The sequence below is a fragment of the Nelumbo nucifera genome, chromosome 1, assembly GCF_055504915.1.
Source record: "Nelumbo nucifera cultivar China Antique chromosome 1, China Antique-T2T, whole genome shotgun sequence".
NCBI lineage: Eukaryota > Viridiplantae > Streptophyta > Magnoliopsida > Proteales > Nelumbonaceae > Nelumbo > Nelumbo nucifera.
The window spans coordinates 168144541-168264272 of record NC_142649.1 but is presented as its reverse complement, the minus strand read 5'-3'; the positions used below and the strand labels follow the sequence as shown (position 1 = coordinate 168264272).

The 119732-nt window shown below is 36.9% G+C and overlaps 5 protein-coding genes across 7 annotated transcripts; all 5 read right to left on the bottom strand.

The window, feature by feature from the left end:
• Positions 1 to 10886: 10886 nt before the first annotated feature.
• On the bottom strand, positions 10887 to 14183 carry LOC104596595 (small ribosomal subunit protein eS1z-like). Its single transcript, XM_010257840.3, has 7 exons — positions 14001 to 14183; positions 13860 to 13907; positions 13681 to 13786; positions 12646 to 12783; positions 12366 to 12551; positions 11941 to 12141; positions 10887 to 11180 (listed from the first exon to the last, which is right to left on the bottom strand). The coding sequence occupies exons 1-7, from the start codon at positions 14009 to 14011 to the stop codon at positions 11085 to 11087; spliced, it is 786 nt and encodes a 261-aa protein (XP_010256142.1). The 5' UTR covers positions 14012 to 14183; the 3' UTR covers positions 10887 to 11084.
• Positions 14184 to 18225: 4042 nt separating this feature from the next.
• On the bottom strand, positions 18226 to 45417 carry LOC104596596 (Protein prenylyltransferase superfamily protein). Of its 2 annotated transcripts, XM_010257842.3 has the most exons (9): positions 44707 to 45417; positions 41774 to 41838; positions 20274 to 20322; positions 20068 to 20162; positions 19827 to 19912; positions 19656 to 19715; positions 19295 to 19376; positions 18774 to 18887; positions 18226 to 18620 (listed from the first exon to the last, which is right to left on the bottom strand). In XM_010257842.3, exons 1-9 carry the CDS (start codon positions 44891 to 44893, stop codon positions 18450 to 18452), a joined length of 909 nt encoding a protein of 302 aa, XP_010256144.1. In that variant the 5' UTR covers positions 44894 to 45417; the 3' UTR covers positions 18226 to 18449. The 2 variants fall into 2 exon arrangements, with proteins under 2 accessions (XP_010256144.1, XP_088751261.1); XM_088895135.1 differs by lacking the exon at positions 18774 to 18887 and having other exon boundaries at positions 44707 to 45170.
• On the bottom strand, positions 20269 to 38195 carry LOC148804137 (uncharacterized). The gene is made up of 2 exons (XM_088895136.1): positions 37602 to 38195; positions 20269 to 37278 (listed from the first exon to the last, which is right to left on the bottom strand). Exons 1-2 carry the CDS (start codon positions 38193 to 38195, stop codon positions 37066 to 37068), a joined length of 807 nt encoding a protein of 268 aa, XP_088751262.1. The 3' UTR covers positions 20269 to 37065.
• A 4170-nt stretch (positions 45418 to 49587) lies between the features above and the next one.
• On the bottom strand, positions 49588 to 82564 carry LOC104596597 (Pseudouridine synthase family protein). 2 transcript variants are annotated; one of them, XM_088895133.1, is made up of 20 exons: positions 82359 to 82564; positions 82186 to 82264; positions 81861 to 82074; positions 81567 to 81777; positions 66667 to 66739; positions 66093 to 66164; positions 60789 to 60868; positions 60636 to 60698; positions 60422 to 60509; positions 59841 to 59943; positions 59621 to 59724; positions 56970 to 57043; positions 54428 to 54492; positions 53221 to 53399; positions 52447 to 52514; positions 52284 to 52344; positions 51602 to 51639; positions 51441 to 51509; positions 51000 to 51351; positions 49588 to 49843 (listed from the first exon to the last, which is right to left on the bottom strand). In XM_088895133.1, exons 1-20 carry the CDS (start codon positions 82439 to 82441, stop codon positions 49814 to 49816), a joined length of 2106 nt encoding a protein of 701 aa, XP_088751259.1. In that variant the 5' UTR covers positions 82442 to 82564; the 3' UTR covers positions 49588 to 49813. The 2 variants fall into 2 exon arrangements, with proteins under 2 accessions (XP_088751259.1, XP_088751260.1); XM_088895134.1 differs by having other exon boundaries at positions 66093 to 66149; positions 82359 to 82563.
• A 32241-nt stretch (positions 82565 to 114805) lies between these two features.
• Positions 114806 to 115603, bottom strand: LOC148804136 (zinc finger BED domain-containing protein RICESLEEPER 1-like). The gene is made up of 2 exons (XM_088899561.1): positions 114944 to 115603; positions 114806 to 114850 (listed from the first exon to the last, which is right to left on the bottom strand). The coding sequence occupies exons 1-2, from the start codon at positions 115601 to 115603 to the stop codon at positions 114806 to 114808; spliced, it is 705 nt and encodes a 234-aa protein (XP_088755687.1).
• Positions 115604 to 119732: the final 4129 nt, after the last annotated feature.

Genomic DNA, 119732 nt, shown 5'->3' with positions numbered 1-119732 from the left:
TTCCAATGACCTAAATAATCTAATATCCTAAAATTTCTCCTAAACAAACTCCCCCCACTATCCCAAACTTTCTCTTAAGTTATCTCTAATTTAATAGATAGTTTCTCTTCTAAATTATCTCTAATTCTTATTTATCTTCTCCCCACTTTTTATCTACATCTATCTAAAGAAAGATTGAATTAAAAAATTTAAGAATTATTTAAATATCTTAACAAAATTATATAATAACTTTAAAATATTTATTAAAAAGACAAAAATAATTATAACCGATTTAATAATATTCATATTATTAATAATTATATATTTTTACAAAATTCATCACGAAATTATGTACAAACAATATAAATTATGCTTTTTTGGATTATTCAATATAAATGTTATTCAAACAATAAAAATATCACACTAAAAATGAAATATTATTTAAATATTTTAATAACTAAATATATTAAATAAGAAAATATTAAAAGTAATATTTTAAATCAATTAATAATATATTTTAAATATTTACTGAATAACTTTCAATTATAATACCTAGATTAAGATTTTGAATATTTAGTTAAAAAAACTAAATATTATCCCAAGAACCGAAGATAATTGGGTCCAACCTAATGGAGCCGATTATAATAAGTATTTTTGAAAAAAAAAGATAATAATATCCCTATTACTGAACTAACAAAGAAATTAAAAGCAACCAACTTTTTTCCCCAATTTCAAGCGTGCATATATATATATATATATAAGTGGTCAAGAAATTTTCTCCTTTTTTCTCCATTTTTACTTTTTTTATTCCATGTTATTTACTTTTTTAGTAGAGAGTTTCTCTCCTAAATTATCTCTAATTCCTATTTATCATCTCCCCTACTTTTTATCTATATCTATCTAAAGAAAGCTTATATTAAAAAAAAATTAAGAATTATTTAAATATCCTAACAAAATTATATAATAATTTTAAAATATTTATTACAAACACAAAAATTAATTTTATATTTTTACAAAATATATCACGAAATTATGTACTAACAATTTAAATTATGTTTTTTCGGACTATCAACTTAAATGTTTTTTAATTATTTAATAAAATGTAATAGATTTAAATAAATAAAATTCAAATAACAAAATATTTTAAATATTTTGTATATTATTTAAATATTTAAATAACCAAATATTTATCATAACTAGATTTTAAATAGTTAAATTAACGAAATTATGTAACAAATTTAAAAAATTTGTTCAAAGTAGAAAAATATTTAATACTGAAATTAATAATAATTTAATATATTACAAAATTAATAATGAAATTATGTAATAAAAGTATAAATTATGATTTTATGGATAATTAAATTCAATAAATAATTCATATTTTAAAGTTTAAATATTTTACATATTATTTAACTATTTAAATAAATAAATTTTTTAAATACAAAAATATTTAACATAACTAGATTTTAAATAGTTAAAATAATGAAGTTATGTAATGAATTTAAAAAAAAATCCTAAAAATTAGAAAAATAATATTGAAATTAATAATAATTTAATATTTTTACATAATATTGTAAATAACTAGTTTAAATTATATCAAGTAATAATTCAAGAAAATAACTTTCAAAAAATAATATTAATTTATAATAATTTTAAGCTCTTAATCTGTATTTATTATATAATTATATATACTCAAGTTAATATTTATTGTATTTCAGTAATTATTTTTTGTTTTTTTGTGATAAATGTATTTTCAATGATTATGTATAAATTTATTTTGTTTTGCTATTTAACAAAAAACTTTTAATAATTATTGGAGATTAAACTACTATTATTGAAAATTTTAAATTTAATTTATTGTACTTATTGTATTTATTATGTTTTTGTTATAACTTATTGAATAATTTTTATTAGAGATTATACTATTTATTGAATAAGTTAATATATTTTTAGTACTTATTGTATTTTTGTAATTATTGTATTTTTTCATTATTAATATATTTTGAATAATTATGTATTTTCACTATAGATTTTCAATAACTATTGGAGATTAAACTTTTCCTATTTATCAGAGATGAGACTATTAATTTAGCTGAAATTATGAGTACTCGTGAGTTGGTTCGCTTTGGTCGTAGGCTATTTGGCCAACCAAATTGACTTGGTTAGGTTGGGGAGTTGGTCAGTTGAAACCGATTGGCCTTTTGTGAAATCCAACCCACTCAAGTTGTATCGGTTTGGGTCGATTTTTTGGTTTAGTCAGTTAGTTCAAAAGATTTAAACTTAAAAATTTTATTTAATTTTAAAAATTATAGTATAATTATTAAAAATAAATTAAAAAATTAAGTTTATGATATAAAACATTTTAGACTAAGAAATATGGGAAAATTCTCACTTTTACATATTAAAAATTATATTTAAAATATAAAATATTAATATGTATCCATGGTTAGATCATTTGACTTTAGTCGGTTTACAAATGGCCAAAGTGAAATTGATCCAACTTGGTCGAATTGAGAAATTTTTGAACCAAATCCGACTTAAAATACTAGAAAATCGAACAACTCAAGTTGAGTTGATTGGGTTGGCCGGTTTCATTAGTTTGATGAATAAACCTAACTAAAATTAATTATTGTTATTTTTGTATTATAAAAAATTATTAAATGTAGTATATAAAATATGAATAATTATTAATTATTTAAAAAGTTGAAAATATAAAACAATTGTATACTCTTATGTGTTTCTATACACACCTTTAGGGATGGCAATTTTCCCCATCCCCAATGGTTACCCAACTTCTTCGACCTAATGGGGCCGGGGATGGGGATTAATAGGAATCCCAGTCGGGATCGGGGATGGGGATTGAGGTCCCCACCCCACCCCGACCCCGATTATACATATATTAAATGCTAATCATATTAAATATACTATTATATTATTTATATTATATTATATATATATATATATATCAAAATATATTTAAAACATTATTTATAATTTAAAATTTTTATTTATTTTAAATAAATTTATTTTAAAAAATACTAATATCTAAAAACATTTTAGGGATTCGGGTCCCCATAGGGAATCCATCCCTGTCAGGGATTGGAGATGGGTGTTAATTTTAGAATTGGGGTCGGGGATGGGGAACATAATCCCCGCCCCATTGCCATTCCTACACACCTTATAGTTTTACATATTTACTTAAACCTACCTTATAGTTTTCATTTTACTAAAACATCCTATATATTTTACAACTTATTTACTTAATCAACCTTTCACTAAGGAATGTTTGTTTTGCCATTAGACCCATGATTTTTTATTCCAAAAATACCCTTAACACATTTTTTGTATAGAAAACAAAATTAACCAAATATAGCCAATAGAGTGGTTGCTTGTGTCTTATTAAGGGCAAAAATGGTATTTTCATTTTTATTTTCTTTTAATTAAATTTATTTAAATGAACATTAGGGTCAACACCGCCATTTTCCACTATTATATCATAGAAGATTGATTAAATCCATTGCAAATTATAAGTGGTGTTTTAGTAAAATGCTAACTATAGGGTAGATTTTAGTAAATCCATGAAATTATAAGAGGTACTTTAATAAATGACCATTTCTATTTTTTAACTTTCGATTAATAAATCTCATGCATTGCATGGGTTCCCGCTAGTATATATATTAAAACAAAGCGGTCAAAAAATTTTCTCCTTTTTTTTTCAATTTTTTATTTTTTTATTCCATGTCATTTTTGAATTAACTAGATGCACTTTCCCAATAACCTAAATACTCTCTTCTCCTAAAGTTTCTCCTAAACTACCTCTCCCACTATCCTCCACTTTCTCCAAAGTTATCTCTAATTTCTACTTATATTCTAAATTATCTCTAATTCCTATTTATCCTCTCCCCTACTTTTTATCTATACTTATCTAAAGAAAAGTTTGGATTTAAAAATTTAAGAATTATTTAAATATTCTAACAAAATTATATAATAACTTTAAAATATTTGTTAAAAACATAAAAATAATTTTATATTTTTACAAAATATATCATGAAATTATGTACTAACAATTTAAATTATGTTTTTTCCAGATTATCAATTTAAATGTTTTTCAAATATTTAATAATATGTAATAGCTTTAAATAAATAACATTCAAATAACGAAAAAACTTAAATATTTTATAGATTATTTAAATATTTAAATAACTAAATATTTATCATAACTAAATTTTAAATAGTAAAACAACAAAATTATATAATAAATTTAAAACAAAATTCTTCAAAGTAGAAAAATAATTATAACATAATATTGAAGTTAATAATAGTTTAATATATTAAAAATTAATAATGAAATTATGTAATAATAGTATAAATTATGATTTTATGGATAATTAAATTGAATAAATAATTAATATTTTACATATTATTTAAGTATTTAAATAACTAATATTTTAAATAGCAAAATATTTAACATAACTAGGTTTTAAATAGTTAAAATAAAGAAATTATGTGATAAATTTAAAGAAATCTGAAACATAGAAAAATAATTATAACATAACATTGAAATTAATAATAATTTAATATTTTTACATAATATTGTAAATAACTAATTTCAATTAATATCAAGTAATAATTCGAGAAAATAACTTTCAAAAAAATAATATTTATTAATAATAATTTTAAACTCTTAATCTGTATTTGTTATATAATTATATATACTAAAATCAATATTTATTGTAATTCAGTAATTATTTTTTTGTTTTTTGTGATAAATGTATTTTCAATGATTATGTATAAATTTATTTTGTTTTTTTATTTAATAGAAAACTTTCAATAATTATTGGAGATTTAACTATTATTATTTATCAGAGATGGCATTATTAATTTAACTGAAATTATGAGTGTTCATGAGTTGGTTTAGTTCGGTCATAGGCTATTTGGCCAACCAAATTGACCTGGTCAGGTTAGGGAGTTGGTCAGTTGAAACTAGCTGACCTTTTGTGAAAATCGACCCACTCAAGTTGTATCGGCTTGGGTCAATTTTTTGGTTTGATTAGTCGGTTCAAAAGATTTAAACTTAAAATTTAAATTTAATTTTAAAAATTGCAGTGCAATTAATAAAAATAAATTTAAAAATTAAATTTATGATATAAAACATTTTAGACTAAGAAATATTGGAAATTTTCCACTTTTTATATTAAAAATTATATTAAAAATATAAAATATTAATATATATCCATGGTTAGGTCATTCGATTTTGGTCAATTTACAAGTGGCCAAAGTGAAACTGATCCAACTTGGTCGAATTGGGAAACTTTTGAACAAAAAACCTAAAATACTAGTAAACAACCAACTCAGGTCGAGTTGATTGTTTGGTGAATAAACCTAATTGAAATTAATTATTGTTATTTTTGTATTATAAAGAATTATTAAAAATAGCATATAAAATATGAATTATTATTAATTGTTTATAAAGTTGAAAAAATAAAACAATTGTATTAATCTTATGTGTTTCTATTAGGGTCATTTACTAGAACACACGTTATAATTTTACATATTTACTTAAACCTACCTCATAGTTTCCATTTTACTAAAATATCCCATATATTTTACAACTTATTTACTTAATCAACCTTTCATTAATGAGTGTTTGTTTTACCATTAGGCCCATGATTTTTTATTCCAAATATCCTTAACACTTTTTTTGTACAGAAAACAAAATTGACCAAATATAGCGAATAAAGTGGTTACCTGTGTTTTATTAAGGGCAAAAATGGTATTTAATTTTATAATTTTTTTTTATTAAATTTATTTAAATGAACATTAGGGTCAACATTGTCATTTTCCACTATCATCTAACGGAAGATTGATTAAATCCATTGCAAATTATAAGTAGTGTTTTAGTAATATGCTAACTATATTGTATTTTAGTAAATCCATGAAACTATAAGGGCATTTTAGTAAGTGACCCTTTCTATTATTAAAATAAGGCAGTGAAGAAATTTTCTCTTTTTTTTGAATTTTTTATTTTTTTTATTCCATGTCATTTTTGAAGCAACCGAATATGCACTTTCCCAGAACCTAAATAATCTCTTCTCCTAAAATTTATCCTAAACTACCTCCCCCACTTTCTCCAAATTATCTCTAATTTAGTAGAGAGTTTCTCTCCTAAATTATTTCTAATTCCTATTTATCCTCTCCCCTACTTTTTATCTATATCCATATAAAGAAAGTTTAGATTTAAAATTTTAAGAATTATTTAAATATTATAACAAAATTATATAATAACTTTAAAATATTTATTAAAAACACAAAAAATAATTTTATATTTTTACAAAATATATCATGAAATTATGTACTAACAATTTAAATTATGTTTTTTTGGATTATCAATTTAAATGTTTTTCAAATATTGAATAATATGTAATAGCTTTAAAGAAATAAAATTCAAATAACAAAAAAAATAAACATTTTATAGATTATTTAAATATTTATCATAACTAGATTATAAATAGTTAAAATAACAGAATTATGTAATAAATTTAAAAAATTTCTTCAAAGTAGAAAAATAATTATAACATAATATTGAAATTAATAATAATTTAATATATTACACAATCTATATATATATATATATTAAAACAAGGAAGTGTAGAAATATTTTAGCCTAGGAAATATTGGAAATTTCCCACTTTCCCGAAAAATATATTTAAAATATAAAATATTAATATACATTTATGGTTAGGTCATTCAATTTTAGTTAGTTTACAAATAGTCAAAGAGTTGCAAAACTAATCCAACTCATTTGGGTTAGAAAACTGTTGAACCAAATTTAGCTGAAAATACTAGAAATCGGGTTGGCCAATTTCATTAGTTTGATTAGAAATGGCAACAGGGCGGGGTGGGGACGAGGAGCCTCTCCCAATCCCTATCTCCACGGGGATCTCCACTCCCCATGATTCTTTATAATGTCAACCATTATGTTTTTGTTTTCTATTTTATTTAAAAAATAAAAATAAAATAATTAAAATTTATAATCCTATTATAAAAGATTCAAACATATTATACCATATTTTTAAAAATATTATAAGTGGGAATCACATGGGACGGGGATCAGGGTCCCCGTGGGGCAGGGAGTTCTCTCATTGTCCCCGTGTCGTCCCCACCAATGGGATGAAAATTTCCCCATCTCCATCCCCGCAGGGGAAAATAGTCCCCATCTCCGCCCCATTCGAGGCATATCCCCATGGGGATTGGGGAAATGGGGAAAATTGACATCCCTAAATTTGATAAACAACCCTATTTAAAATTAATTATTGTTATTTTTGTATTGTAAAAATTTATTAAAAGTAGTATATAAATTATAAATGATTATTAATTATTATATAAAACAATTGTATACTCTTACATATTTCTATTATTTATTTTTAACTTAACAAATCTCGAGCATCACACGGTCCCTGCTAGTTTTAAATAGTAAATTATTAATTATCAACTTTCTATTTACATTTTGCAGATTAATGAGCTAAAATGGTGATGGAATCATAAATTTAAATATGTAAAAATGTGGGGATGACCAAGAGAAAGAGGGCAAAGCCCCACTGTTTTTCTTGAAATAAAATAAGAATGGGAGGATGATCAAAATGGGATAGGGTCCCTGTTTTTCTCAGAAGAAATCGAAGGAGAAAAGGGTACTATTGGTACTGTATGAAACTATGAGCAATGGTGGAGAGAGAATGAGGATACATACCTGTGCTATGACTCAGTGACTTTGTGTTTCTTTGAGGAGAAAACAACGGTGAGGCCTTGACTAGGGGTGGCAACGAGGCGAGTTTTTCTCGAGCTTTTTGAGCTTGGCTTAGGTCGATTTCAATTGAGCTCGAGCCCAATTCACTAGCTCGATTATTAAATGAGTCGAGCTCGAGCCTATTAGAGCTCGGCTCGTAAGGCTCGCGAGCCAACTTGAATATATATATAACAAAAATATTATAATTATTAATTTTTTTAATATAAAATAAAAAATATTTTTATATATAATTTTCTATTTTTATAAAATATTTTTTCAAAATCGAGCTCGAGCTCGAACTCAAGGTTCTGGTTAAAATCGAGCTTGAGCCTTATAGAATAGTCTCGAGTTGAGCTCGAGCCTCATACTATTCGGCTTGGCTCGGTTGGAATCCACCCCTAGCCTTGACCATGAGAGATTGTTGACAGACGAACGGAGGGACGATGTCGGCCTTTCTTTCTCTATTTTCCCATGTTTCAGACTTTGCCTTTTGAAAAGAAGAAATGAAAGGGGCAAGCAAATGTGAAATGGCGTTTTGGTTGGGTTTTGAAAGAAACCGTGCCGAAATGACCATTTTAGACATATTTTGTTTAAATATTACATGTATATAATTTATTAATTATTAATTATTATATATTTAATAATACATATATATAATTATAAATACTCGGTCCAAGTCCTAATCGCTTTGGGACATGATGGACCTGGTTCTGACCCAATAATAATCGGGAAAATATATTTGAAACCAAAACTGATCCATCGGGACAAATTCTAAAACCAGAACCAGTCTAATAGGCTCGGGTTCAACAAACATTTGACAACGCATAGGGACACAAGGTTCAAAATATCGATATGCCTAATACATCGGTAAGGGTGTATCGGGCCATATTAGTACTTTTTTTTATTTTTTATTTTTTTAAAACCAATTCAGGGAACGATTTAAGACTCCTTCACCCCCTGAACTAGTCAAAACCCCGATACACCCCCTATAGGAACGTATCGAAAAACTCCCGAAACGATACAAATCGACTGGTACAAGCCGATACTTTGAACCTTATAGGGACATCGTGTAAACAAGTACTCCTTATCATCCTCCTCGTATCCTTAATACTTGCAATATTCGCAAATGTTCAATTCCCAAGAGGAATTGGTGAGAGAGGCACTGCTGTAAGAGGGCACCAACTACAGCAACATAGTAGTAGTTCTGTCACCAGCAAGTCAGCAACGGAGTCTTGAGTTTTAGAGAACTCGTTGATCATTTTGGTAACGAGATGGAGGACTTCCATCTTATTGAGAATGATGAAACCGTTAGGGCTGTGACTGTTGGTTTTATGAAGACAGTGACATGTGGAATAAGTCCCTTGCCTGAGCGGGAGCTGTGAACGAATGGATGTATGGAAAAGGATAAAAATTCAAGGGTAAATTACAAAGAAGACCCCCCCGTAATATAGAGTCTGTGATAAAGACCCCTTATACTTTGTTTTGTGATAAAAACCCTTCTATACTATGACACTGTGAGATAAAAACCCCCTTTGGTTAACTAAAGTCAAAAAGCAAGTAATGTAAATACAGGGGGTGAAGCCATCTTACGGCACAGCGACTGAAGCTTATCAAAAATAATGGGATGAGCAGAGCAGTGAAGCACGACCACCAAAGGGTTGTCAGTCACATATATAGTTCTTCCTTGGTAACTCTGGCTCTGCACTTAACCCCTTTTAAAATTATGAACCAACACATATCCATCAACAACTCCACGTTATTCTATATCTGTCCACTTTCATTTAATGTAATCCCAGTACCGGGGGCGGATTAGCTGGAGACAAAAACAACACACTCGACTGAATTATCTATCACAGTTGGACACGCCGGTGTTCAATACAACTGGGTCCCAGATGGGGTCTACAGTGAGTACTGATGTATTCAACCGTGATAAATAGTTCAGTCGGGGTGTGTATAAGTTTGTCTCCAGCTCATCTGGGACTGCCCAGTACCACCCCACCCCACCTTCTCTGCCTTTGTTTTCTAACTTTCACATTATCTAGATTCTTTAAACTATTACTACGACATCGAACTGAAAAAGAGGTCGACAAATTTGAAGGTCCATCGACAAGATACATCACCAGTTTCAAATGAATAGGAGCATGAACTTGTTAACCTGATGAGGTAAGGATCTATTGTTGCCGTGTGGAACCCATTTGGACCAGCTTTTATTGCAAGCAAATCAATTTGGTTCGGATGATTCAGATTGATCGTATCCAATCACTACATCTTTTCTTATTCTCTCCTGCTATCTTGGCACTCCCAACTCCCAAAAAGATGAGGAACTCCATTCTCGTTTAAGTTGCAAATTCTTTTCTTGTCTTCTTTTTCTCTTGGCAGGGAACCAGCAGCTTAGCTCAGGAGGTGGAGAGAGAAGACCAAGAAAAGTCTGAAGACTAGACAGTTTGGATAGAACAGACAGAATAAAGAAAAGCAGGAAGAAGAAAGGGGAAGGGGAAGAGAGATAGGAGAGAGAGAGGAAGAAAAAGAAATGTGAAGAAATCTGAGGTAGAAGAGATTATGCCACTATTGTTTGTGTATAGTGAAATCAGTAAAATGTACAATATTTTTCTCCCTATTATCCGAATAGTTATTACAAGAATAGTATAGAGATTAAAAAATATTGTAATGACAGATTTCAACGAAAATCTAACATTAGTCATAGTACAGGGGAGCATTTATTGTAAAACAAAGGGGGTCTTTGTAATTTATCCAAATTGTTATTATAACCCACCTACGAAAATTGTAGGCATGACGTTGGATAATTGGACCATCGTTTCTGCAAATCAGCATTACCAAGTGAGCTTTGTTGCCGGTTTTTGCATAAACGCATGTGGCAACTGGTACATCATGAGAAATGAGCCACTACAATCTAACACCAAATCTCTATCACCATTTCGCAATCCCTATAATCAATTTTGGTATTTGAAAGATGAGAGCCATGCCGCCATGACATACATCCTCCACCACCTTAACTGGGGGAGGTTAAACGTAAACCAAGAAACGCTTGATCTATTTAAATCAATCGTTCAATTGTAAAGGATTCATTGAAAAAGAGAATATTAAGGGAGCTTGATGGGCTTGGTTTAAGACAAAAGTACAATTCATCTCATTTAAATATTTCCTCTTCATGTCATAAACATTCTGCTGCTCACAATTCTAAATGAATAAAAAAAGGTTATCGTTTATCTGGGTATGTCACCAATTAAATTAAATTAACTTCTCTCTCATTAACGTAATGGATACCAAAAACTTCCACTGAAAATTAAAGAAAAACCATCATTTAAGCTCCTACAACTTCAGTCTCTCCTTCTGCCATTGTTTCCTCTGCTGGCCTCTCCATCTTAATGCCAATATCTTCTGAATAGTCGCCATGAACCTACAACCAAATCCAAATAAACAATAAATTAGTCAAGGCATATAATCAGAACAAAAAAGAAGCTATCTCTATAAGCTATCTACACTAGTTGCAAACAGTTATGATATTCTACTGGGCATGTTTTTTCCAGAATGGGATAAGTGCATCAATGTTGCCAAACATGGAGAATGGTGACAAAACAACAGATCGATACAGGGCTAAATTATCCTTATTTGTTATAACCCCTCCCGAAAGTCAGTGGTTGCAGGAATTGATTCACGTCTCTGCTGGAACAAACCAGCTAACGTACCAAGCCACCCCTCAGTTGGCAGCTAAGTTCTCCTTAAGCAGGTCTTACATCTTTTTTCCTGCATACCACATTTTATTGTTAAGGGCTACCCCACACTGCTGCTGTTTGTTTCTCACAGATATTAAGGCACAGAAGCCAAAAAAGCAATCTTTGGTGAAAAACAATGGGAGCCATCAACCACTGCACGGCCCTAGATGTATTTCTGTACTGGGGAGTTAAGAATTTTTAGCTCCTCTTCCCTGTAACTTTTTACCAATATTAACGAATTCTGTGGTTATTGATAAAAAAAAATGCATGAATTGTGACATAAAGAATGATGTAGAAGTAGAGTTTTAGGTTAGTTCCTGCTGCCTACCCCCTAAACATTTCAATTCATCTTTTAAAATTAATCAGCTAAATTGGGGGTTTTGTGTCTTCTTAGGTCAAGTTGTTTGCATTAGTTAGAGGGGGGGGGGGGGGGGAGAGACATACCTCCATCAACTTGCCAAGATCGAACTTTGGAGCCTTCAAGATCTTAACTTTACGAATGAAGACATTTTGCAAGGGATAAATGCTTGAGGTAGCCTTTTCAATCTCCTTGCCGATCACCTCAGGGATGAATTTCTGCACCAATTCCTTCAGATCACAAGATGTTGCCTGGTTTACCATGATTTCCCTCATTTTACGGCGAATCTGACAAATATGAACAGTTACAAAATCAACTTTGTTGCACAAGTATGACTAAAAGAGATTGCACGTAAATGAAATTCTATAGACATTGGTTTCTAGCTTTATACATGTAAAGTTTGTCTAAGAAAAGAAGAAAACCACAACCATGAACTTAGATTTAGCAAAATATATTGTAGAAATATCTGAAGTGGGAACTAGCACTTGTAATTTGTAAATATGAGTTCTACCTGCCGGATCTGGCTGGATTGTGCGTAACAGGTCCTCTTAACCTGGTTAGGGCGTCTCTTGGTGAATCCAATGCAGAACATCCTTAGAGTGTAGTTATCTGTAGTCTTGACATCAACATGTGCCTCAATCAATGTCTGCCACTTCCGCACCAAAGACCTTAATTTGTCTGTGGTGAAATTCATCCCCTGACTCAACCAAACTCAATTAGAATTTCTAATGTTTCAATTTTATACATTATAGGTTTGCTGCAAGCAGGACTTTGGAAACTTTTAGACTTACCCAAAAGTTAGTGAGGACATTCCTTCCTTGGACATCTTCTGCTCTCAGTCGGATCTTCCTGTAGGATTGATCATCATCGGCCTGAAGATCAGCAAGGGAAATCTCAAACACTCGGTGTTTGAGTCCTTCTGATGCTATCTGTAGAGAGAGAACAAAGAAAGCTGAAAACTTGGAACCCTTCTGAAATGAATGGCAGATATCTGATTCCACCAAAACACATAAGAGCAGTGAAGAGAAAGAACAGAAGTGCTGTTTATATTTCATGCTACAGTTCACAACTAAACTTGAGACATGAAGACTGGATTCTTTTAAAGCAAAAGAAGAAACCGGAAAATCCATGCTTGGCAAGAGAAACATCAGGCTTAAGTTCCCACTTATACATGTAATCCACAGTATCCCAACTATGGAATCAAGTTCCTCATAACAGGTAAGGCTGGGATATGTACATAATTAAAATTTGTGCAACAAAGGATGGAATATGAGGGTCCAATGGTTCATAAATTAAAGGCAATTTGTGCAACAAAGAGATATAACAAGAACAACTAAAAACCAAAACTTCTACTAGTGACCAAATCACACTAGACAGGGGACAACTGTTCCTGGAAAATGCAAGTGACAATATTCCCACACCAGAGGTCTAAACTGTATTTAGATTCAGTTCACAAAATTATAACAGCGACAAGTAGCCCATGCATAAGAATGAAAGTATATTTAGATTCAGAACATAAAAATGAAAGTACAAATTATATTTAGATTCAGTTCAGAAGGAGTGGCCCATGCATAAGAATCGGAAAAACAAGCTCAGATCAAAAAATGAAAGTACATACTACAAGTTCTTTTTCTTTGTTACTTTTCTACTAACTGAAACTTCCATTGTAGATTCTTCATATTCTAACATCAAATTTCCAATAAAGAAAGCTTAAACTATTTGGTTTTATACGCATTCACACACTAAAACATGGAGATTGCAGAACGAGATCACCAAATATGAAAGATAACCAGATTTAGGCGAAAGAAAAGAAAAAAAAAAAAGACCTTGGTTCCTTGGGTTCTGGTAACAAGGGTCTTCCCGACATTTCTAGTGGTGAAGATTGAAGGCGCTTTGATATCATACCAGTCCTTCTTGGCGAAGGGATCGACTCTGTAAAACAAAGATCAGATTTCCATGAGAAAACAGAATATGAAAAACAAAAATACAACAGTTTACTACTCACGCCTTCTTCTTTCCACCCTTTTTTCCCTTCGATATCCTCTTATTCTTCCTGTTAAAAAATGGCCAAATAAACCGAACAAGTCAAGTTCAATAGGTGTGAATACAGACTACAATTGAGAGGGACAATGAGAAAGGGAAATACCCGACCGCCATTGTCGACAGAGATTAGATTTGTGGGTAGCCTGAGGAGAGCACGGTTACCTTGATCGCCAAAAACCCTAATCCTCAAACCCTAAAATTTGCAATCGTCTATAACTCTGTATACCTAATACCTCCTCGGCTTCTCCACTCCAGTACCAACAAACCCATACCACTGTTTTAAACTGAAACTACAAAAATGCCTTTCGACAAAATGACGAAATTGGTCCTGGACAACATAAGCCACGCAGGCACCAAATAGAATTTTTAGTGACCCCGTAGCCCGTAATCATATTCCAACGTGACCACAGGGCTGACTTCGTGGCAGATTAAGACTGTTGACTCAAAAGATGATGCAGCAAACATCTACACCCCCATTTTCAGAATTAAAAAAAAATCACTCCTGTGTTAGCCACCACGTCCCACGTATTAAAAAGCAATTTCTGTGTTGTGTAAAATAGCTTTGGGCCGGTTCATTTGCCGGTTAAGTTTTTGGGGTGGTCAAGGTCAATGTGGAAGTTTTCTTTTTGGGAAGTGCGGGGCCCAAAGAAATTCAACTTTGGCCATTTTTCGGGATAAGTGGATAAATAATTTACCTATGAATTAGGAAGTTGGCCAACTATGAAGGCAATAAAATGCCTTCAGTGCACATAAAAATTAGGGGTCTATTGAAAAAATCAATATATTTCTTCTTCCAAGTCATGGAATATCCAAGCAGTAAAACAACTGTTTCTTGATGAGACAGCTGAAAAGATTTTACAATTAAGGATTTCTCTAAATTCTTGGGAGGACAAACCCATTTGGTTAGGATCAAAGTCAAGGCAATTTACAGTTAAAATCGGTTTATTTCTTTGCCTCCCAGGAATTGTATGACACAATTCCGGTTAGAGGCCGTTTGGTGGGGAGAAGTCCTTTTGGAAAAAAAATTTTGGCACCTTCTTGTGGACCGAAAAATACTAACAGTCTAGTTGTGAATGAGAATCTTTATAAAAGAAAGATTGTACAATCTCCTCTTTGCCCCAGGTGTGAGAAAGAAAATGAAACTGTCAATGCATGGCTGTTACTTTGTGAGAAAAGCAAGTGTGTATGGTTTGGCTCAAGTTTGGGCCTGTTGGTTGATAGGATTAATCCTTCTCTCACTTTTTTTTTTTTTTGATTGGCTTGCTTTATCTTTCAAATCTGATTTAGCTTCTCATGTGGAAAATACTATTAGTTTGCTTGCTGGTCTTTGGGAGATCTGGAAGGACAGAAATAGAGGTATCTTTGAAAATTCATCCTATAATCCTGGGAATGTAATTAATGCAATAAACAGGTTGACAACAGAGACGTCTCTGCTCTTCAGCAGGAATTGGGAAACTCTTCAGCTGAGGGTCATAGGGACCCTTCTTTTTGTTGGTTCCCTCAGCTGACTTTTGCTGCTGGGCTGCCTGTGGCTCCTTTTCAACTGACTTCCCCTATTAGCAGAGGCCATGGCTTTAGTGGAAGCTGTGACGATAGCCAAGAGGAAGAGCCTATAACGGGTGATCTTTGAGTTGGACTGTCAATAACTCATTTTTTACCTCAACAACTCTTCTCCCTTTTGTGCAGCTGATCTAGTGTAAGCTTTGTGAAGGTATGGCTGTTGATTTTTTGTGGTGTCCTAGAGGTGGGAATGCTGCTGCTCATAAGCTTGCGAAGATTGGTGCTCGTTCAGTGCTACGATTGGAAGAAGATATTCCAGATTGGCTTTTGTCTTTAATTAAGTAGCATGTTTTTTTTTTTGTTAGTTGTTGTGTTTTGTTTGTCTTGTAGGAGTACGTATATCATCCCAAGTCTCCACTGGAGATCCCACAAGGCACCAACTAAGCCACCATCACTTGGTAATTTTATTTAATTTTCTTGTTTATAATGTTGCTTATATAATTTTTTTGGGTCATTTATTAGAACACCCCTTATAGTTTTATATATTTATTTAAATCTATTCTATTATTTTTATTTTACTAAAACACCCCTATAGTTTGCAACCTATTTGCTCAATGACCTTTCACTAAGAAGTGTTTTTTTTTCATATAAAATAGTAACATAATCACCTAAACTGAGTGGAAAATGTTCAAGGGCATGGGCCCATGATTGTTTATTCCAAAAGTATCCCTAACATTTCTTGCAAAAAAAAAAAAGAGCAAATAAAGCCAAATAGAGTGGTTGTTCATGTTTTACTAGGGGCAAAAATGATATTCTTCATTTTTGTTAAATATATTCAAATGGACATTATGGTCAAAACTGTCATTTTGTGTTGTCATTAATGGAAGATTAATCTTGCAAAACTATAGGGGGTGTTTTAATAAAACACAAGCTATAGGATAGATTTTAGTAAATCCATAAAACTATAGAAAGTTTTTTAATGAATGACTTTTTTTTATTAAACATGGATGCAACACTTACTTTGCACTAGTAGTTGTTGATGAAGTGTACCAATGACTTTTTTTAAATTCCTCAACTGTCATTAACTATTATGATGGTCAAACTATAAATAGTCATTTCAGTTAAATTTGTGACCACACAAATGCATCTTCTTCAGCATATTGATAAGTAGTCTACAAATACAAATATGTAGAGTGCAAAACCTTGTATTTTATATGTATTTGAACTGTACATATTTTGCATTTGTATTCCTTCCAAACTGAGCCTTATCATTTTTTTTTTGAATTGATTGTAACTTCTTGAGCTGTATCCTGAGCATTTGTCAATGAAATTTGCACCTTAGGTTGCATTTGGAAACAATGCAAATAAGTGTGAATGCAAATATGTAGAGTGTAAAACGGTTCATATAAATTGCAAAGTTGGGTTAGTTTTGCACCGACAAATTTACATTCTCACCAAACAGACTTAATTGTAATGAATGCAAACATGAATTTCAATAAAACATATGTTTTTTTTTTTTTTTTATCAAAAACCCACTTAAATGCAAATGTACTTCTTTTTTATTGATGTACTTTTACATCTTATAATCAATGTAAATATGCATTGGTCCAATGCATAAATGTAATGTTGTTAAACACAGGCAAAAGTGAACCAAAGTGCAAATTTACCCTGAACCGGGATTTATACTCCATTTGCATCGTTTCCAAATGCAACCTTAGCCTCAATTTGGAAAGAGTACAAATATAAAAATGTATCGTGCAAATATATGAAAAATAATACAAAATACAAGGCTTTACACTCTACATATTTATATTTGTACTCCTTCCAAATTGAATACAAATACAAATATATACCGTATAAATACATACAAAATACAAGGTTTTACACTATATATTTGTATTTGTAGTCTTTCCAAATGGAGTCTAGGCTTTAAAAAACAACAAAACACATTCCTCTTCAAGTTATTTTCTTTATTAATTTTTTTTTTATTTTCTTTTCTGGAACCAAAGTTGATACCATTAATTCTAGAAGATTTCTCTTTCGACATTCATTTTTGTTGGTTGTCATTTCCTATCAAAACCTCTGTTGTATCCTAGCTCCTAGGTATGAATTTACCTGCAGCCTTCAAAAGAACATTCTAATCTCTTTCTTTTATGAAACTACTATTCCAATGATTCCAATCTAACAATTCAATATATGATGATCATCAACTGCGGACTCGATTACTATTCTATAGTTTCATAAATTCATACTTCCACTCTCCACCGATGTTGTTAGCCTCGGATTAGATGGACCCAACAAGTGAACCATTGACTTTGTGACCTGGTGACCTTTCCGGGTCTTAAAATTTGACAGTTCTCACGAGCTGATCATTCAAACCCACCCACCCCACCCCCACGTACTGTGGGGCGGAGATGTGATCTCGGATAGTAGGTCGGCAAATGTCCATTAGTTGGTGATAACGTGATTGGATCATTAGTTCGGCAAATGTCCAACAGTTACTTCACTCGATTGGGCTCGATCAAGTACAGCCGGGTCAACACTTTGGAGTCTGAAATGCCAAGTTGCCAACGCACACAAATTTGTCACCTGTTTATCATTCCACCCAAACGCACAGAAGCGACCAGATTATGTTCCGTCACCTCACCTCCAAGTTTCAAGGCATTGAAGATGTAATGAGCTGTATGTATCCTCCACCAGGAACTTTTACAGCAAGTAATGCAAACACAAAAATGTCGGAAGGGCAGATAGGATCCAAAACATGCCAGCTTAGATCACTCCGCCATTCTTTCTTTCACATCATATCCACACGGATTTTAAGACAAAACTAAACACAAAATCAGAGGACTAATTCAGAAAAAAGCTTGGATTTTTCTTAGTTCAACATGATACCGAGAAATACACTACCTGATATCAATAAATAAAGGAAATAAAATATGGAACAAAAAAGGCTTCTGCGATTTGGAGTCAATTATCATTAGATTGTTGAACCTTTTCAAATTTGCCAAGAGCAAGGTGTAAGAATCAGTCCCAAGGAATGCAAGTAGAAGAGTCAGGAAGGAAGCTTCAAGTTTCTCAAGGTTGCAGTGAGAAGAGGGAGTTTGGTGAGAGACCTTTGCTTGTACTCTTTCTCCAAGGTCTTTGCAGCCAGAGTATGCAGTTCTGAGCTATCCTTGTCCTCTTTGTTCCGCCCTTTTGAAAGCTGCGCAATGGCGGCACTACACTGGATAACAGAACCAACACCACCCATTAGCCAGTACTCAGGTAATTGGGGTGATGAGGCTAAGCTGATGCTAGGGTGGGAACCATTGTGCAAGTGCACGTGCATGTGTATGTGTGTGTGTGTGTGAGAGAGAGAGAGAGAGAGAGAGAGAACCAAGCAAATGCCAAAAAGCGCTCGGGTGTTTTTGCCCCCAGTCAAATCTATGGTAGATGCATAATATTTCTTAGACATCTGAAGGTTTTCTAGCCCACCAAGTGTATAGAGTACCTGTTGAGGCAAGGAAGCAAAACGATAGGAGCTTAATTCAAGCTTTCTTAAAAAGTATGAGATATACACACCAACGTCTTAGGTAAAAAATATTAATCTTGGAGGTTTCTCGGATAAAAATTTCAGTTTCTAGGGTTTTCATAGGGAACAGATCATTATGCAGGTGGGCATCATGACAATGGTATTAAGGTCCATTACCAAGTTCAATTTCAAGTGTTCTCAAAAACTGTAAAATACACAATATGCATACATGTCTACGCTGCATGTTCAATGTTCCAGATTATTTTTAATATAAAAAAAAATACTTTTACAGGGGTGAATGTGTATGTAATTAAGGGTTGACAAGTCTACGGTTGAGTATATGTTTTCGTGTAATCACATATTTACACTAAACTGGAATTACTCACATCGGCATATGCTAGGTGATATAGGGGAACCAACGGTTGACATAATATTAGCTCCTCATAACAGAAAGCTGCTTGCTTGTACCTGATTACGGCAAGTAAAAGAAGAAACTTAACAAAATGCAGGACCTATAAGGCATGAAATGCTGAGATAATAAAAGATAATTATATCTGTCACTATATATAGAAAATGATCTGCTAGGTTCTAACTTCCATTGCTGGAAACACCACAATCAATCCTGTTGGATCCATCTGGTATAATAGCTCAAACATCAAGTTTTGTGGCATCAACAGCACTGGAAATCAGAAACTCCAAGGCTGCTTGGTATGGTTGTCCATAAAATAACATTTACAAATATCTCACATTTGTAGTGAAACATATATTTCAGCAAGTTCTCTCCATGCCTCATGATCTGCCATAAATCTGTAACCCAAAAAAAAGTAGGGATTTAAGAGATGCTTCTATGGCCAAATATCATTGCATGTAAAAACATATGCAATAATAATCATATATTGGAATACCATGCTGGCTTACATTTCAAGATACTTATTGAGACACTCAATGGCCCCTGAAATATTGCCTTGTGCCTTTGCCATGGCAACTCTCCTCTTCTGGATTACCTGGTGAGTGAAAAAGAAAAAAAAATGAAATGAGGCTTATTTTTTCTGCATTTCTGGGGAACATAGAAGCATAGTTTCTTGCCAAAAAAAGGTAGCATAAGTTCTTTGTCATAGATACAATTTTAATGTCAAGAAGACCATGCTGGCAACTTTACTTGATCGAGTGGGTTATCCTCTAAAAGGCTTGAGTAAGCTACTTCTGCATCCTTCCATGATCCCCTAGCTTCAAGCAACATCCCTTTTAACCTACCTATTGATTATTGCCAAAGCAAGGACAACAAACAAGCATAAGACATTTGAAAGTAATTATTCAAAATTAGGAGATCCCCCTGTACAGTAACTTTAGGTTTGCTGAACTCACCAACCCTCATGCTCTCAGGAAATTTCCTCTGAAGAGCATTTATACAGTCCTGAATAAAGATGTGAGAAAGTAAATTATACCAAAGCTTTTGTTATCTGCTAGACAATAAAATTATATCAACTAAAAAAAACCTTGTATAGCATTAAAAGAGAAAATGAACACAAGCAGATAAGCTTAATAAAGTGCACAGTTCAACTAATGAAGGAAGCAAAGATTTCACAGAAACAACAAAAAACTTTCAGGAAAAGGCCAAAGTTACCTCTGTAATAGCGTAAATATTATTCTTACTTTCCTGAATAATAAGGTTCAACTAAAGAAGGAAGCAAAGATATTATTCCTGCAATGTTCAGAGAAAGGCCAGCCATGTAATAAGGTTCCACAGGTAACTAGGTGCTGCACATACACCCTACATTAGATTCCTCTTAGGAGCAGTGTCAATAACTGCTCATAGGCTCACTTGGTCTTTTGGTGCACAGCATGCTTTGTTCTAACTTTGATTAATGTTACGTCCTTTCCAAAAACTTCAATATTCATGTTTTGTACAATAAAGCAGTTACCACCTTACGTTTTATGGCCTTTATCCGTGTTTAAGGAGATGTTGAATAATGCATAGGAAGTTCTGTATAGTCTTCGTCTAAAGACCCTAAACCAACTAATGGCCACAACTGTTGTTGCCTTGTTGGTCCCTGTTATGTAGGGATGGCAACGGGGTGGGTTCGGGGAGGGTTTTGTAAATTCTAGACCCTACCTGCCTCCCTAAACCTTCCAACCCGTACCCGCCCCAAAACCCGTAGCGGGTTAGATTTTGTTCACCCAAACCCTCCCCGTATATGAAAATGCAAAACCCTCTCCAAACCTACCCTCCCCGCATTCAAAGGTAAGGGCGGGTTGGGTTTAGAACTCACATCTAATTTTTTATTATTTCCAGCAATAAATAAGTAAAATAACACAAATAAACAACAAAATTTCCAATTATTTGATTAAGACATGTAGAAAACACAAACTATAAATTATCCTTTACATAAAATTCAAAATATTATTAAATTCAACACGTAGTACATAAAGTTTATATGCTTCCCAACAATGCGAGTCGGGGAGGGTCAGGTTTACCCTAATACTGTACCCTACCTGTACCCATACGGGTTGTAGAATCCCAAAACCTCTCCCTGCCCCAATACCCATCCCTCGAGCAAAAAAACTGCCCCGTCAGGGAGGGTAGGGGCAGGTACCCACCGGGTAGGGTAGAAACTGCCATCCCTAGTCTTATCTGGGGGTACTAACTGAGGGCTGGCCCGTTGGTGTGCTAGCTGGTTTGTTCCAGCGTTGACACGGAATTGAATCCCACAACCAACACTTTGGGGAAAAAAGGGGTCAAGGGAAAGTTATCAATGGTGCATGGCACCAAATACCAAAAAAAAAAAAAAAGAGTTATCTGGGGCCATGGGAAGGGTGAAATGATCCCAGTTAGAAAGCCCCTTAGTCCAAAAACCAATTAAGAGTCTTAAATATTTTGTAATTTTAAGCCAAAGGTAAAGAATCTTTTGGCATGGTCGCCCAGCTTATTTTCTCCATAAGTATGGGCTAACTTCTTATTAGTTTTTGATAAGAAGAAATAAAATTTTATTAAAGGAAAAGGATAAAAATACATTGACAGTGAGATTTCACCATACAAAGGGAAAACATCTAAAACAAAATACAAAACAACCATTTATAACTCAAACACCCTTGCTAACCAAATCTAATTCTATCCATAAGCTAGCTCCAAATGCCTCTATTGAATTTTTTAAATTACAAATGAACTAAAGACTAGTGGACAACCAAAGAATAACTTTTTTTTTTATCAATAACACTTTCATTAAATCATCAGTAGAAAATTTACAGGAGGAAGACAAACACACTTATCTCCCAAGAGTCACTAAGAGCCTCATAAAATAAAGAAAAAAGAAGAAAAAGAGAAAAGAATACACTAAAGTTACAGCTTAGCCCAAAACAGTGAATCCCTTTCTGCCCCTTGTTTAGCTAAACCGTCAGCTAGGGAATTAGTCGATCTTTTAACCCAACATGTCTTAACTTCCATCTCTCGCACCAGCCACATGAATTTCCTCCTCTCATTGTTATACTTCCATAAACCATTTTGATCTTTAGTCAGCCATCCTATCACCACCTCCGAATCCCCTTCAATTATGAATTTCTTGATGTTCAACTCCTTAGCTTTCCGGACTCCTTCCATAACTGCAAGGATCTCAGCTCTAAGGGAGTCACCCACTCCAATTGGGCCTGAGAACATGGCAGAGATGACCCCATTTTCGTCCCTAAAAACACCTCCAATCCCCGATTGCCCCGGATTTCCCCTACTGCAACCATCAAAGTTTAATTTCAAGAATCCACTAGGTGGGGGAGTCCAAACCACTTTCATTACTGACTTGATCTGTGTGCAATTTGCAATTTCACCCCACTTCCTCAACATGTCATCCACAGTGTAATCTGTGAATAGTTCCAAATATTTCAGCCACTGTACCGCCCTAATATGTATGATAGCCCTCAGATCTGCTACTCTTCTTTGGGTTTCTGAGAATATCCTGGAGTTTCTTTCCTCCCACAATGTCCAACATACTGCAGCCCTTAGTCCTCTCCACATTATCCTTCCCCTTTTTATCCGCCACCTGAAAAAGGTAGGGGAGAAAAGGCCCTGCAAGTCTGATGGGGGATTCCAACTGCGTCCAAATAAGGAGGAAGCCCAATCCCAAATTGACCTCGCAAAGTGGAAAGACACCAGTAGGTGAAAACCAGTCTCCCCATCCGCTTTACATAGAACACATCACTGAGGTGACAAACAAGTACTAGGTCTCTTCTTTTGGAGTAGATCACCAGGGTTAATTCTTTCCAGATAGGCTTCCCAACAAAAACTACCAACCCTAGGAGGTATTGCTTTGCACCAAACCTCACCAACAGGGAAAGGGGGGAAGGTAAGACTGGTGGACTGACTTAAGACTTTGAAGAACGAGGCACAAGAGAATAAGCCATTGGGGGTAGGTGTCCAAATTCTAGAGTCCTCCCTAGTGGGGTCTAAGACAACGTTATCAAGAAGTGCAATAAGGCTCGAAATACTGCCGAGGTCTGAGTCCCTCAAATCCCTTCTTAAACCCAAGTTCCACCCAATCCCAGAAATGGAAGAGGACAGGGTGATGAAAGACGAGATCGGCTCATTTTTCAAATCAGAAAGAGCATACAAAGAAGGAAATTGATCCTTTAAAGGGGCGCTCCCCACCCAGGTTTGTTCCCAAAATTTTATAGAGTTACTGGAATTCAAGTCATACCTGATATTAGGGAAGAAAACTGGTAGCAAGTCATGAATGGCTTTCCAAGGAGAGTTGCTTGTGGTCCTAGCTCTGACTCCAGCGTCCCATCCATTGTCCTCCAGCCCATGTATACTTGCCACTATTTTAGCCCATAGCTTCTCCTTCTCCATAGGGAACCTCCACAACCACTTCCCCAACAGAGTCATATTCCTTCTCCTGATACTCCCAAGCCCCACGCCACCACAAGACTTACTCCTACACACTATCTCCCAGCTAACTTTGTGATCCCTCTTCTCCTCTCCTGGCTCCCACAGGAAATCTCTCATAAACTTCTCTAATCTGTTAGCAACCTTCACTGGGATTTTAAACACCGATAGGAAAAAGATGGGTAAGTTAGCAAGCGTGGCCTTAATTAATGTAATTCTCCCACCGAGAGAGAGGTAGTTCTTTTTCCAGGATACTAGTCTTTTTTCAAACCTTTCCACCATCGGGTTCCAAAAGCTCTCTCGCATGGGATTATCACCTAATGGAAACCCTTAGTAGTTCAAAGGCCACCCCGAAACTTCACACCCCAACATTTCAGCACTCTCCCTGAGCTCTCCCTCCTCCAGGTTCACCCCCATTATACAACTTTTCCCAAGGTTATCCTTCAAGTTAGACATTTGCTCAAACAGTTGTATCACCAACTTCAAGTTCCTGATCAAGCTCACATTACTGCCTTCACAAAATAGAATCGTGTCATCAACAAACTGTAGATGAGTGAGGGGGGTTTCCACCCTCCCAACTCTCCAGCCTCTAATGAGCCCCCTAGCATCTGCTCTGTGAATCAGTTTCCCCAGAACCTCCGCAGTTAGAATAAACAAGAAAGGAGACAGGGGGTCTCCTTGTCTTAAACCCCTACTGGCTGGAAAGAAATCTACCACTGTCCCATTCACTAGTACTGAATAATGACAACTCCTGACACAACCCATGATCCACTTGCACCATCTAGCCCCAAACCCAAATTTAGTCAAAACTCTCCTCAAGAAATCCCAGTCCGCCAAGTCATAAGCCTTTTCCAAGTCCAACTTACAAACCACTCCCTTCTTCTTATCCCTCTTAAAGTTCTCCACTTTGTCTTCCACTCACAAAGGCTCCTTGATAGTGTGCAATGATATCGGGCAATACCTTCTTCAACCTCATAGACAACACTTTTGCAATGATCTTATACAAGCTATTAACCAGGCTAATTGGCCTAAAATCCTTCGGGTGGGATGCATCTTTCTTTTTTGGAATTAAAGCTATAAATGTAAAGTTCACACCCGGATTGACAACTCCTCTCCTGAAAAACTCCTCAAACACTCGCAAGAGATCATCTTTCAAGATCTCCCAACAGTCCTGATAAAAAGCCATTGTGAACCCATCCGGCCCTAGAGCTTTTGTTCTATCCATAGAAAACACAGCCTCCTTGATCTCTTCTAGAGTAAAGCTTCTTTCCAGCCTTCTCTTGTTTTCTACTCCTACATCTGGCCAGTCAAAACCTTCTACCCACACCCTTCTACTCGCAGGCCTTCTTAGAATAGATTTGAAGTGCTCCACACAGGCCCTGGCAATCTCCTCATGTTGTACTAACTCGACTCCATCTACTACCAATTTGGAGATAAAGGTCTTCCTTCTCCTACCATCTGCTAGAGAATGAAAATACCTAGTGTTTCTGTCTCCCTCTTGCAACCACTTACATCGAGATTTTTGCCTCCAACTAATTTCCTCCTTGTGCAGACAATCCTCTAGCTGTCTTCTCAAATCTCTCCCGAGGTCATTGTCTTCCTCTCCAAATTCTCCCCTTTCTTCTTTAGAGTCAAGGCTTTCAATCTTATCCATCAAATCTCCCTTTCTTTCTTCTATCCTCCCAAACTCCATCAAGTTCCACTCCTTGATTCTTGCTTTCAAGAATTGTAGTTTCTTATGAAATATCATCCCCTCCCATTCCACCAATGGAGTACAGCCATGCCACCATTCCCTCACTTTGTTAGTAAACCCTAGCTGAAGTAACCACATAATTTCAAATCTAAAGGGGGTAGGACCTCCACACCTTCTTTCCTCCTTACATAATACTATGGGCCAGTGATCTGAGGTCACCCTTGGGAGAGCTCTAGAAGCCAAGGTTCCCCAATGTTCTTCCCAATCCAAAGAGAACAAGAATCTATCCAGTTTAGAGCAAATGGGTCTAGATTGGAGGTTTGACCATGTAAACGTCTTTTGGGCTAGGGGAATCTCTTTAAGCTCAAAGGCATCCACAAAACTATTAAACTTCCTCATGCTTGTTGTCACCCTCTGGTTAACCTTATTGGACTCCTCCGAGAATCTGATCACATTGAAATCCCCACCCATGCACCAAGGCCCATCCCACAACCCTCTAACATCAGCCAATTCCTCCCACAACTCCTCTCTCTCTCTATAGTCATTCGGTCCGTAAACATTTGTGAGCACCCATGTATAGTCATCCTCTTGCTACTTAAACTTCAGAGACACCGAGTACTTTCCGATCAACTCCTCCAGACCTTCCACCACATCCTTCTTCCACATTGTTACAATCCCCCCAGAAGCACCCCACGAGGGAGCAGCCACCCAGCTAATTCCCCTGGCTTTCCATACACTCCTTGCCCATTTATCATTAAACTACATTCAAATAGACTCTTGTAGCAACACAATGTCTGGGTCACACTGTCTTATTACCTCTTTTATTGTCGCCCTCTTCCTTGCACTCCCAATTCCCCTCACATTCCAACTAAGAATCTTCATTCCGCTTCTTGGTAAACCCATTGCCACTTACCACTACTTTCCCCTTTCCTCCTGTCTCCCTTTACCCCGAGCTTCTTATCACCTTCTACATCTCTCTTCAATCTCTCTACTTCACTCAATCTCCTCTTCTTTATTCTGATCTTCTCCTTCCTCTTCTGTAAGTTTTCTTTCAGCACATTCAGATCTTTCAACCTGCAACCTAGCTTCCCTACAAATTCTGCTATCATGTCTTCTCTCACCGAGTCCACCAGCCCTACCCTTCCTACAGAATCCCCTCCATCTCTATCCACCTGCCCCTTCTTCCTCTCCTCTGGTCCCACCTCTAGTCTTTCTTCTCCATCCACCCTCCCTTTCCTATTACCTCCCCCCAACCCTGCTCTCTCCCCGAATCAAAGAATAACTTTCAGCAACTAATTTTGTTTTAGACTGATTTTTCTCTTCAAATATGCATCTGTTCATTTCTTTCCATATACCCCAAGTCCCCAACAAACTGCAAACTCTAATAATGTATAATACTCCCGGTTATCCATTTTCTTACCTCCCAAGCTTGGCCATAAGGAAAATATCTTCACTGGTTTGACTGGAGTCGATATTTGATATCAAAGAAAGATGCTCAAATGAATTCCATCCAGAAACAATGAACAAATAAATACCTCACATCTTCCTCATGCTCCTCCTTATTCAAAATAGATATACTTGGCATCTTGAAACCTCTTGATTTCAAATAGTCCAATGTTAAGATCTCCAGATGATGATATCTACATGGCCCATGAAAGGTCTGAGCCCAAGAAGAAGTATTCTCTGGAAAATCACCTCCTTAGCTAAATGCTGGACAAGAAAGAAATTCAAGGATCTTGAGGACAAAAAACATAGAGGCGGAGTCTATTATTGCAAAGGTAAAAGGAACTCTCAAGCAATGGGTCTGCATACTTGGGGAATTCAAAGGGATCTCATCAGAGGACTTCAGGTTTTGCATATGATGAATTGACTGATAACATGCTATCAAGAAACTTTTTTCCCGGATTTTGCATATGATGAATTAAAACCTATCAATAAATGTCTAAAAACAAAGATCAGCACAATCTGCTCCCCCACTTCCCAAATAATAACAATAGTAACAATAACAACAACGACACGCTTTGAAAACCTGGTCACTACTGAGGTTGATCCTGAAACTGAAAATACTACTCTAGTATAAATGGAGCTACTACTTTAGCTTTTTCCCAACAAATTTTTGTTTCTTTTGGGGTTGTTCTTTCTTCTCTTATTAAACATCTATTGGGTTTTCTCAAAAAGAAAAAAAAAATCATTAAAATGCGCTTTTTTCTTTGGGGGCTAACTGGCTAAGTAAAATGGAGTTTCTTGACTGTTCCAGATGCCTACTGATGTACCTTTCTGAACACTTGCTCCATATTGTAATTTTTGCACACAATACATCATTGTAGAACTCTACAATGATGGTAGAGTTCTTCCCTTCCCTTTCCTTTTCTTTTCTTTCTTTTTCTTTCCCTTCCCTTTCCTTTTCTTTTCTTTCCCTTCCCTTTCTTTTCCTTTCCTTTTTTTTTTTTCCTTTTTTTTTCCTTTTTTCAGTCTTTTTATATGAGGTGTGCATGAGGCGCATGAGACGTACACCTCTAGCACGCCTCATGAAAAAAGCCATACGCCTCTTGCACCTGAGGCGCACGCCTCAGAGGTGCCAGCGCCTCTGGCATATGCCTCAGGGCGTTTTGGGGGAACCTTGCCTCTAGGCATACACCTCCCATGCCTTTTAAAACACTGCCCGGGGGGTGTTAAGATGACACCCAGCCGCAGCCTTACACACAAGCAGTTTACACTACAAAAGTTCAATCAAGATACATGAAACTGATCAAGATTACAAGCCTGTAACTCAAGAAAATTCCAAAAATTCTTCCCTAACTTTGCTCTGCTAGTCTGATGAAAATATGGATGCACCAAAATCCAATTGGACACCAAATTTTCAACCATAGCTAACATCCTTCCAATGTTCTTCTGTTTGTTCTCAAATAGTCTTCTATTTCTCTCCATAAAACCCAACAAACTGCAAAAGGGAAGCAGCTCCACAGTCCACACGATTTTTGCTTTCTTGCTCCTGTTAAATCTTGGCCAAGAGGAGAATAACTCTGTTGTAGTGGAAGGCTGAATCAAGTTCATTCCAAATAGGAAGGAAAAAAAAACTCCACATGAAATGAGCAATCCTGCAAGAATAGAACAGGTGGAATACTATTTCCTCATCTGAGCAGCACAGAGAGCAGAAACTTGCCATACAAAAACCTCTACTCTTCAGGTGTTCTGAAGTTAAGATGCTATCTATAGACACTATCCAGGCAAAAGCTTCCACTCTAGGTCGGATAGGATTCCCCCACACTCCTTCCACTTGATCAGCAACCAACTGCTCCCTTATCAGTGCCAAGTAAAAGGATTTAACAGTAAAAGATCAATTTTGCATTCTTTCCATCACAAGTCATCCCTAGAAGAGATAGAAACATTTGACTGTTGCAGATTTTCTAACAGCAGTAGTCATTCTTTAATTTCCAGATCCCTTAATGGCCTCCTAAACTTTGGGCTCCACGCCAATTGGTCTCCCTTACCTCAAAACATTGATCTACCCTCACCTGCTGCTCTGAGAGTCTGTAAATTCTTGGACAGAGCTCCCTCAACTTCCCAACCCCACATCATTCATCTTCCCAGAATCTCACTCTTGACTCCACCCCCACCTTAAAACTGACCAAAGCTTTGAACTCTCTATGAAAACTCATTATCCCCTTCCACACACTCACTCCATAGGAATTCGAAACTTCCCTTGATTCCCAACCAAACCTCACTACCCCATATTTCCTGGCTACCACCCTCCATAAAGAATCCTTTTCTGTATCCAGCCCAAAACCTCCATAGCCACTTACCAAAAGAGCCCTATTGAACAGCTTCGCCCTTCTAAACCCCAGACCCCCTTTTCCTTTTGGTCTGCATACCTTGTCCCAATTCACCAAATGGAACTTCTTTTGGCCCCTAATTCCTTCCCAAAGGAAATCTCTCTGTAGTTTTTCGATCTTGTCAGCCACCTCCCTTGGAACCTTTAATAGTGATAGATAGTATGTTGGTAGACTTGAAATGACACTTTTAATGAGAGTAATTCTGCCCCCAAGAGACAAGATTTTGCTTTCCACTTCCCCAATCTTTTTTCCACCCTTTCTAGCACTGGCCTCCATACACCTACTTCTGAAATCTTGGTCCCCACCGGGAGACCCAAAAAGTTAACTCCCCTAACTGGCATTCCAACACTGCAGCACACCATTCCAGCACGTCCCTTTCTACATCCCCCACTCCAATAAGTAGACTTGAAAGGATACTTCTAATGAGAGTAATTCTGCACCCAAGAGACAAGTATTTTGCTTTCCACCCTTTCTAGCAGTGGCCTCCATACCCCTACTTCTAAAATCTTGGTCCCCACCAAGAGACCCAAATAGAGGAAAGGTAACTCCCCTAACTGGCATTCCAACACTGCAGCACACTGTTCCAGCACCTCCCTTTCTACTTCCCCTGCTCCAATAAGTAGACTATTGGACAAATGAATTTCCAACCTGTTAACATCCCAAAGTTTGCCAAATATAGCCCTTAAACTCAGCACTTGGTCCACTGAGGCATCTAAAAAAAGAGAGTGTCATCTGCGTACTGAAGATGAGAGATGTAGGGCCCCTCAAACCAACTCTAAAGCCTTCAATCCACCCCATCTGAACACCCTTCACCATAAGCAGATTTAGCACCACCATAACCAGAACAAAAAGCAAAGGGGAAATTGGACCTCGCTGCTGTAAACCTCTAGATGCTTGAAAAAAATCTGAAGAGACTCCATTGAGAAGAAGAGAAAAAGATACTAAAGGTATGAAAGCATACACCAAACTACTCCATTTCTCCCAAAGCCCATTAAATGCTGCATTTCCTCCAAGAAACCCCATTCCACGTGGTCATACGCCTTTTCAATGTCGATCTTACAAACCAGACCTGGCCTCCCACTTCTCAGCCTAGAAACAATACATTCACTAGCCACCAACACCCCATCTAAAATTTGCCTTCCTTCCACAAATGCCATCTGGGTTTCTCCCACCACTTAATGCAGGACTGCTTTCAGCCTCCGTGATAGCACCTTATCCAAGAAATTATAAGGGCTGCTTTAAACTGATTGGAAAGAAATCTTTAATATTCACTGCCCCAACCTTCTTTTGAACCAAGGAAATAAAAGTGGCATTCAACCTTTTATCCAGCTATTTTGTGTCACAAAACTCCTTAATCATTTGAACAAAATCCTCCTCCAAGAAGCTCCAACCAGCCTTAATGAAGCTAAAGTTAAATCCATCAGGCCCTGGAGTTTTGTCTACTCCAATCCTTCTCAAAGCTTCTCTGATCTCCCCAATTTCTACCTCCCTTTCTAACCAAACTGCTGAGTTATCATTCAACTTCCTACATTCCAAGTCCCCCAAAGACACCCACCTCCAACCCCTTTCTGAAAATAAATTCTTGTAGAACTCTACCGAGCCCTCAATTTCTGTCTCGAGCTCACCTCCTCCCTCAAAATTAACCTTTCCAGCTCTTTTTCCAAGGAATCCTTCTCTACTAGAGCCTCTCTTGAGATTGAGAACTGCCCCTCTTCTTCCAGCCTATCCAGTTTCGCTAGAATTTCCAAAACCTCCTTTTTCCTCAATTCAGACCCTCCAAACACCTTTGATCTTCTACCCCTCAAATCTCCCTTTAGAACCTGAAACTTTCTCAAACTCCTGGGAGCTGCTGAGCCTTCCACCTGCACATTTCTCCACCTCTCTTCAGCCCACTCCAAAAAAATTGTTTCTTGCAACCAGACATTTTCAAATATGAAAGGTCTCACTCCATTTACAGCTACAAACTTTCTTAAAAAAATTGGTTTGTGGTCTGACATTCTTAGAGTCAAGGCTTCTTGAACCACCTCCCCCACATACTCCACCCAATCTCCTGAGAATAAGAACCTGTCTAGCCTTCTAAGGATTTCTCACCATTTAACAGTGGACCAATAAGTCCATTTCCTTCAATAAACTCTCCAAACTTTCCCATTCCCACCGATAACCTCCTCTCCCTTCCTCCTTTCATTTCGCTCCTCCTTAACCACATTAAAATCTCCTCCTACCACCCTAGGACCACCCCACAAACCCCTCAACTCTTCCAATTCTTCCCAAAACTCAGCTTTTTCTCCCTCCAAGTTTGGGCCATAGACGTTTGTTAAACCCCAACATCAATCATCATTCACCTCTTTCAGACAAACCGACACAGAGAACTTTCCTACCTTCTCACCCACATTTCTGTATACCCCCCAGATCCCAGAAAATGAGTAAACCACCTGACAAATCCACTGCACTCAGCTCCAGCCACTCCCAGCCATTCCTTCCCCAAATCTCCTCCTTCAAACCCAGATTGAAAGATTCCAGCTTCATCTCCTAAAGTAGCACAACTGTAGGGCTATGATTCCTAATTAAGTTTCTCACTATCCCCCTCCTCTCCTTTCTCTCAAACCCTTACATTCCAACTAATCACCCTCATCCTGCTCTTCCTGCCTGACAATGAAATTGAAGGAGGCTCTGTTCCTCCCAATTTTTTCTTTTTCTCGGTTTTTTTCTCCCTTCTAAATTTCTCAATGTGTTCGAAAGCCTTTCTTGCAAATTCTTCCCCTCCCCAGAAAAACAAACCCAGGGATTTGCCAACATAGACTTCCCTCTCAACCAATCTATCAATTTCTACTTAGCCATTTCGGACCACATCAGAAGCCTGAACTGTCTCCCTTTTGTTCCTCCCTCCTCTTGTCCTTTCCCTCTCTCCCCCTCCAAGCACACTTCTCATCCTAACTCCCCTACTCCCACTCCTTCCACCCCCTGAGAAGGAGCTACAACTCTCTTTTTCTGTTGTATACCTTCTCTTTCCACTCACTCCCTCCAATCTCTCCAAAAGGTCTTTTTTTCATCTCCCAGGAGATTCTGCTTCTTCCCTAAACTCCTTTCCCTCCTTCGACCTGTGTTTACTTCTCTTCCTCAAGCTTCGACCAATTTTCGAGATAAGGGAGTTTACCTCCTAGTCAATCTGCTTTCGTTGAGAGCAGTAGCATCATCAGAAACCCATTGCCTGTCCTCTGTTATGCAAATACAGGGTGCCAAGATCCTATCTTCTTCCCCCGATGAGAAGTTTGCTGGAGTTAGGGAGTCTTTGGCCGCCTGTTGGGAAATGCCGCACTTTGTTGTCTCCAAACAAATCTGTCCCTGGCCTTTCTTCCTCTCCAAACTTCAACACCTGTACACTATCATCTTGACGATCTCTCTCCTCTCCTGGCAAAGAGGCACCTTGGGTAGCACTTGAAGTTCTTGCAATGCCCCTGCTTCCTCTTCTTCGCTGAAACTCCACCGTCTTTTTACCTTCTGCATATTTGGCAACCACCCAAATCCAATCTTCCTTTTGGTTCCTCTCTCTTGATAAATTTTTCAAGAAGCCCCTCTTAATCAGCCTTTTGCTAATAACACCCCTACCTTTCTTTACACCCAGACTTGCAATCTTCCTCCCAATTCCCCTCCTCTTGTGGGCCCCACCTACTAGAGGATCAAAATTACATCCTCCTGCCACCTGTGTCCCTCTAACTTCCCTTTCTTCTACGTACGAAACAGGCTCCTCCGCCTTTATACCCTCCTCCCTCACCACATGTCCTTCACCATTCATCACTGAACCTTTCTCACCTTGGAAAATTATAGAACTGCCCTTCCCAACATCCACCTCAGACTTGCCTTCCTCCTTCGACTGACTGTTCACCTTCCTTTATTGAAACTTGTTCTCCTAAAACCCGTTGCAGCATCCCTCATCCTTAGTCTCTTCATTTCCTTCCTTCCAATTATCCCTCTGCTGCATTGATGCAAAATAAGTTCCGTCCTCTCCCTCTACCACCAATCTCAGATTGTATTTCTCCCCATCAAAAAACAACTATGACTCTTTCGATACATTTGAAACATCCCACTCTTCAACCAGCAACCTAGCAGAGTCTAACTTATTCTAGGTCCTGTTCCTATTGTCAAATTCTAGAAAACCTCCACAAGCTTTTCCAATTTCTTCGGACATGACAATGCTCCAGGCATGTAATGGGATCCCAATCACTACAACCCATGCAACTCTCCTCTTCCTCCCTCCTCTCAACGCTCCAGCCATCGGGAACCACCACCCAAGCCAAAGGTCCAATTCCCTACATTTACACGACTCCTCTTCTAGCACCTTCTCCGCCCACTCTTTCATATTGAACAGAAAGAGAAGTAGGCCACCGTTTAGTCTACACCTGGCTCTGCTCCAACGAACCTGTCTACCAGACTCGCCTTCAGCACCAATAACCTCTCTTCTAGTCTACCAATATTCTTTACTTCCACTGGAACCTCTCTCCTCCCCACTCCAACCTTGTCCATTGCCTATGAAAAAGCAGAAAATACAGCTAGGCTTAAGCATCCAAGGTGTTCTAGAAGTCATCTCCAAAGTTTGCTTTGCTTAAACCTTCAAATTTTGGTAGAACTAAGACCCACCCTACAATCCTGGAACTGATGACAGTTCCTAACTCTCTATTGCTTCTCGATTTGCCTTAAAAAATCCTCTTATTTGTTTCTTTCCAGATGTAAATCAGTCCTCTAATATCAATGTTTAAATTCAGTGATTAGCAGAATAAAACAGGTCTGAATAACTGTATAAGAGAAGAAAATGGCGAAGAGAAGAGGTAAGAGAAAAGGAGTCGAATCAATTCTCCATTCTCCTCTAACCCTATTTTATTAAGATCTAAAAATTAATGATGACAAGTATGCCCTTAAGTGGGTGGCCAGCTTGGCAGTTACATAAAGGAAATAAACAAGAATAAATAACAGGTCCATTAAGTGTGGCCCATCAACATAAAATAAAAGATATTACAAGAGAGGCTGTTAGGGCCCATTCGGCTCAGTCTCTTTACACTCCCCCTCAAGCTGAGCATAGATGTCAATCATGCCCAGCTTGCTTATATAGTGTGTCAATTTTCCCCTTGGAACTCCCTTGGTCAAGATATCAGCCAGTTGCTCTTCTAATGTGATGAATGGTAAACAAACTTTTCCTGAAGAGACTCTTTCTCTTATGAAATGCCTATCAACCTCAATGTGCTTAGTTTTGTCATGTTGAACAGGATTATGTGCAATGTTGATAGCAGCTTGGTTGTCACAATAGAGTATCATTGGTTTCTCATAGTCCACCCCCAATTCCTCTAGAAGGGATCGTAGCCATAGTAATTCTGACACACCATGAGCCATTGCCCTGTATTCTGCTTCAGCTGAGGATCTAGCAACTACTGATTGTTTCTTACTCCTCCAAGACACAATATTCCCAGCAACCAAAGCACAATAACCAGAGGTGGACCTTCTGTCATCAATACATCCTGCCCAATCTGCATCAGTAAAGGCTTCCAGCTTCATGTGACCATGCCTAGCAAACAGAATACCTTTCCCTGGAGTACCTTTCAAATAGCACAGAACCCTTTTTGCAACAGCAAGATGAGTATCTCTAGGAGAATGCATAAACTGACTAATAACACTTACTGCATAGGAAATATCTGGCCGAGTCATGCAAAGGTATAACAACTTCCCAAGCAGTCTCTGAAACACTCCCTTATCAGGCAAAGGTTCACCATTTGTGGCAGAAAGCTTATGATTAGGATCAATGGGAGTGGAGTTGGGTTTAGCGCCAAGTTTACCAGTTTCAGCAAGAAGATCAAGGACATATTTGCGCTGAGATATGAAGATACCATCCTTAGATCGAGCAACTTCAATGCCCAAGAAATACCGAAGATCTCCCAAGTCTTTGATTTCAAATTCGGAGTTGAGAAATCCTTTTAGTTTGCTGGCCTCTTCAATGTCATTACCCGTGACTACAATGTCATCAACATAAACAATCAGATTGTGTTTGAATGTAGCCAAATGAGACAAGAGCAGCCTGAAATCTCTCAAACCAAGCCCGAAGAGATTGTTTGAGACCATAAATAGATCTGTGTAGTTTACACACTTTGCCTTTCATTTCTTTCCCATACACTCCTAGAGGTAGAGACATATAGACCTCTTCATGCAGGTCTCCATTCGGGAATGCATTTTTACACCAAACTGGTGTAGGGGCCAGTCAAAAGTAGCTGCTAGAGAAAGTAAAACCCTGACTGAAGTCATCTTAGCAACAGGAGCAAATGTCTCAAGATAGTCAATGCCATACATTTGGGTGTAACCCTTAGCAACCAACCGAGCCTTAAATCTCTCAACAGAACCATCAGAGTGATACTTAATGGTAAACACTCATTTACAACCCACTGGTTCCTTCCCTTCTAGCAAGTCCACAATATCCCAGGTATGGTTCTTATGCAATGCATCAAGTTCAGTCATCATAGCATCCCTCCATTCAGCTTGAGATAATGCTTCCGGTACAGACCTGGGTGTCACATGGGAAGACACGGAGGCAAGAAAGGAGTAGTAGGAAGGGGAGAGAAGGCTGTAAGATAAGTGTTTAGAGATACAATGGGTTGTACACTTCTGCTTGCCCTTGTGAAGAGCAATAGGAAGGTCAAGGTCTGGGACAGTCAGAGATGGGTCAGTAGAGGGCTGGCCTGTTTCCTTAGGAATGATGGGAGTGGCAAGACGCTCTTCTGAAGGAGTGGAAACAACCTGCACATGTCTGAATCTCTGCCTTTGTTACCACCTTTGGAGAGCAGGAGCAGAAGGAGGAGGAGGAGTTGGGATATCAGAGGTAGGTCCAGTGGAAGAGGTGGACACCCCATGATCGGACTCACATGGGATGGGAAGAGGAACGGCTGGAGACACAGCAAAGGGCTCATCAGATTTCTCCCCCTCAGGAGGAATACAAAAGAAGGGAGTCAATTCTGCAAAGGTGACATCCCGAGATACAAAGCGGGTGCCACAAACTGGATCAAAACAGCAATAACCCTTCTGTATGGAGGCATATCCGAGAAACACACACTTATGAGCCTTAGGTTCAAACTTGTGCCTCTGTTGACTATGAATATGCACATAGCAAGTACACCCAAACACACGGAGAGGAAGAGAAAAGAAATCCTCATCCGGGAAGAGAAGACTAAAAGGAGTTTTAAAGCCAAGAACCCGGGAGGGCATACGGTTGATCAGAAAGGTAGCAGTAAGAACAACATCTCCCCAAAACTTTACAGGAACATGGGATGCAAACAAGAGGGATCTGGCAACCTCAACCACATGCCTGTTCTTTCTTTCCACCACTCCGTTTTGTTGTGGAGTGTAGGAACAAGAACTTTGACAAATAACCCCAAAAGTTTCAAGATAGGTGGAGAGGGTTCTCTTAAAATATTCCTTAGCATTGTCAGAGCGGAATATTTTGATACGGGTATTAAACTGGGTGAGTATGAGTTCATGAAAATTTTTCACAATAGCTAGTACTTCATCCCTGGATTTCATGAGATAAATCCAAGTGTAACGTGAATAATCATCAATAAAAAGGATAAAGTACTTGTAACCCCCCATGGTTGGCATGTGATATGGCCCCCACACATCAGAGTGAACAATATGGAAAGGAGAAAGTGATCTTTTATTGCTAATTGAATAGGAATGTCTACAATGCTTTGCCATCTCACATGATTCACAATGAAGACTCGATAAAGACACTCATTTAAACATATCTGGGAACAGATGACTCAAAGCAGAAAAAGACAAGTGACCAAACCGAAAATGACATAATAAAATTTTGTTAACAGATTCTAACATGACCGACTCTAAGGCAACTCCATGAGGTGGTCCCAAAGCTTGATCTAGTGTGTCCAGCAAGTATATTCCGTTCGCCTCATGGCCACTCCCAATCATCCTCTGAGACTGCATGTCCTGAAAAACACAATGAGTGGGAAAGAAAGTTATGCTGCAATTCATGGACTTTGTTAAGCTACTAACAAATGAGAGGTTTTTGTTAAGCTTAGGGACATGAAGAACAGAAGATAAGAACAGGGTGTCAAAGGTCTTTATATCACCTTTACTAGAGATGGGGGCAAGGGACCCATCGGCAAGGGATATTTTCTCTTTCCCAGAGAGAAGGTGATATGATCAAAAAAGGTTAGATAGACTGGTCAGGTCTGATGCACCGGAATCGACAATCCAAGGGATTTTATGATTACCTGAAGCTGAAGCATGATTTGCATAAGCACAAGTACCTGAGTGAGCAAAAGCGGATGAGGATGATGTACTGTTCGAAGGGTGAGCTGAAGAACTGTAGCTTCCAGGTGATTTAGGAGTCTCCCATACTTCTCAAAATCCAGCTTCATTGTAGCCAACTGTTCAATGGTTGATTTCTCTTCACTCTCCTTACTTCCCCCTTCAGGTACTGTAGCAGCATTAGCAGTCTTGGGTTTTCCCACCTGACTGCCCTTCTTAGGGTTATTAGTGTTCTTAAACTTATCAGGGAGAAGTCCAGGATGAAGCTTCCAACAGGTGTCCTTTGTATGTCGTGGTTTCTTGCAATATTCACACACCTGTTCTCTCTTCTCAGTAGGGCCCTTTGGTTTCATTCCTGCATGTGCAAGATGTTCTGTAGGTGGACTCTGCAACTGAACCTGCCGCCTACTCTCCTCACTACTTATCATAGCATATGCCTGTGAAAGAGTAACCTCATCCCTGGCCAAAATATTTTGTCTGATAATATCAAACTCAGGGTTGAGTCCAGTGAGAAACTCAAATACCCTATTTCTCTCCACCAACTTTCTATACATTTCAACATAATTTTTACTCTCCCATACCACTGTCTCCATAACATCAATTTCCTACCATAGGGATTTTAGTATAGAGTAGTAGATTGCCACACTCTTCTCCCCTTGTCTCAGGTTTTTCACATCACTTTTCAATTTGTACGCTCTGGCTACATTCAGTTTCTTTGAGTAGGTCTCAGTTACACTGTCCCATATCTCCTTGGCCGAAGACATCCAGAGATAGTGCTGGCTTATATGGGGTTGCATAGAGTTAACCAACCATCCTATAACAGTGTAGTTCTCTTGCATCCATTTTTCAAATTCAGGGTCTGTCTCTTCAGGTTTCACCTTACTACCTGTGAGATACCTGAGTTTTCCTCTACTACAAACATAGATTTTTATAGACTGTGCCCAAGCAAGATAATTCGTCCCATTTAGCTTAATTGTGGTCACACCAGTCAAAACAGAATCTACTGAGGCAGGTCCAGAAACCGGCACCTGCTTGAACTCACTTCCGTATGTCTCCATTAATCAAACGGAAATCAAAGAACAAAAAAATTTGACTATGTAAACTTACTTGAATCCAAACCAGAACTTGGGTGCTTGAAAAACTAGGGTTTTGCTCCGTCCAGCAGATGGGAGGAAGAGAGAAGATGTTGTCGCACCTACCAGACTAACCCAAACTCTTCCAAACCTGAACCGCCCTCCTTTAGCAGTCACAAGACACCTTCCAAGCACAGAGCGCCACACCTGAGCTTCACCTTTCCTGGTAGCCTCAAAAATCTCTAGTTGGCTAGGGTTTCGGGCAGCAATAAAACAACAACACTTCTTGGCAAAATCTGGCCAGAACTAAACTCTCCAAACCCTTCTACCAACTAGGCAAGTGATTCTCTATACTATAGAGAACCTATCTCTCCATACACCCTCTTGATTTTAGAGTGTACAGGAATGAAGAAAAAGAAGGAAGAGGAACTAAACCTGCTCTGATACCAAGATGTAAATCAGTCCTCTAATATCAATGTTTAAATTCAGTGATTAGCAGAATAAAACAGGTATGAATAACTGTATAAAAGAAGAAAATGGCGAAGAGAAGAGGTAAGAGAAGGAGTCGAATCAATTCTCCATTCTCCTCTAACCCTATTTTATTAAGATCTAAAAATTAATGATGACAAGTATGCCCTTAAGTGGGCGGCCAGCTTGGCAGTTACATAAAGGAAATAAACAAGAATAAATAACAGGCCCATTAAGTGTGGCCCATCAACATAAAATAAAAGATATTACAAGAGAGGCTGTTAGGGCCCATTCGGCCCAGTCTCTTTACATTTCCATAGCTGTCAAGGCGACACCTAGGCGACAAGGCACCCTTTGAGGCTCGCCTTGCCTAATCGTCAAGCAGTTTTCTACTTTCTATTATAAAATATTTTTTTATTCTTTATTTTTTGAGATTATAATTATAAAATAGACATTATTAAACTAAAATATTTATTTTGTGTGTTTATATACTAATTTCATTTTATTAATTTCTTATTTGTTAGGGTTTAATCAACATAAACATTGCTAAATGTTGTATTTAACCCTCAAAGACTTCAAAGCCTGAACCAATAAGTAAGGAAGCACTTAAAATTTTGTCTATTACTACTACTACTACTACTATTTTTTCTTTTCTTTTCCTATAACAAAAATAAGGGTTCAGCCCCTATATTTTTTAAATTTACTTTTTCTTATTCTTTTTCTTCTCATGAATATGTTGATTTTTTTTTATCAGTGAATATGTTGATTTTCTATACTTAACATGAACTTTATACTTTTCTTATGAAAATCATGAACAATTATCAAGGAAATATGGTTATGGTACCTAGGGAACTACCCTAGGATCTATGTTTTTTACATAAAAAAAAATCCATCGCCAAGGCGATGCCTAGGCAACTAGGCGACACGGCGCCCCCCTGTCGCCTAACCTCGCCTTGGTGCCTTGAAAACTATGTTTCTTTCCAAACTTCCCAACATACAACAAACAAAACACAACTCCAAATGATTTTCGTTTTGATGCTTCCATTTATCCTCGACCAATGCCCAAAAATTTCCATGCAGACACTAGGACCCCATCCATCCATGTTGAACGGCTTGAAAAAATAGGCCCTAATACTCCTAACGTAACTGTAGCGTATTAGAAGGTGAAGAATAGACTCCTCTTTCAACAAACAAAGAGGGCATCTACTCGGAAACCGATGGTCTTCTTTTTCAAATTGTCTTGAGTCGGGATCAATGATTTAAAAGGCGCGTTTCAGGTGCACCTAGTCGCACAAGCAAAGCACATTTTAGGGTATGCGCCTCGCTCAAGTCCTAAGCGCACGCCTGGTGCACCTTGCACCTCAGCCCAGGCGTGTGCCTTTTTAAAATTCTGCACTTTTTGCTTTTCTTTTTAGTCTAACAGCTGGGCTGGGGGCTCCGCCCCCAGACCCCCAACCACCCCCTATGTGCTAATGTTGTTCATTCATTCATTCCAATAAAATATCTTCTTAAAAGGAAATTAAAGTTATAAAATCATTATTTTTTATGTGAGAAATAAGAATTTAAGACCCTAACATGGACTTGTCTGGGCTTGCCTCGAGGGGTGTGGTACAAAGGTGACTCATAGAATCAAGAATGTAATATGTTTTACATCACATTAGCTACTTAAAGTAATGCAATTGAGGTAAAAAAGAGATTGTGGATTTTACATGCTTGAAAATTCTTTATATGTTTTCTTTTATTTTTAACTTTTCATTTGAATAAGCTTTACATGTTATGTTTATGTATTTTAATCTTAGATAATAGGTTTTTTCAAACATTTATTTTAAAATTTAAGTTTATATTTTTTATTAACATTATGTTTAATATTTTTTTTGAATTTTTTGCCTTTTTTTTTAATTCTTGGCATTTTCTGAATTTTCTGACACTTTTTAGCTTTTTTTTTGTATTTTTGCGCCTTGCTTCAAAAAGGTGCATGCCTTGCCTTGCGCCTTGTGCCTCAAGCGCAAATTGGCCCTTGCGCTTTTTTTGCGCCTTGCACTTTTAAAACACTGGTCGGGATACTTCCCATTGAAATGAGCCAAACAAAAGCCTCCACCCTTGAGGGAACTAGTTTCCCCCCATACTCCTTTAAGATACAATTGCAAAAGCTATATAAGTCATCTCTATCAAGTTAAAGAGCACTATTTTGAAACATGTACATATTCAGGTAAACACATTTGGAATGCATTAAATACTCAAAAGTTGGTTAACATAATGATGTGGCAGATAAATTTCTCCATGCCAATACATCTATTGTGAATAGTATCATCAATTTCTTATTCAAAGGCACAAACATGTTTATATCTCAGTCTCATTTGGGGATGTGCCCTTCTGTGTAACCAAGGCAAGCACATAATTAAAGATAAGAACAATGATCAGTTACAGACTGCAGTCAAAAGGCTTCATAAAAGACATAGATATTGATATTATGGCTTTACTTAAACAGTTGCCTTTACATGTGCATTTGAACCACAGAAATGAGACTTTAATATTAGATAAACCAATAGAATCCAACTTCAAATATGATTTCCAAATGGAGAAACTTTGAAGACACTTCAAATGGTAAAACAAAGGGGAAATAATTCTACCTTTGCAATATCAACACATTGACAATCCATAGCCGCAATGGCCACCTGCTCATAGAGTGTCCACTCTACATCAAGTAATGGAAAAACGTTAACCACATATTTTGTGAAATAATAGGAAAGTTCCGCACTATATATGTGATAAAAGGCATCCAGATTGGCTGGAGGCAAAAGCATGCACACCAGGCTGGGCAACCTATCACAAGTGAACACACCGGTGTTCCATGCACATAAGGTGTAGGTCCCACATGGGCCCTATGTGTGCAGAACATTTGCATGTTCACTCATAATAGGTTGCCCAGTCCAGTATGCATGATTTTGTCTCCAGCCCATCCAGTCCCAGATAAAAATTACCTAGAAAAATTACAAAACAACTGTAAAATCAATTTAAGAAAACCAACAAAATTAAATCAACAGAAACTACTCAAAGGAGCATTATAATAACAATTTTAGAAAACCTCTGTAGCTGTTTTTAGATTTTGAGAATATATTTAGACATCACAATGGAGATGTACAACTTATTTTTCACTCTTTCAGCACACAGCCTTGATGTACATGGGCTCTATGTGTATGATAATTCTTTTCCATAATGTAACATGATTAAATTATTGTCTTTTTTGAAAAAAAAAAAAGGAAAAAAGTGCCACGGTCCTATTTTGGCCACATCATGTACTGTGCTATCCATTCCTCCACTTATTTCTAAAGTGAGTGCTGGTCTTCACCATTCCTTTCCATTAAAATACTCTTCATATTCTCCAATCAACAAACAGAAAAAAAGGAAAATAGAAATCCAAATGCAAGAATAAAGAAAGGTAACCAAAACAAGGCACCAGAAGATTCCTACTAAAATAAATCCTTCGACCAAAATTTCCTACTTCCGCCTCTGGTAAGAGATCTACCTGTCCCATTGGTTTAATGAGAAAAACAAGATAACAAGATGTTAAATAAGGATGGCACAAAAGAAAATTCTCTAATGGTTTGAGTTGCTAAGAGACAAAACCTAAGAAGCAACCAAGCCAATAGCAGTGGTTGAGTTCCTTTCAACAAGAACGGATGAAACCTAAGTAGCAACCTAGAAGATTTACGCCCCTCCAGCAAAGCATATGTTTCATCCATAATAAAATCGTTCCAACCAAGTAGTCCTGAGATTCTGTAAAAGGACTTTATCCTTATCATCCCTCCTAACACCTAATTGTCAAAATGACCATTGAATGGGATGGTCAGCATATTCTACATACTAAATCTTTTTTCATCATTAATAAAAAAGACATTATAGTTTAGAAGATTGTGATGAGGGTGATGAAGGTTTAGAAGAAGATTATGATCAAGGCGAGGATGTGGTGTTGGATGAAACTCTTTTTTTTCTTTTGAAGCGTATTCATTTGGAGTCAAAGAAGGTCAAAGAGAACCAGAGAGCTTTTGAAAATAAAAAATTGAAAATGAAGCAAGAAAGAATGATGTTAGAGAGGAGTCTTTGGAAAATGATATCAAAGATGACAGGTAAGTCTGAAAAGACAGATGAGGCTGAAGTTGTCAAGGGTCCAGCAGAGAATTCAGAGAAGTTTACAAATTTCTTTAGACATTTTAAGAGTCAAAAAAGGTCAAAGTGCAATTCAAGTTTTGAAGGTTTTTGTTAGGCTGAAAGAGGGTCTATTTGGGGTTGGTCCTAGTAATAAGGTGAAGAAGCTGAGAAGGGTCAAAGAGCTCTTCAATAAAGTCAATGAAGAGGCAGAATTAGAGATCAAAGGTTCAAGAGGCGAATAGTGGAGTGATTTCATAAGAAGCAGGATTGGGTTGTTTGTTGTGAAAGTAAGGGATGTTGTTTCTTTGGGTTCTAGTTTACTGATTGTTGTTAAAGGTTGGGTAGAGATGTTTTGTTTGGTTACGGTTTGGTGTACTTTTATTAGGGTGGTGGTGTTTGTTTTTTGGGGTGAGAGTTTTGTTTATTTGTTCATGCGGGAGTGTTTTTTGGAGTAGTGATTGTAGAGTTGTTTTCTCTCAGGTGATTCCTTATCATCAAAATAAAAAAAAAAAAATGCAAGGTCATAATATCCAGCAAGAACACCAATTCAAGAAACCAAGGAAGTAGTGTGAAGAAATCTTATAGGCAAGGAACAAGACTATCATAATCAGATTTACAGATAACATGCACAAGGCATGAAGGCAATATGCATTTATTTTCTCTCCCTTCAGAAGCAAGCATAGCAGATCTGCTAACTTTCTTCTAAACCCTATTCAGACAAAAAGTTCGTGTCCTGGAAGAAATATGGATCCCTCACATGTGTTTATCCAGCAACTTCATCGAAGGAGAATCACTATCTACCAGAATTATATAAAAGATACATGATAGATATATTAGAGTTCAATGACAAAATTATTTGACATTGCCCTTAGAGGGCAAGCACAAGACATGCTTAAGGGATTCAAGAAAAGCAGCCACGTACTCAAGCTAAACATTTCTAATATTGCTTGAAGAGCTAGAGTTCTAGGAAACGAAAGGACCGTGGAGTTAAAATAGCTAGCTGACATAAAAGTATGACCAGAACCAAATATTTTGTAAAGCCATGGACAATTGATAAAAGTAATGATGTAGGAATAAACATTTCTAATATTTCCTAAAGGTTCCTCAAACCAAGCTCCTATATAACAAGCAAAGCTTCATGTCCCCAGGGAACAAAAAAACGTAAAAGAAAATCACTCTAAATTTAGAAAGACATAAGTGGGAGTAAACTAATCTAGAAAAACAAAGGAGGAGAAGAATTGCGTACTCAACTGCAAAATTAACAGTTTTAATTCGTCAGAGTGTTCTTCAGTAACAAGATCAAATTCAATTTACAATCTCTAAAATACTCGAGGGAATACTATTTTTATTAATAATCAGTCGCCCCCACAGATAATAATAAAAAAACGAATTTGAGGAAGGAAAACGGACTTACCCTCTCCACCGAGTTTGGATCGCTGCTTTGGATCGTTCAAAATCGATAACCCGTGCTTCAAAACCTTTTCTGAACGGCGTACTTTGAGCTTCCTAACGAGACAGAGATACTCCCAAGCGCCGCCTCCGCCATTATCGACCTGATTTTCAAGCCTGTTCAATTGGGCTTCCTCTACTGCCCCCACCATGTTTGCAGAATTACAGAAGCGCCGCTTCTTTCAACGCTGCAGTAAGCAAAAGTAGAGAAAAGGGGGGTAGAAACTCGCCCTCACTCTCTTGATTCGTTCTCTCTCTGTGTTAGCGGTTAGCCGGCTTTGGATTGATTGGATCTAGGTGGAGAGCAGGGATCTGATCTGACGACTTGGCGAGGAGCACTTGTTTAACGAAAAGACCAAAGAAGAAAGTTTTATTAGGCTTTCCGAGAGAGTAGAGGCAGACACCAGACCGGCACTCAGGCAGTGCACAAGAAACCTGGCCTAACATATGAGCTACGGCCCACTCATCTCCATGAGGAATGTGGGCCGTTGAAGAGTCCAGAGTCCAGATATTTTAGATTGAACCGGACCGGCCCAATAGAGGTTTGTTTTCGAGGGCTACACAGAAAAGGGGTAAGCCCACCCCTCCCGAAAAAAACCAGGTGCAGGCAAGATTCGATGAATTGGGCTTCAGTCAGGGCAAAGCCCGTTCGAGCAGCCTTTTACTGCCTTGCATTGATAATATTTCTGTTTTATTTCATGGGAAGGCTGTTAGAACGGTGTGGACACAGGTTTGCCTTGAAAGAAGCCGACACCATTCCAACAAGGGAATTTTAGAGAACGAACTAAATGGAATAGAAGGAAAGAAACCCAAAAAGGGTGTCCTAAAGATACAGACAAACCATGCTCCCAGTAGCAAGTCCGGATCTGCTGATCACAACACATTGCTGGCCACGTTCACCCAGTCACATATATGAAACATCAGTTGTGTGGTGGTCACCGGTATTCTCAACGTGTGGCTGGATGAGGGTAGCTAGCAGTGTGTTGTGGTCAGCAGATCCGAACTCCCCAGTAACAAGTTCGAGAGTCATAGTCGAAGCATTGAAATTCAGATACCAGACCATTTAATTTACGAGGCAATTTTAAAGGATTTTTCAACCCAACGACGGAGGTAGATCAAAGATTTATCTTTTGTAGGTTCTGTTTTGTTTTTTTGTTAGTGTTGTTCTGGTTTCCAGCCTTGTGCTATTTGTCTAATGAAATGCCATTTTACCAAAAAAAAAAATTTAAAGCATAGATATTACAAAGGCCTCATTCGCTTGTAGGTAAATATGCATGGGAAAGTTGGTTAATAGGGAACTTTTTTTATTGACCAACTTCTCCATATTCTTTTTACATTAAGCAATGGGTCCCACGGTAAAGTTACCCATACTCCCTTGGGTAAAACTTATCCATCTCCTAGGTGGGTAAGTAACTTACCTACCTGGGAGAAATTTTAACAAAACATGATGGGACCATTTTATCCATTTTAATAGTTACTTTTTGTGGGTAAAAATGTCATTTTATTATTTACCTAAGAAAGTAGAAATCAAAAGAACATGGGTAAGTGCATTTACCTAGGTAAATGTTAATACACTTACCTAGATAAGTTGCACTATTACAAATGAGCAAGGCCAAAAAGTATTGAAAAGATGATTTTATGTATATATGGGAGATCGGGTACTTGACCTACCCAACCCGATGGGGTCGAGGATGGGGATTGTTTTGACGGGGTGGGGATGGGGATGGGAATATAAAAATAATCTCGACTAGGGTTGGGGATGGGTAATAAAGTTCCCGCCCTGTCCCGACCCTGATTATATTATTTGTATTAAATATATATTACTATATATATATGATTTTATTTATATTATATATATATATATCAAAATATGTTTAAAATATTATTTATATTTTAAAATTTTCTTTTATTTTGAGTAAATTTATTTTTTTTAAAAATCTATTAATAAAAAATTTTGGGGATTTCTTGGTCAGGCATGGAGGACAATTTTTATCCCCAACAAGGATCAGGGTTGGGGACGGAGAATATAATCCCTACCCCGTTGCCATCAAATTAAGAATGAAATGATTAAATGTTTTATAAATACATGAAATTAAGAATAACTTATAAACTCAAGAAAATGTGTTTTAGTAATTCATTTAAAGTTTGAACTATCGACAACATATACTAAAAAATTGGAAATGGTGAAAAACATTAAATGCATGGACACATTTAGGAAATCAATATAAATCTCATTTTTACTTTAAAAATCTCATTTTTATAATCAATTGACATATTCTCTTTAATTGTTTGTTATTTATTCTGATTTTCTAGTTGATGTTGCAATGAATTTAGAAATGTATCTACGAATACAGGAAAATCTATGATAAGGAAAAGATATGGTATAGGAAGAGTATTGACCAACCAAACCCCACTCATGAATTTTTATAAATAGCACCTGATTGGTTATCGTTTATGATTCCAGTTTACTGGTTAAAAAATTTTCAGATATCATATCTTTTCTATATCATAGTCGAACCCCTACGAATACACATCGATCTAATTGACCGATATGGATCAACACAATACAATATGTACAGCCATGAATAGAACTACAAAGAAAACTTACATCTAGGGCTGCAAGTCGGGGCCGGGTTAGGTCGGATTGAGGCCAATTCTAGCTCAACCCTAAGTTTTAAACCCCCAACCCTAACCCAACTCGAAGTCAACTTTGGGTTGGGCTGGACTTGGGTTAGGCCCAATCCAACCTTCTTCCCATCCCCTAAAATTTCCTAAAACTTCTTAATCTCAGATCTTAACTCAACTTTCACTACATATATTAATCCTATATTTTATTAATATTTGTTTATTGATGTTTTTATTGGTTCTTTAAATACAAAATTCAGAAAAAAAAGTAATGACTACATTTTATTATGAGTTATGACTTATAATAGATCTTTTATGGACAGCAAGCTTTGGGTGGCAAACAATCCTACTTTCTTAGGTTGGGTTAGGATTGGATTTGGGCCAACCCAGCCCAAGTTGCAACCTTACTTACATCCTTGACTAAAACCGAGTTACTGAACCAACTTGGCCATCAAATTATCTATACTTTGGATATGCAAAAATTCATAGTCCTATACCATATAAAGTCGATACTTGCTTGATTTCATTACTGGTCATACATGTATGATTAATACTTGAACATGTGCTAGCGAGTGCTCTCACACTAGTTTTGATATTTCAAACCTTGTTTGAAGGCTGAAAGTACGCTATACTCTCTGACCAATCTTCCCCAAGGATTCTCAAGTAACTCTCTCAACAGCCATATTCTCAACGTACAGCATCACAGCTAAACGTAAAAACCTCTATGTTCACCTTGGTTTTTAAAATCGGACCAGAAAAACTGGGAACCGGTCTTTCATTTTACCCCAAAACCGTTATTTCGCCAAAACCATTGATTGATTTAATCAGCAAACCACTGATTCAGGCATTTGAACCGTCCAACAGTTTCTGCCTTTTTATTTTTTTCTATTCGATTAAAATGGTCAGACCATTCGACTAATCGACCCGGGAATCGGACCCCCAACTGATTCGTTGTCTGATTCAGTTTTAAAAACCTTGATGTTCACGCTGAGGAATATCTGTTAACTGTTACCATTCCACACACGATCCCTTGTGCATCATATTCCACTCGAACAACAGCAAGTGATGACCAATGAAGAGATGGCTATTTTCCTTGATGCCCACTTTCGCCAGCCTATTGGAGGATAGCCTGCAGCTGCAGAACTGGAGGTAAAGAAATTTTTGTTGTGATGATGGGGGAAAATCCTTCACGAATCAGATAGCATCTCAATTCCCCGGCCAATTCACCCTGCTGTGGGTCTCACGATGAGCCCTATGGGGACCATCGAGAACTGACAAAATATTGTACGCTTATACCATCGCCAATCGATCAAAAGTTGAGTGGTGTTCCCAATATACGGAGGTGATACTCTGGGGGTATAAATGCAGGAACAACTTGTTGGTAGCAGATCCATAGTGCTCTCAACGCTATTGGGTTGTCAATACATCTGGTTGCATTTACATAGCGACATAATTGAGAAAAGTGGGATTACCAAGGAGAGAATAAATAAATTCCATGCATTACCACACATACTGAATTCCAAGTTTCCCACCGTCTTTAATTTTTGGTGTGCCAACTGCCATCAATGCTGTATCTCTTGAAATTTTGACATAGGATAGATCCAGAATTCAGACCCAAAATTCCATCGACCCTGTCAAGTACGCTTGTTAAGAAACAAACCTGACAAGAAACTTCCTACCATCCAAGTTGTTCTACTTATCTCTCAACCATTCATTATACTTCTATATGCAAAAGAATCAAATACATTATATTTAATGGGGTAAACCAAATCATATTTGATATATTGAATGGGAGATTTCCTTGGTGCAACAATACTCATGCAAAACATTAGGTGTATATGCTAGGCTGCTAGCAGTCTATAATCACATGCTACCCTGGCTCCTCGCCCAAGAATCTGTCTTACATAGTTGTCTAGATCTGCTAGATACAAGATGAGTAACACAGGCGACGAGGCAAAGACACCCAAACAAGTCAGCAATCAATTTACCAGTTATATCAGGCTTATCAGCATTGACTTTTTTTCCTTTTGTTTCAGTGTACTAGTCCTTGTTACACAGCTTGTTTCTAGCAGATTTAGAGTCATCTTATACGATTACATCCAAAAAGGTATCCCTATACAAAAACATGCAAATGGCAGATGTCATTGTATAGCAGTTCAAGGTCAGTATTTGAACAAGCAGGGAGTCTACCTATCATAAAAGGAAGAGTACTTGAGCTCGGTTGAACAAGTGAACTACATGTTAGGCATTAATTGAAAAGAAACATTATTCTCCTCTATTCCCAATAAATTCCAACTTACAACACAATTCCTTTGAAGAAGATAAGCTCTAAATACAGGTCTTATTTCATGCTTCGTTTGTTCTTCATGTATCCCACATTGACTTTTTCAAGAAAAAACACCATCTACAAATTCCAGACGTACTACGGCGACATGGACAGTGACAATTCATTGGTTCAGTGTTTTGTGAAAGGCAACCTGCATATGAATGGAAACATGAATGTAACTCCAGGCATACAATAAAGAATTGATGCAGTGAACATTAAGTGAATAACTGAATACCCCAACCCATGATTAAAGATAACTTTGGGCCATTCCAAAAACAGGATTCTGCTTTCCACAGGTCATACAGAAAATAGAAAGAGGTTATCTCAAATATTTTTTGGGAAAAATTCCCAATTAGTACCCTGAACTTTAAAATGCGACAATTCAGTACCCAAACTTTTAAAACGTAACAATCCAGTACCTGCCGTTAACTAGCTGTTAACCAGCCATTAAGTGGCATTTGAAAAAGACACAAATGCCCTTCAAGTGTTATTTAATTTTCTTTATCAACCATCTAAACATTGACAAAAAATTAAGTCCCAAACCCTTGCCTTTTCCATTCAAGAAAGTTGGGTTCACATTTGAGTGGGCATTCTGGTGACCCCAACTTTCTTGAATAGAAGAGGCTAGGATTTGAGACTTAATTTTTTGTCAATGTTTGGATGGTTGATAAAGAAAATTAGATGACACTCAAAGGGCATTTGTGTCTTTTTCAAATGCCGCTTAACAGCTGGTTAGCAGCAGGTACTGGATTGTCATGTTTTGAAAGTTCGGGTACCGAATTGTCGCATTTTAAAGTTTGGGGACCAAAGTGGTACAAGGCCCAAAGCACAGGGTACTAATCGGGAATTTTCCCTATTTTTTTAAATCAATATACACTCTCTTTCTCCAACCATTGTAGAAACAGGATTGCTAAAACAAACAGTGGATATTAGGAAATCAGTCAGACACTCAAAAAAGAATCCAGATCTGCTATACTTTCTTCCTAGACTTGCTAATTGCTATATTACAAGTCATTGCTGACAATTGCTACATTACACATCTGTAACGTGTACATGTGAGAATAAAGAGTTTTACACTAGTCACATTAATGTTGAAGCTTAGCAGATCTAGACTCCATGAAACATGCACACGGGTGTGCACAAATTGCACATTCTAGTGTTTTACTCGATAAGGATGCAACCATAAAGTCCCTTTGAAAAGATGCATCCCAAGCATGGTTATATGTGAAAAGAGAGATCCATTATGCAATGCTTCCAAACCCAAATGAAAACAGGACATCTGCAGAAGTTTCAGCAGTAGTACATACAGAAGTTGATGTTTTCAGCAGCTCCCTAATGGCCATCGTAGCATAGCAAGAAGCTGGAAGAGTAAAGCCTAACTTTAGGGCCATCTGGGGTTTCTGAGCATCACAAATATGAAGAGAGTCACCTTCTGACAATCCCATCTCTTTACCATTTTCAGCTTCGCTGTTGCATGTTTGTATTTTTTCATCTTTTGAATTCATTGATTGCTTCTCATAGTCAACAGAGCAAATCTTGAGCTGACTTGAATCAGTGAAGCCTTCCTCCTTGACATTATGAGCAGGTTTCTTTTTAGCAATAGCATCCAAATCTGTCTCCGCCAGGGGTACATTACCATCAGTATACTGGAGCAATTCCCTGAAATTTACATAGAGATCCAGATCTCATCACCATTAAAGATACTAGATTCCTAGGATACGGGATTGGTTGAAAAAAGGCGTGTGTACCATTCAAAGTCAATTGGCTTCTGGAACACCTGCCTATAGCCTCCAGTCATACTGGTTATCGAGAATTCCCTAAACAGGTGTTCATTTATATGAAAACATGTCATTTGACAAGATTGAAAAATTTGCAAGATTTGGTAAACTTAAAAGCCAGAGTTACATACTTGACATTGTGTACACACTCAGCCAAGTTGATGCTATCCTGAGACATTCAACAAAAGGAAGGTGCCAGTAAAGTTAAGAAAATTGAAAACCCATAAAATCATAAAACAACTAGTTCCATGTTCAATTAACACCATCTACTACCACCAACAATTTATCCACACTCAGTTCAGTTTTTCACTGATAATTTAAAAAAAAACACGGGAGATGAATTATCCACTCCCTTGCAGCTAAAGCCTTTTGATCTTCATTCTTTTCCCCTTTCTTTCAATGTTAATAACTGACAAATAACAGAAAGGTAGTCCATCTTTTTTCTTGGTCTCGTCAAACATCTTGAAACTTAACCAATAATTAATATCAAAATCTCTATTCCCAGTGCATAACCACTCAGACTTGTCTAAACTTCCAAGACATGTAAGAGATCATTTCTTTCTTTTGCTTACCTACTATAAACAAAATAGAAGTTTCAATAATTGTATACATTTATTTTCTCATTGCTACTAAAGTAGAATTACCAAGGCCACATCACAGCCCACTCTATTGCTGTATGACCCCCAATCCAATTAAGGAAATAATAAAGAGAGAAAGAACTATCATGCAAAACACACCATTAGGGGGGTGACGGTAGGAGAGATGCACTGCAGTGCAGAATTCAGTAATAAAAGAAGAAAGCAATCAACACACCTTCTTTGCTAAATCATGGTAAACTTGAGCAATATCGTTGGTTGGATACAGTACTCTTGAACTGCCAGAAGGATTGTTTTGCAAGAGTGGGGATAAATTAAGCATAGTCCTCAAAATGACATCAGAAAAGACTATGAACCAGGTATGTCTAGATTGCTCTTACCCAGGCAAAGGAAGTGTGACATCAGCAATTGTATAACCTCCACTTTGGAGGTCCTCTGCATTTACAGCCTGCCACAAGATAGAAAGCCATCTGAGAATTCCCAAATCAAGTGCACATGTAGTTTCAATTCCTACCACATGAACTTTTTGCTTGGGCATGGTCCCACCAAAACAATGACTAAACAGTGTAATCAAACAATCTAGAAGACTAAAAGACATTTTAGCCTATCAAAGTCAGCTGCAACCTAGGCCATAATTAAGCAAGCATGTGTTAAAGAAGACATTTGTTAAATTCAAAAAAGAATATTTAAGGGTACAACAGAATTATAGTTATAGAGGTTTCTAACTAGTGATAATTTAAATATAAAATTGGAAATAAGAAATACTTGGAGCTCTTTTTCCTTTTCTAGAGAGTTTCTTCTTTCCCTCCATCTCCAGAAAACCAAAGGTATTTATGGTTTCATACTGTCTTCCCTCCATCTTCCTCACCTTTAATTCACCAGAAGTATAAGATCATTTTAATCTCATCCTTATAATTGAAAGAGAAGTTATTTCCAGAACTCTTTCTAATAGAAGCATTTGTGCAAATGAAGAAGTCCAATTAAACCTACAATCAAATGAAAAAGATAAAGAACAACAAAAAAAGAAAGAAAATAAAGTGAAAAAAAAGAGTGGAGATAGAGATGTCCTCAATTTATATTTGCATCACATGTACGAGTTTGTTCAAGTTCTGATTGAATAAAGTTCTAGATAGGAAAGAATTGGATTTGCTCACCTTCACATTATTATCCTGTTCTTTAGGTAATGTTGATTCAGTAATTTCATTTAAGTGGCTAGAATCAAATGCCTCATTACAACTATCAACTTCAAATTCAATGTTAACAGCTTCAGTTGGCATTCCAGTAGAACCTCCTTTGTTATATACCAAATCTCCTATCACAACATGATCAATTCCTATCATAGATAAAACTTTTGTCAGGAAGCAAATACACAGAAAAGTTCAAAACAAAATTACAGACCTTTTCTTCAGGGTGGTGCATGTAGATCATAATAATCGCCCTAATGCTTTATCTTCTATTTATTAGCAAGTTCAGTTGAACAAAGGAAACAAAAGCAAAAGAAGAAAGAAGAAGAGTAAGCAAGGCTAAAGTTACAACTGACAGAAGTCCCGAGTACTAGGGGGATGCAACTGGAGTAATGAAGAGAAAGAATATAGTTAACATCATAAATATTTTCCCCATGAGATTATGATGTTTTATGCAACATAACTGTGAATCCTGCACTCAGTTTATCATCTCCACGCCAACCACCCCATAAATACTCGAGTCGGGATCTTCTGCACTTGTCATGCACTTCCATTTAGTCTGTGACAGGTAATCCCATTATACATTTGTATAGATATGAGCTAAAAAAACTCTTTTTGAGTAGAAATGTGCATGTCATGGTTGATTTTGTTTTTACAATAAATTTCTTTAGGTGTCGGCACATCAACAAGTGAATATGCTTTCCAACCCCAGGTCAGAGCATCTTATGTGAACCATTTAAGTTATGGGCCCAAGATATGGCATTAAGACTGCCAATAAAATATCAAATTCACATATACAAATTGTAGCTTCAATGATATCAAAGAATTTAACATGACGGACCATGAACATCAAGTTATAATCCAAACAAGTTTGATAAGGCAGCATTACACTGTTGTACTTGATTAGGGATCTATTGTTAGTTTATTAATAGAATGAGAAAAAAATAAGATAAGAAAAAATGGGTAAATGCAATCATGACTATTTCTTTGTCCAAAAAAATATGCAATCATATCTGTCAACTTCTTTTCTATATAACCTATAATACCGTTCACCCTATCAACACTATTATTCTTCCATGTGATGGAAAAACTATCAAATCTGTTTTTCTGTTCCAGTCAAAAAAAAAATGTAACAAGTTCCAAAAAAATTATTCACCAAGGGGAAAAGACCATATACCGTGTTTTTGCAACCGCATACTTGCAGCATGGTTCCACAAGTAACTTTGGTAACTGTGCACGTACCTAAGCACATGATAGAAATTCAACTATTATCATAAATTTCAAACTTCACAAAACAAAATTTTGTTAAGGCACAATAACACATTAAGCCCTTCAGTAAGAAATATCTTTACTAAAATATTTTCCTCAGGACTAGCCATAGAGAACCATGCTGTATAATGCATTTAGGATAATTAACCTAGATGTATATTATATTCTCTCAATCAACATTAGCATAAAACAATCAATAAATGTCAGCCATATTCATCATCAAAATTGGCACCAATTTTTTTCTTTTTTGATTATTAATCAATAAACTAAAAGAGCATGCAAGAACAACTATCTTACATTTGAAAGTGCTAAATACAAAGCCTTCTTAGAAGGAAAGGCCAAAGCAAGCTTATAAAGAAACAGGTGAATGTAGTCTAGCTAGGTTATCAACCAGTGAGTAATTCATTCTCCACAATACAATTCTGCCATCCCACACCATCTCTAGCTAGGTTATCAACCAGTGAGTCCATTGACTCCACAGATTCACTTGAATGAGATTTTCACATTAGAAAACAGAGCTCCAGATTCTCTCAAGAAATATTTGAACCTCCATGGGGCTTCACTGCCTTCTCTTAGCCAACTTATTACTGCCTGATAAACTCCTTGCACCTTCACATGCTGAATATTAAGCATTTCCATTTCAATGCCTTTGTTCCTGCCATAAGAGGGCTTCCCAAATCTATCAGTCCTGAATAGGCAAACAATATCCCCCGTAAAACTTAAGTATTCCTATCCCCAAAAGTCTCGGGTTACCTATGGAGCAGCCATCATATGTAGATAAATTGCTCCTTGAACTGGGAGAACCCAAGACTGAGTACCTGTCTATAGGGGTGAGCAAAAAAACCAAAAAACCAAACCGACCAAAAAAACCAACTGAAATCGAACCGAAAAATCGGTTGACCGAACCGATCGGTTCGGTTTCGGTTAACCAAACTGACCAATATATATTTTTATATAATATTATATTTAATTTTTTTAAAAAATCAAATAAAAATGTTCGACAATCTGAGAGTGTTCAGACTACCAAACTGAGAGCTGAGACAGGTTCGCCAGTCTAGCACCCGTTGGCTGCCAGTCTGAGTCGTCTAACAGACTGACACCCGCTGGCCGTTGCGCCTTCTTTTTCTTTCCCTCTCTCTCTTGGACTCTCACTCTCTCATACTCCCTCACTCTCTCTCTCTCTCTCATCTCTCATCTCTCAGTCTCTCTGAACTCTCTCTCGCCTCTCAGTCTCTCTAAATTCTCTCTCTCTCGCCTCTCAATCTCTCTAAATTCTCTCTCTCTCTCGCCTCTCAGTCTCTCTGAATTCTCTCTCTCGCCTCTCAATCTCTCTTTGAACTCTCTCTCTCTCACCTCTCGGACTCTCTCTAGTTCTGACCTTTGGCGCTCCGCCCTCCGACTGATTCACCGACGGCCTCCAACACCGGCGATCTACGACACTGGAGGCTTGGCCTGTGGGTTAGAGGCTAATGCATCTCGGCGACACTGGCGATCCCAGTTATCATGTTTTTCCTTTTTTTTTAATTTTAAGGGCATAAAAAAACCGAAAAACCGAACCGCGATTAACCGGTTGTATCGGTTCAATTGAATGTAAAAACCAAACCTATCGGTTCGGTCTAGAAAATTACCCCACGGTTCGATAACCGAACCGTGAGCACCCCTATATGTCTAGTTCTGGATGGGCTTGTAAAATGGGTCAAACCTTTTATCATGGCATCTCTATAAAAACCTCTAAAATTATCTCTATTTTGAGACCGATAAGCCACTCTGAAATAAAGTCTATTGGCTCTTCATCCAATCAATCTTTCCGATTGAATATCGTAGCACCTCCCACGAAATCCATAAGATAGCAGCTCTCATACATCTCCGGATTCTCAACAAAGTTTTTATCTTTAGTCTAAAATATTTAATGTCATGTCTGCATGAATTTTGTAGTAAATTATTTAAACAAGAAGGGATCAGATAACATGAAACACTGATGAGAGAGGGGGGATTCCAAAGTAATAATTTCAATCATTATGCAACAAGAAAATCGATAATTGCAATGATATCCTATTTATTAAATGAAATAAATATACACAAGTTTCATCTCAAACAACTTAAGCTAGTAATTCCTCCTAAACAAGCCGAAAGCTTAAAAAAAAGGAGATTAAAATTTTGGTAGCCCTTGGGTTTTATCGGGCTTACAATTGTGTCAAAATGTCTTTAATTGAAATATATTTCACTATGACTATAAATTGGCAATTATATAACTTAAAGTTCTTACATCTTAACCCTCAAGGAACTTAGAAGAGTATTGATGCTTAAGACATCAATCAAAATATCACCAATTGCAAAAGCATATGCAGATATTCCTTTAAAAAAATATATTTATTTATCACCACAAACAGGAAGTCTGCTAGAAAAGAAATTAAGAAGAATCACATTATGTGTTTAGAGTAACTTCTTACATCATTCTCAGAGTCCTTGGTATAGCCTTCAGGGCTTGCAAGTAGTTGCCAGGGCACTTCTTCAAACATTGGAGCTGGATGAGAAAAGAAATGACATAAAATTAAGCACAAGATACAAGCAAGAAAATTGCATGCAAAACATTAGGCTCCGTTTGGTTTGTGGGAAGATTTGGATGGGATGGGAAAAGATGGGATGGGATGGGAAAGTGTAAAAACTTACCTTTCCATTGTTTGGTTTTATATATGGGAAAATAATAGGAAAACACTGTTACAAGGGAAAAGAGAGAAGAGGAAGATAGAGGGAGAGACAGAGAACTTCATGACTGAAGCTTCGTGTCCTCCGGCACCGATAGTCCCCCCTCCTCCGCCAGTGCTTAATTGACCACCGCGCAGTGGTTAATTGACCATTGCGCGGTGGTCCCCCCTTCTTCGCACTTTCTCTATAATAGAGGATGATCAGAGACGAATAGCCGCTGTGGGGTGCTCTGTTTCACCAAGAGGAAGACGAATAGTAGTTCGTCGGTGGAAAGCAAAGATGTAAAGGAAGGGGGAAGAAAGGGGAAGATGATGAATAGTGTTTCCTGTGTTCGTTGTCGAGAAGACAATGAACAGTGCTTTTTTTGGGCAAAAAACAAAACACGGAAGAAGAGAAGAAGAGAGGAGAGAGGGAGGGAGTGGTTGAGAGGGGGTGCCGCCGCCACTGCTCTGCTTCTGGGTTCGAACGGGGAAGGGGAAGTAACAGTGGTTTCTCAATTTTTCCACTGGGGTTGCACTGTTTTGGTGTGACCCCGGTTCCACGATTTTGGGATCTAGCATCCCATATTTTTCTCATCCCATCCCTCTATTTCCCTTAAAACAAACAAGAGAAACGGGAATATTTTTGGAATATTCCCTTTTTCTCACCCCCATCCCACAAACCAAACGGAGCCTTAGGTTTCCTCCATGGTTAAATCAAAGCCTAGGCAGTCACCTAGCACCTTTATATTACACCTTGCCTCTTAGGAAGGGCAGGCACTTTTTCATGTTATGTATGTTATGTTTATATCATATTGATCAAAAAAAATATTATGTTTATATCATTTATGCTCTACAAAATTCACAATATGCATATTGGTATGCTGCTCATTACTTGTTTGCTTGTTGAATGTATGCACTCCTTCCTTCCTTTATCCTTTCTTTGTTATTAATAAAATATATCCTGGTTAACAAGATGAGGAGAATCCCTTCATCCTTTCTTTGTTATTAATAAAATATATCATGGTTAACAATCAAAAAATACTTATTTGCTTGGATTCTTTTTGTATTATTAACTTGTTTGAATTCAATGTGTTTTTATTTGTTTGGATTCTTGTTACATGAAAACCCATGAATAAACCCATGACAATAAGCCCTGCTACTTTGCTGAATAGAATTGATTATATTGAATATAGAATATTGAAATTTATGATTAAAAGTAATATTAACTCGTGTAATTAGTGATGTAATGTCTTTATGTCGTAATTGTTGGCTATTTTAGTACCTTTCAATACATAATAATCAGAAAATGAAAACCAAGTGTCAACATGGATCATACCCAATCAATTATAGATCCTATTTGTCAAAACAAAATACAAAAAAAAAAAGCCTAACCTAAGCACTTAGGCAACAAGGAGTTCTTCCAGACCGAAAAGGAGTTCCTTTGGACCCAAAACATCAATTTTGGCCTTTTCCCTGTATATCCATGAAAATTAAGTAGGTCCCACCAAAGAGCTTGTTAGACCCAAAAGGAGCCAGAAAGTTAGCCCAAGCCTAACTACCTGACCTTTTGCCTTCACATGAAATTTCAAAAATTATGGTAGGGCAATTTAATTCACATGGCAAGGGTCATCCATTAGGGTCAGCTTTGGCTAAGAAAACCTCACTATGTTGAAAACATGAGAAGGGAGGTCCAAACCACTGAAATAGGTGTGTCAAAGGAGGGAAGAACGCCTAAATTTTATCCTCCACCCTTAAAAAGGAATGTTCAATTTTGAAATTGTAAGACAGTAGAATTATGTAAGTACATTAATCCCCCCCTCTCTCTCTAGCTTACAGAAATAGAGAAAAAGGAAAGATAAAAACAGGTAAATTTAATAAACTTGCCACTTGCCAAAGCCATATATAGAGATTTGAAAAGGAAAAGGCAATCTCAATGTCAAATAAAAGACAATCTGCTCTCTTGGAACAATTCCTTGGTGGGCCAATGACCACTACCTTAATGCATATGGATCAAAGGGTACTAATTTGTTTATTCTATGAATCAGTTAGGAATTTCTAATGCAAAGCAAAGAGAAACCCCTAAGGCTGTGCTTGGGTTGTGAACTAAAAGGATGTGTGGGATAGAAATAAAACCCAGTGGACTACCTTCTACATTTTGCAATTTGGTTCCAAAATAGAATCTTGCCAAACCACAAGAAGCTCAAAATATTATAGTATAGGAATGTTTATTACTAATTTATGAATTACATTGTTCTAACTAGAAAGATCAAAAGATCATAAAATATTGTTCCTCAGAGGTCTAAAACTTTATCAATGATCTTCTTCAAAAAGTGAACAAAGGAATTAAGCAGAAGGATATAATGGGAATAATAACTAAAAGAAATGCACACAGGAGCACCTTATGAGATACTTACTATAGCCCTTTCAGCAACTAGATGACGAGGTAATTGCCTAAGAGTTCCATCAATATCACCACTTTCCTTATAATATTCACGTGCCTTCCAGATTGCTTCACGCTGTTTATCAAGAAGGTTACTGAAAACAAGAATTTAATTGTTCTTATTAAGCATCAACCTCTAATGCACCTAACCATTTTAATGTAAGGTGCCAAATCTTCCCTTTCAAAAAGGATATCCCCTTCTCTTGGATCCAAAATCATGCCTACAGCAGTTTTCCACTCTCCTCGAAGTAATGTTGCTCCAATGAGGTGAGTTGGCACTGAACCACTTCCAAAACGCTGAAAGACATTGCAACATCAATTCAACAAGGTAACTTCAAGTCACATGAGAAACTAGGGAACTTCATAGATTCATTATCACCTCAACAGGGAAAAAAGCTGCAAAGAACATGGTGTAAAAGAAGATATAATCATAAAGGGAGGACCAGAGGCACCATCCTCCTCTCCTGTGCCTTAATATGGTCCACGCTAAAATGGAACGGAACCATCATTCTTAAGCTAGGATCTTCTCAGTCATAGACCAACTTGAGAAATGATCAGATCAGCTTAAGAAACCAAAGTTTCAACCTTTAGTTGTGGATAATCACAATTGAAGCTGATATTACCAATTGAAGTTATAGTTTCAGATGCATCTTAGGAGCATCCCACCTCATGTGTTGATGAGTCTGCCACATACATGCCACAAGGAGAAATTCTCCTTCCAGTGCTTACAAGCAGAGATAGTTAAGTGATAAAAAATAACCAAATAAAAAATTACCTGCAAACCATAGTAGTTGATAAACCCCTTTTTTCCCAAAGCATCTACTGCTGCTTTAATGGTATCTTCAGAATCTGCAACAACTCCTCTGAGAAGAGATGTAAGTGAGTTCATACCATACAGATATACAACCTAAAAAAGAAATCATAATGACTGTTTTGAGTAAGTGATGCTCAAAATCAAAATTAAATTAACATGTGAGGAAGCAACTTACCTCAATGTGATTGTGAAACGATTTCCAAGAAGCCGCCCAAGAACAAGTTCTTCATCAACATGACTGGAATAATAATACACTTACAATTATGCTGACATCACAGAATAATTTGGCAGAACACAAAAACAATAATATTGTACATATAAAGCTTACCAAAAGTCTCCAACTTTGATACCAATCAGCCTGTCGTTGAGAGCAGCCAACCTTTTCGCATGTTGCTTGAAAATAGTTACCTGAAAAGAAGGAAAATAAGCATCTAAGAGGGTATGGTCCTCCAAAAGGTCATCATCACAGCATAAAAGAAGAACTCTTTTGATGCATATGCTATCTCCATTAACAAAAACTCATTCAGTCAATAAACCATGTCCTTAACAAGAACTCTTTTCCAATGTACATTGGTTCTGATCATAGTTGTCAAGGCAACGCCTAGGCAACAAGGCACCCTTGGAGGCTCGCCTGGCCCAGCCGCCTAGCAGTTTTGTGCACTGGGTTATAAAATACTTTTATATTTTTTATTTTTTGACATTATAATTATAAAATAGACATTATTAAACTAGAATATTCATTTTATGTGTTTCTATACTAATTTCTTTTTATTATTTTCTTATTTTCTTAGGGTTCAATCAATGCAACATTGCTAACTGCTGTATTGAACCCATGGTTCACAGTATTGATACACCTCTGTGTATTGGCAGAGGTGCATTGGTACTTATAACGATACTCCCCCTATTTTTTTTCTTTGGTTTTCAATTTCATTTTTAAATATATATATTATTTAAAAAAATGGGTCCCCCAAAAACAGCTGTAAACAGGTATCAGGACCCCAAAAATACAATACAATACAATACACCCGATATGGGGCGTACCATATCGAAATTTTGATCCTTGATTGAACCCTCAAAAATTTCAAAACCTGAACCTAGAAGCAAAGGAAGAACTTAAAATTTTGTCTAATCAACACATTTTCTTCTTCCACCATTTCTTTTCTTCTTTCCTATAACAAAAGTAGGGGTTCATCCCCTACATTTTTTTAATTTTCTTTACTTTGTTCTTTTTCCTCTAATAAAATGTTGCTTTTCTAGACTTAAACATGAAACTTATACTTTTCTTATGAAAATTATGAATGATTATTAAGGAAAGATAGTTATGGAACCTAGGGAACTACCCTAGGATATATGGTTTTACTTAAAAAAAAAAATCATCGCCCCTAGGCGCCCCCTGTCGCCTATCCTCACCTTGGCGCCTTGAAAACTATGGTTCTGATCTATACAGTTCCCTTACTTGACAATAATTAATACGTATCCTATACCTTACCCATTCTAATAATAAATAAATATCAATTCTTGAATCGTTCTTCAAGGCATTATGTTAGTCATGAACCTTAGTACCAAGCCAATGGCCCAGTGGTATTAGCAACATAGTTATTTGAAATACCCTTTTTTAAGGCAAGAAGGGAAAGACATTAGATTGCAGGCGAGAAGGAAATGGGGAACAGGACAACTAGAAAGGTGCATCAATAAGGGTAATAGAAGGAAAATGGCTGCTGAGTACATCTCTTTGGATTTGTAATTTCAAAAGGGAAACACAAGTACCCACATGGACAAAGCTCAAAGCAGGTTGACAAGTTTCCCAGTCAGGGTATCCAGCAAAGATCAAAAAGTCGAGTTAGGTGCAGTGGTTTAAAAGGCACACCTAGGCGCACAGGCGAGGTGCATTTTAGGGTATGCACCTCGCCTAGGTCCTAGGCGCAGCCCTTTCAAAAGGCGCACGCCTGGTGCGCCTAGGCGTGCGACTGATGCGCCTTTTGAAAGTTTGACACTTTTTTGCTTTTTTTGAACATAGCAGCTGGGCCGGGGGCTCTGCCCCCAAACCCCCGTGCCACACCCCTCAAGGAAAGCCCAAACAAGTCCATGTTAGGTGTTAAAGTCTTAGTTCTCACCAGTGTTTTAAAAGCACAAGGCACAAAAAAGGCGCAGGGGTCAATTTGCGCCTAAGGTGCAAGGCACAAAGCGAGGCGCACGCCTTTTTGAATCAAGGCGCAAAAATACAAAAATAAAAAAAATATCAGAAAATTCAAAAAAAATGCCAAAAAATTCAAAAAAATAAAAAAATATAAACATAATATTAATAAAAAATATAAACTTAAATTTTAAAATATTTTTTTAAAAAACCTATTATCTAAAATTAAAATACATAAACATAAGATGTAAAGCATATTCAAATGAGAATTTAAAAATAAAATCAAACATAAAAAACATTTTCAAGCATGTAAAACCTCTAATCTCTTTGTTCACTCAATTGCATTACTTCAAGTAGCTAATGTAATGTAAAACATATTACATTCCAGATTCTACGAGCCACCTTTATGCCATGCCCCTCGAGGCAAGCCCAAACAAGTCCATGTTAGGTCTTAAACTCTTAGTTTTCACACAAAAAATAATGATTTTATAGTTTTAATTGCTTTTTAAGAAGACATTTTATTAGGATGAATGAATGAACAACATTACCAAATTGGGGGATCTTGGAGCTTCGGTGAGCGGTTCAAAAAAAGCAAAAAAGCATCAAATTTTCAAAAGGCGCACACCTGGGCTGAGGCACAAGGCGCATCAGGCATGCGCCTTTTTTAAAGGGTTGTGCCTAGGACCTAGGCGAGGTGCATACCCTGAAATGTAACTCGCCTATGCGCCTAGGCACACCTCAGGCGCACCTTTTAAATCACTAGTTCTCTAATTGCTTTTTAACAAAATATTTTATTAGGATGAATGAATGAACAACATTAGCAATTTTTTTTTAATTTTCTGACAATTGTTTTTTTTTTTTATTTTTTAGCATTTTTTTGTAGTTTTGTGCCTTGCTTCAAAAAGGCGTGTGCCTCACCTTGCGCCTCAAGCACAAACTGACCTCTACGCCTTTCTTTGCACCTTGCACTTTTAAAACACTGGTTAGGTGAAAAGGGAATGGGATTCAAATTCAAAAGCGTGAAAAGATGAGAAGGACAAATGACAAGCTCCAGCTAGCCTGATAAAGCCAATAGCATAGGTGCTCTTGCAGGAGTTACCAAGTTTGTGGGGGAAAGTAGGTGGTAAATGGCAAAGGGAGGAAAGAAGGTCAGCAGTTTAACTAGATACTAATTGTTGGAGTAAGGAGCACGGAAGGAGATAGAAATTATCTAATCACGGGGCAGAGAAAACATAACGTAGGAAATGGAATTTAAAAAAAAAATCACACAATAACGGCTGCCTAGTGCTTTGTTCTTTCCTAGAAGAGATAATTATTAAACTAGTTCTTTAGGCAGTTACCACTTGTAGGGGACTTTAGTGGTTGCGTGTTCAATTCTTAATCCATGTCAACTGTGCAAGAAAAAATTATAGGGTTATTAGATATCTTTGTTAAGCTATTTAATTAGTAAGCATGTGTACAATGTACAGATAAACTAATAATATAAAATATCAATACTGTTTCTTTTTTGCTGCATATAATCCATTATTGGTGAAATAAAGTAACAAACATTGAATAAGTGGCATTCATCAAAAAAAAAAACATTGAATAACTGGCACACTAGGAAAAAGGTCTGAAACTGTTTTCAGATATCAAGAATAAAGACTTTCAGGGACTGAGGTGTCATTGCTGCCTCATCATCTAGAAGACAAAAATCTGCTGAGAAGTGGTCACCCCCAATAGGTGGCTGGAAGAAACTGAATTTTGATGGGAGTTGTTTGGGTAATCTGGGCCCCTCAGGCATAGGGGGTCATTAGGGATGATGAAGGAAACATCATAGCTTTATACTAGGGACCTGCTGAACAAGGTGATGTGGCAAGATCAGAACTATTGGCTGCAGTATATGGGGTCGAGAAGGCAAAAGAGTTGGGTATTGATAGACTGATCATTGAGGGAGACTCAGAAACTGTTGTGAAATGGTTGAAGAAGGGGGGGGGGGGTCATGCATTTGAGGAATGAATTCAGGTAATTTAAATGGCTATCAAAGGACATGACAATCCAAGTTAAATAGGTGAGGAGAACTGCCAACAGCTTAGCAGATGGTCTAGCAAAGCAAGGGGTACAAAGTACTCATCTGTATTGGGCTCAATTGTAATTCTTGGGTTGGATCATCTTTTCTAAAGCTGTGTTCATTTTTTTCACAACCTCTAGTTGTAACCATGTTTTCTTCTTATTAATGAATCATTTCTGTGTTGCAGATCAAAAAAATAGAAATAAACATTCAATTAAAAATAAGAAATAGAAAGTCTAATTTATAAATGCTCAAATAAATTAGCAATAACAAAAATGAATATAGTAGAATAAAGGTTCTGAATTGGTTAGCTACATCTATTCAATAGAAGAGATACATTATTTTGATGACATATAGAGGAATGATGCAGTCAATTCAGAAAATTGATCATGTGAAAGTGTACAAGGGCAGCAATTCTACATAGTTTTTGGTACAAGAGAGACAATTGAATCTTCAATGATTGCAGATGACATAGAAATACAATTGATCTAATTACAATCAGAGTAGCTCGTTATAGGCCTTGATAAAGATTCAAAGGTGTCTCTATAGAGACTATTCTAGATACTGGAAAGAAGTGGCTGATTTAGCTAAACAATGACCAGCAGCGATTCAAGAGCAGACTGCACCAGATACTGGGATGATCAAGCTTAACTTCAACAGTGGTTTTCTAGGTATGGTAACCCTAAGTCTTCGGGTGGAAGGAGTGCTCAGAGATCACACTGGCACCATTTTGTTGGATAAGGGAATTTTCCTGGCCCCACACTGAGGGCCGATTGGTTATGGAGATTCTCCTCAGGCTAAAAGATTGGCTGTTGTACATGGACTGTAGTTGGCAAATCAATGTTCTACAAAGAAATTTTGATGGAAAGGGACTCTCATTTCATTATAGGATGGCTAAGTAATGAAGCAGAATCCACGTAGACACATATTAAGCAAAATCACAAAGCAAGCAATAGGGATAAGGAAAACGTACAGGTAGACTCCAAGATCAGTTAACAATATTACTGATAGGTTGGCAAATTGAGGGGTAAAAAGAAGCCAAATGTATTGCAGCCTGATCCCCCAGAATAGAAATCTGTAATCTTATGTAAAATTATGTTTAAGGTGGCTAGCCAAAGATAGCTACCTATGTGAGTGCTTAGCACTTACTGAATACTGATAAAAAATAAATAAATAAATAAACAACTCATTCAAATTGCAAGGGACAGGATGATAGCTGTAGTCAATGTATTGGAGGATGGGTTGCTAACCTAGTTTATGCATTGTTTTATATCTATCATAAAATTATTTTTTTTATCAATATCTATCATAAAATTATGACCAGAATAAGGGGGAGGATTTGCATTACTTTGCACTGTTACAATTAATGCATGTTGTATGATGTTGTTAATGATCAAAAAGATTATAACTAAGGCCCATAATGAACAAAAGATGAGCAATAGATTTACCCTCTGAGTTGAAACAGAACGTTTATCCTTTGTACCCGCAAATCCAAAAGATCTTTGCTGCCAAAAACACAACTATAGCCAATTAACTGAGCAGACAGTCTGAAAGTATGATGACCATATCTATTCAGAAGAGAATGTAACCTAAAAAGATTTAACAAATTGAGAAATAGTGGAACACATGGTTAGAAGGGCCATTACCCAATGTTGGTCCAAGCTATCCGGGGTCTTGGGAGGAGTGGACTGGATACAGGCCTAACCTTTGGCATCTTTTTTGCACAAGGTGGCTGCTTTCAGACTCAAACTTGTGTTCTCACACTTGTTTACCATTGCACCAGGCAATGGCTCCTATCAGAAGTTTTCATCTTTTATATATATGTAAGCTTCCAGTAATTATATTTACATGAGAAAATCAACAAATGTCCAAAAAATATGTGGTGCAAGAAAACTAAAATAGCTCTGTTATATTTACTTCCCCCTTTACTCCTATATACCAGTAAATGGCAAGAAATAACAAGATGATGAAATGCTTAGTAACCAGAGAAAAAAATCTTAAAGCAAAAAATAGTAAATGCACCTGGATTCCAAGCATCTTTCCTATGAGTCCCAATGCCTCTTGCGTGTCCTTATTCTCCTTATAAAGATGGAACCTGTAAGAGTGCAAATATGGTGCATTTTCAAGAACAGAGCAAATAAACCTGCCATGCCCTAAATAATGAACAAAATAGTAATCTAAAAAATGAGAACTCAACCATGACAAAATAGAAGTCATAATTCATTTCAGATTGCCTACTATACCAATTACCGAGTGCTCACTTATTGACCTCCCTCCAATAATATATATATATATAGGATATGCATACATATATACCACATAACAATTTCCAGGAAAAACAGAAATAAAAAAAAGTGCATCCAAGGTTCAAAAAATTGTTACGTATCAACCCGTCTCGGCTGATACGTATCGTATCGGGCCCTTCCCGATATGCCCCTACAGGGGTTGTATCAGGTCAGGGCCTGGTTCAGAGGGTATCCGGGACTTAAACCGGCCCCTCTGAACCAAAATCAAAAAAAAACTAAAAGCTTAAAAAAAAGGGTCGATACCCTCTTGTGCAAAAAAATAATTAAAAGCTTAAACCGGCCCCTCTGAACCTTGGGTGCATCTTCATTCAATTTTAGCAGTTTTTCATTATAACAGAACGGGACTGTACAGACATTTCCTGATTGATGATTTCTTTTTTTTATCAATAAATGAATCAACATCATTCATTACGAATAAAATTAGTACAACTGAAGAGAAAGAAGGGGGGAGGAATAAACTCTCTTAGCCCCTCCTCAATTGAAAATATTACAACACAGCCCAAAATAAGCTATTCCTTCTCACCCCTTGTTTAACAAATGTATCAGCAAAGCCATTTGCATCTCTTCTGACCCAATTACAAGCCACCTCTACCCCTTGAAGCAATTTAATAATTTTCCTCTTCTCATATATATAGCACCACCATCCATCCCCCTCTTCTTTTTGGAGCCAGCTTATTACAAGCTCCAGATCACCTTCAATTAACAATGTCCTAAGGTTCAGCTCCTTAGCCTTTTGAGTCCCTTCCAAAACCGCCATAATTTCATCCCTTAGAGAGTCCCCAACTCCAATTGGACCCAAGTAGAAAGTAATGACAATTCCCTCCTAGGTTGCACTATAACGACACTGATATTACATAAGAAATCATCAGTGTAGTTAAAATGCCACCTAGACATCAAATAGGTGATCATCTAGGTGTTTTGGATGTCTATTGCCAACTAGGCAGGTAGTATAGACATAAGCATCCTGGTAACCATGAGAACCCAGGAATTTGAGGGACTTTTGGAAACAGAAACTCTTCAGACTTCAGGTGAGACCCTAGCAATTTAGACTGGTCCAACTGGAAATTGTAACCCCACTAGTGTTGAACTACTTGTTAGACAGTTTTGTATGCCCTTAGCTTCAATCCGATTTGATGTACTTTTGTTATTTAGTGGAAATAAATAAAGTGCATGTTTGATTCATGTTGTTTAGTTTAATTGTGTAAGACCCTAAAACTGGACACTTATAGAGACTCGTGTTAGTTTTAAATGTTCACAACCATTGGATAAGTCTGGGGAGATTTATCCTGTCAAGGCTGATACTGGTGTGCCACCAAGTGTTGGGATGGCCTGTCTCGGCCACCAGGGTAAGACCCAAGGCATATGCAGTATGGGATTACTCGAATCCTTGAACCAGACCAGATTTCCAGTATTGCCCTAGACCTTGGAGATAGATGGGCAAAACTGGAAAGTTACACCTGACCCCTAAACTCGATTATGACACTTCACTAGGTGTCGGATCGGGCTGTCTTTGATATGCCAATTAGTGAGATCTTTAGCTGGGGATCAAAACTTGGGTATGTTGGGGCAGTCTGAGAATTCATCTGAGTGGGTGATCATAGTGATAGGATCAGCCCCTTTGTCGAACAAAGGTAATGATCGGGAATGCACTCTCTCTGATGGAAACCAAACTGCCGGCAGTTGATTTCAATCGTTGGAATTTTGTTTTGCAAAATTAATATATTTATATATATGTACGGTTTCGAAATGTTTGCAAATGGTTTTAATTCCCGGGATCCATGTGAGTGGAGAGTGCGGCACTGTTCCTTGCAGCCGAGGGAGTGGTCCTCTCTTGTCGGGCAGTGCTTGATCATTAAGGGCTGAGAGGTTAAGTGTAAGACCATTTAGGATAATACCTGATGGACTAATCTTGCACCTGCCCACAGTCCCTGGGTTTTTATAAGATGGCTTGGCCCAGGGACCACTTAATGTAAGTGTTGGGCCCTAGGATCCATGTGATGGACTCAAGGGTTCACTGAGTTTTTCAGTGAATTCGGCTGGGCCTTGTAAGAAAGGCTGGGCCAAACCCATGTGGCTGGTGTGTAGATCAATGCTTGGGTCCCACGCCATACAAAGAAGCCCAATTGGGCAACAGATTGGAAACTAGTTAAACATTGAACATTTAATGGGCCAAAAGCCCATTTCGAGCTAGGCTGATATGATCACCCATGTATGGGGCGAATCTGAGATTAATGTTAGTAAAAGGATAGGGCCTTTAACCTTATCCACTCTGGGAGACCAAATTCAAAATAGATTTGAATCTGGTAACCTCCTGATAAGATCAGGAGTAAGCTAACTTAATTTGCAGATAGGATTAAGATAATCCCCTATCCAAATAGAGATTTGGATTGGGATAACTCCTAATTAGGAGGTTTCTTAATCAAGAAGAAAGGAGGAGAAACACAAGAGAAATATATCAGATTTCGAACCAAGGGTTTGTGTGCAAGAAAACCCCCTGCGAACAGAGATTAGATCTCATATACAAAACTCTAGAGAGAAGAGAAGAAGATCAGCCATCTTCGTCCCAGGAGTTCTCCTCCAGCCGCCGCCATTCCCTCTTGCAAGATTTGATCTTTGCAGCAACAGGAAGTCAAGAAATCAGTTCTTGACATTAGTCTTGCGAAAAAGACTGAGAAAGATTCAGTGTTCAGAGTTTCCAGAGGATTCTTGCGAAGGATCCAGTGTGTAGGACGCACCCTGCTGGTTCCGTTCCATCCACAGCTGTGTCATCTTCAGCAGAAGTGGATCTTGGTTTCTTCTTTGGGCATGAACACCAACTTTGGGAGATACTGCATCTCCGGATCAGGTATATTCCTCCCTTTTGCTTTTTGGTTCAGATCTGGTTCGATTATGGTTCAAGTAAGATCCTTGAATATAGTATTCTAAATTTAGGGAATATGATTCCTAGTTGGGAGAAGGTAGGAAAATTTTTGAAATTCGCCCACCCATTCCGCAACCTTTTGGCGTCCATTAGATGGATCCTACCATTCTTTCACTACTTTCTTCCAATACAAGAGCCAAGGTTGGCAGGGGATTTAAAAGCGAAGTTTTAAAATGCAGAGGCATGATGTGAAGCATTCTACCATCCCAAGGGAGACGTAAACCTCATATGCCTCTATACTGGAGGTGGACACCTCAAGTGTCTCAACACCTCCACGGTGCACCTCCAGGCATTTTCTTAGTGCATGCCTCCATATCCTTTCAAAACACTGTTTCAATGTTATAAATGGCTGCTTAATGGGTGTCAGACCAGTTCCTTGGCTCTATATCCATCATATGAGGGAAGCAAGGTCCTTAGTATGCAAATTGAACATCTAATGTAGATAGATCCCTAGGACTGCAAATTCATGGCTGACTTACTTTCTAGAAGGGCAAACAGAACTGATTTTTATCAGGGTCCTGACTTATTTTTTTTGTGTACTCAACAGGGTCCTGACTTGGGCGTTTATAATATGAAGGTTTTACTCAGTTTTTTTTTTCTTTTGATAAGCTGGCAAAAAGCATTGTATTAATAGTATGAGAATGCGAAGGGATGCAAGGCACCCTCTGCTGTACAAAGGAACCTGCATCAAGAACTACTAAAAAAGTATCACTATATCATTTACAGTGATATACAAAAAACTATCACAATATAATTGATCTCCAATCATTTGTGAAATCAGCCACTGTAACTCCAAAAAACTGCTGTAGCACTCTAGCCCACCAAAAAAGCACCTGTTCAATCCTTCCCATAATCCCTTGAAACACCCTCCTGTTTCTTTCTTTCCACACCTCTCAGCAGATTGCAAAGGGCAGCTGTTCCCATAAGATTTTCTCTTTAGCTGAAAAACCACCAACTCTCCAAGAAGATAGGAGAACAGCCAAAGAGCAAGGAAATACCCAATGCCTCAAAAACAATCTGACAATAAAGTTGAAGTGTGGGGCTTGCTCGCTGAATTAGCTACGCATTCTTTCTCTTCCATTCTGCAATAAAATTTCTATTGACCTGTTATTCATTTAATAAAGTTGAAGTCATCATTTGATTCGTTTCATCATTTTACTGACTCAGGCCCCATTTGGTGTGTCTTTCCGTCCAGGCTGTCGGCTGTTTAGAAGTCCAGCAGCCTATGTTTTCGTCTTTTCCCGCTTGATTGGGGGAAGATCTAGCCACCGAAAGACTGCGCCCCAAAAAGACGTGAAAAGCTCAATTCAAGCTTATTTCAGGAAGTTAGAAATGGAGCTTCTCGCCTTTTTTCGTCTCATCTTCACGTGGAAAGACGCACAGAAAGATGTGCCTCTAACCAAATGGTCTGTAGGCTACCAAGATCTTCATGTAAAAGCCCACTACATCTTTTAGCTGTCAGATCTTCCAGAAGATCTTTCAGAAAAGACTTGCCAAACGGCACCTTAATTTGCAGTTTAATAGACTTACATAAATATATTCTCAAATATATATATATATATATATATATATATATATCCATTTATGTCACCTAGGCATTGCCCCACCTTGCTATGTCAAGCTGCTAGGCATTGACTAGCCACTTTAGCTACACTGCGTAACAATAATATTAGTATCCACCTTATGACAGTTGGGAAAGACATATCACAGATCTTAGAAGCTAAAATATCTAAAAGACATATCACAGATCTTACAATGGCAAACCATCAACCTTAGGGAACATTTTTTTTATCAGCAACACAAAAATTAATTCATTAGATTAAAAAGAGCATATACAACAAGAAGTTGTGGGCAGAAACAAGAAGTCCAAGAAAAACTATCCCACTATTTACAAAACAGCCCAGAACATGGATTGTCTCTGAATTCCTTGTTCAGCTAAACCATCAGCCACACTGTTTGCAGATCTCCTAATTCACTTTATTTGGCTCAACATGGATTGTCTCTGAATTCCCCCTTTTTAAGCCAACCCACAACTATTTTTGAATCCCCTTCAATAACCAGCCTGTCAATCCCCATTTCTTTAGCTTTTTCTACTCCATAAACTGCTGCCATCAGTTCTGATCTCACCACATCTCCATGCTGAACAGGATGACACTTGAGCAGCTGAACAACCTCTTAAGCCTGAAAAAATTACCTCTCATAGGCTGAGAACCATTTGGTGAAACCTCTGAATAAAATTTCTGAATTCTGAAATAATGTCTAATCCCCAAACCTCTAAACATTGTTGGATTTTTTTTTCAGCATTATTTAACTTTGTTCCATTATTCTCACATTTGAGCCTTATCTCACCCTAACCCTTTCTTTTCCTTTTCTGTCACAGGTCACAGCTCCAAATGATAGCAAGAAAGGCAGCATTCCAATAGTAAGAAAGGTCAGTTCTTCTTCTTCTTCATTGATCACTGATCTCCTCCTATAGTCTTATTCCATTGCACCAAACTTTGGTACCAAATCTCCTTTTCCATAACTTATAGCCTCTATTATTAACTAAATAAAAAATAGTTCATTCTCTACATTGAGACACTGTTGAAATAGGGAAAGAAGTTCTATCTAATGACTAAATGCCAGTAACAGTTATTTATTCCAAAAAAACTAAAAAAGAGAAGGTTTAGGGTCTATTTTGAAACTACAAACCTCTGTTTTATAGCTCATTCTGAACAAAAACATTGATCAGGTCTGCTGCTAATGTGATTTGTTATAATTGCCACCATGGCTGCAAGTTTCCTCTTTAAGTAGCCAACTCTCAAAATAAAAATTTCAATCACATTCAACCTGGGGAAACGTAGGTTCCAGAATATAGTTTATGACTTTATGGTTTCATCATTTGTGATTGCAACCTTGCAGCACCGTTGCATATACAAATCCCTGACAAAAAAATACCACTCAACTTGTAGACATTAGACACTAAAAACTGGTTGCATTAGGGGATAAGGTAACTGCACCTGAACCTGTCTTACAATCTCTCAGCCCAGAGACATCCTCGGATCCTTGTTACCAGGTATCATGGTCAATTTGTTTTGTGCTACTGATTGTGCTTCTTTGCCTGTTACAGATGCAGCTGCAACATTGCCATTCTCCCAACCAGTAGGTAGTGTAGATTCCTGTGGGTCTGAGAAGGAAGATGTGGAAGTAGAGAGAGAAGTGGAAGACAGGTTAGGGGTCAGAGAGGAGGCTGATAGGATTTGGAATCTGATTTGCTCTGAGATCGAGGAGCTTAAGGAGAGGGAGCTGGAATCTGGAATCAGAAGAGAGGGATAAGCTGATAGATCTAGGCCAGGAGGAAGGAATGATCTCTAGGGACAAGGAGAGTGGGAAAACAGGGAAAGAAGAGAACCAACAAAAGGTTTATCGCAGGAAGAGTGAATAAAAGAAGAAAAAGAGAAGGAAGAAGAGATCAGAAGTGGAGAGGCTGAAATCAGACATTGAGGGGGACTTAGAGTTTAGTGGTGGGGGTGAAAGAAGGAAAACTCAAGTCTAAGGAATTTGCAGAAAACAAGGGTTGCATCCTAATTAGAATTATGAAGCTGAATAGTTGGAATGTCAGAGGCTTGGGGAGTGCAAGGAAAAGAAGAGTTGTTAAAGACCTAGTTAGAAGAGAGAACCCAGATATTGTCATGTTACAAGAAACAAAAATCTTCGAGTTGGATAGAATCTGGATCAGAAGTATTTGGGGTTCTAGAGGAATTAGATGGTCCTCTAGTCCTTCGTGTGGGTAGGGGTGTCAATTGGACTGGATTTGGTCCAATCCGGTCCAGTCCAATGTGAGTCCATTACAAATGGACCTGGTCCAATCCAGTCCAATGAATATTTTGGACCAGTCCAGAGACTGTTCACTCTGTTCAAATTACTGTTAATTTAGATTGGTTTCAACTCAAACCTGGTCCATTGACAACTATGTTCTTATCTTCTATCAATGGACCAGATATTGGCTCAATCCAATATAAATTCATTATGGACGGACCAGGTCTAATGATCCAATCCAATATGTCATATTGGTCTGTCCAGTTCGTCCAAATTCAGTATGTCTTATTGGTCCGTCCAATCCATCCAAATGGATTTTGATTTGGACAGAGTCCAACTCAAAACCGGTCCATTGACTCCCCTACGTGTGGGGCCTCAGGGGGAATTGTGACCATGTGGAAGGACAAAGTGGTTGAAGCCGTAGAGGAACTGATTGGTAGTTTCTCGGTTTCTTTGAAGTTTAAAAACATGAAAGATGGTTTTATTTGGGTTCTCACCAATGTCTATGGACCAAACAGTTATCGAGAAAGGAATGATATGTGGGAGGAATTGTTTGATGTTAGGGGTTTATGGGAAGGACCTTGGTGTGTTGTAGGGGATTTCAATGAGATGAGATTCTCAAATGAATCTAGTAACCCAATCCAACAGGTGACCTCCAGTATGAGGAAGTTCAATGACTTCAAAGATTCATGTCCTCCAGTATGAGGAAGTTCAATGACTTCAAAGATTCATGTAAGCTGAAAGAACTCCCACTATTGCAAGCTAGATTCACTTGGTCCAATCCTCAAGAAGCTCCCCACTGCTCAAAACTGGATAGGTTTCTGTTTACCTAGAGTCACTTCAGACCATTTCCCTATCAAGTTAGGTCTCAAAACCTTCTTAAGTGGTCCCACTCCGTTCAGATTTGAAAACATGTGGCTACCCACCCGGCCTTTGTAAGGAAAGTAGAATCATGGTGGAAGGAGGACGTAGGTGATGTGAGATGTAAGGGTGTGAAATTTCACAAGAAGTTAAAAAGTTGAAGAGGAAAAATCAAGGAATGGAATAAGGATCGTTTTGGAAGACTATAGGAGAAAAAACTCAATTTAGTGTCCAGCATAGAGGAATTAGATAAGGAAGCACAGGGGTCTATTGTTGTTGAGGAGAGAGTTGTGAGGTCCAAATTGAAGAGAGAGCTAGAAGAAACTTTACTAAGGGAAAAGATCAATTGGAGACAGAAATCCAAGTGCAAGTGGCTAAAGGAAGGGGATGGTGATACAAAATATTTTCATGCCTGGGAGAAATAGGACAAACTATGTGGCTAAATTGGAAGTAGAAGGGCAAGAGATAACCAATCAAAGTGAGATTGCTAGGAATTTTGTAGACCATTTTAAGTCCATCTTTAGAAGGCCCTAGAATGACAGAGTAGTTATGGAGGATCTTGATTGGACTTGCCTAGAAGATGAAGAAACTTGTTGGTTGGAAAAAAATTTTGAAGAAGAAGAGAAAAAAAAGGGTAGTGTTTTCAATGAATAGATCAAAAGCCCCTGGGCCAAACAGTTTCACTATGGCCTTCTATCAAGATTGTTAGGAAATTGTGAAACAAGATCTAGTTGAAGTGTTCATTGAATTTGTGGAAAAGGGTTTCATTAGTCTAGGGATAAATGTGACCTTTTTAGCTCTTGTCCCAAAAAAGCATGATGCTTGCCACCCAAAGGATTTCAGACCGATCAGCTTAGTACCAGCTTGTATAAGATCATTGCTAAGGTCCTCTCCGCAAGGTTAAAGACAGTTCTTCCTACCTTAATCAGCCAACAACAAGGGGCTTTTGTAAAAGGGAGACAAATAGCTGATCAAATCCTCATTGCCAATGAATGTGTGGAAGAAATGAAAAGATCTAGGAAAAAAGGCTCTGAATGTGTAAGTTGGACCTTGAGAAAGCTTATGATCTAGTGGACTGGGCGTTTTCAATTAAGGTAATGGAATTTTGTGGTTTCGGGGAGAGATGGTGTAATTGGATCTTTGGATGCGTTAAGAGTTAAGACTTGTCATTATTCAGTTCTGGTCAATGGGATTGTGAGAGACTTCTTTCCATCTTGTACAGGTTTGAGGCAAGGAGACCCCATATCACCCTTTCTCTTCACCCTAGTTGAGTAGTTGTGGATGTTTTGAGTAGAATGATCTATAAGGCTGAAAGGGAGAACAGATTTAATGGTTGGAAGGTTGGTAGGGATAGGGTATCGATTACTCACCTACAGTTCGCAGATGATATTATAATCTTCTGTGAAGGGAGAGATCAACTTTTGGCGAGAAATCAGGACTTGGTAAGGAATTTTGAACTTGTCTCAAACCTTAAAATTAATCTTGAGAAGAGCTGTATTGGGGGAATTAACATGGAGGAAGGAGATCTTACAATTGTTGCAAATGTCCTAGAATGCTCCATCTCAAGTTGGCCTCTGACTTACTTAGGACTTCCCCTAGGTGCAAACCCTAGAGAGACTAGATTTTGGGTTCCAATCTTTGATAGGTGCGCCAGGAAACTAGCAACTTGGAAAAGAAACAACATCTCTATTGGGGGTAGGGTTAATCTGGTGAAGTCCACACTTGCTAACCTGCCAATCTACTACTTGTCGATCTTTAGGATCCCTAAAAAGGAGATAAATAAGATGGAGAAACTGATGAGGGACATTTTGTGGGAATCAAGAGAAGGTAAAAAAGATCACTTGGTTAATTAGGAGATTGTGTAGAAGTTTAGAAGCAGGAAGATTGGGATTTGGGTATGTTGATAAAAAGAACTTGGCATTGCTAGGAAAATGGTTATGGAGGTGGCTATGGGAACGGGATAGACTCTGGCGTAAAGTAATAGCCAGTATATATGGAAGGTTGGGAAATGGTTGGGATGCAAGTGTCTCCAACAAGGCTACGTTAGAATCTCCGTGGAAGGCAATTCATCATATTCTGCTCACTTTCCTCCAGTTTGTCAGGTATGATGCTTGTTCAAGGGATACTATTAAATTCTGGGAGGACATCTGGATCGGGTCTTACCCGTTGAAGGATCTCTTCCCATTTTTTATACTCGATTTCCTTGTACAAAAATGAATGTATTGCCAAATTCATTGCTCCCCCATTTCTCCCAATGGACCATAATTGAGACTTCGGCTTTCGTAGAGGGTTAAGGGAGTTGAGGGCTTGTACAGAGTTGCTTCAATTAGTTCAAAATGTGTGCCTTGATCCTGATAACTCAAACAAGCATATTCGGGCCCCTCAACCTAAGGATCTGTTTTCATGTGCCTCCTTCTTCAAGTCTCTCTGTAATTATTCCCCCTCTCCTCTGTTCGCCTTGAAAGAGTACTGGTGCAAACCCATTACCCCTAAAATAAGAGTTTTTTTGTTGGGAAGTAATTCATGGAAAAATTAATACCTTGGAATTGCTATAGAAGAGGAAACCCAATTTATGTCTCTCTCCTAACAGGTGTGTCTTGTGCAGATCTTATAATGAGAGTTGCTCTCATTTACTGATTTCCTGTTCTTTTGTTGCATATATATGGAATTGATTTTTTTCATTGTTTGGGTGCAGGTGGTCCTTACCAACAGAGGCTAATTTGTTGTTTGATCCTTTTATGTTTACTTGGCCAAAAAAAAAGGGAAGGATAATGTGGAGGTGTGTCAGAGCAGCCTTGGTTTGGACCAATGTTTTAAAGTGCGGAGGCATGACACAAGGCGTTCCACTACCTAGAGGCGGAGGCATAGTTCAAAACGTAAGAGGCAGGGGATGAGGAGGAAGGAGGAGGGAGAAGAGGAAGGAGGATCTTATTTTTCTTTATTTTTAATAAAAATCTTTTGTATTAAGAAGAATGAAGATCCCCTAACACACACACACACACACATTGGGCTGCATTGAAAAGGGGGGCACCGCCCAACCGAAGGGGTCCAGGGACTTAGTCCCCAACCCACTTTCTTTCCCCTTATCTTTTCTTTCCTTCCCTTCCCTTTTCTTTTCTTTCTTTTTCTCTTTTTTTTTCTTATCTTTCTTTCCCTTCCCTTTCTTTCCTTTCCTTTTTTTTCTTTTTTTGTTTTTTTCTATCTTTTCACATGAGGTGTGCATGAGGCGCATGAGGTGTACGCCTCAGAGATGTCAGCGCCTCTGGCATACGCCTTAGGGCGTTTTGGGGGCGCCTCACTTGGACGCCTCCCACGCCTTTTAAAACACTGGTTTGGACTATTTGGGAAAGAGAGGAATATGAGAATTTTCTATAAGAAGGAGAGAAGCAAGAAACAAATAAGGGATTGTGTGATGATTAGAGTGATTCATTGGATCAAATCTATGGATCTGTTTTCTCAAGTTTCTCCTGATGACCTGTGGGGAAATTAGGAAGGAATGGCAAGAAGTTCTTCCAAAAGGGAAAGGATAAATGCTGTATGGCTACTCCCACCTGAAAACTATGTGAAGCTGAATTTTGACGGGAGCAGCAGGAGGAATCCAGGACCTACTGGTATAGGAGGGGTTGTGAGAGACATGGATGGCAGCCTTGTTCTCTGGCCCAATGGGGATTGGGGACTCTCTCAAGGCAGAACTACTTGCTGCCTTACAAGGAGCACAAATTGCTAATGAATTGAATATAACCAATTTGGTGATTGAAGGGGACTCAAAACTGGTGGTGGGTTGGTTAAATGATCCAGATTCTGTAATATGGTGTTACAGGGATGAGATAAAAAAAAAAAGTTTTATGAATCACCAAGGATATGAACTTGAGGATAGAAAGGGTGAGGTGATCGGCTAATGGGTTAGCTGATACCCTTGCCAAACAAGGGGTGAATAAACAATCTTTGTTTTGGGCTCACCTGTAAATATTTTTGTAATAGTTTATGTTCTGTTTTTGTTTATAAAGAGGTAGCATCTCGTGCCTCTCTAAGGGATGCTTGTAATGCTTATACCTTCAGAATTAATAAAATATATTCTCATTTATCAAAAAAATATATAGCTTACCTTAGATCATTGTTTGGTCCCTTTTTGGTTGTTCATGGGCATGGAAAGGCAATACCAAAAATGTGCAATCAGATATGTAAAACAAAGTCTGCCTCTTTTATACTCCATACACTGATTTTATTTAACTTTCCACCATTATGGTGGCTTTATGATTGTTGAATGGAAAAAAAATAAAAAGAGCCAAACAGAACGTCTATCTGAAGTTAATAGATTATAAACAATTAGCTCAGCCTCAATGATTGTTCCCTCGTGATAAGAAGTTTTTTTTTTTGAAGGATAAAGAAACATTTATTAAAGAAAAAGAGATTACATGAGAAAGGTGACAAGAAATCACTCGAGAGGAAAACAGGCACTAACTAACTTACACCCAGAACTGCCTAAAAAAACATAAAACAATCAAAACAAAAAAATGACTCCAAATTCACCACCTTCATTCCACTTCAGACTCAAAACCCCTAATCAGAACCCAGACACGATGTCCTTACATCTCCTCCTCAATACTTTCCTCTTCCCCAACAAATTCTTCATCCCACCATCTCACCTCTTTCCTTGACTTCCAATTTCTTCAGCCTCGCTTCCATCCTATTTCTCTCGAACTCCTCAAAATCCTCCTTAGCAAACTCTTCGCATCCCCAGAAACAGAAGCCAAGACTTTTACCAATCTCGACTTCTCTCAACAATTTTCTTGATAGGAACTCCTCTAAGCCCCTCCTTCTGCTCCTCAAGACTGCTATCAGAATATCTCACTTCAGAACTGACAGTTGATTCATTTTCTTTTTCCACATGAGAGTCTGAACTGAAAAGAGCCCGATAATCCACCTTCCCAAACTCTTCATATGATGGTGCTAAAACCTTCCCCCCTCTTCTTTTATAAACCTTTTTTAAATTTTTTGTAGGTCCTGCTCCAACCAAACCATGTTTTAACCAATAAAATACCTTAGTTATGTGAACATTGTGAGAATTCCTAGCACAATGTGGTTTTTTGAGAACCTCTTCAACCAGAGTAACAGAGTCTATCGCCTTCCTTCTTCCTAGGTCCACACCTAACTTTACTACCACCACCTCCTCAAAGATGTTCACCGCTTCCGCCACCCCTAAAACTTTCTTAACCTCCTCCCTCCTTCCCAAAGCCACACAAAAACTACCATCCAGCACTTCCTCACATTGCCGTTGAACGGTATCAATTTTCTCAGCTGGGGTAGGTGTGCAGCAAACCACGTCTGGATCGACATTTCCTCCATCGTTGCTTCCTGAAATGCTTCTTGGGTCAGACACAGCAAACCCTTTCCAGACCTCCTCCTCACTTTCTTCCAACCCAACCTTCTCTTCTTTATTGACCTCATTGGGGCCACTAGAGAGAACTTCAATCATCTGAGAAATTGAAGATGGAGTGCCAACATCCTAGGTCAGAGCCACTCCTCCAGCTTTCGGCACAAGTTGCTCGCAGAAAGCAGGTGCATTCTCGCCTATGCCAAGACTCCAAACAATATCGCTTCCTGTGTTCCCCTCCACTGTCCTCACCCTCCCTCCTTTTTCCCTTTTTGGAACCGTGAAAGTCACCCACTCCCACCGATCTTCCTTTCCCCTTTAAGCTCTAACTGGAGAGGAATTGCACAGTTTCATCCTCCTTTTTGGACATTTAAACGAATCCAAACTCCACCTATTACATTTTGGCCCTAACGCACTGACCCGCTTCCTTTCTTTTGAAACAATGGGTTTTTGAAAGTGGGCCCCAGTTAGACCAACAATCCACTCCTCATAAGATAGCATCGAAAACTTTTCAACTCCTTAATCAGCTCCCAACCCCTTTTGTTTTTGGTCCACCACATGTCCTTTAGACTCCGACTCCCCTCCCACTACAATAGTCTCTAAGTCACATGGCCACCTTTATTTACTTCTCCAGCCGAATTCAAGTGGCCCCCACTACCCAATACCTCTATCAAATTCTCCCTTGAGTCAGCCCTCTCCACCTTCCCAATGTCTCGAAACTCAATCAGCCCCAACCCATCAACCCCACTATCAATTTTAGCAATAATTATTCCAAAAATGCCCTCACCTTCAACCTCTAGCTCTTCCTCTGTTTGGAGCCCGATCGACTTCCTCATCTTCAAACCAATCGATGTAGAGGGAGCTCTCCACTCCTTCCACACAACCAAGTTGTCTATCCATCTTAATACGAAGGTTTTCATGAATAACCAAATCATCCCAGGCTATTAGCAAAAAGTAAAAACAAGGACTCAAATACAACACCTTTTTATCATTTATCCAAAAAAATAGGTAAAAGTAGGAACTAGGAAGGACTCAAATACAATGATGCTGCTAAAATGATAGAATATTTTTTTAATCCCTTCAGCATTTTCAGAAGGAAAGTGAGTGACAGCCAATGCTAACTTGCTAACATTGTATGTTACAACAATAAGGTCGAAGCTACTACTGTCATGGAAGGGAGGTACATGGAAGCTTTAAAACACAAAGGACAATGCTAACTTGCTAACATTGTATGTTACAACAATAAGGTCGAAGCTACTACTGTCATGGAAGGGAGGTACATGGAAGCTTTAAAACACAAAGGACAATGCCTAGCATCCTTACAACCCAATGTATTTGTACAGAAAGCACTGTCTACAATTTGTCCTTTAGTGGTTGAGGAATCTATGATAATAGATTGAACCAATGATACATTGATAAAATTTAAAAAAAAAAACATGATAATAGCTGTTCATGATTCTCTGCTATTCTTCAGTTCTCTTCACAACAAAATAAGTGAGAGAAAAATAAAAATACTCACTATCCGTAGCAAAACGAGATAGGCTAGAAAAAGCAAAACAAATTGGCTATTTAGCGAATTCCCTGCTTGTATGTGTCCTCTTACAAACCATAGGAGACAATTAAAGTTAAGAAGGAACAAAGAAAGAGTGCCTCAGCTATTCACCTCAGGAACTTGCCGACATGCTCAGGCCAATCATTCGAGCCTCTGCTGTCAAAGGGTTTGTCATTCCTATCTTTACGTTTTCTGGAATTTCTGCCATTGCTGTGCTGCCCTCCCGAGCATAACCTAACGCGAATGCACTTGGACGTATCATCGGGTCCGTCAAGCGTGTCCGTTACAAGGAACTTGAAATGCTCCTTGAAGAAATTATGGACTGCCTGAAAAACTTGAAATAATCAATAGTTGGTAATACTCAACTGAAATGAAAACCAAGAGGAAACTGATTGAAGTCGAAACTTGCCGTTCGATGGGATTTATCAGAATCCGGAGAGAGAACAATTGGAGAAACGTCGCTTTCCACACCAGACGTGATTTGATTCACAAAAGCTTTCAGAGATTCAGCGTCGGAGTCACCGGCAAGGGCCCGAAATAATTCGATTTCCGAGGTATAATTTTTTTCTTTTTGAACGGAATCTTCCTTTTCCTTTATCATTTGCTTTTCTTCTACATTCTGGAAATTTGAACAGAATGAATGTTGCAGCGCCAAGAAATATATAAATAAAATGAAAACCGTTGCACGCGCAAAATCAAAGAATGGGAAAACAAAAGAAGTTAAAATTACTTCCTGAGGGGCATCCAAGCAGGTCAAGTGAACAACATTTCCATCGGAATCTACTTCATTCACGATAAAATCCGAATACCTGGCATAAAATTTCGTACAAAAGTTGAACAATTAAATTAAAAAGAGAAAAAAATGAGCAAAAACAAAAATATATTTATGAAGGAGATTGGGACCTCTGTTTCAAAACGCCACGAAATCCAGGAAGCTGAGAGATGTAACTGTAGATGCCGACGTCTGCTTCTTCGAGGGTTGTCATAACTAGGCTTTCTGCTTTGGTGGAGTTCAGCAGCAGCAGCAGCAGTAGCAGTAGGGTTTTAGCCGGCAGGGTTTAAGGAGAAAGAATACTGATTACAGACTGAATACAGTGTGATGGAAGCCTACCAAGTACCAAATAGAAAGAATACAGTGTGAGTCGTGTGACGGGCCCGGACCCGCAATTTACTCTACCACGCGTACACGTTTGTGCTTAGTGCTTACGAAGTGCAGACGGATCGGATGGAGTCGGATATAGGTGGATCCAAATGTGATTATGTTTATATTCAATTCGAGTCGGATCTTAACCACAACATATACAGGATTTATTAAATTTTTAAAATATATCATTTTTAAATACTCCATTAAATTTTCAAAATATTCTTATATTTTGGGCCTGAACTCACTTTGGTATCCAAATTTCAAAATATGCCAATTCAACACCTAAACTCCCAAAACATCCCAATTTAGTCGTTAAGTGGCATATGATAAGATGCCTTCGGGTGTCATTTAATTTTATTTATCAGTCATCCAAGTGCCCAGATATGAAGACCAATTTGCTCATCTTGTTTCATGATCTGCTGTGGACTTAGAAGCTTCAACCATTAAAGTGGCTACAATCATCTCATGGGAAATGGTACAGGGCCTGAAAGTTGGTCGCATAACAACATCACCTTGGTCGGCCTTTCGGCCACTTTTTCCTCTCCAACATACCTCTGTTCCTTGAAAGAGCTGAAGAGTGATGTTCACCGTTTGTAATATGAGGTTCTGGACCTTTGGGATATCCAAAATTGGATTCATGGATTCCTATATTTGGGATTTGATCACAAGGTGATGCTCTGAGCTCTCTTTCATTTGTCTTATGCAGCATGATGGGGTGAAAACTTATATGATTAGCTTCCTTCAATCAAAAGGGCTTCAGCAAATACATAACTCTGTGTTACCTTATCTCACATGTTTTCAGACAATCTCCACTGAATCCAAAAAAATGGGGGAAGAAAGACATGTCAACAAGTTTATTTCTATTAAAAAAAATAGGTAAAAAATGGAAATTATGATGATAATGCATCGAGGTTTTAAACAAAGAGGAAAAGGGGGATTGGAGAAAGTAAGTTTTGTTGTAGACTAGGAGTACCATTCCTAAAACCTTGTTTCAACCATAATTAATTAAATTAAAATCCAAAACTAAAGAATTTACTCAAAGTTTCCATTGGTGATTATTGAAACATGGAAGAGGAAGGTAAAAGATACTCATAACATAATAGTGGATTTTGACCAACTAGGTGGCCAAGCTTCACCCCTATAACTCAAATACCCATCAAAACAAAGTCCTAAAACACAAAACCCTTAACACAATTTTGATGTAGGTATATTTGGTGGGTTCACTAGATCCTAACACGTGGCATTGATTAAGGGAACTTCTATTAGTTGATTGTCCCTCAAGAGCAAAGGGGTAACTTCCCCTCCTTGATGGTTGCGGAGCATTTAATGTATACACACGATCCTGGTGTATTTACTCCCGAGTCACTAATTAAGGGGCCGTGGTCGTCTAACGCCTCTCCGAGTCCTTCTACATGACCGCAATTTACAGGACAGCTACTTCTTGTTCATTGTTGATCACCTAGGTGGCTCTGACTATAAAAGGGACACTACACTTAAAAGTATAACATGCATATTTGAGCTATCACTTACTCTCTTGTAGTGACCTTAGTTACTTTGAGCCTTCAGTTAACTTGACCATAAAAGTATAACATGCATATTTGAGCTATCACTTACTCTCTTGTAGTGACCTTAGTTACTTTGAGCCTTCAGTTAACTTGACCATTAGAGTCCTAGTCCCTAGGAACACTCTTGGGGCCTCTAACGTCTTTTCACTCTTGACAGGCAGGACCTACAACCCTTGAACATTGGAAATTACTTTGCTACCCTTGGCTCCAATTTTGGAAACATCACAATTGTAACTTGGTTTCATTTAAGACTCAAGAATCATAACGCTGAGTCTAATGCAATGCTAATTGTTATATAAAACATACAACTTCCCCCCTTTCTCTCTATTTGCAAAGTGAACGTGGCCCAGAAGGAAAGAAATGTCCATGAAAGTTGTAGTTATATAAGACATACAACTTCCCCCTTCTCTCTATTTCCACGAGCCATGGAAACTGTGTACTGTTGAACCGCCATTGACTCAGACAGTCGGATTGTTTGACCCAAGAATTGTCTTGGCAACAGGTTCCGTTTTACCCCAAACCTGGTTATTAGCCAAAAATTGTTGAATCGGTCAATGATCCGTTGACCCAGCGGCCAAACCGTTGACTCGTTCAATGGTTTTTAGTCCCCTTTTTTTGTCATAATGAATTATCTATTCGAATCAAACGGCCAAATTGTCGACCCGAAAACCAGTGGCCATAATGGTTCTGGTTTTGGGTCATTTTTTAAGTAGGTTTTTGGCATCAGTGCTGAGAACACTGCTTACTTTTTGTTTGGAAGCAATTCTGCCACATAGGGTGTTTTCTAGGAAAACAACACTGGTTTTGTTTGGTACCAGTGTTGTAGAACCATTTTCAACATTTTCATATTATCCCACGTCCAAGATGATGCCACATTGATGTCACATCATTGCACCACTAGCAACAACAAGTTGTTTTCCAAGAAAACATCACATTTGGTGTTGCTTTAGACCACACTTTCCCGATTTCCAAGGCATGGTCTGAAGCAACATTTTTTTCTGGAAAAAAAATGGTACCAAATAAGAGGTCATTTTTGAAGCACCGCTTTTTTTTTCTAATGTGGCGCCTATGTGGTGTGATTTTCTCATAAAATGGCACCGATGCCAAACACCCACTAAATCATTGGTTGATATTCTTATGAATTTTGCTTCCATTTCTTTACCCCTCCTCTACTGCTCTATCTATCTTTGTTGTTCTTGCCCTTAGATGGATAACAAGAAATCTACGTGGGACTTCTCAGTCTCTCCTCAAGCTTTCTATCATTAACCGTTGCTTTAGTTCAATCTTGATTCTTGAGGAAGAAGATGATGAACAATGTCTTATTTTGAAATGTAATTTTGACATTTTCAAAAGTTGTAAGTTGCACATGTCATCATGTGATACAAATAATTGGGACATTTTGGGAGTTCAAATGCTAGATTGGCATGTTATGAAGTTCATGTACCAAAAATAGACTAGGCCCAAAGTACAAGGTACTAATATGCAATCTTCCCTTTATATTAGATTCCAATTGGATTAATTACTTATATATACCTTATACATTTGAGAACTACTTATATATACCTTTAACTTTTAAAAATAACTTATATGTATCATGTTGATTTTTTCAAGATTAAATCTAACATATAAAATGTAAAAAATAAAAATATCCCTAACTATTCATTAAATCTTCACAACATGCCATTTTCAAACACTATTAAGTTTTCAAAATATAATCACATAACAACTCAACGATAACATATTTAACCTCATCTTTATTATGGTGGATTCCTCATCATCTATCCATGCCTCCGTCGTATCTCCAAATTAAAAATCCTTGAGAATCTTTCCGTATTTATTCCAAGGTTAGGAACAGCACCACTATGAATGGCCCTTGCTTCGAGATCATAGGGATGAATCCCTTGTACAACGCCATGGATCCATCTGCCCACACTGTCTCCAGAGCCCAATCTAATGTGTTGGAGTAAGACTACAGTGCCCTTGCGCACTACGGCCACGAAGTCCATCATAAAACTTGCTATCACGTGGGCCTCAAGCCCATCCCTCATCAATTAAGCTGTGGTCCAAGATCGATTCCTTGATCTGATCCTATGGTGCAGTCATGATCATTGTGTAGTTCATCATGAGAGATGATCCGCCTCACAAACTTGTGATTCGTCTTGTTTCTCGGCATTCTCGCAATGGCATCAAATACACTCTTGTAGTTGTGCCATTGGAAGGGGAAGGTGGCCATCAGCTTGCATTCTAACCATCAACCATGGCAACATCAGTTGGGTTGTTGACGGCAACACCAATTCCACTGACTAGTGTTTGGAGCAGAACGATAGTCAAAATGCTAGAGAAGAGGGTCGTGATGCTTTTTTTTGGACAATTTAGATCCTAATGAAGGTAGAGCTTATACACAGTGTTGGAGATGGTGGTGACAATGCTTAGAGTGCACCTTGAGCATCAACAATCATGGAAGGGGTGTTGTTCCACTAACAAGAATGTACACACAGTACGAGGCTGTAGAGTCTCTCTATTTGTCAATGGCACCGTTGTAGGTGTAGTGTGGAGCTATAGCTCTGTAGGTAGCTCATTCAATTAGGAGAGGAGAAGAAGGAAGAAGGGTCAAATGGAATTATAAAAGAATTTAATGACTTATCAAATAATTTTAACATTTTTTTAACATATGATAAATAGTTATATGGGGACATCCCATAAGGTATATATAAGTAGGTTTTAAAAGTTCAGGATATATTTAATTAGTTTCCTAAGTATATTGGGTATATATAAGTAATTAATCCATTCAAATTTGGATTGCAATAGTATATGAATCGTATAGTTTTTTTTTTTTTTTAAGGGCACATAATAAACATGTATATAAGTAAATGATAAAGATACAATTTTATATTGTATATTAAATTTAACTTTTATGAATGGACCAAAACCAAGCAAATATCTACTTTATAATAATATAGATAAAAAAGGTATCATTAAACAAAAAATATCAAAATATTTATTAATAAAATGAACCCAAAGTGACTTTGATTTTGTATTTCATGAACAAACCGAATTGAAATTTCTACCCAAAAAATAAAAAACTTCTATGAAATTTGAACTTATAACAATTTGGTAAAACCGCAACATCTTCAATGCAACTCTGCTTTCCCACTAAGCTTAAAGGTTAATGCATGAGGAAAATTCACCGTGGCCGGGGCCAAATTTCAATTTTTGGAACATTATATCCTCCACCAAATAAGGGTGCCAATTGGAATGGATTTGGTCCAATTCGAACTAGTCCAATGTGAGTCCATTACAAATGGACTAGGTTCAATCCAATCCAATGAATATTTTGGATCAGTCCAATTCAATGTCCGGACCATCCAATCTGTTCAAATTCATTTTAATTTAGATTGGTTTCAACCAAAACCCAGCCCATTAACATCTATATTCTTATCTTTTATCAATGGTCTGGATATTAGCTTAATCCAACCGAATTCAATATAAATTTGTTACAGATGGACTAGGTCCACTCCAATCTAATAAATATTTTGGACCAGAATGGTCCAATCCAATATGTCTTGTTGGTCCATCCAATCCCTACAAATTGATTTTGGACTGGACCCCCCAAAACTAGTCCATTGATACCCTTACCACCAAAGACAATTGGGCTAGGAAAAGACTGCTCTAGGGCTGGGAAATATAATCTCTTGCTTGTGTCTAGCAAGTTGAAGACGATGGGAGCATCCAAATCTAGGATAATGCATGCTTGGGTGCGTGTAATCCCTAATTATAAAATCTCATTTGCAATAACTTCATTACTTAACTTATCCTTCTCCATAGCAAAAGATGGAACTAAGGAGTCATTAGGTCGCTATTCTCAAGGTAGAAGATTAATGCCATTCTTGGCATCCCTCTAAGATGGACGAAAAATCAAGTAAGGCTCATTTGGAGGTTTGGGAAGTTGACAAAGCCACCTTTAAGTCAGGCCAAGGATTAATATATCAATATATTTGATACCCAAAGTTGGTATTAAGTGTATTAATCAATAGTCTTTTTTTTTTATTCATTAGAGGGTTGGGATATAGTCTTGGGTTGTTTTAAATAATTTTAAAAATTGGTATATCGATGTATCTAAGCATATCTAGGTGCACCAATACAAGACATATCATTGTCAATATTTTGATCCATGATTCAGCTTACCATGTAGCCAAAGAGATGTCTCTTGGAGATCATGGCTACTTGTAGACACACCCCTTGATTTGCAAAGTTTGTGGAAAAGCGTATGGAAGCTCTAGGTCTTTGTAATGTGAGAAACTTTTTTGTGGAGAGCCTATAATAATGACTTATCCATAAATGAAACCTTCATCAACAAAATATTATGTCATTTGAAGATTGCCCTCGATGCTGTATAGGTGCATAGACTCTCTTTCAAACTTCTATTTGTGAGCTCCGAAAAGTGATGGATCTCCATTCCCTTTAGTGGTATCAGAGATAGGTTCAAGTCTTGAACCAAACTTAGACCAAAATAATAAAGAATTAACCCTGAGCAATGTCTGGCCAAGTGCACAACATGGCATACCCTACGGCTGAGGCATAGGGAACCTCTCTCATGCCCTCAATCTCCTCGGGAGTCTTGGGAGACATACCCTTGGAGAGAGTGACTCCGTGTCTGAAAGAGACAAATCACTTCTTAGAGTTTTCCATGCTGTATCTTTTGACAATCTTGTCAATGTAAGTAGACTGGGATAATCCTATTATCATTTCCGATCTATCTCTATAGAGTCAAAGTCCCAAGATATAAGAGGCTTATCCAAGATCCACCATGGAGAATTGCTGCGAAAGTTATACCTTCATCGTAGTTAACATTCATACATCATTCCCAATGAGTAGAATGTCATTTACATACAGAACCAATAGCATAACCTTATCTCCCACTGTCTTCCTATAAACACAGGGTTCATCTGAATTTTGTTCAAAGTCAAACTAATTGATGGTAGAATTAAATCGGGTGTTCCAATTTCTAAAAGCTTGCTTAAGTCCATAGATGGATCGGTTGAGTTTACACACCATGTGTTCCTGACTTGCAACAATGAAACCTTGTGGTTGCTACATATAGATATCTTCAATAAGATCAGGAGTGCGGTTTTGACATCCATTTGCCAAATTTCATAGTCATAGTGTGCTACTACCGCTAGCAGGATCCTTATGGATTTAAGCATGGCCACCAGTGAAAAGGTTTCCTCATAATCGATTCTCTCTTTCTAAGTGTACCCCTTCCCTACAAGATGAGCTTTATAGGTCTTAATCTTCCCATCAGGGCCCTTCTTCCTCTTGTAGATCCATTTACAATCAATTGCTTTCACCCCAAGGGGTGGGTTTACAAGAGTCCAGACCTTGTTGGTTTCTATCAAGTCCATCTCTCTTTCTTTCGAGGCTTCTTCTTAACCTTCATCTTTTTCTTGCTTGACTTTCCAATTTCAACAAGCATGACTATCAGCTTATTCTTCTTAATCAGTTCTTCGGCCTTCTACAACATATTACTGAGTTCCTAAAGGCTAACCTTTAGCTCATTTATGTTATAGTTCATGATAAAATGATTGAAGGAGGGTGGCAGAGAGTTTAAGACGACATCAATTTTAGTGTCATCATCTAGCCCAGAGCCGAGAGCCTCCAGTTCGTTAATGTAGCCCATCATCTTAAGACAATGGTCATGAACCTGTTAGCTCTCAGACATCTATGTAGTCATTTACAATTTGAGGACATTCTGTCAAATAGAACAATTTTGCTCTTCGTATATTGTCCTCAGACTATCCATTATATCCTTAGACATTTCGATCTTATCGAACTGTCTCTGTTTTGGATTGTCTAAGGATGCTATGATGTAATACCGGGCAAGAGAGTTCTTCTCCTTCCATTCCTGATACTCTTTCTTACAGGCCTCGAAATCCCTGTCACCCGGAAATTTCGGTGCATGGTTTTTGGCTACCTTGTCCAATTTCTCGGATGTTAGAACCAACATAAGGTTACGGGACCAGTCAACATAATTAGGTCCCTTAAGCTTGTTATCATCCAGCAATTTGGCGAATTGTCCATTTTCCATTTCTGATAAAAGGCAACATAAATTAGTCCATGACCAAAATTGATTCATGTTATTTACATAAAAAGGTTTTCTATCTATGTTCCATTTCCATTTCTTCATTTCTGAGATTTCCCTCCCATCTTAGTGATGGAGACTCGGTTATGTCTCTGGAAATGTGGGAAATCACATAGGTGCTTGGAGCCAAATGTTTCAGCTGCAAAGCCCCGCCATTTTCTATGAAGGATCATATCCACTCATCTTATGAGCTTTCCCTTTGGCCTTTGTCAGACAAGGTTTATTGCCATTTTAGGTTAAACCTTTCTATCTACTAAGTGTTGACCCGTCATTTTGTGGACCCTAAGGTACCGTGAGAAAGTCTTCCATTTTAGGATAGGCCCTTCCCACATCAGTCTATGATGCCCCTATCATCTTATGAAGCAATCCAACAAACTGGACCAGCAAATGGATAGCCCAATTTTATAGTGCACCTCTTCATTGCCAATACAATCCATTTTCATGCTAATGATAGAAGGCCTTTAGAGAAATCATCATATGAAATTCCCTATCACTTGCACTTATATAATTGGAGGGAACAAGTTGAAATATCCCTAGATCTGATTTAGATCAAACCATAGTGGCTCACACTGACTTTCATAAAGTCAGATTCAAATGGGCCCAAAACGGGCTAGGGTTCTGCATGGTTCCTCTTGGGGAGAAAGCTGATTTGGGGCCCATTGAAAAGGGAGATCATCCAATGATCTTTAGGGCACCATGGAAATGATGTGCATTCAGCCATGGTGTTCGTAGAGAGACATTAGTGATTAAACATGGGCCAAGTACTTAAGGCCCATGTACGAATCAGATTTAGCACACCACACACATCCACATGCATAAATTGATCTAATCATTTAAATAATCTATAAAACCCTAATTAATTAAAGTTAATACATTATCAACCCATTAAGGCCCATGTATTATCAAATAATATCATTTAGGTATATGGGCTAAACTACAAAAAGCAATTCGGCCCATATAGCTTTTATGCTGAAAATGGGTTGATTCTGCTTTAACTTAGCAAAACAGGGTTTTACAGGTGTGGGCCAAATTGTATCATGTGATGGGCCATCAAACCCTTGGCCCATAACCAAATTTGGGTCACTTAAAACGTGACCCATGGGTTTGAGAACAGACCCTATTGAACCATGGGTTCAGTCCAACAAGTTTGGACCAAACTAGGTCAATTCGGCCTAGGGTTTGTTGTCCAAAATATGTTGCAATTTTCAAGATTATGATATAAAATTAATTACAACTGAGTTTGACATTCAAGAACAACAAGAAAACATAATCACGGGATTGTAAGTGTGATGATTCAGACAAACTCCAAACCTATAAGAAAAGGGTTAATCACAGATAGCAAATTTGTTTTTTTGCAAATTGTAGATTGCAGATCTCTTTTCTACAAAACTTCTTCTTTTCCTCTATGCACTCCAGCATGTCTTCCAATGTAAAAAAACAGAAAAACCTAATTTTCTATTAATTACATCAGATCAAATCCTATACATTTTGTCTAAAAATAAAAAAAATATTTACAGACCAAAATTGAATAGAACAAAATTGCAGGGTGCGCAAATCTTGGCGCCATAAAAGCATTCGATCTCCACCACACAAATAGCCCAAAATTCAAGAAATAATCACAGAACCATTCTATAATTATTGTAAAACAATAAAGAATTAATTTTAGATCAAACGCCCAAATTTGAGAACTGAATTCTTAGAAAAATTACAAATTTGCGCAAATCAGGTAGAACAATTTCTGCCGATTTGTGCTGCTTTAAATCTGGTCTAAATTTGGTTAAATACTTGAACCTGGCTCTGATACCACTGAAGGGAAAGGAGATCCATTATATGGATGGCCGAACCATGCAGGGCGGCTGAGCAAAATTTCAAAAATTTCTTTTCTCCCTCATGGGAATCGTATTCCCAGTTTTAGAAAAATTGCATTTTTTAAGGATCGTTCTTGAAACAAACCGGACCAGATCTGGAACCAAAATAAAGGGAGGGCTATACCTGATACGGAATCCACACGTGTAGCTTCCAAAGTAGGTGTTCACACCCAAAGAGGATACCAAAACCCGCTTCCACTGAATATGACGCAGCTTGAGATAAAATAGGTTTAGTAGTGCAGTCCTTCAGTAAGAACTGCAATCTTTCAGCAAGGATCAAGCAAGAGATGGTGAGCACGAATTAAATCTGATTTTTCTAGCAAAAATTAGAATCAAGATTCAATCTTGAACAGTCCAAGAAATTGGAGATCGAATAGGGTATGGCGGCAAGAATAGAGGGAGAGAACCGAGAGCAGAAAGAGATGAAACTGAAGCAATCCACCCCCTCTATTTATAAGCCCTCAAGATCAGCTCTCCTAATCCTATTAGGAGGAGTTCTTTGATCCAAATCTTTATTTGGATATGAACTCTTAAGTGGATAAGACTTATCTTATTCTCTTGCTGATCCAAACCCAGATCTAAACCCAAATTCGGGCAAGTCACATGACTGCTTAAGCTGTCATGTGACTTCTTAATTAATCCAGTTCATTATGGGCTTTAGGCCCATTAAACTTGCAAGCTCACTTCCCTTTTAACTGCTAGCTAACTTGGTTCTCTTTGTATGGCGTGAGACCCTAACATTGATCTTCACAAAAGCCATATATATGGGTTTAGCCTATCATTTGTTACAAGGCCTGTTCGAATTTACTGCTGAATACAGTGAAACCCTAAGTCTATCAGTATGGGCTCTTAATAGGCCCAACATTTACACTAAATGGTCATTGAGTCTAGCCACCTTATGAAGGCCCAAGGACTATGGTCTTAAGTGAGATTAACCTATCAGGTATAAAAGCCCTAAATGGTCTTATACTTAACTTCTCATCCCATAATGATCAAACACTGTCCGACAAGAGAGGACCTCTCCCTCGGCTGTAAGGTATAGTTTTGCACTCTCTGCTCGGATGGATCCCGTGAATTAAAACCTTTGCAAACATTTTTCATGAAACATAATATATATATATTGCAAAACAAATCTCAAACAAGTTTGAAATCAACTGCTGGTAGTTTAGGTTTCCATTAGAGAAAGTGCTATCCCCGATCATTCACTTTGTCCGACAAAGGGGCTGATCACTATGATCACTCACTCAAGTGAATTCTTAGACTGCCCCAACATACCTAGGTTTTAACCCCCGCTAAGGATCTAACTGATTAGCATATCAAAGATAGTCCAATCCAACAAGTTGGTCCAGTTTAGTGTTTCTAACAAGCACACGCTACATGTGCTTCGAGTCTAACCCTACTAGCTGAGATAAGCCACCCCAACCGATTTGACAGTACATTAGTGTCAACCTTGGCAGGATAAACCTCTCTAGGTCTATCCAACGGCTGAGAACATTCTAAACTAACACAAGTTTCAAAAGTGTATAGTTTAAGGGTAATTACACAGAAACATACCAGATATAACATGAATAAATTATATATACTTTTATTCATTTACAATAAATGTCAAAACAATCTGATTGGAGCTAAGGGCATACACTGTCTAACAAAAAGCTCATGGCCGACTCAAAGAGATGAACTCGCCACCCATTTTTGGAGGAAATGGGCCCTCGTTTTTTTATATTCGAGAATTTGATTTACTTGCTTTGATAGTGACTTCGTTCTTCTCTAGGAAAGGCACATAGCCAAGAGATTTTGGATCACAAGGATTGGGAGAGGAAAGGTGTTGGACACCCCTCTCTCCAAGTTGTTGTAGCAGCCCAATATGGGAGTTACTCAGGCTCAACTTCTTACAAAACATAAAATAAGGGTTTGCTTAGAGCTCCATAAATCAGGAAAAAATGCTCCCAACCGTACCCAAAATTGATTTGAAGTGATGTTATCAGGTCTTATGTACTGATTTCCTTAAGACCCTCGCCTATCTTCCTCTTTTTCTCAATCTGGATGGAACCGAGAATGAAAGTTTTCCATGGTTTGTGGACCTCAAGCAACCCAGAACTAAGCTGAAAATAGAGATTTACAAATTCAAGATTAGAAAAAATGATTTAATGAGAGACTTACCTCTCGTGTACAACCTTGATGGGAGTTTTCCAGTAGTGGTAACAAGTTCAAAGAAGCTTGAATGAGATACTGTGATGGAAGGTGCGCTTCACATCTTATAGTTGAAAACAGAGGGTGGATTTAAAGTTTGATCTTCAAGGGCTTTAGGATTTTAGGAAAATAGAGGCATTACAAAGGTTGGGGAAATGCTTTTTTTTCTCATATCTTTCACTTTTAAATATCTCTCTTTCTAGTTTTCTCCCTCCCTTCTCGTTTTCTCTCCTATCTTCAAAGCTTGAGTTAGGTCTATATTTATAAAGGAATGGAGAGGAAGAGGTTTGAAACTTGTTCAACTACAGTGCATAGGATTTAACAGAGGTTTTTCATGTAAATAGGCAAAAACTCTTCAAAGAAACAGATACCCGGTAAAGCTTCCTATTTGGTGAAACATTTTCTTCGATTTAGGAGTAGTTTTCATGGGTTTTATGCGTCCAATGAGAGCTTGGGCGTGTTGGAAGTTGTAGTCCCATATTTGGGACTGATGATGGCAAAAAACGTAAATATGATGAATCTTAAGTGGGGGTATCTTTGGGGTTTTTGGCTTTTTGGGTCTATTAGGCTCAATTTCATTGGTCCAGGTGTTTGAACAGGTCAAGAATGGGTTTGACATCAACCATCTTTCTTTTGAGGTTCAGTTTGGGATAGATGATGTGGCGATTCGATCTAGCACGTCGAAATGACAATCTTCCTAGTTTAACGGTCGAATGGGTGAATTAGGATGTGAAATTTGATGTGCTATGATTTTTTGGGTCTCTAAACATAGTTGTGAGGTCTGATTGGACAAATAGGGTCAAGATTATAGAGATCTATGGCTAACAAGTTTAGATTAACGGGATTTATTGAAATATAATCTTTGTTTGATTAAGGGTCAAACGAGGGAACTTTGGGTTGAAATTTGGTGACTAGACACTTTTGAATGTCTTGAATATGATGGAAGTGATGGATCTCTGATAAGAAGTGTAGATTGATAGATTTAGTTTGGGTCACTGGTTTATCAATTAACAAGTGGTCTGAAATGGAATCTCACCTTTTTAATGGTCAAATGGAGGAGTTTGGTTGTGAAACTTGATGTGCTGCATTTTTTGGGTCTTTGAACACAATGATGAGGTTTGATTGGTCGAATGAAGCTAGGATAGTGGATGATAAGCTTTAGTCGATGAGATTTGCTTAAATAGGATCTAAGCTTAATGGTGGGTCAAATGAGGGAGTTTTGGAATGAAATTTGGTGGATAGACATGGATTAAGGTGAGGAGTCAAGTGGATGGTTCTAATCTAAAAGAGAAATGGTTAATCCAGGTTTTCTAAATCAGGGACGTTGGAATGGAATTTTGGCACTTTTAATGTTGATTGTTGTAAGCTTGCAATGCGATTCGCTAGTGATCTTAAAGTGGTGGATTGTCGGATCAGGATCATTAGAAAGGAAGTTAGCGTGATAAACGGTGGTTGTGTGACTAATTTACAGTTTCCGAAGTCTGTAAGCCATATTTAATCGGATGTCGATGTTGATCTTGACGTTTTTATTTGTCTTGTTGATTGTGTCCAAAGAAAAATTTTTGGCTTTGTAAAGTCTCAATTTGATTTTGGTTGTGGTTCCAACTTTTGGGGTCTAAAATGAGGGAATGAAGAGGTAAGGTGAAGGGAACGAGCAAATTAAAATTGGGTGCCGACACTTTAGGGACTAGCTCAAAGGTTGGGTCATGGGTAACCATGGTATGGAGTGGTAGGCTAAGATGGCTACACTTAGGGGTGAGCATTCCATTCATTTAGTTAAAAACTGAGTCAAATAAACCAAAAAGTTTTTAACTATTTTTTGAGAGAAACCTAAAGCGAAAACTGAAAGTCTGAAACAACCAAACCAAATTTTATATAATATAAACTATATAATATATAGTTTTATATAATATAAATAGTATATAATACATATTATATATTATATATAAATTTAGTTAATTTATTATTTTGGTTAACCGAATTGATTTAGCTAAAAATCGAAAAATCAAACCAAAAAACCAAAACCAAAAATATTGGTTCAGTTTTTTAGTTTAAACCGACCAATACTCACCCCTAACTACGCTTATCAGTTGGAAGATTTGGAAGGCTCAAAATGTTCAGATTTTCTGCACAACTGTTAGCCCCTACCAATTCATACAGGACATTACCTTAGAATAGGCTTGCTAAAGGAAGTCTCTTATGATCACGGTGGCATCCGTGAGCCCCACGACCCATTGGTCCTCCTCCTCTCGAAGTTTCCAAATTGAATTTTGATGCATCCATGGTTTCCAAGCTAGACAGATTTGGTTTGGGTTCTATTATCAGAAACCTTACAAGGAGACCAATTATGGCCAGGGGTAACAGAAACAGGATCACTTCTATAGTGGTGATAGAGGCTTAGCAATTCATTTAAGTCTTGCAGTGTCTCTTCATGTGGGGATAAAATCCTTTTAGGTTGAATCCAACGCCCTGGAGATTATTCAGCTCATCAAATTCCTCTCCATGCAAGTTGCAACGAATTATCTTCATGAATGCTATTAATTAATTGCGGACATTAATGCTATGTTTGGTTTGAAGGAAAAGGTAGGGAAAGGAAGAGAAATGTAAGAAATTCTATACAAGGTCTGTAAAGAGTTATCCACCTTTCCCTTCCTTTCCTTGTTTTTTTCTTCAAACCAAACACAGTCAAAGGGGTTGACGACCCATTTTGATGTTATCAGATTGCTTTACATCTCTACATTGGGCAATCAGGTGGCCAATGAGATTGCTAATAAGCGAACTAATGCAAATCATGAGTCTGTGTTCTCTCCTTCTCTACAGTCTGATAAGCTTTGTATTTTGATCTCTTCCCATATTAATGAAGCCAATTAATAGTTTGATTAAAAAACAAAAAAATCTCACTAACAGATGTAATATAAAAGATGCTCCATATATTCCACAAAGGAGCAATTATCTTCATTTTCATAGTAAATAATGAAATTAAACTGGTTGTGAAATTGAATCGGTTGTGGGTGAGTTTAAATGTTCTTAATTAATAGTTTTTAGTTTTTCAAAATTTCAACATACATATATGATGTGGCAAATGAGACGAAAACCATAACCTTTTATTTATCAACTAATGTGAGGGTACACACGTGTACATATATAAACAAGATTTGTAGGAGTGAAGGAGAGCCAAAAAAAAAAAGAGTTAAAGTAGCTCCATTGCATCATATATGATGTGGCAAATGAGACGAAAACCATAACCTTTTATTTATCAACTAGTGTGAGGGTACACGCGTGTAAGTATTAATCTTATATGATATGATACTCTAATATAACTCTCCTCAAACCATTAAACCTAAATACTAGACCTGGCAATTGGGTTGGGTGGGTCGGGTTTGGGTTGGGTTAAGGTATTTCAGGTTTGGTTGAATTTCGGGTTGGGTAGTCAAATGCTAGGCCCTAATCCTAAATGTTCGGGTTAGGGTTGACCCATGGTCAATTTGGGTCATCCCCAAAAATAATTGAAATTTAAAAAAATAAAGAAAAATTACATGAAAAATGTCAAAATTAAAAGAATTAACCTTAAAATTCCAAATATAAAATAACAGCTTGAACATTTAACAATTTAAAGAGTAAACAATAAAAAGTAAAGACTAAATAGAAAAAATTAAAGAGTGGAAACTTCTAATAATGCATAAATAATCCCAATTAAACTTGACAATCGGGTCAACGGATTGACCCATGACCCAACCCAACCTAACCCGGTTTTTTCGGATTAGGTTGGGTTGGTTCATTTTCACATTCGGGTTGCTAAATATGAAACCCTAACCCTATTTTTTCAGGTTGAGTTGGGTCGGGTTCGCGGCTTGGGTTAACTTTTTGCCAAGTCTACTAAATACTTAAGATTTTAGGTAAGGTCTCTGAATGGGTTTTTATTCTTTAATATGCTCTCGTGCAAAAGCCTGAAGCATAGACAAGCACATGCCCGTCCATACCTTATACTAAAATTTAATTATTTATAACTAGGAATGACCCCATACTAAGTACAGGACCATTAATTTGAATTGTTTTAATTTTTAAAATTATTTATATTAGACATTTAGGTTAGGTTTTTTATTTGCTTTTAGTGACTTATCATGTTTTATCTAGATAATGACCCATAGTAAGGAGCAACTATGGTATCATTTAATTTGAAATTTACTATTTAACTATAAAAAATTAAATTAGAAAAATTAACATGGGTCTTACATCTTTGTCATTGACAATCTATTCTAACCAACTTTGTTTGAAAATCACTATTAATTTATGTTGTTTTTAATATGATCCAAGAGATTAAATGAGGTCTTATTTTTAAGCAGTAACCCACTTTAATTGGTATTTACTATTTATTTGATAAATTTATTTTTAAAAGCTAAATTAGGTTATGCTTCCAAATAAAAGTTAAATCTAGTTTGCAATGAATAAACTATTTCATCTAAAAGAATGAAACTCACACCATTTGTATTAAATGCTTAGTTATTTTTATGAATTTCATTTATTTTTATTTTTATCCATTTAATATTTTGAATATTTTTAAGTTAAATTATTTGTTTAATCATTACTTTTGAAATGGTTGTGTTGAATAAAATTTAGTTACTACCATAACATTTCAAGTGGTCACTTTTTAGGGATTAAGATGCTATGTGTGTGAATTTTAAGAGAGTGGGTTATCACTTTTTTGTGAGTGGATAGAATTTTTTAAGAGTGAGAGTTTATCCTCTTCTAAGACTCTATCTATTGAAATTTTACAATGCCACGTGTCTGAAGGGTGGGGACTATTGCCTGAATACTTTCCTTTAATATATATAAATATATATAATAGATGGGGCTACGAGAATCAATATATATATATATATATATATATATATATCACAATGAATCTCTTTGCTCCATTACCCCAACTAGGGGTGTAAACGGATCAAATTCGAACCAGATCAAGCAACATCCGAATTTGAATTCGATATCCGAGTTTGATTCATATTCGACGGATATTAAAAATTAATATTTGAATTTTTGAATATGATTAAATATTTGAATATTCAATTTGATTCGAATTCAACTAATTAATTATTTTAGGTAATTAATAAATATTATATTTATATAAAGTACATAAATATATAAATTATTTATATAATTTAATTATTATATATATAAATTATATAAAACATTTAAAAATTTTATATATTATATATAAGAATTAGGTCATATCCGAATTCGATTGATTAGATATTTGAATTATCTAAATTCGATTTGATTATGTCAAATGTTGAATTCAAAATCAGCTTTTCAAATACCATTGGCTAGATGTGTAAAATGGGTTGTGCAGCCCTGCTTAAGGATAATTTGGGGGGTCGATGTGGTACGACCCATAGCCTGAGTCCGTGTAGGCTCGTGTCATGGGCTTGGGTCAAGCGGGCTATAGGTTGTACCGGGCTGGGCCATAGGCCGAGCCTTAGGCATGGGCAAAATCGGGCCAGACTGTTTTTTTTTTTGTTTTTTTGACATTTTTTATTTTTTATTTCTTTGCTAAGTAAAGCTAAAATATTTAACTTTCCCTTAGGAACTTTTTGAAAAACAAAATTTAACAAAAAAATGAAAAAAAATGCTTAACCGAATAAGACGTCAAATAGACAAAGACTCAAAGTCAATAACAAATTGGAAGAAAAATAGGAATTTTATTTTATTTGAATTTGAATGATACAAAGCATAGAATGGTTGGAGGAATGAAATATGAAAATTGGAAAATGGAATAAATTAATAAAATATAAAAAAATTAAAACAAAATTTACAATTATTTGAAAAAATGCTATACAACTATTGAGTATACAAAAAATATTGACTTCATTATTTTCTCCTATTTTAATCATTGTAGGAATTGGAAATGGTGGAGGATAAGGCTATTTATAGGAATTGTTGAATTGGTGTGATGAGAATGGTGGAGTATAGGGCTATTTATATGAATTGAAAATAATTCAATTGCTTAAAATACCCTAAAAACTAGCCGCTTTTTAGTTATTGGGAGGTGTATTTTGGTCATTGTCAACACTTGAATTTTGCTCGGTTCGCCACTTGAACCTCCAATTTACCCCAAATACCCAATCGGACCCATCTGGCCTCTCTAAAACACCAAAAAACCCAAAAAAATCCCAACTTTTAGCCTCAAGGCCCCTAAATCCACCGTTAAACCCATATGATACCAATCTGATGGCCCTAATCGACCCCTATCTACACTTTTACCCTTAGATCAGACACCACCATCAGACTCAAGACCTCTCAAAATACCTACCCATAAAGCTCAAGATTCCTTTGTTTACTCCTTCATCAAGCGAAGATTCCATTATGATGCATTTCGTTAACCTAAACACCCAGAACCCAGATTCTATTGACCTTAATACATTCGAACCGATCAAACCACACCATTAAAATCTTGATACGTCAAAACACCTGCTCATAAAGTTTTAACCCCGGATTCTCCCGTTTTCCATTCCATTAAACCAAGATTCTATTTCGGATCATATTACTGATCCAAATTCCTATGATCTTGACCCTCCAAGACTAATCAAACATCATCATCTTATCCCATACATCTCAAAATACCCACTTGTAAAATTTCAACCCAAAGCACTTTTGTTTACCTCTCCACCAAAGAACCCTAGTTTAACCCCTAGATTCCGTTTGACCCAAAATTTTCAAAATTATAAAAATGCCCTTCAAAACCTCAAAAATTATGAAAATGCCACTATACCCTATTATAAATACAAAGCTAACTTTACAATTTAACCTAATTCACCGTTCACCTCCCCCTTCCTCTCGACACAACGGCGACGAACCAACGACCAACAGTAGATCTAAACCTGGAGCTATCTTAATCTCCATCTCTCTCTCTCTCTCTCTCTCTCTCTCTCTCTTTCTCTCTCTTTTCCTTCTTCTTCTTCCTCTTCCTTTTTCTTCCAGATCGATTTGAGTTCATCGGTATCCACTGTTCACTCTCTTCCTCCTTCAAATCGAACCAACAACAACTGAACAACGGCGATGGCGATTTCTCCACTCCGGACTACTCTGACCGTTCCGACCTCCTCTTCCTCTATTGCTCCGCTCTTTTCCTCATCCCATCGAGTTAATCTTAACTCGAAACAGTGTTAATCATCTTTGAATCCCCTGAAGCATTCACCTAGTCTCTACATCCGTCGTCCTTATTGGGACGACGACAATCGTCATTACCTGAAGTTGCCCCATTTTGGCCGTAGTGTGAAATGCTCGAAGTGCTTTTTCACTCCACAGAATACTTGACTATAAACGCCGGTTGCTACAGCAACCCCAAGAGCCACTGAGAATATTGAGCTTTTGGTTCCCTTGTTACAACATCCAATCACAGGCCAAATTTTATTCTAGTAAGACTGATTCTCACCGTGATCATCCCTATTACTCAAATATGATTTTCATTATCATTGGGACTCAACTATGGGTTAATCCAAATATGGTTATCCACCAGAGACGGTGATGATGCTCAGTTATGTGAAGATCTAAAAACTACTTTCGATTTCTTATTAAATGAAGACTAGGGGCCTGTTCATTTGCTCTAAAGTCTAACATCTGAAAGTGTAATAATTACATTAAGAGGTATATTGATATTGGTGAACTTTTATTTCCTCTGAACTCTGAATGCAGAGAATATTGTTTTGAATTCTGAATTCTGAAAACTATCAAATATCTGTTTTGAACCCCATATATGAGAGTTTTTGTTTGCCTTTTTGGGGATATCATTGGAAAACAAAAAGTTGTATGATTGCACTTTAAGAGATAAGAGACAGGCCCTAGATTTCTGTTGTCTAAGGATAGTCGTTATATCATTTATCTCACTGCATTTTCTCCTTCTAATCGTTTCATCATAGTAATAGTATTTTCATGATTGCAACATTTGGGGTTAATCTGAAATAAGGTTTTTACATTATTTTGGTAATTAGCAACCGAATTGTCCACCTCTTCGTATTGTTGGTTGTCCTCCTCATGAGGTGGGACCCATAAATAATAAAGATGAAACGAAGAAAAAGTTGAAAAGGACAAAAAGGGGAAATAAAAAAATGGTCTTTTTGTATTATTTGGCTTGTCTTGCAAGCTAATATGTCTTTTGGTGTCCAATGAGTTGGGAGAGTTCTCTTTCAACTCTTTTAACTCTAACAACTCTCTAGAAAATATCAAAAAACAAAAAAAGAGTTTTGAGAAGAAGGGTTTGGAAAGGAAAAGGAGATTTACATGGGCTTTAATGAAAAAGACAAATTCGTTTTTAGCATTTGTTCTTGCTTCTACCTTTGGTGAGAGATTTCTTATTTGCTACCTATTTTATTGATGTTTTGTTGTGGGAATCCAAGAGCCTTCTTGATGTTCATCATCTAGTTGTGATTAAATAGAAAAACATTGTATCCCATTACCATTGTTGATAGTGGATGATTTGGATTTCGGTCTCGTGAGTTTTACCCTCACATTGAGGGGTTTTCCATGTAAATTTTGGTGTTTATTATTGTTGTTTGTTTTGTGTTTAACTGTTTGATTCATTACTGCATACCTACTATTTATTGGTTAAAATATCTTTGATTTGCACAAGGAAAATATAAGGATTATTCCTAACACATAATACTATCTTTGCTTTCGTCTTATTCAATGTTGCTACTGTAATTTCAATCTTAGTGTTTCCCCTACACTCAACTGTTTCAGTCCTCGTTGTTCTCCTTATCTATTGCGTTTAAAGCTTACCTGGTTTAAGATTTGCTTCATTTCCTAAGTTGGTGTTATGTTTAAGTCTTTATGATTGTTGCAATTGCTTGAATGGATATGTTTGAATTGAAGAACCCGATTACATAGCTTTGATGTATTGAGATAGAAATTTCGAAGTCTGAACTTATAGTTGAATAAGAAGTAAAAATAAATAATAAAAAACAATAATAAGAGAGAAAAGGAAAGTAGGGAACACCGGTAGGAAACAATAGCTGATGAGAGATGATCCCACCATTTGCGTATCTAGACTGAGAAGGATTATAGATTGGAGAGGGTAAACTAATAGAAATAAAAAATGAAAATAAAAGAAAATATATAATATTAAATGAAAATCATTAAATCTATGTCTATATTAATATTAAAAGAGCGAATAACCCATTGTCTGGAGTTTTCGTTGGACCTTTACTACCTCTATTTGTCTAACCACGTAGTGAGCAAATGAAGGACATGACTGTCATTTTCCTAATTTTACTGTAGCACGTTCTCCCTCACCCAAATGATTTCTCTCTCAGAATCGAAAAAAAGACCCCGTCTCCCACAAAATCTCCCAGTACTCTGTTTCCCTCGAGAAATAAGACCTTAGAATCAAATCCACTTTTACGAATTCAGCTCCCATATGGAGGGAGGGTATCATTGTCTTTTACTACTATCACATTTACAGTTCCTCTCTCGGTCCAACAGTTATCTCCCAGAGAAAGGAGTCCCTCTCTCTCACAAATCGGATTCATCTCCCACTACTCACTGCAACAGTTATCTCTCAGAAATCGGATTTCTCTCCCACTTCGATCCACTTTTGGCATTTGCACGAAATCGGTCCAACAGTTATATCTTATAACAGAGAAAGGAGGCCCTTCCCTCTCACAAATCGAATTCATTTCCCACTGCTTACTGCAACAGTTATCTCTTAGAAATCCGAATTTACTGCCACTTCGATCCACTTCTGCCATTTGCACGAATTCGTCTCCAAGAACAAAGGCTCTCTCTCCCACAAAGTCAAAGGAAACAAGGCCCTTTCTTCCACGATGGCGATGGACATATTTCAGTTTCATTTGGGAATGTATATAAATGGAGCTTGGGATTCCGTTTGCCCACACCCAAGTCCAAAACAACAAGCACATGAGCCATTTTTCAAAGACGAGAGCAACCGAAGTCCAGATATTTTAAAGAGGAGACCAATTAACTGGACGAGAGGAAGTGGTAATCTTTAAAGGTAATGCTCGACTATTAATGCCCTCTACTTCCAAATTTGCCGTGAGGGAATGCAAGTATTTTTTTTTTCCCATTCTTTAAGCATTTTCATGACAACCTTACACGTGCTGCGCACGTGCCCTTTTGCTAGTTATGCAAAGGGGAGAATAGGTCTTCGTAGGAAATTAAAAATAAATAAATAAGTAAACAAATGAAAAGTAAAAAAAAGAAAAGAGGAGAAAAAAATAAAAAAATAATAAAAAAGTAAAAGAAAACATAAAAATAAAAATAATTCCATAAAACACTTAAAGTCAAATGAGGTTCCATAAGAAAATAACATAAATAATTGATTAAATAAATTAAAAAATAGTAATAAAACATAATAAATAATAAATAAATAAGAATAATAATCAATAAAAAGTAAAAAATATAATAAAATAAATAAAATATGATTAGGGTAGATTTTCTTGTGATGTGTTGTTCTTTATTTGTTTTGCTACATTGTATTATTGTTTACTTTTTTTTATATTCTTATTTTTATTTGGCCGCTTGTGTTTGTTTGAGATTCCATGTGGGCCCTACTTATCAGACCTGGGAGAAGGGTGCCTAACCCCTTCCCTCTCCCATCTGAGTCTTACCCGGACTGGTGTAGTCAGTGCTTGGGCTTTGGAGTCACTATTAAACTAAAATGATTTTTTATGTAGATTTCGGAGGTTCCATCACCTCCATTCCATGTAGTATGATGGGTGGCGACTCCATTTCCAACCCAAGTGAGTCATTTTCTGACATTTACAGCCGAGGGAGAGGTCCTCTCTTGTCGGGCAGTGTTCTAGCATCCCATTGTCCTATAGGAGAGGGCCATATGCTTAAGCCTTGGCCCCAAAGTACTTGTACGTTGCACTAATATCTCTCAACCAACCATCAACCTGAGATAACCATTTGACCGATGGGTGGAGGTCTAAAGGCTGTCAACCTTGTTGGAGCTATTTGAGTCTAGGTGTCAACCCTTCCTTAAGGCATTGCACTCCATGTGTTAACCTAGTCAGTTAGGATGTCAGCCACCTAGCTTAGTTTGCTTGCATACCCCTTATGGGGCCCACATCAAAACAATAACATAAAACAAAAAAATATAAAAAATATAAAAACAAAACAAAAAATTGATAAAATGTCAAAGAGTCCAATAAAACTAAAATAGAAATAGAACAATAGGATAAAATACATATAAATAAAAAACTAAAAAAATAATAAAATCAAAATTTATAAAAATCATAAAAGAAAGAAAAATTTCAAAAAAAAAGGGGGTAGGAAGGTTAGGAACAAGTACACATACAAAAAAAAATAAAATAAAAAATTGAAAAGCAAAAAATATAAAAATAGAGAAAAGGAAAAAATATAAAAAAGGAAAAGTTAAAAATATAAAATAATCAAAATTCCCAATAAATTTTAAATCAAATAAAAAGTCAAAAAATATAAAAAAATAAATCCAGAAAATCAAAACAAATAAAAAATTTAAAGATGAAGTTTTTACAAAAAATGAAAAAGAATAATAAAATATATAAATTTAAAGAAAAAGGGTAAAAGTTAAAAATAATAATAAGATAACAAATTTTAGAAAAAAGACAAAAATAAAGTGTAAAAAAAAGTTAACAAAACAAAATAAAAAACAAAAAAAGATATAATATAATAATAAAATATAAAAATTACAAATATATGAAAAATCAAAATATAAAAAAATAATAAAATAAGGAATTTAAAAAAACAACAAACATAGAAATACAAAAATAAAAAAAAAGAAATAGAAATAGAAATGGAAGAAAAAAAGGGGGAAAAGAAAAAGAAAAAAATAATGTAAAGAAAACAAAAGGTGAAAAAGTAAAAAGAATAATAAAAAAATATTAAAATAAATTCTAAAAAGTCCAAAATAAAGTGACAAGAAATAATAAAAAAACAAAACAAAAGCATATATATATATATATGTATATATATATAACAATGGGAAATAATAAATTTTTAGAAATATGTGAGAAATAAAAAAATAGTAAAATGGGGAAATTCAAAAAAATCAGCCAAAGAAAAAAACAAAAATAGAAAAGGAAGAGAAAAGAAAAGAAAAAAAAGAGAAAGAAAAAATAAACATAAATAATGTAAAATAACCAAAATTCCCAAAAATTAAAAGTCAAATAAAAATCAAAATATTGATAATGTCAATAAAAGTGAGGAAATAAAGGTAAACAAAAAAGCAAAAAAGATATAACAACTAAAAAAATACTAATATACACAAATATACGAAAAATCAAAATAATAAAATAATAAAATAAGGAAATGAAATAGATGGAAATACAAACAAAATAAATAAAGAGAAAAGGTAAAAAGGAGAAAAAGAAAAAAGGGAAAATGAAAGAAGAAAAAACGAAATAGTGAATAAAACTACAACAACAACAACAATAGAATCATTTAAGTAAGATAAATTCTGTATATTTCTTTTGGATAATTAAGAAAAATTAATCATGGCACCAATATATTAAAAAATAAAAAGGTGAAAAAGCAAATATTCAAAACAAAAAAAAACTATAGCATAAATTCACAACAAATAAAAACTATTAAAAATAGTTAAATAATAATAATAATTAAAAAAGAAAAAATGGGGAAAAGAAACCAAATCATTTAAATGGGAGAGATTAATTATATTTCTTTTTGAAAATTAGTTATAGCAAAAAAATAATCAAAATTAATTTAAAAAATCAATTAAAAATAAAAGTAATAAAAACCATAAATCCAAAGGAAAAAATGAATAGAAAACAAAAAATTAGATCAAGTCAATCAGGAATCAAAAATCCAAATACAAAAAGGAGAGAGATAATTAATAATGAAATAGTGAAAAATCATAAATAAAGAAAATCCAAAAGCAATAAAAATAATAAAAAATAATGAAAAATAAATGAAGGAAAAGAAAGAAAAACAACAAGAAGAAGAAAACTGAAAAAACGGGGAATTAAAAAAGAAAGAGAGGACAACAAAGAGAAAAAGAGAAAAAATAGAAAAAGGAAAAAAATACAAAAAAAAGGAGAGAAAAGGAAGGTACCCAAGGTAGGTCATAGAAGAATAATAGAATATGAGATAATGGTGCACAATGATCTAATTGATGTCCTTCTTCAGAGGAGGTTTTTCTTGAAGATCCAAAATTCAAAAAGCATTGCAATTCAACCCAAATTCTTTACCATGTCTAAAATCCCTCCTAAGACTGATTGCATCCCTCAAGCGGCAGCCCTACCAAACATGAAGCCAATAGTGCCGACTCATGTCCCTTATAGTGACTACCTCCATCTCCAAGAAAGATTGAATGTGATATCTATTAAGTTGGCCAAATTGGAAGCTGAAAAATCCTAACTTGCTTAATCTGCTCCCGCATCCTATGCCTTTGCATTCTCTTTATCCCAGAACCATGGTCCCATGCCAAAAACACAGATTGGTCACATCCCTTTGTCTTTACTATGGGAACCAAACAGGCTCATCAGTTGAGGACATTTCCCACCCATAATTGTGAAAATTTAACCATACATCAACCCACTACTGCGTCATCGAGAGGAAAGAATTTGAATATGATTGCCAAGTAGTCGCCACTCCAAGATTCCTTTAAGATTGAATTAGAGCAAATCAACGATGAGATGAAGAGGCTGAAAGAATTTCGGAACCTAGGAGTTACAGGTTTCAGAGAGTTGTGCTTATACCCAGATGCGGAATTGCCTGTTAAATTCAAGATGCCATACCTTGAAAAATATGATAGGAAGGGATGTCCTCAAACCCATCTGAAAATCTTTTGTGGTGATATGTTTCAATATGGCTCAAACGAGAAGTTATTCATTTAGATGTTTTAAAAGAAAAAGACTTGGAAGGGTGTTTCAGAAGCATTCTTAGATCAATTTTCCTATAACATGGAGTTAGTACTTGATCAATTAGATCTTAAGTCTATGGCACAAAACTTGGGAAAAAGTTTATTGGATTATGCATATCGGTGGCGTGAAATGGCAACTAGACTACGACACCCAATGCCAAAAGAAGAGATGGTGAGGTTGTTTATTAAGATGTTAAAGGATTCATATCATACCTTGTTGATCACACAACTTTTGAATGATTTTGGTGATGTTGTGAATGGAGCTATCAAAATTGAAAAGGCTTTTTGGTATGGTCTAATCAACCTTGTGATCATCTCAGGAAATTCACTATCAACTGGAAAGTCCTCTCCAAAGTATAATGAAGGGAATGAAGTGCAAGCAATATCTGCTTTTGACTCTCAGGTACATCAAGGCATTATTCAAAAAGTTTCAAAGCGGTAACTTATCTAGGATCTCAAACCAATTTGACCACCCCTGAACAGATGTATTATCCTTCACCCACACAAGCACAAACATATCATCTGCGTCTCATGACCCCAATCACTCCGTAGTCTCCTCAAAAGGAAATAGGAAAACTTTCTCTTATGCCATGTCCTCATTCCCAACTACTCCCTTCTTTAGTTCAAGACAGATTTTTGTAATTGCTTACATGGAGGCCTCTACAGGAGCCCAAACCTAAAAATTATGACGAGAATGCTCATTGTGATTATCATCAAGGACCCGGTCGCACCACCGACCATTGCTGGCAGTTGAAGTTTGCATTGATGGAAACATTCTTACTTACCAAGACCTTGTATAAATGCAACATTTTGCAGAAGCTAACCAGAACCCACTACCTGATTCAGGGGCAAAATTCAACACTTTCATCAATTTCCTGGGTGAAGAAAAGAAATTTTGTGATCCTAGCATTTTCTTTACTCCCGTTGGAACTATGCCAATGGCCCATTCTCTTAGAGTCACATCATCAGCTAATTGGACCTTTCAACCTCGACCAAAGCATGTTATTAATTCTCCGCTAACTCTCAAATGAGGTAGTCCTTATAAGGTGAAAATTTTGATGTCGTTGCAACCTCGATTGAGCAAAGTTGCCATTTCCAATTTTGAGCCATCATCGCTAATTGAAGACCTGACCTTTACGTGGATTGCAGAATGTGCTATTGAGAGCCACCAAAGGACGACATCTCTGTGATCAATTCAAATGTTTCACCAGGAGTTGAGAATAATTTGTCTACTATTTCAAATGCCACCTATGATATTAGGCACCTTTGCTAGTTTAGATGTAACTTTCGGAGTAGGGGGACAATTCTCTCTACCCACTTCCACTTTCACTGAAAGCATCTTTTCATCATTATACATAGTCCTTATCCCTTTCTATTTCTGTGTTATTCAAAGACACACATTGAACTACGTTCAGCTTGATTCCTTTCAAAGGGGTACGTTGAGCGGCCCATCTTATAGGTCCGATCTCTTTCATCAATAAAATACCAGTTTTTCCAAATATTTTTCTATTATCTCCTTTTGCCTAAAATACATAATCATGACTAAACAGTATATCCTATTGGGTCCTTTTATCCTTAGAAGAAGATGAAGATTCTTCTTTCTAAAAAGTTGCATAGTTGAAACCTAAGATAATTGTAGATTTGCAATGAATCACAAGGATATGTCTTCATAAAAGGCTAGTTGACAATCATTGACTTGCATATGGAAATACTCGACAAAAAGGAATAGCCTAATGAATAAAAAGCACTGATTCCCACCCCTACCCACCTCATCGGACATTTCAAACAGTTTTGAGCATAAGTCTCAATCGTTTTCTAGGAGCACCCAAATATCCTAAACTGGGGTAGTTTTGACAATTTAAGTATGTATCTTCTACCAATTTCCCCAGAGCCAATACAAAGCAAGAGTATCATCATGACCTAGTGCTTCACCAATTGATAAAGGAAAAGATTGGATGCCACCTTTGGCCATCTTAAATTCTCAAGTGACCTTTTTATCTCTAAAAAACTGCTAGTTAGCTCGATTGAGCCTTGCATAAATACCTTTTCCTTGGTAAACTAGTTAAATTCCATGTGTACCTTTTGTAGGGCAAAAATATGGAAGAGAGATGAAATAAAAAAAAGCAAAAAAGAAAAAAAAAGAAAAGAGGAAAAGAAAAGGAGTGCAATGAAGAAGAAACTAAGGCAACCTAATATGGAGCAGTGATTAAAGAAGATTGGAAAAATTGGAAAGATTTGAGGAGATGGAAGTCAAGGAAAATCAAAGTAGAGAATCTGGGGCAAATGAAAAGTGAGAGGGAGTGATAAAGAAATGTTTGTAGAAGGTTGGAAAAGAAAGAAGTGGTGAAAAAAATTGGGGTAGATATATGTTTCAATCAATCTAGAATCTATTAATTTGAGTATTTGTTTGTCGATTCTCTAACATGTGAAGTTCTCTATGATCAGTGAAGTAACATGGTTCATATTTGAAGATGTGAAGAGTATGTAAAAAGAAGAAAAAGAAGAAGAAGAAGAAGAAGAAGGAGAAGAGAAAAAAAGGGAGAAAAAGCAAAAGGAATAAGAGAATATAAAAAAAAATGATGATGAGGAGAAAATAACAACCCTGCATAAAGGTCAAGCATCTGGTGTTCCATTGTAAATAAGTTTTTGAGCCTTTACCCTTCATTTCAGATTCCCTGTTCTAAACCACTTTCATCCCATTCCCCAAGTCCTCATCGATCCTTTAAAAATTGGTAGTTGAACACGGGATAGACCTACTGACTAGTGATGAGGGATTTTGTTTTGAACCTTCTTCAGTCAAACATATATTTCATCACAAATCCTCCTATTAACCAAGAATTGGGGCAGTTTCCCATAAAATCTGGGTGTTTTCCAAAGCGAATCTATGATTGTCTCCCTCACACTTTTGATGCACATGCCTTTATAATTGCTTTGGTTTCAATTAGTTCTTTTGAAGATGGAGGAAATTCTTTTATCTCTTGCTAGGATGTGATGTGGGTCCCGTTGGACATAATTGTTCTAACTTGAAATATACTAGTGGCATCCCTTGCTTTGATCCCATAGCCTCCAAAAAAGAATGTGTACCAAAAAAAGAAGATAAAAATTCCCGTCTATATTCTAGCTGAATTGTATTGTCTTTCTGCTTTGGAAGTTACAAAGAAAAGTAAAAAAAGAAGAAAAAAAATGAAAAAGCGAATGATTGAGGGCAACCTAGGTGTTTGACACCTGAATTGAGCATAACTGTGTCTCAAATAAGAAAACTCAAGCTGCTCCATTGCAGAGGCTTTGTACAAAAGGAATTCAATTGTTCATTGTGCACCAAAAAAAAGAGAAAAAGGAAAAATAAAAAAAAATAAAAAAGAGATAAGTAATGAAAAGAAAGTGCAAAGGGTGGTAAAAGTATGTAGAGAAATAATTCCCAATAAGGAGAATGATCAAGTGAAAAATGACAAATAAACTAAACTAAATTTGTTGAGATGATAATTCTTGAGTTTTTATCCCATTTTGCATTCATTATATCTGGCATACTATTGGCATTTTCGAATTTTAGTCACGTCATCATTTTCATCATCTGTGTGACTTTGTAATAGTTTCATGTCTTCATTATTGCACAATTCACTACAAATTTCAGTTTTCATCATAATAATTACATTATTCTCATCCTGAATCGCAGTTTTTAATTACATCATTGACTTTGTGGTTTAATTGGGTCATCAGTTTTTTCCGCTCTTGCACATTATTGCCCCTTGCTTTATAGCACACTAGAGAATGACCCCCGTACTAAGTATGGGGTAACTAAATGTATGTACAATTTAGTTTGAAGTTTACTATTTAGTTATCAAAAATTAAATTAAAAAAAAAACTAATACGGATCTTGCATCTTTGTAATTGACAATCTATTCTGACCTATTTTATTTGAAAACCATTATTAATTTATGTTTTTCTAATTTGATTTAAGATATTAAATGAGATTTTATTCATAAACAATAACCCACTTTATTTGTTATTTATCATTTATCTTATAAATATATTTTGAGTTATTTATTTTCAAAAGTTAAAATTGATTATTTCCTAAAAGTCAAATCCAGTTTGTAATTAATAAAGTGTTTTATTTTTGAAAAAAATCATTTAAAAACAAACATAGATTTATGGTAATCTTTTAATGGGTCCCACCATTTGTATTTAATAGACTATGGATAAACATGCGTTATGCTAATAAATAACTGTCTATTTAGAATGTTTAGGAGTGAAACTACCCACTAGGGGTGGATACTTGCTGAATATTTGACTATTTGAGCTTAGCTCAACAATAAAATACCAAGCTTGAATTCAGGCTCGAGCTCGATTCGAACTAGAAATACCAGTTTGAGTTCGGCTCGAATAAAAACACTTATATTTGAGCTCAATTTGGCTCGAGCTCAATAATGATTCGAGCCTACTCGAGCTCGAATCTGAGCTCCAAATACTTGCCTAATGCCAGTGCTTTTAGAGTGTTTGCAGCATTTCTATTTTGAGATCCCCACAACCCTCCCTTGACGTGGGTTAACTTACCACCAAGGGTGGAGTCTAGACAAGCCCTAAAATCCTAAAAGGCCTCAAGGAACGGTACCACCAAGTCTATTGGGAAAGTAGAAAATAGCTATTCTTTGACCAAATAGAACTAGCAGAGAATGGGCCTAAGACTTGAGGACATTTTCTGGTTCACATTCTCAATGACCATTTTCTATGAATAGTAAGTCAGTGAAAGAATGTATTCACAGTCCAATAGTCCACAATGATTCTTTGTTGCATATATAGTATGCACAATCAGATTACAACTTGCCTTGTTTGTTTAACAATTAACTTTGTTCTTAATCAAATTACAAGCAAGCATGCATCTACCATAAATAAATCTTGCAAATTTTTTTAGATAATTAAACTTAAAAGATGGTTGAAGCATTATAATAAAAGTTCTTGTTTATAAAGAGACAAAAAAAATTATATAGTTGTCAAATTTTATCCACATAATAAAAAAAAGACTAATGCACAAATCCTGTTTCCCTTGGATAGCTTCCAAAACATTCTTTGCATATAGAGAAACAAAAACATCCTCTAGCTCACAACTTTCCACCTTTATCCAACAAAAACATCATCTAGCTCACAACTTTGTTTTCCCTTCTGCATGTCAATCAAAGAGAAACAAAAATGGGATTAGGATAATCTTTCCTAGGGGTGCAAGTCGGGCGGGTTGGGTTGGGTTTATGGTTAACCCAGGCCCGACCCTAAAATTTGGGCTTAAGGCTCGAGCCCGAGGTCAAGCCCGATTTTCCTAACCCAAGCCCAGCCCGCCCTATAATTTGATGCGCTCGGGTTGGACTCGGGCCCGAGCCAGACTCGGGTTGGTCAATGAATCCACTCTGAAATTATGCATGTATAAATGTATTTATGCAAATATATATACATATATTTATGCATGTATGTAAATATGTTTGCAAAATATCTATACAAATATGTATGTATATATATGTAAATATATATGCAACATTTACATATATACACATATATATGTATAAATGTATATAATTGGGTCGAGCTCGAGCCAGGTTTGGGCTACTTAAGGGGTAGGCCCGAGCCTTACCTGAAAAATAAAAAAGCCTGACTTCTTGGGCCTGAGCTCAGCCTGTGTAAAATTCTGGGTTGGGCCAATTCGGGCTCAGGCTGGGCCTGCCCAAGTTGCATCCCTAATCTTTCCTATTTAAAAGAGAATGCAAAGTCAATGGCCTATAGCTACAAGTTTCAGCACTATTTGACAAGAAAGTTTTAGCTGCAAATGACAACAAAATAAAACAAGCATGTGTACAGAAAGTGGTGAGATAGTTTAGATGGCCTACAAAAAGTTTCAGTTACAAGTTTCAACACTATTTAAAAGAGAATGCAAAGTCAATGGCCTACAGCTACAAGTTGCAGCACTACTGCATGAGCCCACAAGGCTGCAAGCTTGCAATGGTTCTTCTTGATATGCAAATATTCAATTTGCATAGAAATCATACTAATAATGGTATACATCCTAGAAACAAGTAATCCCATTAATCATGTGTGGTTGTAAAGTTCAATTACCCTGTTCAATATAGTGTTTTTACGATCATTTCAGTAAACAACTCCTTGTAGAGTTCAGTTGTAATTATTACACTAGATTATTGGCATCTTGTTGTTGCTTGCCTTGAGTTAGTTCATGCTAGATTTTATTTTCTTAATCCTTGGTGTGGATTATGCAATTTGCCTCATTTTCTCTGTTAGGAGGTTTTGCATCTGGTTATAAGGGTCCAATTTAGGTGGAATTGTTGGTAAAGAAAATAAACAATTAGGATTAAGGGAAGTTTGCATTTCAGGTTTCAGGAATAAGGAAAAATAAAGAGGAAATCTGATTAATACATGTTGTCATTTTGGTAAGCAGAAGTCATTCAGCTACAATAAATCCAAACTATCTCATTGAGATGATGAGTAACCATTAACCAAGAAACAATGCAACATTTTTATTGAAAAAATGATTACCTGTATGCACACTTTCAGCTTTGAAACTTGCAAGCCACTATCCAGAAATGGGTAGAATTATCTCTGTTTGTTTTTTGTCCACCTACAAAAGGATAGATTAAATTAGTGATAAATAAATGAAAGTATAAATAAGGTGCCACTAAGCAATAATAAACTGAAATTAAATGTAGTATACCTTTTGTTTCTTCTTCACCCCATGAAGGACACGAATCCAATACCCTCCACAAATCAAAGCTTGAATAGTTTCTGGAGCCAAAGATGCACAATAAGGATCAATTACCCTACTACCATCACGAAAAGTAGTTTTTGAAGTTACTGTGGATATTGGAATGGCAAGAATCTCAGCTGCCATCTTTGACAACACTCGATATTTCAAATTATTATCCTTCCACCATTCTAAAATATTGAACTCATAATGTGACTTTTCTTCCTCGCAAATATATACACCCTCCTCAAGATACTTATCTAATTCTGATTTTGGTGAAGGAATGGTCTCAACTCTCTTCACATAATTCATCAATTTTGACCAATCAGAACTTGATGATTGAGATTGGAAAGTAGAGCTTACAGAAGATTTGTGACTACCATTCCCTTTAGTAGAGGATTGCTCATTACTAGAAGCCTTATAAGCAGCCACATACTCATCATAAAGTTGGTATAAAGCACCTCGAACCTGATCAATGTTCTTTCTTGCTTCATCTTTTGGATATATTTCTGGAAAACACATTTCAACCAACCTCAATTTGCACCTTGGATCCAAGACGGAAGCTACTTCCATTAATAGATTACATTCACCCCAATACTTATCAAACTTCTCCTTCATTTTCCCAGTCATTCGTCAAATGAAAACATTTTCATCCATTGACTTCAAATTCAGAATTTCCATCACCCTATAGATCAAACTAAGGTACAAATTAAAAGTAAGGTAGTCACTATTAGAGATAATGTTAATAACCACACTGAAAACTTCAGGTACCTCACACACTTTCTCCAATTTTTCCTAATTTTCAAGAGTTGGCAAGTAATCATAGTTTGACTCCCTTTCTTGAAACCTTGGAAACACATATTTGAATTTTAAAGCACAAGACATCTCAAAAGTTGAATTTCAGTGGGTGGGGCAATCAATAACCAACTTCTTTGCATCAAGTTGTAATTATTGTATAATTTCAAAAAAAGTTTGTTTCCTTGCCTCAGATTGGTTAATGTACTTCACACTCTCATGCACATTTTCTATGATGTAACCAATCTCACCAAGACCGTCTTGAACCAATAAATTTAGAATGTGTGCACAACATCGGCATAAAATAACTTTCCATCACAAAGCAACTTTCTATTTCTAGAAAATATCTCTCTCAAAAACCTCAAGCATGAATCATTATCCACTGAAATTGTAAACACCTTATTCACAAGGCCCCACTCCTTCAAACATTTATTGCATCTGCTATATCAACCACACGACAAGGTGGAGGAACATGGACAAAGCCGAGGACATGCTTCTATAACTTTCAATTGGCATCTACAAAGTGACCAATTAGCACCATATATTCTATCCTTTGGTTTTGTGACTTCCAAAGGTCAATGGTTATGCTAATTTTGGAAATACCCTTTAAAATATTCTTCAACTTCTTCTTTTGGTCCTTAAATACAACCATGCAATCATTTTTTATGGTCTTTCGAAAGATTTTCTCAAAAAAAGGATTACACATCTTCATCATGAAGTTAAAACCTTCATCTTTTACTATAGTAAATGGATGCTCATGCATAAGCACCCAATGAGCAACCGCTTCCCTCATATTGGAATGATCATACTTCCCAACAACACTAGGATCTAAAAGAGGAGGACCCACAGTATCCATATCAACATTTGAATCTATTGGTTGGAAATTCCAAGTCATTTGTTGCTTACCTTGCTTCTCAGCATTCTTAGCCACTTTTCTTGGTATACATGATTTCAAATACCGACTAAAGTGACTTGTCACACTAGTAGATTGTATAAACAATTTAGCCTTGCAATAGACGCATTGGGCCTTCTTTCTTCTATCAGTTAGTTTAACTTCTGTGAATTCCAACCACACAGGTGAAGTTTTTTGTCCTTTTGACTTTGGTATTGGACCATCTTTTTCAAAAGGACTTTGAGATCCAATCTAAGTACCTTTTGTAGTAGAAGGAGTGGTAATGAGATTGTTTGCACTATTTGTTGTTTGACTAGCCTTATTTCGAGAAGAGTCATCAGTAGTGTCAACCATGATGAGATTGAATTGGGAAGAACCAGACACAAAATGAGAGAGTAAGGGCCCTCAAAATTAATTCTAGTCTCACCTTACTATAAACTTGTAATAACCGTGGTACCAGGTCGAATCCCACAGGGAGCCAATAATTAATTTCTCAGCCGAATGCGCAATATAAAGAGTGGGCAATTTGAATAATTTAAAATTCTAAGATAACAAAAGAGCAATTAACAACTAACAAGGAAAATTCAGTCTTACCGAATTCTGATCCAAGGGTTCGGATTGAGTCAATTGGTCATCGATCATAGGCAGCAGTCTTGCAATTCAAGTATTTAACCTTAGGATTTATTAGAATAGCCATAATAAACCTCGTGTTTTCCTGAATTAGTTGACCAAACCCAGCATTCAATCAACACTTATCATTAACCGACAGGGGACGATAGCATTCCATATCAATTAATGATAGTAATAACCTTTGTGAAAACAGTTAAACCAAAATAATAATAATTGAGATGACTGCAATTATCGAATCTTGTTCCATTGACTCCCCTTAGGTTAAAACATACCCATATATTAGTCAAAGGCTGTCATGAACAATTGACCCATGTAGGATAATAACCTAATTGCTACTTGTACCACTATTCGTGACAATTACAGATCATCGAACCATGGATGGCAGTAGGAAGATCAACATTAATTAATTTGTCAGACAAATTAACATTAACATCCATAAGAACATGCACAAGAATCAACGAATACTTGAATAAGAAAGCAAGAATTTAAATTAAACACAGAATCTCACTATGACACAATTGAATCGAAAATCCCCCTTGAATCAGAAAAGAAAAGCTTAGCCGCTCATGGTTGTCGACTTCCCTCTTGCTCTGCTTCTCGGATGGATAGACTGATCTTTTGAATTGATTGAGTGATTGATTTAGTGATGCCTAAAGCTGGTCCGCCCCCCCCACCTTTTATATAGCTTTAGGAGGAGGGGTTCTCTCCAACTCCTCTTAGGAGATTATCCTAAAAAATAGAAAGTCCTAATCAGTTTTGATCTAATCCTATTCCATCTCTTATCTAGTAATCTCAATCCTCTTATCCTTTTAGAATTACAATTGAAATTTAAATCTGATGGGACTCTTTATTCTTGAATTCGAGTTGGGCTCTTTAATAACTTGGGCCGCTACAAGGCTTTCCTGCGAATTGGGCTTCAATTGTGAACTGGGCTTTAGTATGAATTTTCTCCGACTTCGGGCCCAATTTTGACCTCGATGCAGACCGAATCTGTCAAAACCCAAAACATGAGAGTTGTGGGATTCTCCCTTATCTTTCCATTACATCTTGAATCATCCTAATCGGAGTCCGGAGTTGAGAGTTATGCCCCGATTACTGAACGGTGCTGAAATTATGCAAAATCATCCGATTAGCCTTGTTTTCCTCCAGTTGCTTTCTTGCTTGCCCTGAATCGAAATACAAGAGTAATGAGTCCAATTAAGTGCTAATTTAATGTAAAAGAATGAATATTTGGGGATAAAAATATGATACTTTTTATTCCTATCAATGGTGCCACCCTAGAGAGGCAAGGGCTTCTTGGACATCCTTAGGGACAACAACAGAGGACAACAAGGAGATAAATTGGCGATAGGAAGAAGAAAAATGAGTAAGAGAAACATAATTAGAAATAGGATGAAGGGTACAACTGTGTTTACCTTTCCGCAAGACAATGGGAAGATCAAGATCAGATACTGGGGTTGGGGCTGGTGTAGGGACAACTGCCGGATCTGTTGACAATGATAGAGTTGGAGGAGGAGCCGGTACATGTTGGCGATGTGTATACACTTGACGAATAGGTGGCCGTTCAATAGGTGGTGGCACCGGTGGTAAGGACTTGGTCACAGTTGGAACAAGAGGAACAAAATCTGTAACTGGAAGAGGAAGGGGAGGAGGTGATGAGGAGGAAGAAACATCACCAGACCCTAAGAAAAACGGAGTAGACTCAAAGAGAGTAACATCAGCACACACACAAAAGAACGCCGAGAGCTAGGATGATAACACTTATACCCTTTCTGAGTCTGAGAATAGCCAAGTAAGATGCACTTAATGGATCGTGCATCTAACTTGTCCCTTCTTGGCCCCAGATTATGAACGAAGCAGACACACCCAAAAACTTAAGGAGAAAGAGGAGACGGAGACAAGGTAGGAAACAAAGTGGTGAATGGAGAATGACCATCAAGGATAGGCATGGGCATCCGGTTAATCAGGAAGCAAGTAGTAAGCACTACATCACTCCAAAAAGGTTTGGGTAGATTCATGTGGTGCATGAGGGAACGAGCAATTTCCAAAAGATGACGATTCTTTCTCTCAACCACCCCATTTTGTTGTGGGGTATAGGTACATGAAGTCTGATGGATAATGCCATGTTGGTCCAAATTTTCTTGAAATGATGTAGAGAAATATTCACGGTCATTATCGGAATGAAAAATTTTAATGTGGACACCAAATTGGTTGCAAATTTTAGCATAAAATTTTTGGAAAATGGCAAATAATTCACTCAATTCTTTCATTAAATAAAGCCACATCATCATTGAATAATCATCAACAAAAATGACAAAATATTTATATCCATTGTATGACATTACTTTATAAGGACTCCAAAAATCTGAATGAACTAAAGAAAAAGGATTCAACATACAGTTATCAAATCTAGGACTAAAGGGAACACGATGATGTTTCCCC

What these genes read in the sequence shown, in the direction of transcription:
- LOC148804137 (XM_088895136.1), bottom strand. Translation starts at nt 38,195, where the DNA reads ATGGAGACAGTGGTATGGGAGAGTAAAAATTATGTTGAAATGTATAGA. An exon ending in ATCCGCTTTTGCTCACTCAG is followed by an intron (nt 37,279 to 37,601) that starts GTACTTGTGCTT and finishes TGTGTTTTTCAG; the next exon opens with GACATGCAGTCTCAGAGGAT.
- LOC104596596 (XM_010257842.3), bottom strand. Translation starts at nt 44,893, where the DNA reads ATGGTGGGGGCAGTAGAGGAAGCCCAATTGAACAGGCTTGAAAATCAG. An exon ending in ATCCAAACTCGGTGGAGAGG is followed by an intron (nt 41,839 to 44,706) that starts GTAAGTCCGTTT and finishes TACTTGATGTAG; the next exon opens with AGTGGACACTCTATGAGCAG. An exon ending in AATGTGTTGATATTGCAAAG is followed by an intron (nt 20,323 to 41,773) that starts GTAGAATTATTT and finishes ATCTTTATTCAG; the next exon opens with GACTGTATAAATGCTCTTCA.
- LOC104596595 (XM_010257840.3), bottom strand. An exon ending in CCAGAACCCAAGGAACCAAG is followed by an intron (nt 12,784 to 13,680) that starts GTCTTTTTTTTT and finishes CTCTCTCTACAG; the next exon opens with ATAGCATCAGAAGGACTCAA. An exon ending in AATCCAGCCAGATCCGGCAG is followed by an intron (nt 12,142 to 12,365) that starts GTAGAACTCATA and finishes CATATTTGTCAG; the next exon opens with ATTCGCCGTAAAATGAGGGA.
- LOC148804136 (XM_088899561.1), bottom strand. Translation starts at nt 115,603, where the DNA reads ATGACTGGGAAAATGAAGGAGAAGTTTGATAAGTATTGGGGTGAATGT. An exon ending in GGGTGAAGAAGAAACAAAAG is followed by an intron (nt 114,851 to 114,943) that starts GTATACTACATT and finishes ATCCTTTTGTAG; the next exon opens with GTGGACAAAAAACAAACAGA.
- LOC104596597 (XM_088895133.1), bottom strand. Translation starts at nt 82,441, where the DNA reads ATGACAACCCTCGAAGAAGCAGACGTCGGCATCTACAGTTACATCTCT. An exon ending in TATGCGGTTGCAAAAACACG is followed by an intron (nt 53,400 to 54,427) that starts GTATATGGTCTT and finishes TATCTATGATAG; the next exon opens with GAATTGATCATGTTGTGATA. An exon ending in ACCATGATTTAGCAAAGAAG is followed by an intron (nt 51,640 to 52,283) that starts GTGTGTTGATTG and finishes TGAATGTCTCAG; the next exon opens with GATAGCATCAACTTGGCTGA.